General features: G+C 49.1%; 1 protein-coding gene across 4 annotated transcripts; it reads right to left on the bottom strand.

Annotated features, from left to right (window-relative positions):
• Positions 1–17,437: 17,437 nt before the first annotated feature.
• Twz (BTB/POZ domain-containing protein twz) lies at positions 17,438–109,541 on the bottom strand. Of its 4 annotated transcripts, none has more exons than XM_077686236.1 (4): positions 108,984–109,541; positions 50,921–51,007; positions 34,529–34,693; positions 17,438–18,488 (listed from the first exon to the last, which is right to left on the bottom strand). In XM_077686236.1, the coding sequence occupies exons 1-4, from the start codon at positions 109,064–109,066 to the stop codon at positions 17,729–17,731; spliced, it is 1,095 nt and encodes a 364-aa protein (XP_077542362.1). In that variant the 5' UTR covers positions 109,067–109,541; the 3' UTR covers positions 17,438–17,728. The 4 variants fall into 4 exon arrangements, with proteins under 4 accessions (XP_077542362.1, XP_077542361.1, XP_077542363.1 ...); XM_077686235.1 differs by lacking the exon at positions 108,984–109,541 and adding an exon at positions 84,632–84,807; XM_077686237.1 differs by lacking the exon at positions 108,984–109,541 and adding an exon at positions 81,695–82,357.
• Between the last annotated feature and the right edge of the window lie 34,638 nt (positions 109,542–144,179).

Below are 144,179 nucleotides of genomic sequence, written 5' to 3' on the forward strand. Positions count from 1 at the left end.
CTCACGTCTTATACTGTTCCGCTCCTGTCTCGCTCCTCCTAAGCTAAACACGCTAGAGGTTTGCTCAAGTTAATTTAAATTTACCGCGTTCCACTGCTCCAGGCCGTGTCCCTCGATGCCGGCGCTGCCGTACGGCGGAGACGCGCGTGAATCGAAGCACCCTACTACAACATTTATAGAACCACGTTGCCCTGCTCCATTGAGTTTCTCAATATTACCTAGAGTGGAAGCTGTCCCTGCAATAGTACGCCTGCATGGGTCTTGTGAGTACACGGTGAATCGGATTGGCAGCAAGTAACTAGTGCAAAGGGCTGCGAATTAGACTTGTCTGCTTTGAAGTGCTTGTTTTAGTTCTGTTTTCAGCATGCCACTTTCTGGCATTCAATGGCTATCACAGATATGTCTAAATAACAATGTAATTAGCACTTAGCGCATGTGCTCACGTTAGCGGTGAGTTTCTCAAGATGAAAGGGTGACTACATGCAGCGACGGCGACAAGCGACGTGGAAAACGTAACTCAATAGGTGCAACAAACAGATTGTGTGGGCGACAGCGACAAGCGAGAAAAAAAAATAATATACTGGCGCCAATGTCCTCCGTCGTCGTCGCTCGTCGCTACAGTTCACTGCTGCCCGCTTGTGGGTGCTTCTCGCCGGCAAAAAGCGAGCAAGGGCCCCGCGGCCTGTGTATGCGGCTTGCCGCTGTCGCCCACACCGTCCGTCCGCATTGAGTTACGATTTTTGCGTCGCTTGTCGCCTTCGCTGCGTGTGGTTACCCCTTGAAGAATGCGCTGACAAGCGCAATGAGGCAATATACATTTCGACTCGATTATTTGCAATTTGAAGCATTAATGCAGTTTCATTATGCTTTTTGCGCGGGCTTCGAGACTTACTCGCGGTAATAGGCTTCGCATAGAGCTTTATTTATATCTGCTCGGATAAAACAAATAAATACAACTCGAATAAATCCCTTTTGCATCTCTAGTCGTTGGATCTGCTTCACCTGCCAAGAGCGAAGTAGACGATAGTAATACAGTATTGAGAGAAAGCATGAATACAGTTCAAGACAATCTCAATAATTAATTTTCATCTAAATATCACAAAAGCGAAGAATATAGCATCTAGTTTGGAGTATGTATTAAATTATAAATGTATACGGTTCGGCCCGCTGTATCTGGCGGCGTTAGTAAAACGCAGGACTCCTGCTTTTTTTTCCTTTGTAACCCCCACAATTATTTCCAACGTAAGCACTATAACACAGCCGTTCTAGAAAAAGTAAAATTTATCTATTACGACACTTTTGGTCGCATTTTTTAAACAAAAACTTCATTTGCGTAGCCACAAAGTCGTTGCCGGCCATGCCACTCCAAACTTCCGGCCGAACTACCGGGTATGGTGGCACCCATGTGAAACACGGAGCGTTTTCGCAGAATCACGTAGACACTAGCGCCAGATTCCGCTTTAGGTAAGCTAGTGAGAAACTCTATGCCCTGCTCCACGTGCATTGCAAGCGGAACATGGAACCTATCTAGTGGAACCTTTCGTTACTGTTGCCGTTTGATTTCTTAGAATGCCGCCAGGAGCTATAGTGACGCGGGCGACAGCAGGCGAAGGAGTGGTTTTTTTTTCTGGAGTGGATGTAGTATTGCATTCCCTATCGCAAAAATCAAGCACCATGAATTTTTTAATAAAAGAACACTGCAAATATCACTTATGTATTGATTTTTTACCTCATATTTGTGTAATATTTGGTTATTGTTCAACAAAGTTGGCAAGTCACCACCACCACCACCACCACCACCACCAGACTTAGGCGTTTAGATTTGCGGTGGGTATATAAACCTATTTTGCAGATTCTGTTACACTCGCTTTTCTGATGGAGGCGAAAAGCAAAAACGCCCGTGTGTACGAGATTTCGGCGCACGATAAAGATCCCCAGGTGGTCGAAATTAATCCGGAGCCCTCCACTACGGTGCGCCTCATCGCCTGCGTTGCGTCGGCGCGTTAAACCCTACAATCAATCAATCAGATTCTGTTACACTTTGGCCGGGTCAGGCCTCTCAAGCTTGGACGTTCCCTGGTTTCCCTATAGGCGGCGTAAAAATCGACGCCCCACGTGACCAACCTAAAGCGCAGTTTTCGACCATCAAGTCCACCAGACGGCGCAACCAAAAGAAGATTAGAATGCTGGGGCCCTATTCTCGACTGCACAAATTGCCGGCAATTCAGGCAATTTTCCGGAAGTCTTTTCTGATTGGCTTTCAATTTTGGTCACGTGCTTCCGGTTGACAAAGCGGTTGTGTGTGCTGTCGTCATTTTGACGTTTCATGTCGTCTACGGACACCAGTTCTAAAGTTTGCCTTATTTCTCGTTACTAAAGGCGCGTAATTCTTGGCCGGCAGTGAAAAACCAGACTAAATGCAGCGGACATGACAACATAAGCCTGCCTTTGCTATTCAACAACAATACTGCTTGTAATAAACACCCCCTCTATGATTGGCTGAGAAGGTGTGACGTAATTTAAACAGTTGGCGGGAACGATTACGTCATGCACTGGCAACTTCAGCCTGCGTAAAAGTGACGTAACGCTACGTAACAGCTTGAAAATGGCGGCTGTTTTTGTCGCAAAATACAAGCAAAATAGGGTACAATATTGCCCCGGCTTACGGCGCCGCGAAATGTGCGGCAATTTGCAGCAGGCGCAGTTTCGCATGCGCGCTGTTTAAAACATGTTTCCTACCGAAACAAATCATAGTTTCAACTGCTTCCAAGTCAGCGATCATGAAACATACAAATAACATGCAGTATTTTGCTTTTATGTTTGGCAATGAAATAAAAATTATTTGTTTGGCGTAACCGCAACATAAGAGGGCAGTACAAGCCTCTCCATGACAAAGAGAACCCAATGCATGGCATTTGTCCATACTTGTCCTAGTAAGCTGTTGGGTCACATGATCGAACTCAGGAGAAAAATAACAATGAAAAGTGACTATTTAGTTCATTACAGCGCTGATTGCAGTCAAGCTTGACGAATGAGTGAATCGGCGATATCGGTGCCCTCCGCGGTTATCAGGCGTAGCGCTTCACTGCTCTTATGTGTCATAGAAGCGATGGTCGCGGCCGTCTTTTTCTGTGATCACGCCATAAACTTGTAACATAGCAGCAGACGATGGCGTGGCGGCGGTGGCGGCAGGGAAGGTGATAACGCAACAAAGCTTGCATTGAAGCAGAGAGCCCAGCTATGTTACTAAAAGCGATTGAAAGGAATAAATAGATACGGTAAAAAAATTGTGTGATGTTCTTGAGCTTGACATCCACCTTTCGCTCGCTTTTAAATCAACGTTACTCGATCGCCTTGTGGTGTTGACGCCAAATTTAATCTCCAGAAATGTGTTTTTCTTGTCAGCCTCAGCTACCGTCTTAATTTTTATAGTACACGCCAAGTGTTTTTATATCTTTCTTGCACAATATTTGATACCTTGGTAGCGATCTATATGAGTGACTCGTCAAATTACACTGCATGTCGTCATAGCTATAGGTGCAGCACGTCATTGATTGCTTACGTCGTGCTTACGCAAAAAAACATGGGCGAAATGCCGGCAATTTGTGCAGTCGAGAATAGGGCCCCAGCAGAGAGGGGAATATTGCCTAGGACAGTTACCACCTGTAACAGGAAAAAAAAAGTATTTTGTGCCTAATAAGCTTTTTGTGCCTGCCCTAAGCAGCGCTAGTATTGAACCAAAAGTGTAAAACATAGGTATATTAGTCCTTTTTGGTCAGATGACATGTCATCACCCCGATACAAAGGAGAAACCAATAGAAATCATCATCATCACCATCATCATCATCATCATTTTGGGAGAGAATACAAAACATTCATTCCGTGACTCAAAGAGCCAACAAAGTTCGCTTACAATGTGTTGTTTAAAAATATTATTAACAAGTTCCGCATCAAACATCCGTTGAGCAAAAATGTACGCAACACTTTCCGAACAGCCGACTGGTGCACCACCTCGCTTCTGAATTCGCAACCACAAAGCCGCCAATTCAAATTGAAACCGCTGCAATGGCCCACCGTTTCTATGTGCGCGGAGTACTGGTTTCGTGACCGTTATTGCTGTTATGTGCTTTTGCGTCCATCAGTGGTTGAGAGGACTGGCAAAACACGGGAATTGAGTGCTTATGGAGTGACAAATGGGGGAAATTCCGCATCGGAAGACAGCTGTCGAGGCCAGAATATTTGATTCTTCCAACAGAAGGTGAGTGTTATGCACTCCGCTACGGGCAGCAGAATATTGGAATCAATGTGCTCTTCGTTCGAAATCTTAGCGCAAGTGAACGAGTTGTTATGGAAAAGAAATGTCACGAAAGCGACGTACAATTGCAGCGATCGAAATGAAATGATGTCCTGGCCTCTGTAAACTTGCGGATGTCAATAAACGATTTGTTCTCACTTGCTGCTCACTGTGGTCTGTGCCAGTCGAGGTCATCTGGCCACCTGGCGTAACATCAATTCACTAGCGCGGCGCAAGTAAACACGCGGCCAGCGTGCCAGCCAGGAACCAGCAGGAGCAGCCACGGCCGGACTCGACGCTCCTTTCGCGCGCGGGAGGAGGAGAGTCGAGTCCGGCTGTGGAGCAGCGAGCCGGCGGCCGCCATGCGAGGGCAGCCATGTTATTAAGGAGCTCAAGCGGCCTGTGCAAAAAGCATCCGCCATGTTTAAAAAGCCGTGTTTACAGCGCCATCAAGCGGGCGTCCTCGGTAGTTCACGACGCCGCCACTACGCTTTTTCTGGCCGTACAGGCAAAGCTAGACCTTTGCTTCTCTAAACTCCTCCCTGTTCTGTGGCCGGGTGGCCGAATAGAGTGACATGTTTCTGTAAGTGTCTGTTACTTGCAGCCTTCGCGCTCTATTAGGTTTGTAGCAACCGGCGCTGCACTTGTTTAAGTGTTTCTGGTTGTTACGTTGTATCATTGATACCAGAATTTTTAGATGCGACTGCATCTCATTCACTCGCCTTGTCCATGCAGCGTCGGCGTTGTTGTCGTCCGCCCCTCCCCCATCTCCTCGCCGCGCGAGCTGCGCTCTCCGCCGCTCACCCCCTCTCTTCTCCGATGCCCCTCTCTCGTCCACACCCCTCCCTCTACACTATAAAAAAAAATAATAGTTAACGGCGCCCGGTTTCGATCCCACGACCCTGTGGGCGGAACGCGAGGTATATGGTGCTCTTCCCACTGCGCCACAAAACCGAGACAGAATCAAATGCCACGAACGCGCCTTATATCCTTGACTCATTCAAACTACGTCAAGAAGCTACTAATACAACGCATGATGGGGCAATGAATAACACTTGCAATAAAAGAAAAGAAGCTCCCACTTACAGCAACAATGATGGAGTAAAGGTCGTTGCGACAGCGAAGCCATAAGCATACCACTTAGAGAGATTGACAAGATTGGCCAACAAAACATAATAATAATCATATAACATAATAATCATACGCGTTCCCGACACGTTTCACGCGATTTCAGAATCAATCCAACGGAAACACCAAGTGAACCCCACGATGCGTCGCATCTACACAGGGTTCCCCTCGCGGGGAGGTGGGCGCAATTTTTTTTATAATAAATTTATCCTTTCAAGACAGACCAAAATTTTCCCGTTCGAGTAGCCCAAGAAAGACTATAGTCTTTAAAAAAGGAGAGGTGAACGTGAGGACAGCCAGTGGGAAAAATCATGAGGGTCATGATCTTTTCATTGGCTGACGACCGGCGTCGTAATTCCTTAGCTGGGGATATTTTGGGCAAAATGGCAAAGGGGAGGGGAGGGGAAGGGGAAGAGAATGCAGCAGGCGTACTCGCCCTCACCAGCCTTTAAGGTCATACGGCCAGGTCATTTTCGAGGACGTCGACACGCAACTCGGGCAACCCATTTAGTACAGCTGAAGCTATATAACGGCTAGGCCTTCCACTATGGTACTAAAATAATAGCATAATTCTAACTCTAATAATGTGAGTTTAACCTTTAACGTGAAAGTTTACCTAATTATCGATGTAAATTAAGACAATATATTACCTAATTGTCGAATAAATTTAATGCCAAAATATTTCGAAACGGATTCTATTACGACGCAATATTGCTAATGCATACCAACAATTATTAAACAGCTGATGCAGTCAGCTTACAGAACGCCGTGCTCGTCTGGCAGCTTTTTTATTTTGCTTCTTTCTGAAATGCAGCTGTTAAATTGACTTCGTAGGTGAGCTTCGCCGCGTTACGTACGAGTGCACCGTGAAGCACGCTTGGGGGTTTTCGGCCCGCCGCCGAGAAACACGGACAACCCGCCTAGTGTAGCTGAGGCCGTTAAATGGTGAAACAAGGAGGTGAAAGGTAACATGCACAAATAAGGGGGAAGGCCCAAGTCTGAACAATGGGCCCTTACTCTGATACTGGTGTCCAACGTTTGGTGAGCCCGGGCTGTGATGCGACCATTCTGTGGCAGCATTCTGCCGTATTCAGGAACGCACGTGCTCTTCTGTTTCCACCATTTCTATCTGTTTTTTCACAGCGTAAGCTGCCGAAATCGCTGCATTCGTGCGTATGGCATAGTTGTTGCTGGCGGGCCAAATTGCTATATTTTACCGTGTTCCTTTGAGGTTGGCCTTGAAAACACACGCATAAAGAAGACAGCCTATTTAAAGAGTAAAATCGCCAAGAATTGATACAGTGGCTATCAATAAATGATTTCAGCCCGTCAACATAGAATTTAAGTCAATAAATTAATGAATAAAACAATATAATTTCAATCAATCAATAGATGAATCGAACAGAAAGACAAACAATTTCAATCGGCCAGTAATTTCAATTTGTCGGAATTTCAGTAGAATTTCAATCAATAAATCAATGAACCAACAAACAGACAAACGAAGAATTTGAATCAGCCAGTAATTTTAATTATTCAGAATTCCAGAAGACCCAGATATTCAGAGCACTCTTGTGTGGTCGTCTTTCAAGTTTTTATAAGCTTCCGGTATGGACAAGTATCGCCATCCCAGATGGCATGCAGGTATGGTTCATATTCTGCGGGGTGTGTTCAGATTCCCCAGCACCGACGCGCCTGTCTAACCGAGGAAGACAAAGAATTTCTCTTTTTTATGGACTAGGTGTGCGCGACTTAGGTTTTTACGCCTTACTTATTAGCCTCGCACGGAAGACTTCAGCAGCCACTACAACCCTGGTGCATACGTATTACTGCAATTTGATGAATAGCGTTGTCATGCATGAAAACTTCCTCCACCAAGTCCGTACAACAGGCGCTTGCCTCACAGCATCGGCAATCGGCACGTAGGCAATCACTTTTCGACAGAGATACAAATTATGTTGCCTATTTTCGTGAAACGATTCAGCAGGTTCCCAATATACCCTCGTGGTGCCTGAAGAGCGCGAGTGAAAAGCACAAACCAACAAGAAAACAACGGGGCTGTCAAACAGACACGCTGGCTCATGGCTCGGCGTGTGAGCGAAAAGGCACGGACGCACATTGTTTCTCTCGCTGTCATGAGCGAAGAGCGCGCGTTCGGCGCAGGGCTGGGCCCTCACAGCCGCGGGGGGCCCGTCGACAGAGCGGTGCAAGGAGGCGAGCTATCATGCCGCCGCAGAGTTCATTCCTGCGGTGTCTCTGGCCGTTCTGAGAGTTTCGCTCCAGGGGAACCAGTTCGGCGGCCAGCGCACGGGGCACCCGGCAGCCCATGCTCAGGGCGACGGCTGAGCGACAATGGAGAGCTGCGAAGAAAGTCGAGGCCGGCGAAAAACCCGCCGCACTGACGGGTCGGAAAAGAATGGGCGCGCTTGTCTCTGCGGCAGCCAATTACTGGCGTGCTGGCTGCAGCGGGGCCCCGGGCGCTGCCGCCGAGGACCTCCGGCGGCGAGCGGGCTCCGCGGGGTGACTCGCCCTGGCCGCAGGTGGCCTTGGAGCGCGCCCCTTGGGCCCAATAAAGCGGGGGCCCCAGGGGCTCCCATCTCGGCGAGATCGCCTCGGGCGTGTGGCGGCTTCACTCGTGGCCGGTCGACCCCCGCTGTGCCCCTCCGAGGGCCTCGGCGCTCCAGATGAGCTGATTGATTCGGACACCGGCCGCAGGTCAGCCGCCGCAGTCGGGGGAAGCGCCCGGTATGGCACCACCGGATGTGGCGTGCCGGCGCGCAGAGGGCACCGCGCGCCGCCATTAGTATCAATAAGTACCCCCGAGTGTGCCCGCGGCGCCGGACACTTTTGCAATCAATTAAGGCTATCCGCGCTGGTTCCCCGTGTCACCCCTGGACCTAACGCCCACGTGGGACCGTAGGTAACGAGCCGAAGCATGCGTCTGCAGGAGGGCCCTCGCAATGCGACACCTTCCACACAGTTCCAAAAGGATCTTGCAGAACGGCCTACAGTACGGGTGCCTACAGGGCACATGGTGCTGTCTGAAAGAGAGAACTGCAGGTAATAACGCCGGAGAGCCCTGTGAACGTGCGCATAATGCGCGTGGTATTGTCGGGTCTTCGGGCCTTCAGGCCATCGACGATTCGACGCGACTGCTACGAACCGGTAAGTCCGCCGGCAGCTGCATACCCCACACCACAGTCAATAGTACTGTGCCTGTGATGGGTGTTTGTATTGCTGTTCGGTTCTCGGAAGGAGGCATCACTCCCGTGCGGGGCAAGTTGGACCCGATGCAAACGCAAAGTGGTTCGTGTTGGCCCTTTGGGTAGCTAAAACCCGGAAACTCAATGGTTTGGTGAAATTTCGTGCCATTAGGCGTCGTCCTAAGTGGCGGCCATGGGGACAAACTGTGTCGTAAGACTTGCAAGGGCTTTCGCAGTCCCACAGCAGAGAGCTGCTCCCAGCTTTTTGCTCGTCTTCGCAAGGCTCGACAATTGACACACAAACAGAAAATCATCCTCATAGTTATAACATTTCTTAACTGATAGCGGAAACCGATTAATGAGCACGGTGAGGCTGCAATCCAATATTGAAAAAAAAAAGTGTAATATCCCTGTTAGAAGTTAGTTGAATCGCAGTTTAAAGGAAATAATTTCATTTCACTTTAACAAAGGCAAAGGATTGGAACAAGATACTCTCCTTGAAAAGCAGCCCAAATTGATGTAGGTATTTAAGTCGGCCAGGTGGTCCATAATTCAACATCTCTTTCTAAAATGATAGAAAGAGTATACTGAGTTCCACTGCCGGTCTGCATGCGGTCGCTAAAAGAACTTCGCTCTTTTGCGCACGCGCACAGACGCACCAGCGCGTGCATGCTCCGTATACAAACAGTGGTTATGTGCCATTACTTTACCGGCATATGTGTAATTATGATCGTATGGAGTTCGTTGCTGCACACGTGAAGGTGCACAACTTTTTTTCTAGCGCAAGTGTTCCTTACACATTTCCCTCCCTATCACTACTTCGTGGCAGGTGCAACCGGCCAACAGTAGAGCAAGCGACCGATGAGTGGTACCTCATGCTTGCGAAAGTGCATCCACGGCTGCTCGGAAGCCCCGGTGTGATCGGCCTCGCTGAGGAGAACCGTGCGGGTGCAGCGAGAGCGGCGCCCCCTGGCCGGCCGGGCAGGTGGGCCTCGCCCCGGGGCGCTGCCAGGGCGCCGCTGATTAAGCTGCGCGAGGCGCCTGCGGGCCACCGCCCGGGGACGTCCGGGGACGGGCAGGGAAGGGGCGCCCTGGGGCCGTCGGCCGGCTGCTGGGACCCCGGGCGTTAATTAGCCGCCAGTCAAGCGGCAGGCCGGCCCCTTTTCGGCTTCGCCCAAAGACCCCGGGGGCTGCGCGCTCGGACGGGGTCGCAGCCGGGACGCCTAGGGCGCGGGCACGCCTCGCTTGCCCGCCGGCCGGCGTGCAGGGCTCGGCCAGACCTTGGGGGGGTACATAACCACCCCGGCCGACTCGCGTGGGCTGCACTCACCTTGTGCGGTGGACTCCCATGCCCACGTGGTTAATAAGCACGGATCTTCTCGTCTGGCATTCTGCACGCGTCTTCTCTGCAAGCTCTTTCTCTCCGCGTACCGGGGGGCACGCGCCGGTTGAAAATCTGCGCTGCCGATCCGCCAATAATCTGCCTTGTATGCACTGAGCATGCGAACCTAAGCTACAGCTGGCTAGCCCACGAATAATTATAGTGCCTGAAGCCCGGGACTGCAACAACAATTACAGGGACTAATAATAATAATAATAATAATAATAATAATAATAATAATAATAATAATAATAATAATAATAATAATAATAATAATAATAATAATAATAATAATAATAATAATAATAATAATACATACCGACCAACTAAAGTGTTAAATTTATAAGGGAAAGTAGTGCTGGCTCTGTGTTTGTGGATCAAACCAAAGTCTTCGATTCAATAAACCACAAGATTCTTTTTACTAAACTTGAATCAATAGGAGTAATCTTTCGTCGGCCCGTTATCACATTCCCCGCCGGTCGTACGGAATATCTGACTATAGCCACATGCTCATTGTCCGTCGATGAAGAGCGCGCACACTGGGACTCGCCCCGGCTCTGTGCGCGGGCCCACCCTCCTACCCTGAGCCCAATGTTTAATAAAGTGGCGCAACTACTACTGGAAGTGAAGGGAAAAACAGCTTTTTAGCGGGCTGGAATCGGGCAAGGTTTGAAAATAAAGGTTCTGGCCGTGGTGCGGAGCAGACATAAACATGCGTCATGTTTCTGCTGTTTTATTGTTTCATTAGCGAGGAAGCAATAATAAAGGAAGCGAATTACCCCGGATAAGAAGAAGAACAACAAGGTAACTCATTTAGTAAACTAGCTGCGTATTCGATGAGGCAACCCCACAGGAAACCATGGTGATTTACAGACGATGAACATAATAATCCCGTTTTTGAATGAATGTTTGTAGCCACTCATTTCAGCTCATGAAATGTGGGCTCTGCGAACACGCGTTGCCAAAGCGCAGGAAAATAAGATCATGAGCCATTTCACTCTGTGAAAATAGATGACCAGCGAAGCTTTTTACTCATGACACACAGGTAACGCAGGTGGTGAAGAATGAACTTGCCGTGGTTGCACGCCGCTGAACCAAGTTCGTCAAGCGATAGGTCGGTTTTCGCGCCGAGAGCGCGCAGCGAGCGCGCACACAATTGCACCGCAAGACGAACCAGACGCTGCTGGGCAGTCGGTGCTGTAGGCGCGAACGCGCCGTAAACTTGGATGCGGCCGGCACCTCCTTGTACTATTTTATTATTACACCCGCCCTTACTCTTTCCCCTTACTCCCCTCTCCGCACTTCTCACCTTGGAATTAACGAGCGATTAGACGCTGTCACTGAGCAACCGCATGAGGCGTTTGCTTGACCTTGGCTGAGTTTGAAGGTCAGAGGGACGCTACGAGGAACGAGCCGTTCTCTGCGTTTGGCCTGCCGCCTGGGTACTGTATAATGCTTCGCTGAAAAATAAACTACCACACAAAGCCTGTATTCATGTTTGAATTTTAACCTTTTTGCCTTTTTATAGTTCAAAAAAGGTTGGGGGGGGGGGGGGGGGGTATGCACGGGGTGACGCATTGGCTGAGAGAAGCGTCGCAGTGCAGAGCTAGAAGTTAGTTTTGACTACCTGGACCTACACCTTGACCTGCGCTGAAATCTCACCCACGGGTATGAATTTGTGTGTCAAATCAAAGCCACGTGGAGGGGCTTGGATCGAAACTAGTGGGAGGGGCCGTATTCCAAGTTAAGCGGGCCGGAGATTTTGGCGGGTTAGGAAAAGACCAGATGGGTTCCGCAACGATGTCCACGGAATGGCCATTCGTCACCGCTCTGCTGGTCAGATTATGGCGCAGGTGCTAGTACGCAGGTCCCAAAGGTCTTGCAAGAATAATACGTGCTTGCATGGGGAGGGCGTTCCGCAGTTTCCCATTTCGGCCATGGGGGAAGGGAGCCACCCTTGCGTACGTGCCTGATCAGTGCAGCTACAAAGCACGAGAAAGATCGACAAAAACTGAGGATAGGATATGGAGGGCGTTTGGGAGGCACTACGAAATAAACAGCCCTACCGAATTATTAGAAGTACCTGAGTCAGTAAAACGAAGGGTGTGCATTATCATGCTCCTTATAAAGCACTATGGGAAGATCCAAAGCCTTATTAGGGGCGAAGCCCTTTAGGTGCTTCGGCTGTTGGCGTCTCCTGTCGTCGTCGGCGTTGTAATCGCCGTAGTAATCGTCGTTTCATCTAGTCACGTTACTAAAACAACGGGACACTCGTTTACGCCGCGCGGTATAGAGCTTCGTGCTTCAAAAAGACTTTTACAGCAAAGCTGTAAACCTCTACCCCCCAATGGTTTCATCTCCGTTGGCAAGAAAGCCAAGGCACCAAGCATACACTTATACACTTCATGCTTCACACCTCCCCAGGTTTCACGTCAGTGGAGATGGCCCGGGATTTTGTTAACTAGCAACCGGCGATATTGATTTGAGGAGCCCGTGGAACCCACCATACAACGGTCGACAATCCTGACCGGTAAACAGAGGCTCTTGATGTTATAGCGAACCTATAATCTCTGTGAACAGCTGTAGACTTAAAAACGATTTTCGTAGCAGCATGTTGCCTTTTTAATGTTACAGAACTTTGCCATACGACGGAGACATGCCTTGCCTGATGCAACCTACGTGTCAGACAGAGGAAAACCGAGCTTGCAGCTTTCTTGTTGTTTCCGAAAAATTAGGCATTTACGAGTCTTTCCTCTTCTCTCCTAGAATGCCCAAGTTGACTTGTGAATAATTTACGGGCGCAATTTTGTTATCTTATCTGTATTTGTTCCTAAATCCTTCAATTTCCGCGATAACGGCTTTGCATAACCGAATGGCCGCCGAGCGGTGCCGCACCGTTGCAAAAGACACAACATCCTCCACCCATTCGGCTCAGTTTTACAATAAGCCGTGTAGCGACGATAGCCCCTCAAAAATCCTTATTCCTTATTTGTGCCGAAAAACACCCAGGCATCACGCAAGACTCCAGATGGCTCCATTATAACGACCGCCGCCGTAACAAGAAATAAAGCGCAAGCTCTAAGGGTAAGGTAAAAGAAAAATCCCTGTGTTTCTGCTCTCTTCGCTACAAACTACTTTTAAAAACAATAGCTCGTGTGACTTGTCATCCTTCGGCTTTTAATCACCTACGCCCTCAAGATATTTCCCCTGCGCTTTTAATCTCCCCTATCACGCCAAACAGGAGTCCCCCTCAGAACGCGTAAATAACACTAGCGAAGACGAACAAAATAAATGTGGCCGACGAGTTGGTCCCGGTCTTGCCTTAGGCACTTGACACACGTATTCGATACGCACCCAGGCTACCCTGGGTGCACTTAATTTTTTTTTTTAGTTTGGTCGATTCGAAGGTCAGACATATTTCCCCGTCGCTCTGCCCTTCGATCAGGCATCAATTACGAACCCGGCCGCATTCGGCACATGAAACCAGCAGCATGAGTTGGACAACAATTGTACCGTGGGCGTTTCCAGATTAAACCAAGAGTAATCTTTGTTATTGGGCGGGGTTTGTCACGCGTTCAGGGAAGGGAGCAGGTACACTGCACGAGTAACGCGTGAACAAATTCCCCGGGTTGCTTCACCCCACTGCACCTCAATGACAAATCGCCGCACCCGGAGGGAAGTGCGATGAATGATGAAGCCCTGCGTATGAGTTGACTTAGTAACGAGTCGGCGCTGACTCGAAATAAAAAAAGTAGTCGAAGCCCAGACTACTAACTAACTGTATGCTGGGCTCGCCATATGCCTGATTTACATCTTGGGTCACTTTGATCGCTCATTCAGGGCATTGGGGTGAAGCAGGCTTCCGCAGCTGATACCAATGGGCGACGCACGAAGCGCAGAAATAACGTGACAGAAGGACAAGACAAAAAAAAAAAAAAATTGGTTACCATCCCGCCATGCCAAAGTGGATGCCCAGCGATGGAGGAGGGTATGAAATGTTTTGCGTCGTCTCGGCGGGCTTGTAGGTTGCGCTAGGCTAGTGTCACTAGATAAGGGTACAGAGCTTAGACACTCCTTTTCCTATTGTTCCGTACTGCCGCCATGATCATTGGTCAGTTCACATTACGTGACATTTGTTTACGCTGCCGCGGTTCATGGGCACCGCCCTTTTGTTGTTTTGTTATTTTATGCTGTTTGGTCGGTCAGCTCTGGTGGCCTATAGCTTGTCCTCCCTGCTCTGCGGCAGCGCGCTACTGACGTCGTTCCGAATGAGAATGAAAGATAACGCGTGTAACAGCATTTCAGCAGCAGAAGTGTGTCCAAAGATGACGTTTTGCTGCATCTTCGGTATTGTTGTTAACAAACGACCCGGTGGAAGTTAACGGCGAGGCCGTAGATGCGGCAATATCGCAACAATGATGAACGACAAAATGGCCGCCGTTGCTGACTTACGTGCCTCAGTGGCGGTGCTCTAATACCTTACATACTGACACTACGCTCGGCTTCTCTGGCGGCAAATGCTGGGTTCCGACTATAGCCTGACGCATGCGCTCAGCGTCTTGGGCAATAACTGCTCTGTTTAGTGACACTAGTCCTGCCTAGCCTTGAAAGATAATCTGCAAACATTCTTTACCACATCCATAATGCGGTTGCGATGCTTGTTTTGTGGTTTCCTTAAACGGATGCTGGGCTCCATGCTGTATGCCTGATCAGCCTGACGCATGCGCTCGGCGTCATAGGCCTTGGCGCCGTAACGTTTTTGCCCACGGAGGTCATTTTTGCCCACGGCGATAAAACCGTTCGGGGGGGGGGGTAAAGGTATACAACGTTGCTGTCCAAGAAAGCGTTAGGCTAACGCGCAATAGCAGGAGCTGGGAGGGTATTCGCCATGCATTATCATACCCAGTTGATGATGGCGACGACAGACCGGCCACTTGGTTGCGGAAATGAAGCTTAGCCAGGTCATGGACGATGGGACCGATGTTAATTTAGTGCACTTCGCGCGCGACAATTAGACAAGTTCCAAATATGCATGTTTTAGCCGTCTATAATAAGGAAAAGGCAATGCGAGCGATAAGCAACGTCCTCTCCAAGACGCTCCTGCGCGTTTGCCTCGCCACAAAGCATCGGATTATGCTTAAGTCTCAACAGGCCACGTCAAACAACGCTTTCTGCGTGCATGACATCCGGTGACATGCAAAGGAATTCGTAATTAGTCATGAAACGAATGCGACTGGTGGAAGAACGAAGGTGGGAATGAATGCTCTCAGTACATTTTCGCTTTGTTCTCCCAAAGGACTAGCTAGGGAGTGGTCCTCGCCCTCGGCGCCGGTTTGTAACGTGGTTAGGGGTGGGTACTGAACGTGTTCCACTGTAATAGCGAAAATTCAGTTTCAACAAGAGACAACAAAATTTTGGCTGTAATTGGCTGAACAATATGTGACAACATTTCAACACTTCGTTTATATATATTTATTGTAGAAATTTCGGAAGCCACTAAACCCGAATTCCGCTAAACAATTCTGAAGACAAACTGTTCAAACGAATGTGGATGACTTAAGTGCTCCCTTAAACCTCAAAGAAATGCAGCAGTTGCGACTAAATTACCTTACACCAATGCAGAAGGAGACGACAAGTGCGTAAAGCATTCCTCCAGCTAAGATAGTGGACGACTGTACGACAACTTGCCATGAGCAAAAAAGTCAGGTTTCGGTATGCGCTCGGTCAGTATCCATTTCCAGCGCTTGGAAGACACCCACAAACATGGAACGCCTATAAGAGCGCTTATCTGAGGATGGCTAGGTCAATCAAGAACCCAGGTTGCTACATTTGCCCCTCTTAGACGTTTACCATTCCAGTGACTGATATCTGATTTTTTTTTTGTAGACAACAGGATCAATAGCTGCCACTCTTTAAATGGACTCTGCAACACTTCCGACAAACGCTTTCACCCTTCCTTTCCCATCTGGAAGCACTACGAAAGCTATAGTTATCGCCAGCACGGAGCGGTACTGAGTGATTTGCTCGTCGCAGCACATACCCTTTCCGTTTCTGCTTTGCTTTCGTGGCTTTCTTTTTTAAGTGGCTATCGAGTACGTTCATTGCTGCAACTAAAGGGAAGCCGGCCAATAGCCGTTACACCGCTGTAATGACGTAATTCCAGCGGTCGAAGAACGCCAACATCGGGAAAGACAGAAATATTTTGAGCAAGTTATAAAGCTATCTGATGGGCACAGAGCAGTAATTTTTGGCTGAGGTACTTTGCGACCCCCTAATCTAAGTACTGGATGTGTTGGTTGACTACGTTCTGCGAGCATTTACAATTCCGAAAAAAGTTGAAAAAAAAAAAAAGTGTTGCAGGGTCCCGTTAAATACCCCCTAAGGTTTGCATCGCCACAACGCACCCGAGAGACGAAATGGTGCGGGTTGCGGAGGAAATTCGGCGAATGTCGAGGCTGAGCATAATTTACACGGATAATATAATTTGTGCTTCGACGTAGCGCGGCGCAACACACCAAGTTGATATCTCGCAACGCCATGGCCAAACTCGCACTGCCGACCAGGTTTTTGAGTGAAATAGTACACTAGGCCTCGTCATACGCCAAATTTTGTCTAATGATCGCAGCGACTGCCTGATAGATTGTTCGGTTCTGTTTGTTTAGTTCGTCTCGACAGCTGAAATGGACTGAAAGGTCACGTAAGGCCCCTTTTGTGGAAAGTTTGGCGTCGGAAGGCCCGGAAACATATAAAGTCACTAATTATCAAAGGAACCAGAAAGTAACCAGGTCGCCACACTGAAATTCCCGTCGCCACGAACCTTTAAAAGTCACCAGTTTGGCGACAAATCGCCAAACCTGTCAAGTCTGGGTGGTAGCAACTTCCCTGCGGTCGTCAATAAACCGCCACGTTGTACCCACAGATGTGATTCGAACGTGCTGAGGTACAATTTGCTTTCATTCTATCCATGATGTCTCCGAGAAAAGATCACGCCTTAAACGATTTCTTTAAATGGTGGTAGAAGTACTTAAACGGTTGCGAAGACTTGCCATATACAATTAAGGTAGATTCCTCGGTGATCCCACGTGCAAGAATTTCCAGTATACTTGCATTGACCTTTCTTCTTTCCTGGAGAGTTCCTTTTCCGCAAGATTCCGTGCATTTGGTTAAGGGAGGCGCAACAGGGTAATTCGGTGCATCACACATTTACTGTCAGAACCCATGTACATATCCCCCATAGGCAGCTAAGCTGGACTTCAGTGGACATTACCTACAGGAACTAACAATTTTTCTTGCAGTGATAAAATTCGAAGCCGTTTGCAAACCTTGAACAATCTATATAGGCAGGCAATACATATATTTGGCGGCAGGGTCTCTTGGGAGAAGAGTTTCGGTGTTGGTCGGCTCTTGTTCCTGCAAAGCAACATACCGATGCGGTGCACGCTGCTCACTGAAGTCCGGGCGATGCGGTCTGAGATCTTTATTGCAGAGTGGCCCGCCATATGAGAGCGAGGATATACAAGCATGTGTTGGAGCGATGAAGCATGTATTACTATCGCCGTGGCGGTGTAGCAAGTGTGTGGCACCCACAAGAACTGCCCTCCCCCGGGCACAAGAGAAAGAGCCACCCCCGATCATGCACACGGTCCACGACTAACAGACACCGCAGCGGGGCACCACCGAAGCGTCCCCGGGCGCGCGCGCACGCACTGTACAGCGGCCGGCCCTTCAGGCCGGCAGGTTCTTGCGCACAAAGAGGTACTCGCTGAACTGCTGTCCCTCGACACCGCCCCCGCTGGAGGCCATCACCCGGAAGCCGGCGTTGAGAAGCCGCGTGATGGTCTGCAGCGAGTTCAGCTTGCAGTAGCCGTTCAGCGGGAAGCGGATGACGTGCTTGGTGTCCTGGTTCCAAGCGACGCCGCTGCGCACGTCCATCAACGCCTGCGAGATCTCGGGGAAGACGTGCTCGACGAGCGACCGCTCGCCGCTGATCACGATGCGCTCGCCCATGTCGGGGCTGATGTTGAGAGCCAGGCACTGGAAGGCCGAGTCGTGGAAGCGCTCGCCGTCGGGCTCCGAGGGCGCCACCATGCCGTCGCAGTGGTTGGCCTGGTCAGCGGCCGCCGGCGAACGCCGCTTGCTCCCGTGCACAGCACCGGGGCTCAGTTGCGACGTGCTCGTGGTGCTGGCCACAGCGCCGGGCGCCGCCTGCTGCTGCTGCTGCTGCTGGGCGCGGCGACGCTGCTGCGCCGTGCGCAGCGCCTCGAGCTGCCGCGTGAGCGCCGGGATGTCGTAGTAGCGCGCCTCTTCGTACAGGAGCTCCAGCTCGGCGAACTGGTCCGGCACCGCCAGTGTGTTGGTGCGCAGGAAGTTGAGCACGTGCCGGAACATCTTGCCGTCCCGGTCGATAAAGTAGTGCTGCTTCAGGCTGTCCAACACGATCGGGATGCTGCCGTTGAACATGCGTGCCAGCCGCGACTCTGGATGCCTGCGAACACGCAAAAGAACGCCAATCGTACATAACAGGACCTGGGGGCCAGCCATGAATGTCCTTTGTAGGAAGCAATGGCTCTCCCCAGCGCATGCGGCCGATGCGTCAATCTCTAAAATAGGAGCACGTCGTTCGCACGGCTAGTTCCAGGTATCACACAAAGGGATTTGCAAGTAATTGACGCGCAGTTATCATAAATCAGAAATCACACCACACTAAGTTTGCGTTCCCCGTTGCTGAACGCCATATACAGACATATGCCGCCAATGTTGTTTCGACAATATTTCGACAAGAATTCAGGCGACACTCTCAGCTAAATGTTCTCCGCAATGTTTTACTACACCACATCCATCATCTCCATCACATCTGCCTGGGAAAAACAGCGGCCGTGCACCAAAATCACGTCAGAGGGTCGGTGTCATTGGCGACAGAGTCACCCAGGTGAACATCGGAGGCTTTTCCCACGGTTTGAGAGGCTCCCTTTAGCCCAACCTTGCGCAGGCGGCGCCGGACAGGGCGGTACCAGCGCGTCGACGATCGCGTAATGAGCAGGTGCATGGGAAAAGCCGCCCTTCCCAGTGCCACCCGGCCTGCCGTGAACCCAAATTAACAGGCGTGCTATTAATGAGTCGGCGATTTATGCTGAAAAAGACATTAAGCTACGGTCTCCCCGAGAGAATTCGGCATTTGACTCCTCTCACGGCCCGGTGAGCAGGGTTAGACAAGTCCAGTATCGCACCAAGCTTTCGGCTCACGGCGGTGTATAAAGAGGAATAAAGATTTCCTGAATGCCTATTTATTGGTCAAGTGTACAGGAAAAGTGCAGCATGAGCTCTCCGTGTGGGGCGTCCAATGCAAATGCAAGGATGGCTTAGTCAGCTTCGGCGATAAAAATACTTCAGGCACCAAGCCGCTGACTTTGAAGTAAAAAGAAATTGCGCGTGAAGGACACCAACTAATGCGGGAACCGAGCACACACGAACTGATAAATGCAAAGGAACATGAGGTGTTCTTAAATGGCCCGGCCCTGGCCAAGACAAAAAAAGGTAACGATGTCAATCACCCAAATTCAAGAGCAATAGACAGCCACTGAACGCTGCAGGCCGCACACCATGATTGGTTCTTGTCCGTAAGAACAAGATCTCGAAGCTGAAGCATTTAGATCTCCTCGATCTATTTTTTTTTTTTTCGAAATCAGATCATTTCTTTGTTTTTCCAGTCAGCACGGTATGTGCCCCCTCACCCAGTTTACATGGCACCAAAGACCAAAATATTATAATGGTGTCAAAGAGCAGCTGCAATGGCTAAGACAAGCACAGCAACTAGACGAACCCAAATGATTTTATAAAAGGAAGGAGTATATTGCCAATATTTGAGTTCTCGCGCTCACGCTACGCATTAGAGCGCCTGAAATGACCTTACGTTCTCGATCACATTCTTCGGGTGTAAGCAATCTTTGGATTGGCTCATCTACTACGTTCATTATTGCGTATTTTTCTACTTTCTTTTCTTTGTATCTCTTCGATGTGTGTTGAGGCCACGTTTGTGGCTTGTTCTGGGCTGTTGCGTGCAATTTGGACTTGGCTCAGCCAGCATGCTACATTTATGAAACGTAATACTGAGATCCCTTTATTGAGTAACGCTACAGCGGCTCCTGTAACAATATTCCGACTTCAAATCGCAGGTTACTTCTGTTAAAAAGCAACTTTTCCTTTCAGGGTACAATTGTTCTAACATAAATACTAAAATCTGCGCTTATCTGCGGTGGTAAGTGCTTTCTACGATGATCTTTTCTCTAGGATACACGTGGAGTCGGCCTTGCCCACGGCATGTTCTGGTGGCAGCGACAAACAGCGCTCCGTAATTCTGATCATCAGCATGATCATGTAGCCATCGTAGGTCGCATTTCGCAGTTGGCCCAGCGATACAACTTCAAAGCTGCCTCATCATGTTTCCACCATAGAGGCAGAATACTCTACGATGTCATCGGCAGCCTTAAAAGTGGCCATGCAAACGCTTCACCGCAACTCACCTCGCTGAATTCCATACAAAGTGAAGTTTCACATACTGGTGCAACAGCGCGAACAGACGGGACACAGCGCTTGTGTTGTTCTTTGCTTTCTGTGTCCCGTGTGTTCGCGCTGTTGCCCCACTATGAATCTGCACCATCTGGCCAGATTCTCGACTGTTGCGCCAACTGGCCCGAGTCTCGACGGTGAAGCTCACCTGAGCTATGAGGCGCGCAATAGTGGAGTGGTACGGATAAGTTCACACAGCTAAATCTCGGTCTGAGGGACGTGTTCGTTTTTTTCGCCTCCATATAAGAAAAATGGCGGCCGTGATCGAAACCATGCATCCGTGCACAGCTGTACGACGTTTTAGCCACTCAGCCGTTGCGTCGGATAACGTAACTGAATGACCTGTCAACGTCATCGAACGGGCAAGGTATGCCGATGGCCCCGCCCAGCACACGGTTTGACAAGAAAAAAAGTTGCCCGAGTTGCGATGTTATGGACGGCAAGCGAGACAGTCTGCATTGCGTGATGTCACAGCCCAGACCGAACTTTTCAGTTCATTCGTGTCTATGAACTTCATTTCCGTTGGATTCGCTCTCTCGAGTGCGGTGATCCGTCATTCAGGTGTATTGTGGCGAAGCATGCTCACGGCAATTCTTTTAGTATGTGCACGACACCTCGGCTGGGCAACGTTCAACGAATTTTGTTACTATTGGGCTTGGAGCAATAATACGGGAAAGGGGCGAGAAATTTTTCTATACCGTTGATTTTTATAAAATGCAGGTCATAACATTCCAACGGAACGGAACTTTCAGACTTCCGATGTTGATTGATTGATTGACTGTAGGGTTTAACGCGCCGACGCACCGCAGGCGATGAAGCGCGCCGTAGTGGACGGCTCCGGATTAATTTTGACCCCCTGGGGATCTTCAACGTGCGCCGAAATCACGTACACACAGGCGTTTTAGCTTTTCGCCTCCACCAGAAAATACTTCCTATGTTACGAAACGCCCACTGCTGCGCATCACTACAGTATACTAGCAAACTGAAAGGAATCAACAGAAACGAATGAGCTTAAACTGAGCGCCCACTTAACCGCCAGCAAGTTAAAGGGAGTAATACACGCACCGTATGTGTAGCGCCTGGTGCTTTATGGGGCACGAACAATCTGAATATGCCGCTCGGCCGCCGCAAAAATGTACACCCCCTCACTCCCCCCCCCCCCCCCTCCAACACTTCAGTGAAAATGTCTCAACAGGTCGCTGCTACCACGCATGCGGGCCAAAGTATGGATAGTGAGCTGTAGGCTAAAATCTTGACGGTGACGATGGTTATGATGATGACGGTGACAAAAGTTCAGTGAAACTAGAACGCACTAAATGTTTTTACACCCTTTTCGGCCGAAAAGGGTGTAAAAATCTTGTCTCATGGCGCACACCTTTAAAGGGTGTTTTGGCTAAAAAAAATGGTGTAAGGATAAAAAAAGGCTGTTCTTGTGAACACCCTAAAGAAGGGTGTGAGGTTGCTTAACACGCTAAAATAAGGGTGCGGGCAGCGCAGCTACGCGTGACACTGTGAATCGGCTGAGCGCGCAGCATGACATACACATTCAACATGCACAAGCCACACTTAGAGCACAAATAAATTGAGCACGAAAACCAACGGGATGCATTGGGAGAGCGAGTATACGTACTTAGAACTTAAGAAGAAGAGCCATCTTCTTACTTTCAATAGCCAGCATAAGAAAGTTATCGGATAGGGTCGGTGTGCTTGTCGCAAAAATCAGATATTTTAGCGCCAATTTTGTAGTTACGCAGTTCAATATGAGCTTATACAGACGCATGCGGATTAGCAAAAACTTTTTAATCGAGAAGTTGTTATTGAGTTCAATAAGTCATATAATTTTATAAATATCAAACGTTTTTCCACACCATTTCAACATCCACCAAGAAGGGTGTTCATTATTTCAATACCCTTTTCCCACAACGGTGTAAAGCTACAAACTAGGGTGTTGGAAACTAAGGAAATTGGTGTGAAAGACCACCAACTAAGAAAAAGGGTGTAAAAGACCTCCAACTTTGGCGGTATTTCATACCCGTTACACGGGTGGATTGAACATATTCTACAAGAGGAGGAATTCTTTGTACCTCACGATGTTTAAAACAATATTTTTATAATATAATAAACATAATTTATTACCAACGGAGCTATTTAAGCTTGAGCTAGGTTCGGTGGAGTCAGCAAAAAAATACCAAGAAAATTCCCCCGCATTTCCCCGAGGGGGAGAATGTGAAAGTGCGAATGCACGGTTGTCGGCCCGCTTGCGGCGCTTGCGCTCGGCCCCCGCAGCCCACCGCCTCGCCGCCTTCTCTTCCATCTCTTCCATCGGGTTTGTAGTATCACGTGTACACCACGCAGTTATCAAGCCGCTATAACGCCGCTGAGTCGCCAACGCACGCCGCTGACGACGTAGTTTGAATGCGTTAAAGATATAAGGCGCGTTACTAACACTGATATCAGCGTCGCGTCCGTGGCTTAGTCGGTAGAGCGTCGCGCTGCGGCCGCAAAGTCCTCGGATCGAAACCTGGCGCCGGATGCTGTTTTTTTTTATATAGAGAGGAGGACTGCGGACGCCGCCGCCGCCGCCGGCGGTGGAAGGTTTGGGGTCGCTTATAAAGTGCATTCGCACTTAAAAAAAAAAACTGCGCCGCCTGTAAAGGGTGCACCACCGCAGATAGGGTATTATATCAGTGAAGCCGGCTTTCGAGCCTGCTCGAATGTGAGCACAAAGAGCGCATGCGTATTCGCACCTCTTACTATAGCATTTTAAAGGTACTAGTCTTTTGAGATATTAAAACGCAAAAAAAAGAAAAAAAAAGAAAAAAAAAGAAATAGGCGCAGCTTGCACTACCGGTGCAAGGCTAGAGAAACAGTGGATCTGGGGGTCGACCTCGCTTGTTCCATCCTTGGATCAGCAGTCAGTGTGGGGGACACACTGGAACAGCCTTATAAAATTCCGATAAACTTGGCCTCACCCCTCAGCACTTAGCGTAGCTTAGCAAGAACATCGCAAAACCCAACAAAACTTAGCAAAGCCTAGCAACCTAACAAAGCTTAGCAACACCGGAAGAAGCCAGGTCGACCCCCATCTCAGTTTTTTTTTTTTTTTTTTTGCAACGTGTGTTGCAGTCGATCAACTCCCTTTTCGCCACACAAAAAGAGTATAAAGATACAAATTTGGGTGTTGGAACCTAAAAAAAAGGGCGTAATGACTTTCCAACACCTTTATTCCACTTGTACTACACCTCTTGAGGCAATAAGGGCGTTAAAAAGTTTAGTGTGTGATATAGTCTTTTTAATTTTAACTGACGTTTCACGTGCGAAAAGTTAAACTTGGGCAATGAGGCGCACCATATATGGAAACGAGCGGTCATTGCACACGAAGATTTTTTTCTTGCTTTTGAACATTTCTTACAAGGTGTGTGTGTGTGTGTGTGTGTGGGTGGGGGGGGGGGGTGTATGAGGGGATGTCTTGTACTCCGCAGTGCAATTATACATGCATGCATGGCCTTAATCAGTCAGCTGAACACCTTTTCCACACCCTTTCAATACCCTACGAAAAACCAAGGGTGTTGAAGTTGGTCAACAGCCTTTTTTCCACGCAAACATAGCCCAGAGCCAAGAATAAGGGTGTTAAGATTCAAGAAAAATGGTTTGATGGCCTCCCAACACCCTTTTCCTCATTTTGGCCAAAAAGGGCGTAAAAAAGCTTAGTGTGAACCATAGCCATTTTGGTATGACTTGGGTACGCTACCGAGTGGGCTGAAAAGAATTCGTCATATGTGCGACTTTCCATGCGTTCGTATCCGCCTGGGCAGTGAACTCATAGCACCTGGAAAATGTGAGACTGCGAAAGTTCACCGCTTCACATCTGAGCGCGCCCGCCCGACGAACTCCTCCTCTGACAAAGCCAAGCGTATATAGTGTGAAAGCTTTCCCTTGGACATTTTTTTCTCTACAAATGCCTCCCGTTCATTGCCGTGTTGAATAGGAATGGTGTATTCGCCACAAATAACCCATTCAGTCATCCTCTCTAGTTCCCTTCGGAGAGACGCGCCATGTATCCATAAATATTTATTATTTAAGATAAGTTGGTTTCGCGCCTCTGAAAAGCAGCACAACGATTGACAGTTACTAAGCAGTACCACAGCTCTTCAATGTTTTTAAAAGAATCGACGAAAACGAGGCCAACGTTTCGTGATCCCAAAACCATTGAAGTACCCTGACAAAAACTTGGCCCTGTCACGGTAGTGCCGCAGCGTGAAACTTCCCGCCAAGTTCGTTCCGGCGCTCAGTGCCCCAGCATTCCTCCCGCATGAACTGCGAGTGGTGCGCGCTGGCAGGCACGGAGGCGATCAGCGCGGAAGCAGCAGTAACGAGACATGCGCGGAGAAGGTGGCGCTCAAATTATCTCATAATTTCGCCGCGCGAGTCATGGAGCCTTTGCGGAAGAGACGCCCATTGTTCCGGCGGGCGCGCCCGGGGCGCGTCGCCGAGCGGCACGCGAGTCCAGCCAACGCCGGCAGATGTCTTGGTCTGGCCGGCGCGCCCGAACGGCCAAGCGGGCCCATTAATTTCGCCCGGCTACGGCACGAAGCCAGCGCGCGCGCGTGCAACTGTACGCCTATTAAGTAATTACCCGGTGCAAAGCGTTCGCAGATATGCGGTTGGCCGCGGCGGACTGCGTCCGTCCGAACGGACGAGCATCGGGAAGTCTTTGACACCTAAAACGGGGAGGGGACCGCGTCGGCCGGCGCCCCTTGTCCAGAGCAGCATCCTCTCGGACACAACGCGTCCTCTTTCGGCGACACAGATTTATTTTTATCGCAGAACATGAAGGACGCCTAGCCTCGAGCTAACATTTTTCCTTAGGTCCCCGGAGTCCCTTTCGTCAACGTCCTGACTGTCGGCATAGTCAAGAAGAATCCTATAACGCGTTCCGCTCTACACAATAAAAGTTATCATCATCACCTCGCCCTCCTCAAAGGTTAACTTCAAGGAAACATTTATCTATTACGACCGCCTCTTCTCTATACCGTGGATGGCCCGTTCTTCACCAGCGCGTGTTGCGGGCTTGCGACTGAAATCACAATCTCGCTTCTCACACGAGGCAGGTGTAAGGCGCTCCGCGGCAGCGACTAGTACGTGTGCGGCGTGAGGCCTACAGAGGAGGGAGCGAGTGATGCATCCATCATTTCCGCTCTTATCGATTCCGCTCACCAGTCATTCATTCATATTTACTTTTGTTTTGCCATGTATTTCCTTTGGTTTCTATGACTGCCAGGCTCTGCCACTCGAGCCCTACCTGGCTTTGGCACGCCAGCCTTTTTGTCCTGTTTCAATAACGAAATAAATGATATAATCATAATCTTCCTAATCATCATCATCAGACATCAATCCGCTTGTTTTCGATGTGGTCTTATCTCTTGTTACAGAAAAAATGACAAGTTCCCCCTTGCACCTGATTTTAGGATTGTGAGCACTCACGTGCGATGACTAACCTACATCGCCGCCTTTTCGCTCAACCTTGTCTACACCCACCCGCGTATACCATCAGCTCTGGAATGTCGCTGACCCATCACCATGTGTCAGCGATGCTCTCGAAGCTCCAGCACGTACCTCGTTCAGCAAAGGCCGCTCTCTCTTCGTCGGCCTCCGAAATTGCGTTGAAGAATGTACGCGGTAAGTAGAGCGGGACATTTACGAGCGCTAAAACACGATAGGTATCTATTCCTTTGTTCTTCAACTAAATTACATATCATTTTGTAGACGCGATCGATGAAACGTTTATGCAGACACATTAGCCAGGAAATCACTCAAACGTTCGTGCTTCAGCGAAACCAAGAAGTGTAGTGTATAAACGAAGTGACTATTGTTTCTGACTCCGTAGCATAAACAGGATTTTAATTTCCTTTTTTTTGCTATTTCAATGACGTTCGTGCCTATTTTCGGGCAAATATTAAATATCCGTGGGCATCATGCCTTGCCGGGGATACACCCTCGTTTTTGTACTCTGTTGCAGCCGCGGGGACATGACCAATCACGTTGGCAGCCAGCGCAAACACTCCGGCAAGCTTGAAGCGCGGTATTTACGGCGGAGCTAGCTGACATGCAGGCCGCAAGGAATCAGGCCGACAAGGCGCGCGGTGGGGTTGCGAATTGCAGCCGACCACCGAGGCACGGCTGCGCAAATTGGTGCCCTGGACGACGTTCTGCCCACACCACCGGACGAAGCGGAGTGGGCGTGAGCGCAGTGCCTCGCGACATGCGACGCTCGCTGAACCCGCGAAATAGTGATGACCGTCATTGACGCGCTGGTGATTGCAGCCTTTCAAAGGGGCGCGATGGGCGGTCGCGGACGCATGACACCGCGTTCACGCAAGTACCACTGCTCTCTGGACCAGCGCAGGGCGCTCGCCCGATAAATCTGGGCCCTTGCAGAGCTCGCTGTACAGGATTCGCGATGGCGCCGCAGTAATGGTCCCCATCCCACCCTCCTTGGCTCCCTCACTTCCTCCTTACACATACAGTACGGTCGCCTTCGGTACGGCGCTGTTTCGGCCTTGAAGCTGCCCGAAATACCTGGGCACCATCTATACTAAAACGTATTCATAGTTGAATAGTTTTTTGGCGGCGCCGCCGTCGCATTGTTATCAGCCGCGGTGGCTCCGTGGCTGAGGCACTGCGCTGATTTCGATTCCTTGCGCAGGTTGACAAAAACGCCCACTTATTCGTTGATTGGTTTTGTTGCATTGGGCCTATCAAAAAGCCTGTACTAGCGTGTTTCTAGAATGTTCTTCCTTTTCAAAAAGTACGAGAAAGGCCATGCAAAGCGCTGTAGTATTCCATAAGCTGCCGTGCGTTTTGGCAACAGGGACGTGCCATTCCCACTTGTACCGTATACAGCATGTTTTTACAGGTAACAGCCGGTTATGAGGACTTCAGGTTTGCGGAGCGTCGTCCCTGGCACAAAAACACCCCGTGATCACAAGGAGAGCACCAGGCGGGCCAGCCGGGTGCAGCACCGAATGCACTACCCTCAACGCGCAGGCAGTTGCAAGGGGCATTAACAGCGACTCGTCTTAAGCACGGAAGAGTCCCGTTGGCTGCTCAGCCAAAGAACGCGCAGCTTCTTTTAGGATTGTATGGTTTAACGCGCCGACGCAATGCAGGCGATGAGGCGCACCGTAGTGGAGGGCTCCAGATTAATTTTGACCACCTGGGGATCTTTAATGTGCGTCGAAATCTCGTACACTCGGGCGTTTTTGCTTTTCGCCTCCATCAGAAAAGCGGCCGCCGCGGCCGGGAATCGAAACCGCGCCCCCGTGTTCAGCAGCCCAACGCCTTAGCCACTGAGCCACCGCGGCGGGTAAGCTTCTTTAATCAAGCCAGATGTTTTATGCTTTCGCGGCACTAGTCACTCGGTGTTCAGAACTCACGCAACAAGCATATCGTAAGATGTAAGAAACGACGCATCACGTAATTCGGTCGGCGAAGACGTCAGCTAGGTGGCGGCTTTGTGCAGAAGTGTTCGGACAGTTGCAACGACAGTCTGAACCCGGCGTAACCTGAACTAGCCTCTGGTCCGCATCCCCTATCCATTACGAGACAAGAATAAAGCTATCATGATTATTTGACAGTCGTCGGCCATCGCTTCGGTGCTTTCGCCTCTGCAGCTAAGCTTATCGCCGTTCACGCCTTGTCGGTGGACTCCGCAGGCGGCGGGCGTTTACTGAAGGGTGTACGTCACGGGCGCGTGCCTGTTTAATGGTTTAGTAGTTTCGCTTTCCCTTTTTATATTTTGGGTACAATGAGCCTGATTCGTCCACACTGCACATGGGCTTCGTTAAGCCCACTACAACCGGTCACCAAGAATAACTGCTAAAAAAAGTTCGCCAACCTGAGTTGTCTATCAGCAGCTTCTCAGGAGGTGTAATTTTCTTCAGATTTGAGTACGGAACCCTTTATTTTTTTTTTTTTGCATACCTCACAGCAGCAAACGCAGTCGCGTCGAACAGGGCTGATCGATCCGCACGACAGTCCCACCCAGTTCGAAGGCACTGGGAAACTCGGACACTCGACTCGAACGCCACGTGGCAACGCTGCCGCGAAGGCCCCGTCCTACGGCCCAGGCCGCCTCTCGGTCCGTGCAGCCCCGGGCCCAGACAAGCAGTGAATGACGCCCCGCGGAGAGACGGTCCCGGCGACGGCGCCGCTCCCCAAGCCCGCGGCCATGGGGCTGCGTTAATGAAATGCGGTCGGCGGCCGCCTCGCCTAGCCCTCGGGCCAAGAAGGCCGAGTTCGCCGGGCCACCAGAGGCGCCGATCCCCTTGTCTGCTTCTTCTTGTCTTTCATTTTAATGCAGGCGGGCAGCTTACTAGGCACGCAGGATTGCCTCGAAGCAGTCAAACTTGGCTGCTCTCTCTCTCTTTCTCTCGTTTTTCTTGTTGTTGGAGAGTGGGGCTCTCCATTGATAATTCACAGACGACCATGAACTCTGCCCGACGATGGCTCGTTTGTCAAAGCTGGCACGCATTTTCTCCTCTCAGTAGCAATTGAAGTCGTCCGTCCAAAAGAATTGACGGCGGGGACAACGTTCTGTCGGCTCCTATGCTCGACGATTGCCTCTCATCAATCAAAAGTGGCGTGCACAGGACGCTTCGGCGACTCGGCTGTTTCTATGACGTCCGCTTTTCTCTTTTCATTCTTCCCCCGCGGTTCTGACCCGCATTTCTCGCATTCCAGTGCACCCCTGAGTGTACTTTGAAAGCGTGTTTACAATTTGAAAGTTTGGGCTAGTTTGCGTTTCATATGTCCTCATTCTTTGAGCGCAGACTTTTAACGAGGGTTAAACAGGAGGGACGTGCACAAGGACGCGCACAAAAACCCCACCGCTTCCTTTGATGCGTGCTTTCTGCTGGGCTGACTGCTGTTACAAGCATTTTTATAACCGCTCGGGCCCAAATGTATATTGCTAAAAAACGAGAGCGCACGTGAACACGCTATGGCCCTCCTTCCGCGGACATACGGCTAGAGGAAAGATAAAGGGAGAGGAAGAATTAATAGAAAGGCAAAGGCTGTACGAGTACACACGGTATGCTGTTTATAGGGAATCGCACATCCAAGAACCCTACAAAGTTGTGAAGTCGCCGGAAGCCATTGCTTAAGAATTTTGATTCGGAAACATTCAGCATATGAGTACAGGCAGAAAAAAATAACTAAACAACACTGAATTCCTCAGAAACAAAGCAACACATATGATAAGCTGTGCAGATCACGTTTATATGTCCCTCCTCTGAACTTTGAAATGGCACTACACTAACTATGTGAATAGTCTATAGCTCATTCCAAAAGCTGCATGCAGCACTGTGGAGGCTACATTGTTGTCCTAACCCACCGCGAAGGAAGGCGACAACAGGCGCCGGGGCCTTGCGGTTCCAGCTGCCCAGAGAGGAGAAGGAAATGCCTTTTCAAGGCCCCCTTCACGGAGAGTTAGGCGCCCTTAGTGGACCGACTGTTGACAACAATGTAGCCTCCACAGTGCTGCATGCAGCTTTTGGAATGAGATAGAGATCAGGCCACGGCACCGCACGCCTGCCATTGCGTTGCGACATCACTTATCACTGCCGAACCCTTGCCTGTGTACTAGTAGTCGAAAACGTATTTGCTGAAACAAATTTGCGATGGCATCCGGGCTCGCGGAAACGTTCTAACCTCTTCTACATGAGGCCGTCCAGATTCGATTCCAGAATGTAGGGGAGGAGAGATCTAGAGTGTGTTCCACAGTTCCAGGCCTGAAGAGCCTTCGGGTCTTGCACCTTAAGACCGCGCTTTTTGTCGCCAGCCGGTGTCTCTCGGTCACGGTGGTGGCCGCGCACTTCCACAAAGACGGCATGCGTACACACGTGCACCGTGCTTTCGCGGCACGCACGTATCGTCGCCGTGGGTCTGCGGTGTGCTGCGCGTGAGGACAACACCCAGGCACAACCGGCGATGCCCCGCCTGATGAATCAGTGAAAAACGGTGGAATGAGCGTTTCTGCCCGACTATGTATTCGGAAACTAACAAGCGCAATGAAGAACCTGAAAGGATAAAGCCATGCATAGTTTGCGTAGGCCGCCTTTCAAATCCCTCCTCGAATTCGCTGCGCACGAATGTGCAGACTTACGGCTGAAAAAGTCGCATCGCGTGATTTGCGTCCACAAATCGCATTGCCCAGTCGGGTTGGCGGGAAGGAGCCTCGATGCATGCCATAGATACCTTTGTCTTCTCGTCAGTCACGGATGTCTCCGGTTCAGGTGAGGTTTCACGAAAGGGCTACTCGGACGCGCAGAAGTACCGCAAAGGTTTCCGTTTGCGTGGGAAACTGTAGCTGGATTAATGGACAGGATTGCAATAATTCTGCGAATTTTTGTATCGTTTTCGCCATATTATGCTAAATTGCAGTCAAACGTTCTTATGCTACTTCTTTAGCAGTAACCACGTGGAGCAATTTTTGCGAGCGACGCGACGGGGATCCGCAATCGCTCGTCCAAATCGCTCGATGAGGCAGCCATATGAGAGCGATCATGCGAGCGACGGCGAAACGCGATCCCATTATTGCCGCACTGCGTCCAATGGGATTTTCAAAGTACACAGGCCGGAATTATGTGTGCATTTGTCACAAAAATGGGAAATAAATGTATTTCAGTACGCAGAGAGCCGTACGTTTTTAGGATGCACTGTAAAACCCCTCGCCCCTTCCTCTCGTTCTCTTCCTAAGCCGGAAGTTGTGCCTCTTACGGCTCTCCTATAGGCTAATCGCTCCGGCCACTTCTTGGCGATGAGCGATATTTTCAGGCGAGCCAAGAGCGAGCGAAGCGATGAGCGATTTTTCCTGCGCGGCGAAAAGTAGTTCGTCGCTCGTCGCGCCGCGCTGCCCGTTTCGCGAAATCCCTCCGAGTGGTTAGCGCTTTTAGCTTTCGTATGCGTATCGAGCCGTCGACTAACGACAGTCCACGGCACGACAGTCGACGACGACCTCAATGCTGATTTCTGAAGTAGCAAACTCAGCATTCTGCAGGGCTGACCTCCTCGGTCTCGTTAAAGATTCCCTAGCTGACTGGTTGGTGGGCACAAAGCTGAGGGAAGCGAGGGAAGGAAGTCAAGAGTGGAGGAGAGAGCAGGCGGAGAGGGAAAGAACAGAAAAAATTGAATGGCGTTGGATCGGCTGGGAGTTGAGATTGTATTGTGTGGATTTCCTCGAGAGGGGAGGGGAAGCTGGAATGGCGCAACATTAACTAATGTGAATTGAGCTTATCTTGGCGCGAAAAAAAGCGACGGGCGAAGTGTCAAGCGACCGGTGTTTTGTATTGCGGACATTCTCGTATGCGACACAATTGCTTAGATATTCGCCATAATTTTATTCGCTGAACTGGCACTTGTCTCAGTGTCAAAGTTAGGGTTATAAATTCATCATAAAATTGATGGTGTTGCCTACACGCTCACAACAAAGCTATAGTTGGGTTTCAGTGTACGGCGCGCGTGATACAGCTTAGTGCCTTCGGTGTTCGGTAGCACAGGAACGTCATTTAAGGCGGGGAAGCTGTGTGAGAGGGAGAGAGCGAAAGGAAGAGACTGCTTTTATCAGGAAGAAGGGAGGGGTGAAGGAAGGAGGCGGCTACCTGAAATCTGTTTTTGCCTATCATGCTAGAAAGGCTCATTTCCCATTTTCCTTACGATCTCTCTTCTACCCTTCAACTCCTTCCGCCCGTGTAGGGTGGCAAATCGGGCTTTCATCATCGTCAACAGTCTACTCAGTTTCACTGGAGGATGAAAGCCTCTCCCATTGACCTCCAACCTCTCCTGTCTGCATGCGCTGCTCGAGTCCATTCTTTGCCTCCGAATTTCCTTATTTTATTGGCCTTCCCCTTCTTCTAGAACCATCTCTAAGGTATCCGCTTCGCTACCCTGGTGCCCCACCGGTTGTCATTTCTTCTCTCTACATGGACAGCCCGAATCTATTTCTTCTTATTTATTTGAACTGTGATATCATGTAATCGAGTTTGTTCCCTGTCCCTAGGTGTTACTGCTATCAATATTCGTTCCATGGCCCGTTAAGTCGACCTAACTTTGCTTTCCAGTTGTTTAGTAAGGTGGTGAGTTTCCGCCTCATATGTCATCACCTGAAGTATGCGTTGGTTGTATATTCTTCTTTCGAGTGATAGAGGTAGCTTACTTATTATTTGGGGGTGCTTGCCGAGTGCTCCCCAGCCCATACCTATTCTGCGCCGGATTTCTCTCTCGTGGTTGGGGTCAGCCCTAACCATCTGTCCGAGGTAGTTGTATTCTGTTACTTCTTCTAGCGTTTCGTTTCCTAAGCAGAAGACGTTTTTGGCGTGTTTATTACTCATTACTTTAAATTTATTCATATTTTTTTCTAGCCACACGACTGTGCTTTCTGATTTTTTGCAGTTCCTCAAGCATTGTTTGCATGTGTTCTGCAGTCTCACTCAGCAAGACTACGTTGTTCGCAAACCTCATATGGCTCACGTATTCCCCGTTTATCCTTAATCCTATGTTTTCGCAGTCAAGCTTTCTAAATACCCCTTCCAGACATGCTGTGAATATTTCTGGAGAGGGGGTATCTCTCAGTCTTACTCTTTTTCGGATCGGGAATTTATCGCTTAGGTTGTGGAGGGTTATCCTGCCCGTGCATTCCTTATATATCTCTTCTAGAAGTCTTATGTAGGCTTCCTCTATCCCGTGGTCTTTTAGTGCTTCTAGCACGGCTGTGGTGAGTACGGAATAAAACGCTTTCCCATAGTCTATAAATGCCATGTAACGGGGTTTAGTGTATTCTGTGGATTGTTTTATCACTTCATTGACAACATGGATGTGATTCATGATTGAGTAACCTTTCTTAAACCCAGCCTGCTCTCTGGATTGTTGGAAATCCAGGCTGTCACATATGCGGCTACCTATAACTTTGGTAAACAGCTTGTAAACAACTGAGAGTATGCTGATGGGTCTGCAGTTCTTGAGTATGAATCAGAATAATGTTGGCGTGCGTTTTTCCAGGCTACGGGCACTTTTTTGAGTCTTCAAGCATTCCGAAAATAGTACAGCAAGTTTTCCCAGTACATCTCGCTCGTCCTTCAAAAGATCTACGGTTATACCGTCATCACCTGCAGCTTCTCCTCTTTTCGTGCCTTTGAGAGCCTATCCTACCGCTCTTTAGTTACTAGAGGGACATCGCAAGTTGAGCTTGTAGTCTCAGTAGTTTCCCCTGGTCTAACGTCGCTGGCATACAGCCTGGCGTAGAATCATTCTGTTACCTTTATTATCTCGTCCAAGTTGTGCATAATGCTACCCTGCTCGTCTCTGAGTGCGCACATCTTGTTTGCGCCGATGGCAAACTTTCTCTTAGTTGCTTTCAAGCTTCCTAGTGTTTCCTCGATCACTGCCATGTTATATGCACGAATGTCGTTTATTTTACTTGTGTTAATCAGTTTCAACAGGTAGGCTAATTCAATATGATCTGCCCTACTTGACACTTTCATGTTCTTACGTTTGGCAATTACTCCCTTAGTTTTCTTGGTTTTTCAGTTTGTTCCCTACACGTTGCTTATACCACAGCTGCTGCTGATTCACTGATTGCCGATGTTAGGTTGTCATTTAGCCTGTCAATAGTTGCATCGTTCTGCCCGCCCAGAAGCGCGAATTTGTTTTGAAGAGTTAGTTTAAATTCCTGCGTCCTTGCTTTGACTGACTTCATGCTGGGTTTCTTACTCTTCATTAGTTCCCTTTTCTCTTTTGAGATTCAGCCTTACTTTGCATCGGGCTCAGCTACTGGTTAATCTCCTTGCACCCCCCCCCCCCCTTTTTTTTTTTGCATTCCCCTCTTTGAAGGCAGAAGTTGTGCTAAAAATTCATTCAGACAAAAGCCCCCGCACGACCAAGTCAGGCAATTTCGACACCTACTTGGTGAGCGTTTCCAGCGACGAGGTGTAGATGGTGCCACCGACGTCGATGTGCACGGGCGCCGTGTACCGGGAGGCGGCCGCGACGCACGGGATGCCGGAGATCTTTGGGCTGAAGTTGGTGTCCGGCGAGGCGGACAGCATCAGCTTCGGGTCCATCCAACTCCTGCGACACACAACGCGAGAACAGCAAGCTATAGGCAAAAACCTCGACCAGCGCGCACGTAATGTTTCAGAAGAGAAGTCTCGGTGCCCACGGCGGCTTGATCAACTACCTTGGCCCGTTCAAGTGTTGCGAAGGGCGAATTTGTTTATCTTTACCGGAAGAGCCGCTACAAGTAATGTGCAGACAGCTCCGATGTGGCCACATTACAAAGAAACCCTAAGAGCCGGCGTTTTCAACTTATGCAGTACACGGCTGGTGCCTCAGAGAGCGCGGTGCAGAACGAACGCTTTCTCCTGTCATGTTTATTACATATTATTAGATCAGAATTCCGCGTAATCTGAGTAAGGAGGTCAGTGAACAGTATCGTCTGGAGCGCCCTGTCAGATGTGAAGCTGCTAGAGCCAAATACATTACTACCAACCGCGTAGTTCTAGTATCAGGGCAGTTCATCGAAATGTTCTATATTCACTAAACAAAATTACAACCGCCAAGCTACATTTTTGTTCCAGATTTTTGCGAGCGTGCCAAGTCTTCCGAGGGTGCAAAATTTCCCCCAGCCTATTACCTTGCATTTGGGGTCACGAAAAAGCCATTACCGATTCCAAATTTTCGAAAACGGTACAATTTCGTTATATTTGCGGAGGAGGTGGGGGGGGGGGGGGGAAGGTGTTACGTTTTAAAAATATTCTAGGAGAACCAACCTACGAGCATTATTTCTCCCTTGAGCATATACACAACGAAAAGTAAACACGAAATGTAAAAACATTAGTGATCGAAAATCTCAAGGAACAATGAGGGCTCAAACTGCTTTGGATTTGTCTCAAGCTATCCTGAACGAAGGCACTTCATACCCGAGTGATAAGGCAATCCATCTACTGGTGCGGGGCTGTGCCATGGCTGCCTTACGAGATCGAGAGGGTGCATCAGCACCCGAGAGCAAACCACGCAGTGCCCCCCCCCCCCCCCCCCCCCCCCCCCGAGGTTTAATCAACGCAAAATGCACGCCAATGGATCCTTTATGCTACCCGAAGAAAGCAAGAAGAAGAGCGCGGATGCCGTTGTGTTGTAGATTAGATTAGCTCGCCATGCGTTGTAGTGTTTCGTGTCCCTCATAACACGACCCGATGCTAAGCGCTCACCCGAGCTCACGATGCAACGCTCATTTGGAAAATCCACCATTCAAGGTTGTAACTGTTTAGTCAATGGCCGTGCATAGTTAACTACAAGGCGCATTTGTAACTTTCTTGCAGCCCACTAACACAGACACCGAGCACCGTTCACTGCGCGCGTATGCAGCCTGGTCGGAGCACGCGAGAGACGGTGGATACATTCCAAACTTGACAATGCCATATTCTGCGTATATGATTTATGGCAGTTCGTCGAGGCTCAACCTCGCGAAACCTCGGCTTGTCTGCTTGTGCGCTACAGCAACGGCGGTCGGACGCCAAGCGAGCGAGTGAATCCTGGGCCACGTTCGTGCGATCCAGAGCCGGAAGCCTTGTTTTCGATAACGTATCACTAATCATGACGAAGAACCCTGACGGGGCGAGCGCATTGATGAACGAGCCGGTTGACGAGGCCGCCGGCGCCGCCGCAGCCGCCGGGATTTCGCACGACCGCGTGCGCCGAGCCGCCCAGTGATGATCAGTCGCAGCTTCTTCGCCTTTGTTTGCAGAGTGCAGCTCGAAGACAGATGAGCCCGGCGGAATGCTAAGACAAAACGCGTTGCCTTCGTGCGTTTTGAGCCTTCTCTTTTCCTCCCTGCGGCGAACAAACTACACTTGACCGATGGCGTTTGCTTACACGAAGTCCAGGTAGCAAACGCCGGTGCCTCGTTGTGGCGGCGCGGGATTAAGCGTTAACGCCGATGCGCGAAGAAAAACTCGTCGATCGGCTTTTGCCGAGCCATACGGCCTCGACAGGTATGCGGGAGCCCCGTTCGTGCGGCTTGGCTTTCGTTCCGAGAAATGTCCCACTCGTTGTTCTCGGTATAGCGACGCTGAGAGCGACGAGTACTGCTCCAAGAAGAGTCAAGCAGAAAAGAAAAGAGCAGCGAGAAAAAGAGAGGCTTGGCTTTGGCTTGCTTCTTCCCGAGACGGCTATTCTGTGGACGTAATCTGCCGAGGAATAACGTAGACAAGCGTCAGGTGGGCCGTCTGTGTGTGTTTTATTCCTGCCGGTGAAGACATCGGCAAGAAGCACTGGTTACTTTTCGCCTTGTAGCGAAGGTGCAACTGCATTTGCGTATTTTCCTTAGCGCACACGGGGAGCGCTTCCAGAATATTTGTGTTGCCATTCTCAGTATCTTGATACGAGCCTCTCGCGCACAGTATATTTTAAGCAGGGTGTCGAACCGGAGCCGAACAGCACAGAAAACCGGAACCGAACCGGTATTTTTGCCGGAAATGAACCCGAACCCGAACAGGTATTTTTTGAGCACGCTGAACCAGAATCGAAAGTGAACCGAAAAAATAAATAACGTTTACCGGTTCACGACGAAACGGTTCGGCAATCCGCAGTTGATCATGCACGGTCCCCGCCATTCGGGGCTTTTGTCTTTCAGGTACCATCAACTTGGCAACTTCTCACGCACTTTCCCCTTCAGATCAGTATCAACGCTCTCTTCATCGTCACATATATATACGAGGAAAGGTATGCGCACCAGTGTTGCTAAAGTATGCATGCTACAGCTGGTAGCGCGAGGAGAGTGCGAAGCAGAACAAACGAAATGCCACACTCTCGGCCTTCGATTGCGTAATGACAATCGGGCCGCGAGACGGCTGCACTGCGCAACGGCGAAGGCCAACCACCGAAATGTGCATACTTCTTGCATTTCATGCTTTCCTCTAAAAAGGTGGCACACATGGAGAGTGTAGATACTTGAGAAGTGGGGCACCCAAAAGCTGCTCGGTGGGTAAACGAGGTTTCCCGATGTTGGCTGCTGACTACAAGGATGCGGGTTCGATCACCGCAGCCGGCTGCCGTTTTTCTGATGTGAATGAAAAACGAAAACTTCCATGAGTGGAGATTTCGGCGCACGTAAGACTCCCCAGGTGATCTATATTGCTCTGCCGACCTTCAATATACGGTGCGCCTCATAGCACACGAGTAGCTTCGGGGAATCAAACCCGCTAATATTATTTCACAGGCGTGTTTCGTGTTTCCACGGGCCCATCTCGTGGTTTTCTATTATTCCGCGCCGAGTCCCCAGACAAATAATTCGTGCTCTTTTTTTGCTGCGTTCAGCCATCGAATAATCGAAACACCGAAAAGGTAGATCTTGGCCTAGAGACATCCCTCTCTTTGTTCGAACTTTACCATATCCAAAGTGTCATCACGGCGAATGCAGCGAGCATCGTGGTGCCTGAGACAACACTCAGTTTTTAAAGGAGCCATGAAGACAAAACACGACTTCGACTGCCCGTTAGAATCATACTGACACCACTTTTAATGTAAACTTCGTTCAAATAAGCTTCATAATTAGGAAAAACGGCAATGGCCATGCGACTCACGAGCTCATTTCCCGCAACAGAACCTATGATGTCATACCGGACAGCTCTGCGATTGGCGGAGGCCGGCAAAAGCAAATTCAAGTTATGCAGGGCTTATAATCTTCCTGCGCGAGTTATTTTCGCTTAAATATAAAGCATATATCCATTTTGTAGAAGTGAGAATGATGGGGTAAGCATGGAAGCTACGAAAGTACACGTAAACAGTGAAGCACCAGAGCGTGCTCTTGTTGGTACTGCGGACACTTGGTTAGGGACACGACACAGAAAGATTAGCGTAAGCGACATTGTCTTATGTGACCCTGTTTGTCGAGTATACCCCATGCTTCACAACACGAGTACTTTCTACCGCAATAAAAACAAGCCAGGCGCAAATACGGTCAAAAACAAAGCAAAGGCGGGCAAATGTCAGCCACGGGATGGTAGCGCCATCTGGGAGGACTGACGGTAAACAAGGCTCTGTAGTTCGCTGGATGCCTAGTGCCGCGTTCGCGTTCACTTCAAGGCCTGCTTTTCTGACGTCATCGCAGACGACCTCACGAAACACAGGATTTGGCGGGAGAGTCAAAATTTTAACATAAATTGATTCATTTCTTAGTGAATACACTATTGTTTGCTGCCCGACAAGCGCTGAGGGCAATATAAAACACCAGATCTTTCGAATAAAACAAACTTGTACTGTCTTCATGGCTCTTTAAGGACGCTCAGAGCGGTCAACTTCGCGTTTTTTAACGGATCCAGACAATAATAACAGAAATAGCAGCGACAGCGGTTAGCGTATGGCACCAACTTTCCCCTTTTGCAAGAAACTTTATCCCCCGACCTTGCAGGCGCTACGTATTTCGTCTTGGATAAAAAACGGCACTAAAGAAGTTGACAAAAAATTTCATTATTCCATTTGCCCAGCACTAACGCTTCGCGCTTTTCCTGCTGTTTTGTCTTTTAAGGGATGCTTTGTTTTCGCATATCCGCTTCCCTGACTAGTCTACCTCACTGCTCTGCTGCTACTGCTACTGTTTCCGGGGGAGGGGGGTGGGGGGTGTTATGCTGTCGACAAATTAAAGAGCGCCTCCACAAAAGATTTCCACCTCGTCCTGTAGGGGTTCCTCCGCCTACTCGCCCTCACCCGCCCTGTGTTGTATGCTGGTGAGCTCCCTGCTAAGCTGTATAATTTTCGTAGTGCACTTCCTTTCCTTTTCCTTTCCCTAAAACCACAACAACGACTGTCTAATTGCCCTTTAGTTAGTAATCGCATAATCTGTAACAAAATTCGGCAGTTTCGTGGACGGCACGGGGCGGTGGTCAGGAGTGGCAGAGACGTATTCATTGTGGCGCACACATCCGTAACAGCTATCTGAAAAAAACATTTTAGTGATCTGAGTAATAAATGAGTGACTGAGTGTTAACTAAAGCTCACTTTTAACAAAATTTGGCCCACAACCTGGAGTAATTGGCTGGCTAACAAATTATCCTCGGGGGCAAACAATCATATTCATAGGAGACATTTACCTGGCTGCTGTAGGATTATTTTTCTTGCGCTACAACTCGTGAAAAAAGTACAGCTCTGTGTTTTAAAAACGTACTCGACGGTACCCAGGCTTAAGTCTAGGGGTTTAACGTTCAGCTTGATGGATGATTCCAAAGAGGAGATTGCGATTTCAACAAGAACAAAAAAGGAAGCGGAAGAAAGTGCATCCCACAGACGGTTATGACCGTTCGTTTTAAGTAGTCCGTAGGACAACATTAGGACTGGGCGGGAAAGTAGCTGGTAAATCGTCCCTACTTCGTGTGTTTTCCTTAAATGTCTAGCCTAATTGCTAAATATCTGGCCTAATTGGGAGAAAGCAGTATTTTGATTGCACCGCAATTGTGTTTAGTTTTCATAGGCGCTTTAAACTGAAAAACATTTTTTTCGCACTTCGCTAATAAATTAGTCACCGAAGCGGTTCGCGAACCGGTTCGGATTGTGATTGAGTCGAACCGGAACTGAAGCGGAACGAAATGAAATCACCCGAACCCGAGCCGTAACCGAACCGGTATTTTTTCGGTTCGACACACTGATTTTAAGGCACGCTGGCAGCATACACGTCAGTCACGAAGTAGACACTGTAATGACATGTTTCTCATAAAACTTCACGTGTGATGCATGTTTATGAGTGCTTTCGGCACGTGGTAATGCACTATCGAATATCTGGGATATTAGCGCCCAATCCGATTCATAATTATTTTCGCATAAGCAACGTATTCGAAAATTTTGGCCGTATACTTTTTTCATGGAAATTTCAGTTTTCCACGCCGCAGCATCTTCATGCAACGCGCCGCCTTGGAGGACTGCGGTTGTATCTCGACCACCTGGAGTCTTTAACGTGCCTCGAAATCCCATACACACAGGAGTTTGTTTTCCGCCTCCAGCAGAAAAACAGAAGTCGGGCTCGCACCGACCGCATCGCGATCTCAGCTACCATCGAGAAGAATTAGTGAAGTATTAAAAAAAACTTGTGTGTCACGGGTACGGTAGTCCGCTCAATTCGCATCAGCAAAAGATCATTTAAACCAGCTTAGAACTGGTCGAAGAAGACGGGTGTCTTAAATTTGTGAAGCGCTGCACAAGACGGCGGAACAGGAATTATTATCAGCCCCTGGGCCTGTTTCCTGAAATCAGCGCATGTGGACATATACTTCAGCGTGGTACGCAAACAAATAGGTCCGCTAGAAATACTTGTTAGACAAATAGGCATAGCGCTCTACACATGCGGTTACCAATAATTCATACCCGACGCAGTTTGCGAGGATGTCAAACCTGGCTCTTCATAAAGTCAGATGCTAAGGAGTTCTACAGGATGGCTGCGCGATTCCCACGAAACAGTGCGACTACTCAATATGTCAGAAATTTCACTGCGGGAGCGTCGCTCACGCGTTACGTTGCTCAGGAGGCGAAAAACGCCCCGTCAGAACCACGTGAGCGAAAAGCGAAGCCTTTATCTGTCGTTAAAAATTCTGATTGGCTGCAAACGCGGGTGTGCGCACCCCTAAAGTCCTCATTGGCTGCTGGAATATATCGGAATATATCGGACGGAAAATATCCTGATTCGGATATATTTTCACTCTGCGCCATTTTTTCTTCTTCGCTCCGTTACTATGACTCTGGGCACACTCACGCTTGCATCGTCTAGCAAAGAGAACATCTATCGGGAACGTACTTTGCTGCTAGCCTAATTGCTAATTCTGTTTTAGCGTGGTCATATTACTCATTGTAGGCCTCGGAACATGTTTCTAAGACAAGTTTTCAAGTCGAAGACCACAACGTATTCACTAGGACAACCTTTAGTCCCCTACAGTAATCGATCTGTAGTGGTACGATGGGTTCTCGTCTCGCATTCCGGAGGCCCTTGGTTCAATTTCCACCTACACCAAAAACTAACCTGTTTTCTTTTCAACCCAATTTTGTTATACAGAAGGTTTCCAGACAAAATTATATCATTTCGAGCACTCTCACCTGTCTTTTATTATCCGAGCCGATGGCCATTTTGGGAGCCGTCTGTGTGCTAGGGAGGCCGCATTTTCTAACTACCGGTCAACTAATGCTTTCGCGTTAATTTAGGCTCGCCGTGCAGCATCTTTCGGCGGTATGACAAGCCTAGGAATGTTCGAGTACAAAACGGGAAATTAAAAAATATATACGAATGTACACGCCTAACGTCCAGCCTATGAGGCAGGGCATTGCAAGGTGTCCGCAAAATTTTAAACCTTGTTTGACGTTCGTCAAAATCACGAAGATATAGGTGCTTTTTTTTTTTCTTGTCTCCGTGAGAAAAACAACCCTAGTCGTCAGGAACCAAACTCCCGATTTTATGCCTTATCCGATTGGAAGAAGGATGTCGTCTGCAACGGTATTTCATGCGGCCCGCGAAGCCTTCTTCGTAGAGTGACACCCGTATACCCCATGTTCTTTCATCCTGTCGACATTGGCGGCTACTCCGTAAGTAAGCTTTGCCACAAAACGTGGACACACGGCTGCTTTCTCAGCACAGCACACCCCCTTAAGTCGACTTCTTTGCAGCGCACAAAAGCTCTGCTATGTCAGGCGCACAACTGGGGAGCGAAGGACATTTGAGCGCAGGAGCAAAATATTTGACACTGTCCTAATCTTCAGACCCGTAACTTTTGTCAGCTCTGAGCAGTGCGCGGAAGGTCAACGAGAACTACTGCTTTTAGCCACTGAGCCGACGCGGTAGGTCAGAAGAATCACTTAAGTAGACTGGTAGGGGAAAGATCGCTATGGAGATTGACGAGGAGCATAGCCACATGGCTGAAAGTTCATGCAGGTACTTGCGCAAAAGGCGAAATGATAACCGAAGCGATACATATGGTTTCATTCTATGCCAAATGTCCCCGGCGGAGCACTCGTTTCCTTCAGATTTCCTAAAAAAAAAAAAAATCACTTAACTGAAATCCCGCGATAACCGTTTCAATACCACAAAGGTGCGCGGATGTGCCCATGGTTCGTAAATCACCGCAGGTCAAATTTACGCGTGGCTTCATCCCAGTAACAAAGTTGGGAAATGTGGCTCTCTAAATGTACCAATAGCGTGCCAGTATTTTATCTCCGCGAACAGCAATTTTTTTTCCATTTTGGGTATTTCGGTTCACATTTTCGTGTTCGCATTTCATTCGTCCATGACTGTACATACTTACGGGCAAGCTTTTGTTCGGAGCCAGGCATCACTCCGTATCGTACGATAAAAATGAACGAAGTACTCACGTCCGTATATACCGGGCCGCGAACGCTCTATTGCCGTACAGCACTTACGAGAGGCATCCTGTTCGCACCTGCTCGCACAGGACAAGTGAGCGATGGCGCGGCGGACGCGCTATGTTGGGTTCGCTGGCCGCCTCTGTCGGCCAGTGATGCAACGAGCAGCGCCGAGCGGTTTTGAACCCGGCGCTGTTCGCGGAGAGCCCTGTTCTGCGGCGAAAGTGCGCCTCGGGGCTGCGGCCGAGAGGCTGCTGCTGCGGACGACGGCGCTATCGGCGCAAATGAAAGCCTCGCCGAGGAGCCGCCTGGGGCATCGGAGGGGGTCGCCCCGGGGCGCGCATCGGCGGTGCTTGTTTGTCGGCTGCTGGCGACTCGGAATGCGCCCCGTTCGCCTCGGGCGCGCTGGCGCGGAATGCGCGCGCATGCCGCTGCCAGGGGCCACATTCGCTTTTACGCTCCCGCGCGACCCTGCTGCCGCTCTGGACGCGGAGGAGGAAGCGTCCTTACTGGGCTGCGCACGCCCGTCGTAAACCGTGCACCGGCTGAGTCGGGAAAGGAAGATCGCCGTCGTCTCGTCAAGCACGACCAGCAACGGGGCGGGCCTCTGTGTATAAACCAGACGAGAACGCAGTCCCTTCGGTAGTAATGAAGCCTCTACCTACTGGGATAGCTGAACGGGGATTTTTCGAGTTCCCCACCAAACGCTGAGAAACAAGGACCGAGCTCGAACGCGGTCAACCGGTGGCACCCGCGTGCTGGAGTGGCACTTTAGAGCACTGAGATTAGCATGGCGAAAAGAACTTGTAGTGTCGAGAAAAGTGCCCTGCTGTAATTCCCTCGGGGTGCTTAGTTGGCCTGTTTGCATGTCAAAGAGTACGCCTGCCGCGCCCCCTTCATTTCATCTGTCTGCTATAACCAGCCGATGGTGTGTGCTGCGCTGGCAAAAGACAGCAGAGTTGCTTGTGAAATTTAAGACAACGCAAAGGCATATTTGTCTGCGCAACTGCTGTTGTGCTGTACAGCGCATCCACGAGGGAATTAGATCCGAGCCCGCAGACGTTGCAGGACACACAGCAAAGCGGCGCAGTTCGGCGAATGTATGGAAGACACACAAGTGCGGAAGAGCGAAGCACTTCAAAGGCACCATGTGAGAGCCAAACAGCAGGGCTCGATTTAAAGCGCCCAGGGGAGAAAATAATATTATGTGTCAGGAAAGACTCCAAGCTGCAAATATCGCGATGAATGGGTCACTCGCTAAGCGAAGGTGTACAGCAAAGCGTCGGGCTTGAAATGTTAGAGTGGCTAGAGAACAACCGTGCACAGCACAAGCGAGTGCCAGAAGTATCCTCTTTGACGCCTGCAAACCACGTTGTGTTGTTCTTCGAAGGCGGAATAGCTCAATGCTTCCAGGAACGCGTCTAATGGTGGAACGGAGCACTGCTTAGCGAACATGCCTATCAATGAGCCCCGCTGAAATCCGAGAACATAAACAGATTTCGCGCATACCTGGTTTTCTGAAAATATAGCTACCTCGCTACATCCAAAAAAATTGCATCGCACAAAGTAGCAGGGCATTTGGCCTTCTAGAAAGCGACGCTATTGAACCGCCTTACGCCAGACAATGCGGTGGCGAATACTAAACCGGTCCTGTCTTACCCATGGATCGCTTTCTACATTTTACATCAGATTTTGTTTCAGGAGAGAGATGCAGGGAGGGAGGGGAGACGATAGGTCGATTTAGTGGTCACCTTTCAAATCTTCCGCCTTGTCCTAGCCTAACCCAAGAAGAACTTCTGCGGGGTCTTACTAACAGCGAGGAACCAGTAATTTTTACAGCTAACTTAAACGCGATTTTTCGAAACACTGAAGAAACAAATTAAAAACTGAACAATTCGCACGTAGTAATGTTACGATGAAAATTGAGGTGCGCAAAATTCTCGTGTGCGCTCTATTAATTTACATAAACAGACTTATTGTTTCCATACGGCCGTACAATTTTATGTAAAAATGAGCGACTAGTTCCTGGACATCGTGCGCTTAAATTGGGCGAATTGAATTGTTACCTGACCGGAATTCCTTATTTCTCATGGGCAAGGGCATATACACATGTTCTCGGCGTGGAAATGTTTAGCACAACGCCTGTAAATATGTTCCTTTACCTCCCGTGTTCGTGACATAAATTTTGCAAGAAAAAAACGGGTAAACATATTTAAGTAATCATAGTGTTTGTTAGAAACACACCACATGTTTCCAATATCGAAACCCCGTGTAGGAACTGCAAACTTCAGCTTTTGTTCGCTGTCCCAAGCACCTCCTAATATACTGAAGCGACATTGGCAAAAGCTTGCCATACGTGGATGATGGACCGGCGTTGCCAGCATTGCGTGGATAGTGAATAGTGGCCGAACATCGCGACTATTGGTTACCAACATTCCATGATTACCAACATTCAGCTGTTCGTGAAATCTGAATTATCTTTAGTGGGAGGTTTCGCGGGCATTCAGTCAACATAGGATAATCACGGCCTTGTGCCACGGCGAATGGTACTCTACTCCATGTGAAAGATTCATCCACTTCACAACCTGACACTCACCTTGCCTTTACCGGTTCTTTTTGGTCGATATTATACGTTCCCGTGCTAATCATGGCGTGGAGCTGCAAAGACTGGTAATACATTGAAAACATGCTTCAGATACCTAACAGAAACTGATTTGGGTGGCTATGATGCTATTCCGCCGGCGCAAACGAATCCCCTATCTAACACTGGGAGGCCATTACCCAAAAAAATCCTAGCACAATTACGCTTTAGCATAGGATGACTGAATACGCAAACCAAGAAGCACGAACCGGGAGATGTAGGTTGTGGGCGTATATGGGCGGCGCCATGTGGTTTCCAGACACGCGAACAGGGTCCCGTAGGTCTAGCTATCGCTGTAAAGTTGGCTTTGCCAGGAAACCTTGTTGGTTTCAGATGCCCATTCTAGTAGCTCAAAGGTGCGAGGACCGCGGCATGGACGTAAAGTTGCATGTATTTCCCTTAAAGGGCCCATGCAGAGAAAATGCAAGCTTGGTTCATTCGAAAGATTGCCTCGTTAGAATCGTACTGACACCACTTTTAACGTAAACTTCGCTCGGATAAGCTATATAATTAGGAAAAAAAGAGAATGGCAATGCGACCCACTAGCTCATTTCCCGCCACAGAACTTATGATGTCGTATGCCCAGCTCTGCGATCGGCTGAGGCCGACAAAAGCAAACGCAAATTAGGCAGGGCTTATAAGCTTGCCGAACGAGCTATAGCGCTTAAATTTAGGGCACAATCTTTTTATAGCAGTAATAATGGTGGGGTGAACAATAGAAGTTACGAAAGTACAGGTAAACATAGAAGTACCGATGCGTACTGCTGTTGGTGCTGCGCGCACCATGCTTGTTTTAGCTGCATAGCAGTGCGGCGTTTTCGGGTTGCCTCAGACGACACTGGCTGATTGGCGTAACCGACGGTGTCTTACGTGACCATATTTGTCGAGCGAACACAATGTTTCACTAAATGATTATTTTAAGCCAGGTGCAAATACGGTCAAAAACCAAGCAAAGGCAGAAAACGGCCCGGCGCGGTATGGTGGCGCCATCTAGGACTGAGGGTAAACAAGGCTCCGCAGTCCGCTGCCAAGCCTAATGCCCCACTATAGTTCATCTCACAAGCTACCTGCAGCACTGTGGAGGCTACATTGTTGTCTCCCTCAGGGCGCCTAACTCACCACGAAGGAAGCGACAAAAAGCGCCGGGGCCGTGGGATGCCACTTGCCGAGAGGGGAGAAGGGAGTGTCCTTTCAGGACCCCCTTCACGGCGGATTAGGCGCCCTCAGTGGGCGCACTATTGATAACAATGTAGCCTCCACAGTGCTGCAGCTAGCTTGTGAGATGAACTATAGGTTTTGCTTGAAGACCTGTTCTTGTGATGTCACTATAGACGTAACGAAAACGCGTTTTGGCGGGAGAATCAAAACTAACTTACATTGATTAATTTCTTAGTGAATAAACCATCGTTTGCTTCGAACAAGCGCTGGGGGCACTATAAAACACGAGATCTTTCGAATAAAACCATCTCGTATTCTGTCTGCATGGCCCCTTTAAAGGGACAGGCAACCGATTTTTGTCGATTCTCTATCCCAAATGAAAGGGCATCACTTAAAGCACCTTGACGAGAAACGGTTTTGCTGATAACGCCCTAGAACTTTTTAAGTCGAATTTTTTTAGATCTACGAGCCGTATGTGTCCCTCCCAAAACTAATGCTGGCAACCATGACATAGAGTAGCTCGGCAAATACTTTTGTCTGTATGCGAAATGAAAAACGATATTTAAAAACTTGTCCCCAGCAAAAAAAATTTGAATCGCGGGCTTTTCTGTTCCTTCATGTTTTTTTTTTTTATGCAACGGTCTATTTTGCACGAATGCGCCATCTGTTGGGATAGACGAGAGGTAGAATCTGGCTTCACGTTGTGGAGGTGGGAAGTTCGATTCTCCCCGGGCGCGAAGTTTTTTTTTTTTTTTAAGCTGCCGTTGGCGTATTTGGAAACTGAAATCAAATATTTTGGCAGAACAAACGCCTCTGCCTCAGGCAGAATCGTCAAAGCTCCTTCACTGGGTCTATTTACTGAAAGCTGCCGTTGATTCTGGGCATGGCGGCTCAGTTAGCCACAGTGAGAGCAACCCAGCGGCGGCGGGCGGCGTGTCTTTAGATTTTTTCAAAATAATGTTTAGAAATACATATGCAACTTAACCTTGTTTAAATACTTGTGTTGAAAGGTTTTCAACACGTAAATAAACGTTTCAGCATTTGCAGTAGCTGCCAGGTTCGCAGGTCACGTGACAGGGACACATATTGTAGTGTAAAGTTTCGACACTACGAACCGTCACCCTTCCGATTTCAGGAAGTTTGCTGCCAAATTAAAATTATTTCGCCAATTTGTATAAAAATTGCTTGTGGTTACCGGGCTATATAAAACGCTCGCTTTCATATGAGCTAGAGAACATATACGCGACAAAAATCGGTTGTCTGTCCCTTTAAGGTCAGCTTTCACTGTAACGTTGGCTTCATAGCAAATCCTTGTAGGTGTATGTCAGCACGGATGTCTTTTTGCCGCATGTCTGTTTCACACGGAACAGGGGCATATCGCCGCAGCAGGCTTTGCTTTAAAGTTAGCTTTGTGCAACGCACGCGTTATTGACGGGAAAGCATGCACACGAAGAGTGGCGGTTAAATGCCATAAAAAATTTTCGCTGTAAAACAATTCAAATTGCTTTAAAAATGTACGAGTATAGTTAAATACTCCTAAAGTCAATCTGTACAGTTTATTTGCTTACTTACAGTACAGATATATATAGAGAGAGACCTACAGCGGTATTTTGAGCGTCCAGCCGCCGGCCGCGCAAGCAGGCAAGTCGCGGAATCAACCGTTCTCCTAGCCCATGGTCGTGCGTGCAGGGGGCATTTCAAACGTGTTCTTATGTTACTTCCCCCCGAAATCTGTCCGTCCGTTGGCAAGATATGATGCGCTGCATAGGTATAAATAGGTTCGGGTATTTAATATCAGGAACTTAGGGTATTTTTCTATTAAAGGACCCTATATATAATAGCGCCCGCTAATAAAAGGACCCGAGCCTCCAAGGCAAACACACGTAGAGGTGTCTATGCAGAGATGCGGAGATTAGCCCCTCAAAATAATGCTTAAGCACTACACGACGATGCCTTCCCTCGTGGTAGTTTTTACATCATTGTTTAGGTCATGAAATTACTGGCGGCAGAAACAGGCGCATTTTGCCACCCCTCCCCCCCTCCCCCATGGACGTCGGCAGGGGGGTGCAAAAGGAGCATTTGCACCCCCCCCCCAAGCTACATCACAAATGTTCCTTCCCCCTCCCTCCCCCTCTCTCCCCTCAATACACGGGGTTTGCCCCTCAAGACAAAATCCTGCCGACACTCATGCCACCCCCCCCCCATTCCAGCGGGCCGGCTATTTAGCTACTGGCCGACACATCCGAAGTACGCGACGTTCCTTAGTGTATAAGCTCTGGAGGTGGTTTCCAGCCATGTACCAAGAAAATCGAGCGAATTTCGTTCACCCATACATTCGCTAACGCGAGCGCTGAGCCAGAAAGCGGGAGCTCAGAGGTAAAACAGCACTGCGCCACTCCGCGCGCCGAATGCGGCGCATTCCCACTCTGTTCCATAGCTGACGATCTTGGTGGTGACACTCACTTCAGGCCCCAAAGCGACGATGGGGCGTTGAGAAGTAGGCGCCAGACGCCAGCTGACGAGCGCGCAGTTGTGAAACCTATCGCTCGCGCCATTCGGGGTAGGTGATGTGGGGGAGAGGACGTTGAGTGCCTCGGTTGCCGTCACACTTGCCCCGCATGCAACTGCTGCTTTTTCGGCTCGTGGCCTTGATTCGAGCATAAAGGAGTACTCGCAAGCAGGAGATGACCCCGAGAGGAATCGCACTGGCTGCGATACCGGTTGGCACTCGAACGCATCTGTATTCTGTCCGCAGGTGCAGCCGCCCACACCTCCGACGGCTCACTTGTGGCCAACGGCCGACGACGCCCACGTCGATCGGGCGGGTGGCCACCGCCTCGGGCAGGCCACTAGCCCAACTGTGTATACAAACAGCCTGGCTCCGCTTTGGCGGCGAGATGTGTTCATGCTTGTTCCGAGCGTAATCGCCGTTGTTATCCAGGGCTTCCATACTCTGGTCGCTACATAGGCCATTCTCCCAGTTCGGTCTCCCAGTTCATTTACCCCAACCAATTGTAGTTTCCATCGTGCGAGTACCGCGAATGAAATATACGAGAACTATCACTTTTGCGAATTTGCTCAACGCTGATGTAACTCCGCACGGCGTGGTGTCTAAGGAGTTGCGATCCTACATTTTTCTCTTTTGCAGGCCATTTTTCTCTTTGCAGGCGAAACAAGAGAAGCACTTGGTATTTAGATTTTGGGAGCACGGTGCAGAACCCTAAGCGGACAAAATTATTCTGTAGCCTAACCTCTACTACAGCGCGCCATACAGCCCAGGTGTAGCTTCGGCGGGGCGACTCCACATCTGAATTCTCGACAATCGTTGGCGAGTACGTCATTTCGGACGCCGGATACTTAAGTTACTATGGCCCCAAACCCCGATGCTCATGTCAGCAGCTGGAAAAGCATTGCAAGCCGCAGTTTGCGCCACTTGGTGGCCTGCCCGAAAGGTCGATTAATGAAAAAAAGGCGCTGGGAACTGACGCGCCGCCTGTGCAAGCTGCAGAGCCCGCCAGCAGCAGCAAAACCAAACATGCGAACAAAGACAGCGGCCCAAGCAGCGCGGTCGATCACCGTGGCAAAGAGGCGCGGGAAACCGCCTATTAGCCGCACCCGGAGTGGTGCGCTAAGCGGCGCTTGGAGGAAGAGTTGAGCGCGGAAGGAGGGCCCGTGCCGCCCCGGGCCCAGCTGGCGCGCTGCCTTCCGGGTGGCTCTTCCATCAAACACTCCCCGCTCCCTCCGGCACCTGCGGGCCTCGGGGAGCGCCTCTCGTGCGGCGGGTACACGGCCAGCGTACACCCGAGCAGTCTGCTATTTTCATCTAACTGTTCTACGTCTATCGGGCCGCTTGTTCAGGTGTTGAAGAATGTACACATGCTCTTGGGCGCTTGATGATCGAACTGTGGATGCCCCGTCGCAAGCAGCGTATATAGGCCGCGGCAAAGCCAAGTGCTCTTTCAACCCATGACACCTGAACGGTATCTCTACTATCGCTTCGCACCGGGCTGCGCCTCTCTAAGGCAACGCGCCCATGCACGCGTACGCCTCCAAAAGCAAGGCACTATCGTGACCGATCACAAAAGTCCTGAATGCGGCGGGTCTCATGCAACGCAGGGCAATTTCTGGCATATGCGCAAAAAAAGTATTAGCAACCGAACACGCACCTTGGGCTCTCGTTGGCAACGCTTCTCCTCAGGCTCTTTTTGGGTACGAAGTCTGTAAGCCCATCCTTAGAGACGTCCTGGAGAGGGCTGAAAATTATAAATAGGGGAGAAAAGAACATATCAGTCAGCAACTTGTTCGAAAAATGAACTTCATCCTAGCAGTGCGCAAAATGACGGCAAGTAGCTGCTATATATAACGCCTTTATTGAACTTCCTGCAGAAGCTTCGAAGCGTACGTGCACGATGACAGAAATCGGAAAATGATAAAAGAATTTGCAGCAAACGCTAAGCACGTAAATAACGTGTCATCATCGCAATCATTCCTCAGATGCGCACTGGTGGACAATGATTTCCGACCGCTCTTGTTATGGGTAAGCCTAACCTATCTATTCTTTACGCCGATTTTTTTTTTTATTTAATGCCTCCCCTGTCCACCTATAATTCACCTGTCCACCTTCTTTCAAACCTCATCTCGACCACCGGTAGCCAGATGCTAATCACTAGAGGTTCGCGTGAGGTAGTTGTATCAGGTTGGAGGTTAGAAACCACAATTCCTGTCTTACGCAGAAAATTTCTCGTAACTACTACCTGGCAAACATTTGCAAATATTTTTTTCTTCCTAAAGCAAGACGGCAGGGTCGAACCGTATACATCCGCAAACGGTTTCAACACCTGCCGACCACCAGATGAACAGACACATCACCATACCAGGACCAGCCGGCTCACGCAATCAGCGTAATCGACGCAGCAGGAAAAGAGCTATCGGCGGCGACCGTCCTAACAAAGTCAACGGAGATAGCTGAAGAAGCCGCAATTGCCCTCGCACAGACACCACTGGAAAATAGTACATCACCATCCTCACCGACTCACAGACGGCGTGCCGCAACTACTTAAATGGAAGAATTTCAAAACCCGCTCTGCACATACTACAACGACACCCCCAATTGCCAAGCATAGAAACCATATGGTCGCCCGGTCGCTCGTATGGTCTTGAACGCCCCCTAGAACCTCGGCTAGCTGAACATTCTCCCTCATTTACGACTGACTGCACTCCTTTGCAGTCCACCGCAATTCACCTAATAGTGTGGTCTAAATGTCGTCTAAATGTGCCAGCGAACACACATCTCAAACCTTCCAGCTTCGTAAATGCGTTGTCTAAGCAAGCTTTCGTAAATAACGGGTTTTAAAGGCTTTCTTCCTTTCGTATACCCATTTCCGAGGTCACCATCATTACATCATTGTCACCTCCGCATTCGCCTCGTTCTTTCTTCCGTCGTCATGCCTGATGTTCCACGGAAAACGTGACGGGTGTAGGAGTGGCATGAGTGAACGGCTGCGACGAATGACATTGAGCGGCGGTGAATTTTCGCGGTATGCTTCGCAAGCGGAGACGACCCGTCGTGAGACACGGTGATCAACGCGACTCCAGGGTCATTGGCGTCTTCACTGTTCTTCCCGTCAGCGTTCCGAGAAGGCACGCTGCGCACATTAGATATATAGTGAGGACAAACGGATGTGCCAAGGCCAGATGCCATCGCCGGCTATCGGCGTGACATGCGGTGCGAGCATCCAGCGAGAACACGTTCGCCGGTACCTTGAGCGGAGCTGCGGAAGCAGCTTTCCCGTCCAGGCTCCGCGCACGGGCGGCATCTCCACGGGGGGTAGCTCATGCCAGCCACCGATGACAGCCTTACGCCTACGTCCCAAACAAGTGGCTCGCGCTAGCTATGTGCTTAAGAACCCGCGAGCAACGTGGACATGAGACTTCTTGAAAGCCATCGTCATTTTCACAGCGCTGCGGGTTGAACTATGCAGCCACTGTTATAGAGGGCCACATAACCAATCAACCGCAGGTGTTGAAAGTCGCGGTGTTGAAAGATGAACCATTAACTTTTTCTTAATTAATGCGAAATTTGCATGATACATCTAGCCAGCAAACGGCGTCCGTAGGTAGGGAAGTTATCCTGCGTTTCATACACCATTTTTACACAGGCGTTTATAGCCACCATTTCAGCAGTAGGCTAAGTGCATATGCAGGTCAAAGAAGTCACCAGCTAGTTATAAACTACCGAATAACTCATCTTAGTGGTTACTCTTCCAAGATAAAGAAAAGTTTCTTCCATGCTTGCTCCCATTTGGTCAGCCGCTGCGCCACAGTTAAGTTTCCCATCCAGCCGGCGACCTTTCCCATAGAGGGAGATTTCATCACACACAGCAGTCGGTGTGTCATCCGGCCCGGACTTGTACGTGCAGAAGCAAAGGGAGCGCCAACTTGCTTGCAGAGCACGGAAGGACGTCAAGATGCGACACGCGAAAAGCTGCACATGGAGACGATTTCCTGACAAGCCGGTGAAGGTTCGGGGAATGTGCATCACGGAAGCGCTAATGCCACTCCAGCCGTGCTCCCTACCCCCACCAAGCGGCGTTCCACGGCGAGTGTATGTGCACTGAAGACAGAGAAGCGAGAACGGTGTTGAAAGCAGACCGCTCATATCCGCGTGTGGTGCGCCGGACACCCGCAGGCCAGAGGCCGGCACGCGCCAAGTCGTCCTTCGGCGGCCGCGTCGAAAGCGCCCATGGCATCACACTGGCGCGCGGGCGGGTCCGTTCGACAGGCCATATTTCATCGTGGTCTCGAGAGTCCGGGCCAGCATGCTGCATCAGCGACCAGCCGGTTTGCAGTTCCTTGCCAAAGAACCTCACTGTGTTTTACGGCGCACGGCGGGGCGCACCCAAAGCGCACCTTCCTGTGACCTGGTCGGGCCGAAGGTCTCGCCTGCGGCCAGCAGCAGTGCGAACGAGCAATTTTCTTTTCACTGTATAGCAAGAAATGTTGCAAAAACCGCTACGCTGGTTGTCCACGATTAGCGAAGCGTCATGTATCAAGACTCAGGACGCCGTCTAGAAGAAGAGGACAGATTTTGTAGGCCCCGTTGCTCCCCGCCGACCGCCCTCGTTGCGAATCGGTGACGCTCGGCGGCTGTACGACGTTGTTTTCCGTCGAGGAGCTCCTCCTCTCTGCGCGATGGTCGCTTGCGAGGTCCCATCTTATCTGAAACGAGGAGTGGCTCAGCATCGGCTTTTACGAACGGTTTACGACGAAATCATTGACGCCAGAGCGACTGCAGCGCGCCACTTCGAAGTCGGTTTTGAGTGACTGCTCCACAGCCTGGGTGCGAATGTGAAGGGGTGCGTATACTGCCGCTTCTCCTCGCACCGCTGGCAATCGGGTGCGAGCACAGAGTGCGCATGCGTTATCCGCCACCTTTGAAGAAGTTGCGAACATGAAGGAGTGCGTACTGCAGCTGTCACTCCTGCGTGCGCGCGCCGTGCTGGTTTAGGTTCTTTGGTACGGGTCGTACAGCGATGCACCTCAAGAATTATACTCCGCATTATTAATGGCGCGCGCGGGTCACGGCGCTCTGAACGCGCGAGTCCGAGGAAGTGCTCAGGGTGATCGCATGCACAGCCGCGGTCGTCGTGAAGGTCGAATGACACGGGCCGGAGACGTTGCGTCACATCGCTTTTATAAGACGTTCTTACCGGTGCCCTCGACTAGGCCCATGGGAAACAACCAGCACGGTATACAGTACATGCAAGCAGATCTACAACATGAGTGTCTGTTGTAACAAGTGACAACGTGACCAAAATTCGTAAATATTTCACATGATTTCCTACTGTTTTCCAGCATGTCCTCCCGGTCCTGTACTCCAGCGGGAAACTTGGCAATTCTGGTGGCTCGCCGACCAACGCATGCATTGGTCGGCAAGCATTGATTGCCGACTATGCATTGCCGACCAACGAAGATCCAAAAACAGCCGAACGACTCACGAAATAGCTTCGCAAACTTCACCCAAACAAATTTCTAATTTTTTCGCGTTTTTGTTTTCTTTTGAAGAGGAGCAAAGTATTTACAGATCTCGTTGATTCAAGAAATGTGACCACGCAGGCGGCGCCGCACAATGTGGGCCATCTTATAAAGTGACTAAGTTATAAGAACTCAGTGCATTGCTCGAAGTAAAAAAACTTGGCGCTGGCATTGGTAAACAGTGGCGAGAAGTACGGATAACAGAGTGCCAAATATGCGCATTTCTCTAAAAATCAGACTATAGCTGCGAAAACCACATCCGAATATGACAGTCCTCACTACAAACTATAAACCTAAACAGACAAGAAAACTGAAGCATTAAATAAGTAAAAGTGCTCGTCATCACTCAAAAATTTTATTGGATACTTTTTACCCCCTACCATGGTTGGGCGACGAGACGTTAGAGAAAAAAAAAAGGTTGGTGGAAATGGAGAAACAACGCTCACGGTGCTGACTACTAGCGCCGTAGTTAAGAGATTCTTCCAGTGGCGGACTTCTTTGGGCAAAGCGCTATGAAGTGGCTCATATCGAGCATCGCGTGCCGAGTGCTGGCCCCTTTGACGCCCCCTTGTCGGATAGGCTTCTCACGGCCAGAGCCAATAGACGTCAACCTATCACCCCGCCGTGACGCGTTGGGCAAGCAGGGAAAAAACGGCGTCGAGCAGTGCGAGAAGGCGGCGCGCGCGCTCCTTGGCGGAGGCTAATGAAAGTCCGGCGCGTGCAATCAGCAGCGTCGCGCGCACGCCGCCAGCAGAGGAAGAGGGGGCCGACGCTTTCATCAGCGCGCGCTCGTTTGCGCGCTTTGTCGCCCAGGGCGTTCATTATTCGCGCGAAAGTAGACCACGAGACGGCGCGCACAAAGGAAGCGGCAGTCGATGACTGCCAAGAAGGTTTCCGCTTCGCAAACGAAGCGTCCCGCCGGTGGCTGTAATTAAAAGGTCTCCGTCCGCCCCGTCTCCCGCGGCCAGGAAAGGAGAGGACGGTGTCTACCCTGGGCGAGTGATACCAACGCTGCGCGTACGGGTTTGCGCCTACGACACGTAGTCGACTGTGGACCCCAGGACGGGTGCAACGGTACGGATAGCTCAAAACACAGTCAACTACTAACGTGCACCGACCTTTTTCGCTCCACAACACCGGGGCTAACAGACCAACTTTTATGACTACCGTATTTAGCTGCGAAAGCCGTACGTGATAACTGTAACGCAGTTGCTTTATGTGCAGGCGGTTAATTCCCGCGTAGCCTGAAGATGCAACACGTACGCGAAAACACTCTTCGTAATTTCAGAATTCACCTTGTTTTTACTGACAGTGTATACTTCGACGAAAATATGACACACCGCCTTAGCCGATTGCATCGTTTAATTTAAGCGCAATGGTTTTGAAAACCTGTAAAGTTGATACTTCGAAAAAAAAAGTGCTAAAATATTCCTAAGTAGCTGTGGGCCTACTGCAGGCATTTTTTCCTCTTGAAAGTAAGTACAGTTAAACCCCGATCTGACGAAGTCACTGGGAACCGCGAATTATTTCGTTAAATCGAGAACTTCGTAAAATCGGGACTGCCATAACACAAGCAGTTCATTCCATAAATGCTATGTCTAAAGGAGTCTAATCCCAGCAGCTACCATGACATCGTAATTGCTGCGGCGGTGGCGCTCGCCTGCGAATAATTTAGGAATGCGCTAAATGTCCGCGGTGAAAATCATAAGCCAGCCAGAGCTAGCGCTGAAGTCGTCGCACCTTGAGCATAGTATACACGCGAAACACAGCGGTTTTTGTTGCACCACCTCCCCGCGGAGCGGAACGTTCTTGGCTCTCCTATCCTCAAACCACCTAAACAGGGCTTCCTCCAACTTCTCGTGCGGGGTGGTGTAGACGTTCTTTTTATTCGACGTAATTCCAGACCAAGTGGCATGGATCACATCGTCCTTCCCCTTCAAGATTGTGAAAAGTGGTCTAGCCGGGACGCCGAGATCTGCGAACACGGGACGGCTGAGTTGTTTTAGAGCTCCCTAAAAATAAATCTAGATGCCTCTGTTTTTTTGCTGTTGTTTTTTTTTTTTTTTTTTTTTTTCTGAGGTGGCGCAGTAACCTTCATGGCGTTCTGACGAAACACATTCGAATTTGCTTCTTTTTAATGTCTGTTTCTCGAAATACTTTGTTAAATCGGGAGTGGTGCGGAATCTACTTCGTTATTTCGAGTTCATAAAAGCATGGGGCCGTATAGGCACCTGCGGGAGGATCCAAATTTGTTCGTTCGATCGGTAAATTCGTAAGATCGGGTTTGGTTAGATCGAGTTTTGACTGTATTCTAATCACGAGATCTCACACTGAATTTATTTCATAACGCGATGCTTTGAACTTCAAAACGAAATGTTCTGAATCCTCCTGAGGCTAATGCGGCGAATTTATTTAGTGCTTCATTACTCATCTGTTCGTCATCTATTCCCTGCCTCACGCCTACAGGGTACGTGCGGCACCTAAATAGATCGCGCCATCGCGTCTCGACTGCAGCGCCGCCACCGGCCCCGGCGGCGTCCATGAGGGAACGAGGGGCCGTGGTCCATGGACAGTTCTATGTTGTGTAACTGCACTCCAGGAGCGTGAGGGTCCCGCTATACGACGGCCGCTCGCTGCTACTGAAAGCTGGTCTTTACGATGACGGCCGCGGTAATTAAAACGGGATAGTTTTGCCACGATAGACAGTGTACACGATTATTTTCGGGCAATGAATGAAGACAAGGCATTTAAAAAATGCAAGAGCGTACACGTCTTTGATGTCCAGGAGCTTGCCGAAGCGCATCGTACAGCTGTACATCTCCTAGGCTTGGCAAATGGGAAGTGGTAACCGCACGCCGTTACAATTCATGTTGGCAACAATTTCTTTTTAATGCTAACCACTACACACTCATAAACTATTAATCATTAGTATCACTATGAACGAACACAATGATGGCTTGTCTAATCTTTAAAATTCGCTGAAGGAAGTGTGTAGCTGTTCAACAAAAGCGAGCTTCGCGGATTGAGAATGGGGCTGAACGCGATGCGCCACGCTGAAGATGATTTCGAACCGTAAACGTAACCGCAACATCTGTCACCCCTACTCACCTATTCTGTTCAGTGCACTTCACACCAGCAACACGAGCGGTAATCAACAAAACCTGGGATCGAACAAGCGCGATGACCGGGTGCTAATTTCCTGTTCTCATCACTGGCAGCAGTGGCGGCCCCGCCCGAAACCCACTGTTGCTATCATCAGAATCAACAGGTAGTTCCCATCGAACAAATTTGGTGGCTGCAGAGAATGACAGGAAACTGAGAGTGATAAAAAAAAAAGTTTGAGCTTCCGGTTATAGCGAATGGCACAACGTCAAAAACCGGCAAAGTTGAAACCTTGCCGTGGCCAACGAAATGCTGGGCACTTCTATCTGCTTAAAATAGTTCACAAATTCCGAAACGTGATAAAATAAAGTAACCATTCAACGGCAAACAAAAAATAGCGTTTGGCCCATGATAGCGCGAGGTCTTGTCATAAGAAAATGGCTCGTGCATATGACGGAGATGCGGACTCGTCATTTATTTACCACTGATGAAGTGCGTATGCTGAAGATATCTGACAACTTCGAAGGCCGCCATTCCGTCCCTTTCACGCTTTAAAAAACATTTTATACTCGTGTGACGACCGACATTTATGATCGCGGCAATAATATCCACAACACTTTACGTTATACACGCGCAATTCGGCGTTTTTCTGACATTGAAAGAGTGGCCCAGATGAAGATCATGGCTGGGCTCCCTTGTGTACAGTTCGAGATTTCGGCGCACCATAAATGATTCCCAGGTGGTCAAAATTAATCCGGAGCCCTCCTGTACGGCACGCCTCATCGCCTGTGTAACATCATAATCAATCAAATCCCTTGTGTACAATTAATGGTTTTATTTGTGCAGACGAAAACGCAGCAATTGGTATGCGACATAGCGAAACGCGACGCTTTCCCTTCCCACAGCTTCGCTGTCAGCGGCTATCTTTCCACACACTTCTACTTGTGCCCACAAGAGCGGCGACCCCGTCTTGTCGCATGCACGCTCCCAGTCATAAGGGCTCATTCATTTGGCCAGGCAAGACATTCCTGGTGCCTTGCCGTTTTTTTACAGCGAAGTTGTGTACTTATCCCACACAAGGATTTCTCGCGTCGCCCATCCGGCTCGAACAAACTCAGCCCCTGGCTTAAAATCTGTTATGCAACGTTCACTTGTGGGGATTGGCCATGAATTAATGAAAGCTCGTCCAGGGGCCAGGAGCTATTGGACTCGTATGGGACTTATGAATAGGGTTCCACCCCGTCTGACGCCTGCGAGCGTCACCTGAAATGGGTTCAGCAAAAGTTGTTTCTCTCTCTCTCTCTCCACCCACCATGCTAGAAATGCCGGCCTCGCCTCGTCCAGGCTCTTCCAACTTGAACTGGATGAATCACTTCTTGTCTTGTTAGAAAACATCCCCAACGAAGTCACCGACGACTACCCCGTAAATGTGTTATTACATTTCACCCGGGTAGAGAGTATGCATATGAAGTTATTGGGGCCAGCTTTGGGCGTTTTGGGGGATACGTATACGGTTGATTAAGATTCCGCCCTTTTGTCTGTACACCATATACCCCCACACAGTTGGCCGCATCATTATTTCCTCTCTGAAGTAATTAGTAGGCGACTGGATGAACAATTTCTTTCCTAGTTTGACGGCATACACACTGCAGTCGCCGGCGACTACCGCCGGAGAAACTTGTCACCGACTATGGGGATGTACGTACATTGTGCACGGACGAGTGACGGAGTCTCGATCGTGTACGTAGCACCGGGTCACTCCATAACGGATCTTGAGAAGTACATTACCAAGCAATTTGCATGGGTGAAACACCCCAAAGCTGCCATCACAGAAGACTTCAGTGTGGACGTTTCTAAAACAGACAAGGAGGGACCATGCACTTGGTGCTGTTGAGTTACAGTGATGCCCAGTCAGCCAACCACGTTGAACAGAGCGCGTATAGTTTTGGCAAAGATAGTAGCTACAGCCGTGGCTGAACCCATCTGTATTTCCACAGTGGCATTGTCGTTGCCGTTATCACGAAATGAAACAGTGTGCTTGCGAACTGCATTTGTTAACCTTTTTGTTAAACATGAGTAGCTGTCTGGCCATCCAATTGCGCAGGGTGAAATAGCACCTCTTTTTTTTTTTTCTTTTGCCGGCTTGCTTCGCATATATTTCGAAGCGGATGCGTAACTCAGTCGCATTTCCTAATGTAAGCATTCCATCCTCAGTCCGGCGTCGTACGCAGTGTCTCTCGGCCGGTTCTCGTCGAAAGTCCGCAGGTGAGGCGCATTTATGCAAGGCATGGCCCTGACTGCGGGGCAGGACAGTGTCTCGTATGCGGCGGTCCGTGCGAGAACCCCGGCGTGGTCTCACGCGCACCGGCGTGCGACGGCGGAGACAAGTCCGGACGCGGCCTGATCCTTATGGGCAGATTATGCTAATACGCGGACGCAAAGAAGGCGCTCGATGCAGGCGCCGAGATAGGGTGATACGCTTTCTCAGGGTCCGCGCACACACAGAGCTCCCAATTAAGGCCCTCGGATGAGAGGCCATTTTTTCGCAATTAGGCGCGCGACGAACGGGCAGCGCCCGGGGCGGCCATTAGCAGGAAGCGCGCCCGGGGCCATCGGCGACGCCTCTGGCCAGCCACGTCGCCTTTTCAGGATCCTGCGGCGAGCCGCAGGCGATCGTTTCCCCGAGCAGGCTCTATAGGGAAGGGGGGGTTGAGATGGCGTCAGGTTAGCGAGACGCGCCGGCGGGCAACAAGGCGACGCCAGCGCGACGCCGCGATAAGAGCGGGGCGCCGTGTAAGGTTGGGCTAGTTTAGCGGCAGCGCGCGCACGTCCGCGACGCCCCCGGGAGGGCCGCGGGACACAATTTGGCGTGCTGGAAAGTTTTCCTCTTCTCGGCGGATTCGGCGAACGCCCGGAACACGTCGAGTCGATACAGCTAACAACGCCGCGGGCGCTCCGGGTCATGCAGGGCCTCCTCCGTGGGCCGCTCGCGGCGAGGAGCATCGACTGCCTCGCGAACTTCGCAGGCCGGAAAACAAAAGGTGCGCCTGGATACAAGTGGCACGGGCTCTCCGCGAGCCGCCCCTCTCTCGCGATGCCGCGGGGATGTGAAAATATGGAGGACTTCCCTTTTGCGCTTTTCTGTATCCCTCGTTCTACCAGGGGCTACACGTAGGTTGGTTGCTCTCCTATCCGCTCGTCGTATTGCAGCACTTCCACGACCGAATATCGCTCGCCTTGGAAGCATTAAATGGACTCGTCCTGGTGTTCTTGCGACATTCTGCGAAAGAACGCTCACACCTGCAGAGGCGCCGTGGGTGCGCACAAGAATGGAAGCAACGGCTGTGCGAGAAAAATAGAGGGTTATCTCTGCGCCCCGACTATGCTGGCGGACACGAGCCCTGCTCTGGGACTCGTCCGTAAATCAGGGCCAGCGTGGTGTAAGGGCGGTGCCGGGCCTCCGCAGATGACAATCTAGGCCGCAAAGATGCCGCCCGCGGGGAACCTCTGAGCCCGGCGGGGAGCCCCGAGGCGGCGCCCACATCCGGGAGACGAGCGCTGAAATACGCGCTCCCCGAGGCGCTGTTGGTGGTCGCCACTACGGGCGCGTCTACGGTGGCTGCTCGCGGCGGCGATGTTGGGCGTAGCGTGCGCTGGTGCGTTCCCTGGCGGCGCGCCACTTGACCCTCTAGTGCGCAGTGCTTTAGCACACGGGCAAAGTCTGCTCAGAAGCCGAAACTTCGCTCCAAAGCACTGAGCGAAGTCAGTGCGCGCCAAGCGATGCCTCCGCGGCGCAGTCGACACGGGCGAACCGTCCCACCGTCGAAACGCCCCTTGTGTCTGTCATTTGCACGACAGACACAAGGGAACCTTCTGAAAGCGGACGCTGGACCGAACGATGAGGTGGATTTACGGGCCCGTCTGCGTATGATCTATTACTGAAAAAGTTTTCAGCGCTCAGCGGAGCTCTCATTGCCTCTGAAAGAGCATGCGCTCATCTGGCATGGCCGTACGTACGCCTGATGTCTCCTTGACTTTTGTTAGAGCACGAAACTGCACCTTGCTTCCTCAAGTTTTGAGGAAGCAACGAAGGACGCAACTTCCAGGATTAATTTTCCCCCTATGATCGCACAAACTTAAACAAAATAATAGCAATAATGATAGTATACTCGGTGACAACTTACCAGAAGTTGCCGCTGTGTCTTATCACCGTAGCCGGATGTTTCTACGCGCGGCGCAAGTAGGGCGTTACTGGGAATATTTTGAACATGGCGTGAGCCGTTCCCGTGATTTTTTGGACTTAATATGTTTATAAACGACTCCAGCAACGACAAACAAACTGCGTGAGACAAGGCAGACGATATCGCGCATTCATAGCAAACCCCTTTCAAAACGCGCGCGCACTGACGTCACTGGTCCGGCGCTTTGGCGGAGTGATATACATACTACATGAGGTGGTGCCGTTATTCAGTTGTAACCGAGTATACTCCTCATAATATTATTAACAAAGAAAACAGGAAAAGAAGAAAGAAAATAATGAGGAAGAGAAGAGGAAGGAGGAGGAGGAAACCCCGCCACTGTCTCAGTTGAGGGGTGTGATTACAATACCCCTCAGCTTCCGAAGGGAGTCGTCAATGACGGGCTCTGTCTCCGACCGAGACGTTCGTCTTTCTCGGAGAAGCAGGCCCATCGCGCTTCCTCTCTCCCCACGCCAGCGGGGCGCGGGATGGCTGCCACTTACCAGCGGGATCTTGGTCCCGCTCATCACTCCGCGCTCTTCCACACGTTGGTTCCCCCGTTATCGAAGAGCAAGTCGTGACCACCATGGCTATGCGATCAGTCGTGATCTGCTCATCGCATAGCCATGGGTACGAAGATTTTTTTTTCTTTGAAGCCAGACATTACACATCCCAAAATAGAATCCTTCTGCTCAGGAACACCAACCAGAAAGAACGAAAAGAAACAAGGAAGAGAAAGAAAGTAAGTACGGAAGCAAGCAAGTAAGGAAGGAAGGAACAGGAAAGGGAGGGAAGGCAACCGGTGTGTCCTGCTGGCTCATGTTCAATATCACTCAATCTCCTGAAGCAGTACTGCATTTTATTCTTTTATCTTTACTACTCTTTTTCGTGCTACGCCTACTGCATTTTCCCCTCGCCCCTTTCCCAGCAACTCATGTCGGCAAACCAGAGCGCTTTCCTCTAGAATTTCTCCATATCCCCCCCCCCCCCCTCCCTCCGCGCACGTTCTCTCTGTCATCCCAATATAGAAGAACTAGCCTTTGGTACTTTACGCAGGTCTATGCTATCCCTGAAAAACATTTCTTAATTGAAAAATAAAACGCAAGTTTTTTTAAAAACTTTCATATTTTACGCTATAATAACGTAATATAGGCAGGAGTAAATTAGTGTAGACCACACTAAAAACATGGCTACCAGTGCGTTAGCTGCAAGTTGGAATTTAAGTGAAAGGATCAAACGGAAGTAGAGGTCCCACTACAATGGCCAGCCATATTTTTTGGCCGCGGCTTGGGCCATCGGCTGCCAAGCGCACACACAAGATTCTGCGCCGTCATAGAGTAATCGGCGGAAAGTGCATGAAAACTCGCCACTGGTTCATCTCTGTTGTATATCTCCTTTATTTGTTTGAAGTTTTCAATAAAATTGGTATCATTGTTATCGGGACAAAGTAGTTTTTAATGAACCAAACTTGTATTTTGCCTTCTTGGTCCATTAAATTGCAAATGCAGGTTTCCGTTAATGCTACGGAACTTGTTATAGATCGAGATTCAGAACCGCGACATAACGCTAGGGGATGCAAGAGTATACGCTGTGACCCGTCATGTTCGCTGCGACTGCACATTCAGGCCGAGGTACTTGTAGGCAGAAGCGATATAGAAAACGAGCGGTAGCATTGGTGAATGATATAAACTTAGTTTTGGAAACATTTAGTGACATTAGCAGCCATGTTTAGCCGGACAGTCAAATTGTATTAAGCAGTTCAAATTGTGGGCTTTAGCCATTGAAATCAGAGACAATACTACTGCGCGCTGCCCAAGTCCACATGAATAGTCTAACTTGAGACGATGCATGAAGTTGGGCGAATCATAGACGAGGAAAAGTACAGATCCAAGAGCACGCCAGAGGTAATCTGTACGAATAGCAGAGGTGAATTGTGCCGTAGCAGAAATGAAAGCTGTCCGTGCCGGAACATCACGGCGAATGGGAAGTTGGTCAAGTTTTAGAAGTGTTCGGTGAAAAAGGCGGTCAAAAGATTGAGCCAACTAAGATAACTGCCTCATCCTGGTACCCCGGTATCGGGGAAGCTGATGAACCGACCACTAAAGTTTCGTGTAACAGCAAATCTTGCGAAAACCACGCCTTTGTTTGACAACGCGTTTTTTTTTTTTTTTTAAAGTTCTATGTGTTTGCAAATGGCACTAGTTAACTGAATTGGAAAGTAACTTCGTAGTGAAGCGTGGTCACTTTATTTAAATACGGGTATGACTTCAACTGTTACCCAACCGTGTAGGGTTGCAGTAGGGAATCACAATGGCAGCAGAACGTATGGTAAGGACAAATGCTCGAGTATACACTCAAACCCAAGATATCACTGCACCATTCCGGTATACTTAGGGAGTACCGTAAACTCCCGTTAAGACAAACTCAGTTAAGCAGTATTCTCCGATATGCCGAACAAAATGGGTACGTTTGTTTAGTTAAATTTCCGCAGACGAAATGCAAAAATAAAATTCGCTTATGAAGCACCGCCTCGCACTTACTCTTGTGTTAAGACGAACTTTCCCAGGGACTGCCACGGCTGACGCTTGGCGGGGCATTCACGCGACCGAAGGGAAACCAAAAAATTGGCCGTGTATCTGATCCTTTCGTTGCAAATGTCGTCAAAAGACGATAGTCTTCGTAGAAATTTGCCAAGGAAATGCCCCCCTTTGCTTTCCCGCTCATCTCTCATGCTGTTCCTGTTCCGTCGCGCTCATCCCAAGGTAAACACAGTAAAGGTTTGCTCAAGAAAATTTGAATTTACCGCGTTCCACTGCTACAGGCCGGGTTCCTCGATGCCAGCGCAGCAGTACGGCGGAGACGCGCGTGAATCGAGGCGGCCGACTTAAAGGTTTATAGAACCGCGTTGCCGTGCTCCACGTGCGTTCCAAGCAGAACGTGGAACCTAGCTAGTTGAACCTTTCGTTGCTGTTGCCGCGTGATTTCTCATATGCCGCCATGAGGTGGCGTGGGCAACAGCAGACGGCGGTTTTCAGCAGTAGATGTAGAATATCATTTGCTATTGAAAAACCAAGCATCCATGATTTTTTTTAATAAAGGAACACTGTAAATATCCCTTGTGTACTAATTTCCTGTCTTATATTTGCGTAATGTCTTGTTCTTGTTCAACAAAGTTGAGAACATATAAACCGGGCTTAGACGTTTACATTTGGCTGTGAGTATATAAGACTATTGCGCAGTATCCATTTTACTTTGGCCGGGTAGCTGAATCGAGTCACAGACAGACAGACATACAAACAGAGCAAAATTTCTGGGTTTAAGTAGCGCAAGAAACTTTAAAAAAGAAACGAAATAAAATGCGACAACGGCGAGAAACGAAGCTGCGTCTCCGCGCCACGCCACGGAACGAGAGAGCGAGAGAAACGAGAGACACGTGGATAAAGCCGCCACCCATACCTCCGCAAACACTCAAGGCTACCGCTGGCTACCGGCTACGCCCAGGCTAGACAGACGAACTACTGGCATCGCCAGGGATCGAACCTGGGCCCGAATAGAGAAGCGGAGCCAGAGCCCGTCGTCTTGCCGACTAAGCTGCACCCGCACGTGGAGACGGGAAAACAGACGGGGGTTCGGATAGAGCGTCTGGGGAGGCAGTGCTTCCTGGCGCGACATCGAACGCCACCAGTGAGGCATAGAAAGCTTCGCTTTAAAAGAACGCGATGACGGAGCCTCTCCTAGTATTTGCGAACAGAGAAACTCCTGCCCAATGCCGTCCCTGCTCGCGTCATCGCCACCTACCGCGCCCCCGCCGCCACAGTTAACGGGCGCAGAGTAACTTGTTTGCCTCGCAAGGAGAGCTACCTGCCATTTTATAGCAAGCCAGGGCATTCAGCGAAATCCTATCGCGCTGACACAGAAAACCGATATTTTGGCAGAAGTGAGCGCTGCGGCAAGCTATTGAAGACTGGATACCTCGCAAGTTCGGGATAGCGAAAAGTACACTATCATTTTGTTACCACCATTTGTTACCCCATTTTGTTACCCCATTCCCTCCAATTAATTCTCCTGACCAGTGGATGGAGGCGTTGGGCCGCTCGGACCCCCAGCTCCAGGAGGAGCTCGTGACTCGAGCGGCTGAAGTCGTCGCGACCCTCCGGGTCGTGCCCACCACGCCCTAACCCTTTATGTAAATGAAAGTTATTTCTCTCTCTCTCTCTCTCTCTCTCTCTCTCTCTCTCTCTCTCTCTCTCTCTCTCTCTCTCTCTCTCTCTCTCTCTCTCTCTCTCTCTCTCTCTCTCTTCCTCGCCTGGTCAAAACGATTCGCGCGCTAATTTGACATACTTAGACAGAAACTGCACTATTTGTGTGTTTTAGTTCGTACTTCTTGGTTCGCGCTTCGTTTGTTCATGACTGCACAGTGGGGTATTTTTGGTATCATTAAAACATTATGATCACATGCGTAATTATTTCGGGAATAACTGACCTACGTAAGCTGTTTAAACTAGGGGATGAAGCATTGTTTCAAATAACGAAAACTGGTGCGTATGCGCCTTTAGAAGCTTCGCGCATTCGGATTCTCGCATTGAAACACTATGCTATCGCAAAAGTAGCATGTTGAACGTCATTAATGTGATTAAGTCTAGCACACATCGCTGAAGTCATAATAAAGCTTGTCCAAATTAATAAATAAAGTTGTACATATCCATCGAGTACGTGATTTGGAGTGCAAGCATGACAATTTTATCTGAACAAGTGCAGTATAGTACCTGAGAGTTGTCATCATGTCAGCGTCCACTTATGGGTGTTAATTTTTTAGCACTGAAGGAGCGCGCACAAGTAAAACAATGTGTATGAAGATAAATTTACTTCAGGGACGAAGTACACGCTAGTAACCACTAATCGTTGTGAAGGAAGCATGCCTATCTCGAGTGAGGGAGGCGCCTGGCTGCCGTAAGATACCAGTTTGTGATCGGGGCGGCATAAATAGGCTACGGATTAATGAGGTTGACCTAGAGCGGTCAAGCTGTCAAGGAGTTAAAAACTGCGCTTTTCTCAGAACTGGGTCACACGGATAAACCAACCAGAAAAACAAACACTCTGCTCATCGCAACCGACGTGAGTTCGGAAACAAAAAAGAAACGGTAAAAATGCGCCTAGCTGCCCATGCAACCTTTCGAACAGCGGCAATTTGGGTTCAAAAAAAAAGGTGCGGAAAATGAGCTGCGCCGGGCCGCTTGGTCTATGCGATCTGACGCGTCCGTGTAAGTAATGTCGCGCCGGCCCAACCTTTCCGCCGTCTCGCGCGGCGGCGTAAAGCGCAAGAAGACCACGTAGTACGCGCCGTGAAGACGAGCTGCCAGCGGGGTGCGCACTTCAGCCTCGCCAGAAATAAAGTTTTTTCCTCTCTCGCGCGGATGCAAGCGGCAAATGGGGGCTTTTCCTTCGAGCCTTTATGCCCCCTGCCATGCAGGCGCAGGACCCGGGCGGGGCCGCACAGGGTCGCTTCCTCGCCGTCGCTCAACCCATACATCAACTGGATCACCGACGCACCGGCGACAGCCACGGAGCGCGCGAAATGAACGGTGCGGCGGGCGCTGCCTCGGAGCGTCGCCGCGCCAGATTGCCCGCAGGCAGGGGAAACTTTTCACGGCAGGTAGACAAGCCGCCCAGGAGGTGGTGAAACAGCTCGCTCGAAGCAAGCAAGCAAGGCGCTCGTTGCCTTCGTAAATGTTTGCGCACGTTGTAGCCGGAGCCACTAAACAGAGCCATATATGGCTGTAAGCGACTAAAAAAAAAAAAAAAGCGACTACGCTGACTTAAGTGCCCCAATGTGCCCTGCTCTCGCGTCCACGAAAGACCCCGTGCCCCTTGCGTTTCAACACCTCACCGACCGGACGAGAAGCGGCGGTTTGCAACACAAGCATCTACCTGCACACACGGATTCAAGTACGCCAAGAACACTAAATTCCCCTAATTTGCCAAAAAAAGGAAATAAACTCTCAAGTTCCCTGCAGTGACCTTTACACACACACACACACACACACACACATACACACACACACACACACACACACACACACACACACACACACACACACACACACACACACACACACACACACACATCGGAAAAATTAGTTCCGTTTCACAGGAGTTCCGTTTACTGAGAGAGATGTTCTAAGGTGCAAATTTATGTGCGTACACACTTCTAAGGGCATTTCATGGAACTAACCACTAGAAAGTGACTGTAGCTGATAGTTTTCAGAAAGCAAGAAAACTACAAGAAGCGTAGGCACAGCATTCACAAAGTTGTTTGGCAACATTGAGTCACTGTGCACTGAAAAATGCGTCAATTATTTTTGTTTGAGTCCTTGCAAGTGCATCTTCACGGAGGCTAGAGGCCTCAACTTCGTGAGAGCTTACGAGCCACGAATTTAGAAGACGGCAACGTGGTAATGAAGGACGAATAGCACAACGATGGCACGAACGAGGCGACAGGAGGTGAGCCCTGTAGCCTCGGCGTCTAAAATCGAGACCGAACAACTGGAACAAGAACTGCGATGTTGCATTCGTTGCGCTAACACGGCTAACCACTTACGAGACGAGGCTTACGAGGCCAACAAGGCTAAAAAAGGATGAAGGAAAAAAAAGAAAAAAAAAAAAAAAAACGAACGAAACAGCCGGAACCGTAAAAAGCTGATTCTCATGCCAGTGGATTTCACAAGAAGTTCCATTTCTGGTTCAGTTTACACGGTGATGCGGAAATTTTAGTTCCGATTACCGAGAGTTTTTTTACGTTATCTGAATACAAAACCAACCAAATTCCAGGCAACTGTTGCGTTTAAGCGGCAATTCCGTTTAAGAGATTTCCGTTTATCGAGATTCTACTGTGTATATATATATATATATATATATATATATATATATATATATATATATATATATATATATATATATATATATGCTTGTGCTGACAACCGCCGCTTCTCGTCCGGTCGGTCTGAGGCCGATACCTTCTCCAAAAGTATTATTTCTATCTGCTGACCATCTTCAAAGCCTCATCGTTCATGATGATGATGATTGCTATTGTTTTCCCCTTTGTAGCGGGGTGATGACGTGTCATCTTACCAAAAAGGACTAAAATACCTGTTTTATACTCTTGGTTTAATACTAGCGCTGCTAGGGCAGGCACAAAAAACTTATTCAGCACAAAATACTTTTTTTTCCTGTTACAGGTGGTAACTGTCCTAGGCGATATTACCCTCTCTGCTTTTCGTCCACCAGCATTCTAATCTTCTTTTCGTCGCCTCGTTTTCCCTCCCTCCCCCCCAAAACGCAGGAAACAATCACCTTTACATAAATTTCCGAGAAGGTGGAGGGGAGCACAGCCCCGCCAGTAGCGTAGTGGTCATCGCACCAGCCGCGTATTCTGGAGGTCGTGGGTTTGGATCCCACCCGACGGGCATGTTTTTCTCCAATTTCTGTCAAAAATATGCATCTGTTTAAAACGACCTAACACATTCTCCTCTTTGCTTTCCTTGGCTTTATTGCTTTATTGACTGCCCACCCGTGTTTCTGTAGGTATATATATATATATATATATATATATATATATATATATATATATATATATATATATATATATATATATATATATATATATATTGAAACGGGGTTTATTGGCAAGGGCTGCTGTGTAGGCGAAAGACAAGGAGGGCACAGGCCGAGCACAGTCCGAGCACAGTCGACGCTGGGAGGAAGCAGAGCGAGAGAGAACCCCGTCGCTCCAGGCGATGGCGGTGCGGCTTCCATATTCGGCTTCTGCTACCGACGACGATAAAGTGGCGCACATCTCCCGCAGGGGATTGGTGACGGTCTTGCTTCTTCCGGTCAACGTTGCCAATCTTCTGCATTACAATCACCGGTGAGCCATGGACGCGACACTCCCCAGCCCCCTGTCCCCTGCCCATGCTCCGCCGAGACCAGACGAACTGACCAGCCACGACCAGACGTATAGCCGACGACGTCCCCCCGCCCAGATCTCCGGCGCTTCTCCGAAAGCTTTGGACGCTGCTTCGTTGGGTCGGCGGTGGTCACAGCTGTTCCGGGACCGGTGCTCATCGCGACCACCACCATCATCAGTGGCGGCAAGGACTTCATTGTACATGTTCTCATCCCTTTGCTCATCCGCGTCGCCACCCTGGCCTCTACCGGGACGGTCGTCTTCCGCCGGGGGGGGGGGGGGGGGGTGATGTCACGGAACACCTATCAATGCCCCATAGCGCCATAACCCGTCACCGAAGACGACGAAGAGGATGCGGATGGTCCGAGCGATCATTGCCGCTTGTAAATAGATCGCATCGCTCTGCGGCAACATCTTGTAAATACATCACTCCACCATCGCCCATGGTTCGCCTCATCATTGTCCTGCCGCCACGTAACAATATATATATATATATATATATATATATATATATATATATATATATATATATATATATATATATATATATATATATATATAGATATATATATATATATATATATATTATAAGGGAGATAGCTGAGGCTCACGTAGATGGTTCAGGTGATTTATTTACAGGCGACAGGTGAGACGAGCGTAGATTTGAGCGTCCAGCCGGTGGCCGATCTCACGACGACGGGAGTGACGTGGGCACCGTTAACGGCTCGTGTTCCAACGGCGTGGTGTTCGTCGGGGCCCCACGAAGAAGGAACAAAGTTTGCGTCGGCCACTGCGCACGACGTCCGTTGGAACCGATCTTCGTCACTTGCAAGGTTGAAACAATCGCCTTCTCCGCGCAGCGATAGTCCGGCACTGCGACGAGCGCGCTGAAATTCGAAACACCGCCGCCTAGGCTACTGCGACAGAGCGACGGACAGTAGAGGCCCGGCGACAGAAATCACACTATGGCGCAACAACAACCGCATCGCGTGAAACCGCCTTCAGGCTTCTTCCAGAGCCGCTCGTCGCGGTACACTTCATTGAGTAGGGCAAACAACGCGGAGGCCCAGAAAATAAGATGAACTGGAGCGCCAACACAGGCAGCAGTCAGTGCTTGGGGCAATAAACGCCACGCTGATGCCGCGCCTACATTGTTCGCTTTGCTCTCACTACGCCGCACCTTCTTTTCCACCGGCGCGTGCAAAAGGGCCTTTAATTGCTTCGATCCTCGTCTACCGCCATCAATAATTACAGCAGCGTCGAAAGGCTAGCAAAGAGGAGTCGCAGTGAGCCGAGGGAAGGTGTGATGGCCCCCGTTGCGGTGGCTCAGTGGCTAAGGCGTTGTGCTGCTGAGCTCAAGGACTCGGGTACGATATCGACTACGGTGGCTGCTTTTCTGACGGCGGCGAAAAGCGAAAATGCCGGTGTGTCGAGATTTCGGCGCACGTTAAATAATGATCGAAATGGACCTGCAGCCCTTCACTAAACGGCGCTCCTCATAATAAACCCAGGTGCAGCTTCAGCGTGTTGAACACCAAAAATGTCTTTTTTAGCACTACTTCAAGCGTCTCAATTTAGGCGATGCGCCGAGATCCACTTGATCAATGTTTTATCGCGGACGTTTTGTCGACACTTTCTCCTGCCTATCCGACTCTGCTCTTGACGTGCAGTCCCTCTGCCGCCTCGACTGCTCTCCGAGGCCTCTGCACTCGCAGTTTTCACGAACGAGGAAAAAACACTGCCATGTTTCATTACGTATACTCTGTGCCTAAGCCGGCCCTGACAACTGGATGCGCCCTCGACACGCATCCATGACTCTCTCAAACGTAGCTGCTACTCATGGAACTAAATATAGTGGGAAAAGGTTCGTGCAAGTAGCCTTGAAAGCGGAGCGAAGGCCACATTTTCGAACACTGCACCATCGCTTTGTGGGAGCAGCAGCGTCAAAGATGCATTTCTCCTTGCCTTCTGTTGCGACGAAATAGTTGTACGTGTTTCTCATACTTTTTGTGTATTGCGTTTCAGCGGTTCGGAAGGGCTTTTCATTTTCCAGGGTTCACGACATCGCCGCGAGAAGGACGTTCAAACGGCTCCCTCGGTTCGGAATGCCCGACGCTCCGCTGAGTGATGACGGACTGCTGCATGAGCGCTAAGCCGGAGCAAGCATCGCACAAGGGCGGCTTCCGAGCACCGGCGGCGGCCGACGTCAGCCCCCAGATTACCGCCGGGCCCGCCAGTCAAGCTGTCACGCGGGTGAGACGGTCACCGTGACCTGGCCAACCTAGCTCGAAGCTCGCGGCCAAGGTCGCCGCTCGGCGACACACGCAGAAGACCGCCTTCTCAGCGCCGCCTCAGCTAACTTTCAGGCGATATAGCGATGACGCGGGCACGGCTGCGAAGGAGGCACCCCTCCGCCCCGAGTTTTCTTGCGCGCACGCGAAGAACGCGGTCTTGCACGCCGGTTACCAGCGAAACCAGCAGCAGCTCTCTAGCAAAAGAAGCCGGGTCTCCTTGGCGTAGTTTCGCGTACGCGAGGGGCAAGCGCTCCCAGGGAAGTGGGAACATGCAACGGACAACAGTTCGTTTGATTCGGCGCCAACGAGACCCGACACCGGATTACCCCGCGTGGCCAAACCGCCGGGGTGCAGCTGTGCATAGGGCTATAGGTTTGGCCATGGGAAAACAGAATGTAGCGTCCGAAGCCTACTGGGTGGGCACAGGGAGATGAGAACACGCACACGCACAGAGATACGAACGCACGTCTACGTACAGGTATGGACAAATGAAATGCGAACACGAAAATATGAACCAGGACACGCAAAATTGAAAAATACTGTTCGTTAAGGTTTAATAATGGAGCGCTTTTGGTACAGCTGGAAAGCCACAGCCGGAAACTTTTTTTTAAAGACTATACTTAAACGCAGAAATTTTGGTCTGTCTGTCTGTCTCACTCGATTCAGCCACCCGGCCAAACTGAAGCTAAAGCTCTGCAATAGTCTTATATACTCACATCCAAACCTAAACGTCTAGGGCCGGTGTAAGTGTTCATACTTGTCAACATTGTTGAACAAGAACAAGACATTACGAAAATATAACGCAGCAGTGATACATACATAAGTGATATTTGCAGTGTTCCTTTATTTAAAAAATTATGGTTCTTGGTTTTGGCGATAGCAAATTCTACATCCACTGCAGAGAAAAAAAATCACTCCCTCGCCTGCTGTTTCCCGCGCCACTATAGCTTCTGGCATCATTTTAAGAAATCAAACGGCAACAGTTATGAAAAGTCCCACTAGATAGGTTCCACGCTCCGCTTGTAACACACGTGGAAAAGGGCAGTGGGGTTCTATAAGCGTTGAAGTAGGGCGCCTCAATTGCAACGAAAGTGCTGAGCACGAGGTCGCGGGTTCGATTCCCGGCCGTGGTGGCCGCTTTTCTGATGGAGGCGAAAAGCAAAAACGCCCGTGTGTACGAGATTTCGGCGCACGTTAAAGATCCCCAGGTGGTCAAAATTAATCCGGAGCCCTCCACTACGGCGCGCCTCATCGCCTGCGTTGCGTCGGCGCGTTAAACCCTACAATCAATCAATTGCAACGAAAGGAGCAGGTTCGCGTCCAATTTTTGTAAATAATTAGCCACGCGTCATTTTGACTTGCATGGACAGAAATCGTGCTATTTGTGTGCTCTGGCCCATATTTTCGTATTCCCGTTTCATTTGTCCATGACTGTGCATACATACATACATGCATACATACATGGTGTTACATCGATAAATGAGCCTCCTACAAAATTTTTCCTGAGAAAACCACTGCTCCATTTGGCCCATACTTTGCACGAAGGTCGCATTCTGTGGTCTATTTTATTTGATACCAAAACCAACAACGGCACTTACCTGCATATTTAGATAACAAATAAAAACGCTTTTCATGTATGGAACGTTCATCTATAGAACGTTTCATCAATTGTGGAACGTTCATGCCCAACTCGGAATGGCGGCGCCACCGGCTGCAGGGTATGCAGAACGAAACGCGCGATGCCGGGGCCAAATGCGGCGAAAGATAAAAACCTTTCTTCGTCACTAGTTTACAATGATCACAAATAGTTTCAGAAAGGCATAAACTGAGTTGAAGTTCTAGCGTGTGTTTCGTCTCTTCTTTAGCTTTGTCCCCGTGTTAATGTTCGCTAATACGATGAATTTATAGTTTTTAAAGGCGCTCATTTATTGACGTAACACCGTGCAGGGTGTTGCAACAATAAATAACCACATTTAGAGCTACCACTGGTTCGGTTGAATTTACGATTGACTCTTAATGATATTGTTAATCAGCCGTTTCGTGGACCACTGGCCATTTCTCCTCTACTGATAGGCCTACCATGCACGAGGAACTGGCCCCCCAGCGAATTCGAGCCTTAGGTTGATTTATATTACTGGTTGATTGATGGACTCACTGCCCGATTGAAATTATTAGTTGGTGTAATGAAAAAATTTAGTGAGTCAGTAATAAATAAACTCTGCGAGCCAATGTATGTTAACTTGAGCAAATCCATGAGGGCCATGCGCCAACTTGAGGTATGGGAACGCCATATATGCCGGCTTACAATTGACGCTGAGAAGAATGCCGACGGACTTTTCTGTGAGAAAGTCGCGGTGCAGATGAAATGCACAAAGTTACAACAAACGAACCAACAAACCGATCGAAAGGTGCAAGCGAACAAGAGGCCAAACAAGTAAAACGATCACCAAGCTGCCGTGGTGCGGGTGACCAAGCGTGTGCTGAATTCAAGTCACCACGGCAAAACGCCCCTCTCAGCTGGTACAAGTGTCCAGGCAGCCAGACTAGATCGCACGTGACGACGCCGAGATTTCTTTTCTTCCCATCAGATGAGTTAACACCCCGAACGCAACACTGAAGACGGGCGGGCATGAGGGGCGATACGCTATTGAGCCTGGTTTAGCTTATTTATACACTTTGGTTTATTCAGCATGTTCCTCTTTCTTTAAACGCACGTCCCTTGCACTGAGGTGTGGGCCTGAGCGCCGACAATCGAGACTGCGGCTATGGTCAGCAGCAAGATGACTTTGTCGCAGTTGAAAGTACTGTAGGGTTTGCTCCGCAAGATAAGTTCACAGGGAAGTACCAGGCCGTATACTTGTCGAAATAGAGACGCTGTTTTGAAATTACAATAAGATGCCGAAAGCCACTGCATCGAGGTCTATGCGGTAAGCCAGCGGTTAATATCAATACACATCGTGAAAGCGACGATCGGCTCTAGTAGGGTTGCACATTTTGGAATTTCACACGCGAAAGTAGTGCCCACAGGGCTGAAATCTTTGTCCATCACAAAACATAGTATTTCGGAACGTCTTACAAAGCGTAGCGCACGGGATGCTTGAGAAAGAAAAGTAAATGGAAGCTCAAAAAAGAAAACACCAAGATGAGTTCTGCCGGTGCTTCTTCCGGTAATGAATAAATGTGCTTGAGAACTTCTATAGAAACAACTACTTTCTCCTGAAAGTCTAATCATGCAAAAATTAAATCAAGTTGATTTATGCATGCTGATTGTTACCAGCAAAGCTCAACGTGGTCCCTGCCTTCCCGTCCCGAAGTGACACAACACAAAGTGCCATAGGACGCAGGGCAACATATGCTTCTTGCCCGAGAACAAAAGTTGAATGACGAGGAAAGACGCACAACCATCGCGGGCTGGTAGCAGCAGAGACCGGTGGGTAACCTGCGAAATGTCATGGATATATTCGCACAAGGCGACATGGCCTGAAGCATGGTACCATGCTGTGTACCACCCTAGAAGCTTGCTGCGGGAAACGGTAGTTCAGCCCATCGCCAAGTGCAGCGAAACACTCATGAAAGACGCTGGCATTTCGGCTGCGTCGAATGGTCCACTTCTTGATCAACCAGCCGAAAGCTGCTTCCGCTAACCTTAGTTGGCACTTCCGTAAAATTCTGCCGATCACCCTGGCAAATTCGGTCAAATCAGCAGCACCATTTCACCGAAATAAAACGCTCCGAACCGAGGCAGAAGCGTGCGTGTAAAACACTGCAAGCGTTTTCGAAGCGTGCCGCACCGAACCACTGCGGGGTGCGTTGTTAGCAGGCGAAGCCCTCGTTACAGTCCGCGTTGACTAATTGCCTGGAAGCTCCTGCGAGCCCACATTCCCAGTGCACATAATGCACGCAAACTGGGTCGGTGCGCCGGCTGCTGGAAGCGCTTAACGCTGTTGGAGTGCTCGGGACGCCTCAAAGCAAATGATCCACTTGCGCCGGCGAGGCGCACATTCACCCATCCCGTTGGTCTCACGCGGTGTTCGAGAATTGCGCTACAGCCCCGCTGCGGGCACGACCCGAGAGCCGATTCGAATTAGGCGGCGCCCGCTGTCTCCTCGTTTGTCGCCCTGAGAGCAGGCGGCACCTTTGGACTCTCTCGTCGGAGCGGGTCGCTCCAACAATAGGCTATCACCGTGCCCGCGCCAGCCAGCCCCGTTGCGGGTCACGCTCGGCCTGCGACAGCCGGCCACCGCGATTAACTGCAAGTACGGCGGGAGGGCGCAGATTCGATTTGTGCTGCTCCGCGCAATGCGCAGCGCCGTAAGTGTGAAGGATGGCGAAAAAAGCGCGCGCAGTGACAACAATGTCCGCTCAAGGTGACGGGCAGGGCGCAATCAACGCCGCTCGCAAATGAGGCGCGGTTGTGTGCCGTGAACGATCTACCGCCTGCACGGGCAGGAAGGCAGAGCGGCGCTCATGCCACGACACGTCCTCCGGCGGCAAACAACTGATCGTGGGGGCGGCGAGGGGAAAGAAATGAACGGGGGTTGGCTTGTCGGCGGCACTCGAAGGAGCGTCCCTGGCGCCGGAGACACCTCGCGTGTCCAGCTGGGCCTGGCAGTGACTCAAGCGACGGCCGCCTGGGGCCGCTGGCCGGAGACGCTTTGCTCGAGAGTGCCAGCGCCGGCGAACAAATAGCCTGCGGCGGCACTTGAGCCGTTTCCATGGAGACCCGCTAGGATGGGGCTCCGACGCCTCGGGGCTCAAAACCCCGAGCCAGGCAGCGAGCGGAGAACCGCACGCAGTGTCCGCAGGCTTCGCGTCTGGACAGCTGTGAAGCGCGCTGCTGCTGGCCTGCGGGCGCCTCTTGTTTGCCAGCCCGTAGGTGGGCTCGTCCAGGACGCGCATTTCAATAAGCCACGCGGCTACTCTCCGAAATAAAGATGGGAACGGGAGCGGCGGGGACCAGACGTAAGAAACGTCTGGTATTACACGCTTTCTCATCAGTCTTCGAGCTCGGATCACTATCTTATCTCTAGAAGTCGTGCAGTACGGATTTGTGCACGCGTACGTATACGCTTGCCTTGTAGCCAATTCAGTCAGAGGAATACTCGCGAGAAAGCTAGAACTACGCACTAATGTCACGTCGCATAACCAGACAAAGAGAGAGGGGGAAAATCCCAATACACCTGAGCCCTTATGAGTTGTGAGTGCGAAAGCAGTAAGAGTCGAATCGAAGGCGGTAGAGTGCTTCTTCGAGTGGGTTATGTTGACGCCGCAGCCAAATAGGAATTCATGAATCGGCCGCGAGCTTTACACGGCAGCTGTGATCGTCACTGGCCAATCCACCTGAGCGGGTACACGTAGTCATGCCCACATCCAGCCTTAACGTGCGGTTTCCATAGCGTGGAGCCTAACGACGTGCGAAGCAACGCCAAATGCATTACAAAGCACGTCGAGCTACGTGCACCGGTTGTTGCTTGCTAAGTCGAAGCGGCAACAACAATTAGGTCCACCATTATTCAGTTGGAGCCACTGTGGTCTGGAGATGCGTGATCTACTCTCATTCCGGAGCCCCTGGGTTCGATCCCCGTCCAGGTTTTCCTCGTCGTATTTTCTACTAAATTGCGTTACTTTGTTCCGTTTGCGCCGACGGCCATTTTAGGAGCTCCTGAACTGCTAACGACGCCGAATGGCGGCTTTTCTGCTGAACGGGATATGGATGTTTTCGCATTAAAACGAAGCTGAAATGCCAGTAATAATAGCGAACAAAGTAATTTTTGAATAAGAGAAGATATCAACCAATCGTGAAAGCGTCTACGTACCGCTTGTAAAACGCAAGTTTTGTTGCGCACAATCACAAGGCGGCGGATCCAATGAGTTGAAAAACGTGTACGCCTTTCCAGCCACATCCTCTGCTGAAACCGGAGAGGGCCTACAGAGGCACGCTCGGTTCGTTTTCGATACAATCCGAGATAGGCAAGCATCCTATGGATGAGGGCCAACTAACGCATTTCAGTTGGCAGTGAGATAGCAGCCGGTCTGCGCCGATTACATCACGGCAACCTGATTCAACGCGTACCATCAGTCATCGCTAAAGCCCCCAATGCATCACTTCTACTCAGTGCAAGCAGAAGGGCCTCGGCAGTGCCGAACCCGTTTTCAAATTTATATGCGCGCCCGCGCGGGCATTTTTAGTTCGAATTTTCAGAATCGACATGCCAGTACCGACTCCGCTGGTTCAGAGCGGGAAGAATCACCGTTCGGCGACAACACTTTTTTTTCCTGATACGGTACAGTTGAACCTCCATTTAACAAAACCGGATTTAACGAGTTTCCCGATTTAACGACTACACTTGAACCTGGATATAAGGAAGTTGACAACAATTCGCAATTTTTCGTTACTTGCAGGTTTCGAGTTAAGGCTCTCATGAATGAAGCAGAAACAAAACCAGACTGCTAGAAATCAGGGACGGTGAACTCACCCTTCAAGGATTTATTTCACAGTGAAAAACCGAGGATTTCAGCCTGATGCTTTCCCACGAGCTTAGTAACTACACGGCACACCAAAGAAGCAAGGTAACTTACCCCCCCCCCCCCCTTTTTTTTTTTTGCTTTCGACACTTTTCTGTGCCTTAAGGCGTTGCAAGGACCAAACTTAAGGACGCCTTTACGCGAACTTGACGCTCTTTTCCGCACTCAGAATTAGTGAGAAGGTGCTAACTGGGATACTAATCGACCAGATTTAGGGGAAATCCCCAAGGTGGAGTAAGTTTCTGCGAAGGAAAGTTTGACATCTACCTAAGTGCAGCCGTACGGCTACAAAGGAAAGCTATACAGCTTTCTCAGGAACTTCGCAGTTGAAGAAAAATTTGTCCTTCGCAGAAACTTACTCAACCTTGGGGATTTCCCCAAAATCTGGTCGATTAACGCCTGTCTGTTACTTCGAGTTGTTGATCAATTCGCTCTCGCGCTACAAACGACTAGCCTCCTGGTTAGCTCAGTTGGTACAGCGACTGCTCCGGTTAAGCGGCAGTCCCGGGTTCGAATCCTGGACCAGAAAGAATGTTTCTTCAAGTGCGAAGTTTCTGAGAAAGCTGTATAGCTTTTTTTTTTTGTAGCCCTACGGCTGCATTTAGGTGGATGTCAAACTTTCCTTCGCAGTAGCTGGGATACTGTACCGGGCGGCGATGTTCTTTCTCGCCGGCGGAGACGGCATTTAAAATTGCGAGCTTGTCTTGGAAAGACCAAACTTTTCGCTTTCGGGCAGCAGAAATCATAACTGACGAACCGAACAGACGCGCGACTACACGCCGACAGGCAGGCCGGCGCCTAACCGACACCGCACTCACCCGTGGAAACGCACGGTAGTTTGCGGTACGGGCGAAATTCGCTAAATTAGAGCATTTCTCCAGACGATTTTTTAGAAAAAGTGCAAAAAATAATGAGTCATCAACGTAGCGAATTAATTGTTACATCAAGGTGAACCGTCGCAACGCTTTCGTTACATCGAGGTCGCAAAAACATAGGTATCAGTGGGGCTGGCATTGGGGAACTGCAAAACTTCGTTAAATCCAGGAATTCGTTACATATAGGTTCGTTACATCCAGGTTTAACTTCAGATTCAAATTACCCCTGCAGTTGCCCCTAATGCGTCCTAAATTTTGTGAAGCTTCCGATTTAACAAAATATTTCGCGAGGCCCGCCTGTGACTTCATATATCGAGGTCCTTTATATACCTGAAGCACCTCGATAACTTTATATACCTGAAGTATTTAAAGTGTTCGTGTTCTCGTGGGATGTGAAAGGGCGTCATGAACAGTGACACTGGTGGTATCGAAGTACAACTGTGAGTTCATGAACAGTTTAATGATAAGTTTCGGCAGACAGAAAACCATCAAGGTTTTTAGAATTTGCCTCAACTAGGCAGAACGGCGAAAAATACAAGCCGTTACTACATAGGTGTCTGGCCTCATGTGCTGTCAGGAAGGGCCCGCCGAAATTGATGTCTTTCTCCCTATGATCAATAAAAAAAAAAACCCTAATTGTCTGCACATAAACATTCATTAATTAACAAGTGTACAAGTACTCATAGAAGAGTCATACAATGAGTAGCGGATCGTCTCTCACGGCGTTCCCGAACTAGCACTGATACTGACTCTACACTGTGTGCCGTGGTGCACCCACCCTCCTTCCGCCCTCTAGTAGGTCTAGCACATGATTTCCTACAAAAGCAGATGGCGCTTAGTGTGAAGTAAACTTTTGCGTTCATAACACTGCGTCTGATCTCGCTCTTTTCCCGCCATTGGGGATCTTAAAAGTCGCTAGTTGGCAAAAACAGTGAGAATAAGCGACAGCGCGGCGGTTGAACGGGCGAAAGCTCTAGCCGAGGGAAGGTGGACACCATGGGCCTGTGTCCGCTGTTTTGTGGTATTTGAAGAAATCTTATAAGAATAGCGGCCTAATTCACGGATGTTTCTGAGGTACGCCCTGTTAGCCAACGCGGCTAGTAGCACAGTTCTCTGTGAGCGTCCCAATGCCCTCGGTACAGTCAAAAGCTTAATGCAGACGGGAGCGCGTACCGCGTACATGCAGAGCGCTGTATCTGGAAACTTGAGTGTTTGAGGATACAGCTGTTTTGGTCGCCAAATCACGCAGCAAAAAACATTCTACCGGCTGTTTTATACACATACTCTAAAAAAAAAGTGCCTTAACCGCATGCGTCTTCCCTGCAATCACTTCCAGATATCGTGACGTAACTACAGCAGCAGACAACAGCGCAATGAAGCGCTATCAGGGAGCAGGTCCGCCAGACGGACACACTATGAGTGCACCAGCCCCTCTCTAGAGCGTTCTGCGTGTACCGAGCGGCACGCGCTTTCGTGTTCACTGTCATAAAGCTTTTGGCTGTAGCGCGCGAGCGTGAGAAAGGCAGCGGCGAGTAGGGCCTACATGTCATAAACGCAAATGCCGCTTTTCGGCGACTCGTACAACATGCATTAAGTCGGTGGGGTTCGCTGGTCGATAAAAGTGCGGACGTTCCGCGGCGAACAGATGCCGCTTATCGGACACGATCCACGCCTCAATGTCACCGGCTTCGTGCGCAGAATCCTTCCGGCTTCGATAAGACGCCCGCTTCGCCCCACTGCGATCGGATTTTCCGTTCGAGGCCCCGGCAGTTTACGACAAACATGCAGAGGCGGCGGCGTCTCCTGGATCCCACGGGCTAGCACGCCAGAAGGAAAACCGCCGAGCGAATATGGGTAGCGCGCAGCAAGCCTTCGCGAGCCCGAAAGGGCGCACAGGACGAGCCCTTACCTGGAGCCATTAGTGAACGCGAACATCGGTGCCCGAGTCAGCGCCGCGTCGAGCGCGCACAAGTGAACAGCACGGTTCGTCTCGAGGCTGGTGGAGGCGTCTTCGCGCCGCGGGGTGTGTGTCGGGACGCGTCCGTCCGGCGGCCAGTGGGGACACAACTAAATAATCTGGGTAGTGGGGGACATGAGAGTGCCGGAATTCTTTTCACAAAGCGCTCCTGTATGAGGCCCACTTTTCCGAGAAAGGTCTCTTCTTCCTCCGCCCAGGGGTCCGTGCTCTCTCGCTGTGGCGCGCGCGCGATGGCAACTTTCGGGGCCGCCTCTGCTGGCGGGCATCTGCCGGCAGGCATGCACGTGCGCTGCGGCTGAGCGGGCCTCCCCCTTCATCACATCGCCCCTGCGGGAGAGCGGAACACCACTGCCCGCGGCTTCAAGCTTCCCAGCGAGAAAACGGCCCAGCGACTGTTTACGGCCGACCACGTGTTTGCGAAGTGGGTAGAGCTCTGGCTGACCATTTTGAGCGTGCGCACCGGCTGTTGCCCCGCGGTGTCTGCAGTGACCACGTGTACGGTTGAGAAGGCTGCCGTATAAGAAATTGTTACGAACGTAAAGCCACATAAAAACCGAGAAAAACGTTGATTATGTGTTCGCGCGAAATATTTGTGTGTGAGTGAAGTACAAAACAAGTATTTTTAGTGTCGACAGCACGTGACCGTAGCTACAAGTTTCAGCTCACCTCTTGCCTCAGCGCCGATTTTGCTCACAGCCTCTACACGATGGACAACGTTACTAGATTAACGATGGCTACGTTAACAAAACAAGTTGGCCGGAAGTGCTCCAAAGCTTGAAGCAAAGCACGAGGCATAAAAATAGCTAAGTATTGCCTATTTTTGGAGAAAAACAATATTTTACTGAACCACGGAAATTTCTTGCGGCCAAAATTATTGACTGATGCTGCTTCGCTTTAGTCGAATTGCAGACTGATCTATAGTCTTCGTTTTCAAAAAATATAAAAGCATTGGAACTAGTGAGGAGTCATGCAGGTTACTTGACGAAATACAGCGCTGAAATTCGTCTAAGTTTCCTTCATGTAACCACAAATCAATGTGCGCGATGCACCAGTACAGCCCTCTGTTTACTGACGGCCAGCGGAAAGGGACGCGCATGCGCAGTTCTGATGCTTGCCTAAATAATGCCGCCGCTATAGCCGCCGCTATATAGTACGGGTTCGAATTGAAATGCGCAGGCATTAAAATATTGCTCAGTATAGCCTCCAGAAACAGTGGAGTGAACCAAATTCTACCAACAAGTACCAAATGCATAGTGGTTGTAATTTCTAGCGCCGTGCATTTCGAGTGCATGGTTTCACGCGTTAGTTGCGCTTTGGTTGCGCAAGTTCCCGAATGGTTTCGCGGGTTGGTCGCAGGAGTAATACCCCTGTCAAACGTGCCTATTTAAGTGCACTTCCGCCGAGTGCACTCGGGCTTCCCAAGTGACACTTAGGCTGCGCGCTGCTAAACGACGAAATAAAGTGCCCTTGGCCGTGATGTCAGTGACGATAGCCGGCGTAAATATTACGCAAAATTACTTGAAATCCCCCCTATTTATCACATGAGGAATATTGTAAACAATTCGTTGGGTTTGAATTGTTTAAAATCGCAATCGGCGCATCGCACAAGACCACAAAAACAGAGTCGGGACGGCGACTGAACACCGGCGCTTTTATCTTCAGTGTTATTCACTGCGCAGTGAATGACAGCTGAATTATTGTTCGGGGGAAATTATCTGAAAGCGTTGAATACAACGGAAATAGGCTGAAACACGAACACAATCACAGGGCCACAAGAAACTACCTACGAGAACGCCGCAGAGAACGGCTGCCATGGAGCAAAACACCCACCAGGCGGCGCTGGCACGTTGTTGAGAGAGAGGTTATTTTCTTATTTTTCGTCGCTGCTTCAATTTTTGTAAAAGTAAATAAGCAATATATCTATAATTAACTTTTAACGTTACTTATTATCATCTAAACGCTCGCGGTTTTACGTTAATTTTTTCGATTTTCGGACTTCTGTTCACGAGATTACTCACTCGGCGAGCTGGCCCCGGTAAAGTGTGTTTGGGGACCACACTCAGCTTAAAGTGCGTTCCTTGTAAAGTGTCATTCGCGTTTGCCGTTTAGCTGCTCCCGAATGACATTTTATCCAAGTGCACTCCGTGTAAGTGCACTTAAATAGGCACGTTTGACAGGGGTATAACCTCTTAAAAGTTTGTGCGCCATTTTCGCCAAAAATATCGGTACTTAATTTTTTCTCAAGTAATCATGGACGAAACTTTCTGTAAGTGCCAAATTGCGCGTGGATGTCGATTCAATACTCACGCTTTAAATTAGCCGCCAAGCGCCACAGTGCAACTTGAAACCTACACCCTTCGTGAAAATTTTCTAGGCCAATCCTAAGCCTTCTGGACCACAAATAATTAAAAAAATAAGCGTTACCTTTAAATGAGACAAAAATAGTTTATGACCGTAAGGAAAGAAGGTGTTTTATCTAGCTTTCTGGCCTAAAACGCTTGGGCCTCGCTCGGGAATTACGCTTGTACATTGAATTTTTTGCGGCCTGCGCGTTTCCGGCTAGGCCCAGAAAATTTTGAAAAAGACTGTGTACGTGCTGAATGTAACCACAGTAACAGCGCCACCGCAAACTGGCATGGATAGAGGCCCCGCTGTCAGAAAAAGGTAACAGTGGAAGCCTGAATAACCGCGGATTGCACGCTTCCTGGCAAACAGTTACGTCACGGAGACAAGAAATAGAGTCCTAGCATCTTCGAGTAATAACTTCTGTCTGCATGGGCGAATGCGCTTACCTATTTCTAAATCTAGCTTTACCTTTAGAAGCGAAGAAACGATTCCTGGTACGAGCAGATTCACTGTGAAAATCACCTCAGCGGCTGCTCTCCGGCTCCCGAGCGACGCTCTGCCAGGCCGGCATCGTTTCGAATCGACACCCACTTCCCGACGCCTTCGTTCACGCGCCGGCTGATGAAGATAAAGCAAAATACGACTGGCAAGTAATTGGCCGCGTTGAGTTCTTCGTGGCTCATAGGCACCTTCATTGGCCGCCCGCGCCCAGACTCGAGCGTCCATTAATCTCCGGGCCAAAGCAAACGCCGAGCTACAGCCAACGAGAAGACTCGGCCGCCGTGCAGTCACGCTCGTATTCATGTGTTGTGCCGCTCCTCCAGAGCAGAGTGTTTTGACGCTCATATCTGTCTGTAGCGGGATTGGGTCTCTCCGCTGTACCGGTTCGCCCACGTCGGCCGGGACATACGTTCCCCAGCGACACTCGACCACCTAGCAAACCACACCATTCATAGAACAGGAAATCCCATCGGCAAAAGACGAAGCTGTGGGGGTGCTGGAGCGCTACAGAGCCCTCAAGACGGGAGTAATAGTTTAGACCACCGAGGGTTTGTTAATGATCATCCCAAGAGCAGCATGCACCGTGATGCACGACGGTACCTTGGGGCAGCGCCAAAGGATAGCCTCAATGGAAATGATTCACCAGCAAACACTCTCCTTTAACCCTGCAGTGGCTCCCTCAGTAGTGAGCTCTGCTAAAGCGATCACGAACTAAAGAACAATGTTTTCGTATAAAAATAATTAGAAGAGATCTCTCACAGGCTTGCTCAGAGAATGTGCATCATATAATTAATCAACCTCGTAAATACACATGCCGTGCACGATCGTTGCTGATGATGCGACTTTATTTTCGAGAGTTTCATGTTACGTCGGAAGCGCCCTCGGGCCAAAAGATTGAGGACGCATCAGCAACACAGTCAAACGAAGCTGCCCAAACCGCCGAAGCTACCCAACCAGCGATATGGACCACGTCTGCCGCGCCCCATGCGTGCAGCCGCGGTGCATGGCACTCTCTCCGCTTTTTTTCTTTCTTCTTTTCTGAACGCCTAATCGTAGTTATTGGCGCCTCTTGGGCCGAGAGCGCAAGACAGCGCCTGTTTCTTTTGAAGCGAAGCTCCCGTGAGCGCCGAAAACGCAGTGCAGTAAAGCCAACTTTCTCTGACGATGGTGATGATCGTGGAAGCGCCTTAAGAAAAAAAAAAAAAAAACATCAAACCTGGGTCGCTCGCGTTATAAAGCCGACATCTATCCGATTGCGCCATTCCGCCGCGGTCGAAGCAACTTGGATTTCGGGGGGGGGGGGGGGGGGGGGGGTGCAAGGGCGGACAAAATTAGACAGAAAAAATCATGCACCCCTCCGTCTAACGACGACGATGGTCGAACGCGAAGCTTTCTTCGTGCCAAATCAAATGGCGAACGGCAAAAGTCAAAGCCGCTGCGATCAGAAGCCCAAACTGCGTGCGAGTCAAGGTCAAAGCTTAACGGTTCAAAGTTAAGCTCAGACGACAACCAAGGAATCCCTCACGGGAAAGCTTCGCGTTCAACCATCGTCATTGTTAGACGAAGGGGTGCATGATTTTTTTGTTCTTTTATTCCCCCTTTTGACGTTTTTAACCCGTTTTGCTATGTTAAACCAATACAACTTGTACTTTTAATTAAACGAACGCTGGTAATCTCGGTCATGTACGCTTATGATTTGCTCTAATAAGTCTAAAGGTTTTTCCTTTTTTTTTTTGCCAATGTTAACATGTACAGACAAACCCGGTTATAGCGAGTTGCAATTTGCGTCACGATTAGTTCGATATACCTACCCGCCGTGGTGGCTCAGTGGCTAAGGCGTTGCGCTGCTGAGCACGAGGTCGCGGGTTCGATTCCCGGCCGCGGAGGCTGCTTTTCTGATGGAGGCGAAAAGCAGAAACGCCCGTGTGTACGAGATTTCGGCGCACGTTAGAGATCCCCAGGTGGTCAAAATTAATCCGGAGCCCTCCACTACGGCGCGCCTCATCGCCTGCGTTGCGTCGGCGCGTTAAACCCAACAATCAATCAATCAATCATCGATATATCAATAGTTCGAAATAGCCGAACCCGCCAATAACGAGTTTTTCGTTACGAGTTTGCAGTACGCGGGACCCCCCTACCCCCACCCCCCTCCTCCTGCCATCCCCGCATGCAGAAACGAACATAATAAAGTATCAAATTATCATACAGAAAACTATCCTTATTGCGAGCAATAAAGCTACTTTACGCTGTAACTACCTATTTTCCCAAAAAGCGGTGATTCTTGTCCTCACTTTCGTTTTGGCGGCATCAACTAGCACAGCATGAGACATCCTTTGCATCAGCTGCAGTCCGTGTCCTTCAATATCGAAGTAATATTGGTGGAGCACATTGACTGCCTTCCGCTTCCGCTTCCGCTCCGCTTCGGCTTCCGCTCACGACATCCCCGCCTCTTCGGTGCTTCCAGCAGCGCCAGCAGCCATGACATCGGCGACGGTGTCGGCGTCCGAGGGGCTCACAGTGAGGGCAACGTCGTCGTCGACACTCAGGCAATCCTCGAAGGGCACTCCTTTCAGCACAACATCGGGAACGTTGGCGGGCTTTTCCCACAGTTCGCCGACGCTTCCATCTTGGTCCGGACTCGCTGACTGGGAGGGTTTAATCGTGAGTCAGTTGCGCCGTTAACAGTTACGGAAAGTGCGGGGGGTCACGTCGCTCCATGGGAGGCTCAACATCTCCATCGCAGCCAATCAACGTCTCGATCGCCGCTCCGAGACCATGCATTTTGGCGGCAGTTGTGATGTGATCAGATGTGAACTTCGTTATAAGGAATGTGTTTCGCGTGTAGTTTAGTAACTGATATTTCTTTGTTCGATATATAGCATAATTCGCTCTATCTGGGTTCGTTATAATCGGGTTTGACTGTATGTGGGGTGTGCCAGCAGTGCTTGAAAAGGTCTTGCCTATATATAACCTCGTGCTCATGCCCTTCGTTATGGCAGAAATGTTTTTTTGCGACAGAACATGGTCGCCCGAAAGGAGAAAACGGCTTCAAAAAGCGAAGTCAAAGGACCTGCCAGGTTCGCCAAGATGTGCTTCGCACATAAAAGTACGCCGTTGCAACGATTGCGGCCTCTATAATACTATTTTCTTGCAGTTTCAACACTCATCTTATTTATAATATTTTAAATATATTATTCATTACAACGCACACACATTCACCCAAGCACGTCCGCACGCCTGGTGGACCCTTTTAGCAGTCGTGTTAACGGAACAAATTTTCTGGCACTTTAAGATTTCGTTCCAACTAGACTCTTTTGTACAGTACATCATTCTTCACGGCAGGAGAGATACGAATTGTTTATCGGATAGCGAGATAGATGCCCGATAAGCGCACGGGCTGCCCAGTAGCCAGGAATCTATGACGCTTGGCTAAGTGCCTCTGCATGTCGCCTAACGGACGAGCAGAGTGCGCGCGCGCAGAACTAAAGGCCTGCCGCCCAAAGCTGCCGCCTCTTTTAGAACAAAAGAAAACGATGGCCAAGCGATAATTACCCCGCCTTTGGTTTTCCCCCTCTGTTCCTTCTCGTGTCTTATCTCACTGCGTGGCCGCCGCAGCAGTGCCCGAGATGTTCTGCCTTCCTCCGCAGCTTCCCTGGGCGCACAATGCACTCGGACGGACCGGGCGGTTGCAGCGGTCGCGCATCGGCCCGCTTTGAGCAGCATCTGCCGACAGCGTCCACGCAGAAGCGCGCGGAAGCTTCTGGGTCAAGGGAAGAAGAAGGCTGCGGCGGCCTTTGCGCGGGAAGGACGAGATCCTAGCGCGGAGCGCGATAAAAAATGTGGCGCTCATCTCGCCTGGCCGCAGAGTCTCTCCAGTGGCATGAAAGGAACGCCGCGCGTGCCCCACAACAACCGCGACGAAACGAGGCGGCTTGCGGAGTTTTAAGAAAGATGCTCAAAAGAACGCCGACTCCTATCTGTCGACTGGTCCACCCGCGAGCCCCTCCTCCGGCGCGCCTCTAGTCCACCCGAGCCCTAGTCCATCTTCGGTGGACGCGTGCTGCCAGCCCTCCCTTCGGTTAGGATTCCAGCTGCGCTGCCACCATCTGGGTTCGGTTGATTTTCGCAGCTCTGAACCACTTTGCAACATACCCGCCGCGGTGGCTCAGTGGCTAAGGCGTTGCGCTGCTGAGCACGAGGTCGCGGGTTCGATTCCCGGCCGCGGCGGCCGCTTTTCTGATGGAGGCGAAAAGCAAAAACGCCCGTGTGTACGAGATTTCGGCGCACGTTAAAGATCCCCAGGTGGTCAAAATTAATCCGGAGCCCTCCACTACGACGCGCCTCATCGCCTTCGTTGCGTCGGCGCGTTAAACCCTACAATCAATCAACTTTGCAACATCAACCCCTTTCTTTCGTTTCTTTTTTCTCCGTTTGTAGTGGCCCGGTGTTTTCCGTTTTATTCTGCTTTTTTGTTACCCGACAACGAATATGGCTGTTAAGGTATCGGGTAATGTAATTAGCTCTCTCAGAATCTAGCCTGAAAGCCTATCAGCGAAGAAAGTTTTGATCCCTATGCAACTATGTATTTACACTGCTAGCCGAGTTACGAGAGGGCTACGTTGCCATATTAACGGGTTTTGCGTGAAAATGGCGATTTCAGCCGTCATTAAACAAAACAACAACAAAAAAATCGCAACTCAACCTCACACGTGCTTCTTCGATTGATACGTTCTTACGTATTGGGCCCTGCAATACCATCTTCATCTCGGTTTCTGACAATTGTTATTATTCCAGAATTGTAGTAATTTACTCTTTGGTAAAAAAATAACTAGACAATAAGAAACCAATGCTAAGCCATCCCATCCTAAAATAATTAGTAGTATATTTGACATTAAGATGAGTATAATTATCGATAATACAAATATCCAAATACAGTCAGGAGCAAATTAAACGGCAGCGGAAAAATTTGCAGCCGAACACACAAAATGTAGCGACACGGCTATACACCTTTCTCAAAAACTTAGCAAGAGAATAGAAATTTGGGCTTTGCAGATACTTTCCACCCAGGGTCTTCCCCCTTAGTGGTCGACTAACACCTGTCCTTCACTTCGAGTTGTCGATTAATTTGCTCTCAATCCACAAACGGTCAGCCCCCATGGTTACCATAGTCGGTAGAGTGACTGACTGCACGAGATGGGCGGGGGTGCCAGGTTCGAAGCCTGGACCAGGGAGAACTTCTTTTCAACTCGGAAGCTTTCTGAACTTTCCTTAGTAGCCGAATGGCTGCTATTTTACGTAGAGGTAAAATTTTCCTTCGCAACGCGAAAAATTAAAGATTTTGATATGACGGCTCGGTTGTGGCGTAGTTACCACCGCGATGATCGCGATTCATCATTATAAATAAGACCCGCTTCTTTTGATGGGCATCGAAATAAATCCAGAAGTTTTCATGTTCTGTTTCATTATTTTTGCGCTGGCGCTCTATTTTGAGTATGGTGGCACATTTTGAACGTAGCGGAGTTCACCGACGACGAATTCCTGATTTCTCTTGATCCTGATACATCAGTAGCGAGATATCGAGGAACGAATCTTGACCGGTTCTGCTTAGGAGTTACTTCTCCCGGACAAACCGCGGATGTGGTGTTCTTACAAGCCTATTTGGTACAACGAGCACGTCGGTGTCTCGAAATCCCAGCGCGAGCGAGGCAATTCATTAGCAACTTGCATGTATGCATGTAAGTTCTGGACGCCGCCAGGATTTCACTGCGTAACGTGCACTAGTCCCAACACACTGGTGCGTTTAAAGTTGAAAGGCGTGCCGGACTTTTGGGCAAGCGTCGCGGCCGTAATGTCATGTAACGAGCTCTGTGACGCCCATCACGTGTACGATCTCGCGGCGACGCCGACGAAAGCTGGCTCCTGCCGCCGCACAACGAGCCGCAGTAAATCGAGGAGCCGTGTACACGACCGCGGCGCACAAATGTATCGCTCGGGCGGCATTTTTCGCTTCTCTCCAGCCTTGCGATACGCGCTGAGCGATCGGAGCAAACGAACCGATAGGGTCAGGGCTTATCGCCACTCGCGCCGCGACTGTCTCTTTAGAAAAAGCGAGCCAATCAATTCGGGATGCGTGACTGAAATCTGGATCGAGCGGGTCGCGAACGGCCTCCGTCGGGCATTAATCCATTTTAGGAATTAGTTAAGAGGGAATGCGCACAGCGCGTCCCGTACGGGTGTTTCTCCGTGCTGCGGCGGGAGATGAGTGATCGCGCGGATGGGAATGAACGGAGACGGAATCAACGACTCCTTGTCCCGCGTGCGGCATTGCAGCGCCTGAGCGATTCCCGTCTGCCAGGGCCGCTGGACTTTTTCGCCTGGGCGCGTCTTAGCTTTTTTTTTTTTTTTTATTGCTGCGAACCGTCTTCAATTGTTTCGTGCCTCGTTCAGCTTGCTCTTGCAGAACCCATTGCAATCAGGGCAAAGGACGGCCGCTGTACCGTACTGATACGTACCGATTTGTTCAGGCTTGCTTCGCGTTTTGATGCAGCGAGCCAGGAGGCCATGCAAAGCTGATCGATGCCCGAGGGGGGGAGCCTCGATCGTATCGGCCAACAAGGCGAAGTCCGAAACTCGCGCAGAGGTTGCCCTAGCTGGGCACGATAGTTCTTACTATACAGCCTCGTAAGGTTTCGCGTGAATCAGGAATGACACACACACATGACAATGCTAATGTCAAAGACATGTCTATACATACTTCATTTCACTGTACCAGCTTTAACAACTCTTGGTCCGTACCCTAGGCAACCAAAACACAAACGTCCACAGCGCCTGTATACAATGGAAATGAGACGAAGTTAACATTCTCGCGGAGGGCGTACAGTTTTTTTTTAATCGTACCTTTCAGACGGTGTTTCGTTCTTGCTCTCTTTGCATTTTTTCTTCGATCGCTGTATTTCTTTTTCTATAACTCTTCGCTAAAGTGAGGATCGCGAGCCAATGCAATCGTTTAATACACTGGTTGGAAGCGCAAGTAAAAGAAAGACAAAGAAAGGGATGAATGTAACGATAAAACAACGAATGGTACAATAGATCATTTGCTTGGATATATTAGTCTACGAAGTATACCTACCGACGCGGATGTCGTGTTCTAGACTGACAGGTGCTCGCGCCGTGCGGCGGCGGGCGCTCGTATACACACACGCTGCAGTGTGCCGGCCCAGTGTGGACGGGGCAGCCGCTTGCATTACCCTTCTGGCCTCCGCAAGATATCGCTGACGGCGACTTGTGTGCACACGCGTGCATGGAGAGCGCGCTAATGCGCACTCGGTCGCTCTATCTTGCCCGCACCAGCGACGTGTGCGCGCGAAGCAGCGGCGGGGGCACGGGTGGCAATTAGCGGAAATGATGGCTTCGAGACGGCGGCCATCGCCTGTCGCGCAATAAATCACCGCGGGGGCACAGTACTGCGCGCCCGGAGGCTGGGATGCCCATTCCGCGGATCCATTCACGAGGAGGAAGAGGAGAAAGGCGCTCGTCGTGACGCCGCCCGACGGCTGGCTGCGCAAGCATGCTAATCGCGCCGCAAGGACCAGCTGCTGCCGCCGCCGCCGCCCGGTATGCGCTCCCCGTCGTCAAAGGGGCCCACGGGACACCCGGCCACGGTCGCCGCTGCTGCAGCGGGGCCAATGCACCACATGCAAGCGCCGCAGGAGAACTATGGCATGCGGGAGACGCCGAAGAAAAGAACCAACACTGCAGCCAGATTCCTGCGCGCCCTGCAGCCTGGCCGGGGCACATAACCCATTTTCGTGAATTACGAGGTGCGACACCGAGAGACGAGCTTTAGCCTGCCGGTTAAACCGAAAGGGACTGCAGCGTGTTGGAAGCATTGTAAGATAAATGGATTCTTTTTTTTTTAAATGCAGAGCATTTTAGTAACTCACGATGTCACCCGCGTTGGCGTCCGTAGTCCGCACGCTCACTGCGCATGCGCGTCGAGTCGAGGCGAAAGCGAACACTCTCTCGCGAGGGGCATTGGATTGGATTCGCACACTCTCTCGCGAGGGGCATTGGATTGGATTCGATTGGATTGGCTTAGATTGGATTGGATTGTCTTGGCTTGGCTTGGATTTGGATTGGATTGGATTGGATTAAAGTGGATTGTGTTGCGTCATATCCGCGGCACGTTGCGTCATAGCCGCGGCAGACGCGCTTGGGCCGCCGCATGTGCAGTACTCTCTCTTCCGCGGTTTCCTCTCCTTCGGGCACGCTGCGCATATAACCGATGTGCCGTTCTCCGGCCAAGCAACATCCGCGGTTGGCTCAAACACCTAGAGTCCACGCCGCTTCACAAGTACGCCAACGTCGTCGACTGGGACCGGCTTACGCAGTCCCCTCAACGTATATAAGCGGTGGAGCGCGCGTTCGGAATTCAGTCAAGGGCGTCTTTGCTTGGCTTTCGCTTGACGTGACGCTTTGCTTGACTCGAGTAGATGCGACGCATTTACTCGAGTTCCCCCCGTGGGAAGATGCGGGCGGCTTTTTCTGATAAGCTAGGCGGGAGTCTCTGGAGTCTGCATACTTGCATTGTACTTTCCTGTGTCGACTGGCCTGGCGCACCAGCGGCCACTGGTTTAAATTAGCTGTCCCGAAAGCGGTAAGCAGGCGGAGCAACTGCTGGTCGCCCCGCAAGGATATACACATCCAGCTGTACAGTCACGGGCAAATGATCTGCGAGCACAAAAATGTGAACCGAAACACGAATAATCGAAAAATACTGTTTCTTGGAAGTCCAATAATGGCACGCTACTGGTACACCCGGAGAGCCACATCTCGCAACTTTGTTACTGCAATAAGCCACTCGTCACTTTGGCTTGCATGGAAAGAAATAGCGCTATTCGTGTGTTCTGGTTCATTTGTCCATGACTGTACATTCAGGTACACCTATGGCGCACAGAAGGGCAGACAAGCAAGCGCATCTTTTATAGGGCACTTGGATTCGGTCGCTTGCATGTCGGCAGTGACGGGACACCTATGTACACACGGTGCGATTGAAACATAGCTCAATAACTCGATGCCCTTGGGTGCAATGAGCTTTACTATAGGCTTTCGTAAATATACGGGGACTCAGGTACCAGTGTGCACTGCTGCTGCGTGTGACCTCAGTTGTGGCCATCTGTCGAGCCTTGGGCGAGTTTAGGAGGCTTGTGCATGGCCCCCGCGATCGGCTGCCGGCAGCGCGCTGTTGCTGCGCCGCCGACAGCCGATCGCGGAGGCCGTGGCTTGTGCAAGTCTTGGAGTTACTAGGCCTATACCTTGCGGCCGTGTAATAGGGAACGCGGATCGAGGCAAGAAAAGTGTCCAACCAGTTTACCCGTGACTTGATCGGTTCTACTGAATTTTGCTTGTCCCCTAGCTTCATGTATCGACGCACAAGCCATGGCACGTGACAAATATCCCCACGAGGGAGTGACCACACCAGTACCTTACTAGTCATATCTGTAGTGCTAGCAGGCTCCAAACCAATACCCACATATCGTCACATGACGCAAGCTTGGATTCGTTTGTATTTTTTAATGGCAGCATTGCTTCAAAGCAGAAGTTAAAGGTAATTCTATAAGTCCAAATTTTGTACTAATTGCAGTATCTACTGGCCCCACTAAACGACCCTGACGCACCCCTGGCCGGCCCCACGGATAATATGAATTCGGCTTCAATAAACTTACGGCAAGAAACCTACGTCAAAAAAAAAAAAAAAAAAAAACTGTAGGGGTCCGCCAGATATGTTTCGCATATAAACGAATTACAGGCGGCGGTGGAAGGGTTTAAATCGAAGAACCTTCAGTAGCGGTAACGGCACGCTAACCGTTCCAAGCGCTGTAACAATTTCGTGTGGCGCTGCTCCAACACCAACACACTGTTGCTCCTTCTCTTGTCAATTCATTTAAAATCGGTTCATTAATGACAAAATCCCTCAAATGAGTATTCAGTGCCGCACCAGCTAGTGTAGTAACCAAACAGGAGCTCCGCTTTCTCGATTGCAAGATAGGCAGGTAGGACAATTCAGTTAAAGTATAAAGCACCAAGAATAACCGGTTGACTTCCGTTGGTCGTCCCCAAGGCGCACTATATTTGGCGCATATTGTCTCCTGGCCGAATGCTCGAGCAAAGGCAAAGTTTGGATTTCCGTTAGATCTATTTTTATAGACAGAGAAAGTCTCGAAGCGGTAACAAAGAAAAAAAGGCTCCGTACAGAGCGCCACTGCCTCGTAGTACAATCTCAAAATCACAGAGGATAGCAGCAAAACGCACTAATTTCCGCGCATTAAAAGTTGAAGCGCGCCCGGATACCATTCCAAACGCGGGATGCCGCATTGTTTAGGCCCCGAAAGAACAAGAAAGGAAGGGAGAAAAATCCAGGGGGCAGTGGAAAAAAGTGCAGTTCTCGCTGCTGCAACGACGCCTTCTCTGCCGGCCGCGCACGGCGGGAGGAGGAGACGGGGCGCGCGTCGAGGACCTGCGCCTCTCCTTCGGCCTGCCCCGCGGTAATAATGCCCCAGGAGCGCACCGCAATGAAGATCGCGGCCGCAAATGAGTCTCGTTTCTCTGATTGCCGCGGCACGTTTCGCTCCGAGCACCGGGCGAAGGGAACCACCGGCCGCGGCGGCGTGTCGCCACGGGGCTTTGAAGAAGAGCGCACGCCACGCTGTGGCATCACAGCTCGGCGCTGGCGCTGCTGGGAAACTCCGACGGATGCTGTCCCCACTTGTCCCTGTTTACTTTCTCTCCCTCTCTGACTTTCGATCTTCGTAGGGCGGTTGGACTGAACGAGACGAGCAGACGGACCGCGATAACTTTTCTAGGGGAACTAGGGGAACTAGGGGAATACTGGCACATCTGTGTGCGCGCCTGTACGCGCTTCGAGTCGTCTGTATACGCAGAAAATCTTGTAAGAACAGAGTCACGCAGCGAACGAGTGGAAGGTCTGCCCCGCGCGTGGCAACAAGTGCGCTACCGGTTGGGCCATTCACGGTAGTCGACGTCTAATGTGTTCGGAAGATGAGGGGAAGATAATAGATGAGTTTGGAGTGAAAAGATAAAATAATTGATGGAAAAAATTCTCCCGCATTTCCCCGAGGGGGAGAATGTGAAAGTGCGAATGCACGGTTGTCGGCCCGCTTGCGGCGCTTGCGCTCGGCCCCCGCAGCCCACCGCCTCGCCGCCTTCTCTTCCATCTCTTCCATCGGGTTTGTAGTATCACGTGTACACCACGCAGTTATCAAGCCGCTATAACGCCGCTGAGTCGCCAACGCACGCCGCTGACGACGTAGTTTGAATGCGTTAAAGATATAAGGCGCGTCACTAACACTGATATCAGCGTCGCGTCCGTGGCTTGGTCGGTACAGCGTCGCGCTGCGGCCGCAAAGTCCTCGGATCGAAACCTGGCGCCGGATGCTGTTTCTTTTTTAAATATAGAGGAGCACTGCGGACGCCGCCGCCGCCGCCGGCGGTGGATGGTTTGGGGTCGCTTATAAAGTGCATTCGCACTTAAAACAACATGATAGCCCGCCCAGAGCCACTTTTCACGGATGACCGAGGAACGCGCTGTCGACTACGCTACAAGCACATCACTTTGCACAGCTGAACGCGGTGACAGCACGTGCTTCCCACGGCGACCGCAAACGTGGCAGACAAATACGCCAGTCAAAGGGACCCTGCAACACTTTCGATAAACGCTTTCACTCTTTCCTTCGCGTCTCAAAGCACTGCGAAAGCTACAGTTATCGCAAGCACGGAGCGGCACTGCGTGCATGATTTGCTCGTCGCACCAGATACGCCTTCCATTTCTGCTTTGTTTCTGTGGCTTTTTCTTTAAGTTGCTGTCGAAAAGTGTTCATTGCTGCAACTGAAGGAAAACCGGCCAACAGCCGCTACATGGCCTCAGTGACGTAATTCGGGCCGTCGAAGAACGTCAAGACCGGGAAAGAGAGGACAATCTTTTGAGCGAGTTTCCAAGTTATGTTATGGGCATAGAGCAGTAATTTCTGGCTGAGGTACTTTCCTACCCCCTAATCTAAGTACTGAATGTGTTGGGTGACTACGTTCTGCAAGCATTCAAGATTTCAAAAAAAAAAAAAGTGTTGCAGGGTCCCTTTAAGAAGCCTGGTGCAACCAGAAGGGCCAGCTCCTGTATATATATGCGCACCTGGGCAGCAGAGTTCTTCAGAGTTCTACACCAATTTCGGACCGCCGTGCGCGGGCACCCTTTCGGTAATGGCTTGGTTTGATTGATTGTCTTGGACTTCCCCTTCGACCACATGTACCTCCCCGCCATAGGTTCAAATGCGTCTACGCCAAGTACTGCCATTGAGATTTTAGCGCTGCTGAAATTTTAGCGCTGCTTAAGTAAAGTTTTTATTCATAAATGTCATAAATGCAGCTTCTCTAAGTTACAGCCTCATCGAAGATTTTCCTCCAGCAGGATGCCAATCTTATTTTCGACCCTTCCGGGAACATGTAGTTCACTCTGCGTGTTTCCTTTAAACCCCAAGGCTTCAGGAAGGTGCACGTTCCCCTCACGTGGATTTGGTAATTTTTAAATTGGCGCAACCTTCCAAATCCCAAATGCGCGCACAAACCTACGGCAAATCATTGGTCCCTTTTTGGTACATGCCCGCTATATATGTCAAATTAATCCCCTCCATATATTAAACAATTCTGCTATAAAGAAGTTTTCGTAACATGGTGGTTCCGCATTTATGCCAACCATGCGGCACTTCCAAAAGTATGGACAGTTGGGCGAGTTGGTGAAACAGGTCAGCGGTCGTCCTGTTTTCTTTTCTGTCGGCGTTACACAGCGCTGTTCAATCACCATGATCGGGACTTTCGCAGCTCGCGAACTCAAATTCGTTCGTGAAGTCGAATGTTTTTGTTATGCTTATTATTTTTGTTTGTTTTCTTTATATCGTGTAGTCAGTGTGCACCTTAATTTCTTACTTTTACTTTGTTATGAAGCTGCTCAGCTCCCCCCCCCCCTTATGTAATGCCTTCGGGCCATTAAGGTTGAATAAATGAAATGAACTAAAATTGTACGAACCCTCCCCAATGTCGCACATGGGGAGTTCGCTAATTACGTACGCCTGTAGCGGCAAATATTGTCTGTTAATACGCAGTAAAACAGCCCTAGAGATAACCATCGCGACAAAATATAAACCCCGTTAAACTGCCGACACTACTTCAGAAGTGGCAGTTAGCAGAGCAGGGAGGGCACTTAATTAGACCATTAGCCTGAAACAATCTTAAGACAGAAAACGATGTCAATTGAAGTTAAAAAAATAATTTCGTTGTATTTTGCGAATATTTAAGCCTAAAAAGGACAGACAACCGATCTTTGTGGAGTCCATATGTCCTCTAATTCATATGAAAACCGGCGTTTTATATAGAGGGGTAACTTCAAGTAATTTATAAATTGGTGTAAATAATTTTAACTAAACTTCCTGAAGTCTGACAGGGGGCGGCATATATCTAAACGTGAGAGTATACCTTACGTATATATAAACAAACAGCTTCACGGGTTTCAATGCGTTATTCAAAAACCGCATAAAGGGGTAAGAAAGAGGGCATTTTACTATTGTTTGATCAAGTTATAACCTCTTTTCACCTTCGTGCAGTTAAGTGTTTTCGCTGGGCTTACTGCCATGGCTACCAGCATTTGTGTTGGCTGCATACGTCATGCTGGCAGACCCAAAAATTCCGCTTTCAAGCGTTCTATCAGAGAAACTGTTTCGGTTCAAGGTGCTGTATGTGATGCTCTTGCATTTGGAGTATACTCCACAAAGCATTGGCTCAGCTTGCACCAGTAGTGCAAGGCTAAAGAAACAGCAGAGCTGGCGGCCCTTCTCTCTTCGTCGGAGGCCCAGCTGCCGCTGAAAGTTCTCCTTGGCCGGCAGGTCCGGATCGTTTTGTCCGTAGCATTTCCCATCTCTCCCAAAGTGGAGCGCGTTAGCACGCGCTAGAGCGCGCGGCAACCGGTTTCGCGAACTCGGCGTTTGTAGCGCGAACTCGGCGTCTGTGCTCCCCAGCTCAGGCGCGAACGCACGTGAACTGGCGAGTGGAAGAGCACGCGTGAGATCATGCCACGAATGCTGGGCAGAGTGTTCTCGAAGGTCGAGCTGGCCGACGTCGGGCGCTCCTCACGAGGCACACGCTTACGTGCGTTCGGTATTTTTTTTTTTTTGCTTTTTTGCGAGCTCCTCCCACGGCGCACGCTCACGTGCGCTCGGTCTGTTTTCGTCGTGTTGTTTTTCTGATAACGATATGTACCGCGGAACTAAAAGCTTAATTAAACATTTCTGCTGTTGAAACAGGCCTCATTCACGTGGCTGACAATGTTGACGTATCGAACACTCGCACCAGGGCTCGAAACACCGGCTGCGAAGTCTTTTGATTGACCAAGGCACGCGTGATTGGGAGGATGCGAACGGACACTGCGTGCTGTGACGCAAGCAGGTATCACGGCACTGCCGACCACGACGGCGGACGTGACCATGGGCATGGTTGTCGGCAGCCGGAACACCGTAGGCCGGGCGAAGCTGGCCGCACGCGAACCGTTTGTTGCGAGCGGGGCTGCCCCTGGCGTCCCCAAACCTGTTTTGCCCACTCCCAGTGGCTCTTGTTGAATTTTTAACGCTGCCATTTACACCTTCTACGGGCGCGCCAAAGGACCATGAAGACGGATTACAAGACCGAATAGATTCGCCAGAATATTGCTGTTCAACAGGAAGTACACATACAACTGTGGAAAAAAATCTATAGAGCTTCAGTGAGTTAGAGAGTGACAGGAAATTGAAAAAAAAAAAAAAAAAAAACTGCAACGTCGGGGACACTAATACGCGCCGCAGATTTCAGGCGTGTAATGAAGAAAAAGTGCTAGAGAAAATTGCCGTTAAGCAGAGCTTGACGAACCCCCCGTGAAAACGAATTCGTGGCCTCTTTCTTGTAGCAAAATCAACACAAATAACCGTTGCTTTTTTTTTTTTTTTGATAAGCTAGGCACGTCTACTTTAAAAAGGTCAACGTGGTAACCGTGACAATTTCCACCGGCTGTTGCCACTTAGGCATTCACTTTTTCGTAGTTCCAGCTTACTTTTTGTCGCGTTTAAATGTTTCTTATGACAAATATGTACGCAATCCATCGCCCAGCAAACTTGCCGTTTGTGAGCTCTGCCACCGCTGACAGGGCACCAAAATCTGTAATGCGAAAGTTAATAAAGTAATTATCGAGTTTAAGTTGACGAAACCATCCTTTGTCGTCCTCCCATTTGCGCTCATCAATACATGGTTCGATCGTTCACTAACACCGCTGAAGCGACGCGTTTATCTCAACGCCATCTTAGCGTTTATTTTCATTTTCCGAATTCAAGAAGGGTACAAAAAAGGCGTTTTTGAAAGTGCAACAGGCCCCGAGGGTCGTTTTTAAGCGCTCGCGTGCCACTTCCGCCACTTCAAGTGCAGCGCAACGCAAATTGCCGTTTTAGTTGGTACGCGCTGGTCGAAGATGTGTTGCAGTAACAACGCAACGCCTAGCCCGCTGCGCGCGTCAGTTGGCGCGGGATTTCGAGCGTACGCGGTGTTTGCGGCACGCTTTGTGCTGTTACGTATGGGAACGCACAAAGGCGCTTCTCCGGCCCAGCGCGGATGATGATTTCGCGCGCGCGTGTTTACTTTGCGCCGCAAATTGCACGGCGCACGGCGCACGCGCGGTCTCCCAAAGAAACAGCGTGCCAGAGAGGAAATGGTGAAGAGGAGCCTCAATGGTGCACGCCGCGCGTCGCTGCAGAGACAGCTCTATTCGCGGGGAATTTAATCCATTTCCGGATCGATGGTGGTTTAATCACCCGCGCTGTGTGGAAACACAATTTGCAGTTTGTCGCGTCTACGCCATTGCGCGCGCTCCGCCAGCACTGAGCTCAGACCCGGCGCTCGATGTCAGGATATAGATGAAAACTGACGCCCCGCTTGGACACAACCTCTCGAAAACCGAAAACCGTGGCCGCGCTCGTCGCTGTAGCCCGTAAATTATGCGCTGTCCCGAGAAAACGATCGCGCACCGCCTTTTCTCGTTGCTGTCCTTTCCATTTCAGTACGCGTGATTTCTTTGGGAAAGGAAATCGGCGCCGTGAAAGCTCGATCGACTAAAGATTCACACAATTTAAATTTTACGCAAAAAAAAATAAAAATAAAATTACTATGTAGATGAACTCGCCAAATTTTTGGCGCAACAAAAAGTTTGCGATGTTCCGGCCGAATGTTAATGTCGTTCAGTAGAATAGAGTGAGACCGCACAGTACGCCCAGACTGAAGCTCGGTCAGAACGAAAAGTTCAGAACTGCGAGTCTCTGGTGGAGTAATGACACAAAATTTGTGTTTTTCGTTTTTTTTTTCTTTATGGGTTCATTCTAGCGCATGAGCTATAACGCGCGAATTAAAACTGGCCAACGTGCCGCCATTATGAATTACAGCATCATCCACACCATCAGCTTTGGTTTTCACCGCTGAGAGCCCGGCGGCATGTGCGGAGGCAGGGGTGGGGGGGCGCTCAACGGCTTAGTTGACACCACTTTTTTCGTCCCAAGTAAGACGCCATACCTCTTGGCCTCAAAAGCATCCAAGCCCTCCGTTCCCTCTTCCCTCAAAGGTTGCTCCCGCCATATTCAGCAGGTCTGAAAGTGCCATAGGGCCAGACGTCAGAATTGAGCCCCACCAAAACATGCATTCTGTATTGTTATTTCTGTCGTGCATAGGCTTGCTGGTTTCGTTTCCGAATCATATACACGTCGCTGAGAGGGAAGGGCAGACGGCTTCCAGTTTGGCAGGCCGGAATCTTGTCACACATAGGCACAGCCGACGTCACAGAGCGGCCGAGCCGCTGTTTCCGGACTCTCAAAACTGCCGCAAAAATATTGCTTTAAAATTGGTTCCAAGAGGTGTTTGACGCCTTTAATAGCAGAAATGCATTATGGCTTCTTCATGAAGCGAACCATGCCAGTTTTTAGAAATCGAACTTTGGTGTCAGTACCCTGAAGTTTCCTTCCTGCAAGAGCACAGTTGAAAAGCTAAAAAAAAAAAAAAAACCGCAGCCCGTGCCTTTCGTACAATTTGCGTACGTTCCACACCGTCAACATGGACTGCCGACACTGTGGCGGACGGTACAACAAATCGTGAAAACTGATCAATTAATCATATAATTATGACGATAATATTACTACGTGAATTTCTCGTGACATTAGATGACAGACAACCATAGCCCAAGTAGTGTGCGTGCACAGGTGTTAAGAAATCGGTGCCTATAGTATGAGCCTCCAAGAAGGCTGGAATGACACGGCAAAAGTGAACTTGAAACTTACTGTAAATAAGTTTATGCAGTGCCTCCAAATGGAACCCTTTGGGGGCAAACCATTGTTTTTCACACAGACCTGGAAGGCGCTGCTGCTATTAGGCCATTTTGACCCCCTCCTTCCTAAAAGAGGGAACAAAAAGAAAAATAACCTACGTATCTTGGTACCGTGAGGATTCTCTATTTAAGGGGTTTGATTATGTGCTCTTCCTTAAGGCTATTCTGGGTCAATCATGCTTATAAAGAACCCGCGACCACAATCGACGGTCTCGCCTGGATAAAGAACAAGGCATTACTTTACAGCGCTATAGGCTCACCTGCATATGTAAACTCTCTCGCTTTCCGCACATATCAGAAAAGAACCTAACCACCTAACACAGAAGGCAAAGGTCCTTGGTTAGCAAACTACGTGACTTCACACAATGCCACCAGAAGCTGCTGCTTTTAGTGCGCTTCTCGTTCCAGTTCACTGCACTTCGAGGAATATAAACTAAACTAAGGGAAGTGTTGATTATATACGTATGATGAGGCGAAACGCGGCGATCATGATACACAGAGCACCGTGGCGGTATAATAAGTATGAGGTAGTACGAGGGGTAGGTATATAGGGTACGAGGGTAGGGTAGTAATCATGCCGGTGGTTACATTTTCGAACACCGTACTATGTTTAAAGTCAGATATCCTGACGGGACTCGAAGAGAACCAGAAGATAGTCGGCAGATAATCTCTAGGAACTCAGTGTAAGGCAGCGAATGTGGTAGTACAGGGCGACATGGGTTGGGCCTCTTTTTAGGCCGCGAAGCACAAAGTAAAATAGGTTTTGATGAGAGCCTCAGAAGTTTGGGTTCCCTCTCTCTTCCTAGAAGTTTGCATGAGAATAAATTAACAAAAAGAGTTCACAGGTACCTGTACCTTCAAAACGTGGAAACCCAATAGCGGAAGAGGATGAAAGTTTCAACGACGAAATACGGGATTATCGGGGCAAACGGACCATCAGGGGCCCTAAAGCACAAAGTGAACGGAACGGAGACGATATAGTTAGGCGATAATCAAACAATTTCAGGCGGTGTAATTTATGCATCTTACCCAAAAAATTCGGCCTTTCCTTAGCGTGGTTAATAACGTCACGAGCATGAAGTACCGGCGTAGCTAAAAATGTGTGCAAAAACTGGTGAATAGGCAATTTCGTGAGCACAAACAATTCGCCTTTTATTTCCTGATAGTTATTGCAAGGTGCGAAGGTCTGCGAACAATATATGAAGAATCCTGGGAAGTCGTACACTGCTAGCCTGAAATAGCGAGACAGGTCTCGTGACTGACCTTTCTCAAACAATTTGCTTCTCAAGTTTGGCTTTCTTTCTTTGCTGCATTCACTGCGAGCTGTAATTGTCTAGTGCAATGTGACACGTGAAATATATATTTTTTTCAAGTGAGACCAGAAGTCAGGAATATTTAGATTCAGCAGCACAGACCTTCGCAGCTTGGCTAAGCCTGAATCTAAGACAAATGCTTTGAAAAGCCGGGGAAACTAAGTATTCCGGTTTTTCAGACGGGAATTACAACCAGCCCATCATATATAGTTCCCAAAATTTGTTTCCCATATTCGTATGTCTCTCTCGGCGTTTGCCTCAGCGCGAGCAACGGATGTCGCAGAGTGCGCGGATGAACCAGCAATGCTTCGCAGAGCGTACACCTTTCTCGCGTCGGCATTACTAGCCCATCCATCCCTGAGCGCGTAATGCGTCCAAAACGGTGCCCAAAATGAGGGGTCCCCGCAGGCGCGCGCGTGCCGCCGCATGCAAAAGCCACTTTTATGCCACCGACTCGCCAAGGCGCGCACAGCAGCGATGCAAACAGAACGGTCTGTATCCGGGTGCATTGTTTTGGGTAGCCGAGCGACCGGGAAATGCACACAATGGAAGGGCCAGGATGCGCGTAGCTCGAAATAGAGCATGTCTTTGGCGGCCTTTCGTGGGCTCCTTCCCCTCCCTGCCCCGGCAGGCCGCTTTGGGGCGAAAAGTGGTCCGGACAAAGGGACATTAGGCCGGGACAAATTGCGCCGCCGCCTTATCACGAGCGGGCCGCCGCACCGGGGTTACCGTCTGCGGTTAGCGAAGCGCGCTCCATGACTCGGGCCCTGGCCGGGCGTCCCTGTCGGCTCTGATTGCACCCATTGTCTGGGATGGGCTTGTTAGGCGTTGAGATACACACGGCCACATCAGGCCCAAATTTGTCGCGCTCTGAAACGCACCATTAGGGTGAGTGTACAATGCCCACGGGGCGGTCTCATTGTGCGCGGCCAGGAAGACTCATCCAGCTTTTTAGCCAATAGCCATTCATTAAGTCGATGGCGGCGCCACGTACGCCACGTACTCGTGTTCGCGCCCGTGTACATGTACGCGTCTGAGCGCGAACACACACACACACACATATATATATATATATATATATATATATATATATATATATATATATATATATATATATATATATATATATATATATATATATATGTATAGATATACGTGTGTGTGTGTGTGTGTGTGCGCTGTCGTACGTGCGTCTGTGTACTCGAGGGTTCATTGATAGGTACAGTAAAAATACAAGAATTGAGGGGACACTTACGACTACTTACACGTGCTATTTCAAAAGCATTACATTTCCCTTCAAGCTATGCGATCTTCTATGTGTACATAGGTATAGCGTAAGCATGCTTTACTGCTTTTGTAATTCGCATGATCGAGCTACTGCTCTGTATGCCACCAGTGATTTGATTGCATCCTCTCATTGCCGCCGTCATAAAATTTTTCTCTTCGCTTGATTTTCCTCTCCGCTTTGTTTTTTTTTCTTTATTTTCTTTTAGGGTATTGGGCCGCACACCCACGGAGGGGATTGTTTTCTTCTTCTCTTTCGTTTACGTCTTCTTCGCCTTTGTAAGCCCTGTATATTCTCTATTAGCGTAAACGTTCCTCGCTGCTTCTGTAACTACACCCTCAGATTACCCCTATAGGATGTCTGTGTGAAGCTGTGCTGACAGTTTTCACTGCAATGAAGCGGAGTTGGCAACATAAAGAATGAGCCAGCAGGGCGGCAAGGCAATGAACTGAGCTCAGGCTTCCTGCGAGCCTCGAGTGTATTGCGAGCACTGTTCTCCAGCTGCCCCTCGCGACAAGGGTTTGCACCGCGGCGTTGGATATACGGATCATGACGCACCGTCGACAATGCTTCCCTGGTAGGAATCCCTCTTCCGAGATTCTCGCGACCTCCCTCGCTGGTTAACAGGTTCCCCCGAGTCATGATAGGCGCCGGTACATGCTCCGCAAGCGCCGAAGAGTGCGAGTATTTTAGAGAGGGGCTGCCGGCTCGAAAACTTCCGACAGAATCATCAAAGTCCTGACGAGGAAGTAAAGGGCGGCGCTGGAGGTTCAGCCCTGAAGACTGCGGGTCCTTCGACTGGGCCCGCGGCAATTCGCCTCGGACATGTGTGAAGATGACGGCCTGTCGCCGACGAAACTCATCGCCGAAGCCGTGGGCAGGGCGTCTCAAGGACGCTAAATAAGCGGCGCGTAATTAGAACTGTCAATCAGGCCTAAATAGAGTCACGGCTAACAAGAGATAAAGCGAAAGGCGCAAGGAAAAATAATATCCGGGGCTTTTATTTTACACTGCGTCAACGAATAACAGGGCACTCCTGAAAAAGTGAGCGATGTGCGCCTTCAACTTTACTCCTGATTAAGTTGCGACTGCCATTTTTTTTTTTTTCCTTTTTAATGAAGCTTATAGCACTTTCGTGCCACCGCGACTTGCTCGCCCCGAAGAGCTGAAAAGGGACCAGTGGCTTTGCCTGTGAACGCTGCATTGCGACGTTTGTTTCCTCTTTTCAGCTGCATTAGAGAAGCAAGTTTGAGGCGTGCGTTTTTACCGAATACCTCGGGTAGCCTGTCGGGTCGCCTCATAACCTGTGTCGCATCGGCGCGTTAAACCCCATAATCAATCAACAAGTTTTTCATCACAAAGTTCGGTAACACGCCTTCACGATGTGTAGCATTACAAACGATCAGTGATACGCTTTTATGCCCCCTGATTTCCCAGCTTATAAAAGGGCTGCAGCTGCCAAGCGTGACATATTTGTAACAAGCCACGGCAGTCTATCGATATCGGCCAATTACTTTCTTCAGAAAAACGCGGAAAATTGCGCTGATGCCAGATTATGCGCCAAGTGGCTCCATCTGCGCAGCGTCTCTTTGACTTGCAAGAGAGCATTTAATCGCTGCGCTTGTGCCGCACTCCCGGACAGGATCGCCAACGTTTAATGAAGCGAGAAAGGAATGTCCAAGCAGGTAGACACAAAACAATTGTGCATAATCAACACATTGATTCGTGGCTCACGCGGACCTGTGATCCTGACACAAATGGCTAGGAAGAACCTGCCATTGTGGGGAGGCGCGCTTTTGTAAAACACACCGAACGCAACGAGCCCCGCAGGGAGGCTGTCCCGCGAAGCAGACGTGTGTTGTGACAGAGTGTTTTAGAGCGAAAGTTTACTCCTGAATTGACGCCTAATTATTTGCCGAATGGTGAAGTGGGCGAGGAGAAAGCACTGACGTCGGTTAGTAACCTTGTCAGCAAGCGAAGACGTTTTGCAAGCAAGGTGCAAGGTGAACTAACATTCAGCCCAGCGATTCCGATGTTATGTTCACCCACCTCCCACCTACAACGTGTGTCATCTAGAAGATATGCCATGCCAAGCACTGGGGAGACGCAGAACCTTCCTGAGCAGCATGGGCTTGCTGCATGGCCGCCATACGATGACGACTAAGCGCGAAAGGGGCACATGATTACCACAGGATGTTTTAGGCCCCCTAAATGGCATATATCCTTCCAGAGCCCATCGCCCTGGCGTTCGTTGAAGTTACGTGGAAACGAATTACCAGAAGTAGTATTGCGTTATCACAAAGTGTGAGACGGCTATCTTTCAAGCGTTAGTGGCACACGACTTTCACTTATCTTTGTCATTTCTAGAAACGTGCAGGAAAAGACCATCTGCCTTCTTGCTCCCCAAAGCGTGGTGAAACCTACTTCCTCGAAGCTGAAATTCTTTTTTGTTTTCCAGTAAGATAATTCAACCTCTCGATAATTAGACGCGTCACGTTCATGGGTCGCGTGCAAGACAATCCGTGATCTCCGAAGCCTCCACGTCAGATGCCCCGTGCTGCATAAGCCCCGTTGTAATGGCGCTGGTTTCAGCAGCGCGTACTTTTAAAACGCCCTGCACAGAGTTGCCCCCTCCGCTGATTACCCCGTCATTTTATTTGTTACTGGTCTAGCCTGCTGGTCCAATGGTGAAAGTGTTCATTGTCTGTCGATGTATCGCTATTCATACACGTCATTACTGCTGATTGAGCCAGTTCGTTTCATTTATGGATTCCTTGCCTTTGATGCTCAATTTAAGACAGGCTTAACTCTGGACTTTTGCGACTGCCATCATGAAGTAGGCAGGGGAAACCCCATGTAACCGGCCACATGAACTGGCCGGTGGTTAACACTTTCAAACCAAGTGATTTTCGCCTGCTCATTTATATTTATCCCTACCCAACTTTTTAATCGCATTTCCAGGTTCTAAGATTACGCACTACAAAGAGGTAGATAGAGTGCCTGCCTCACACGTGGGAGGAACACTAGCGACATCTTCAATAATAACAACTCTTGCATTTTTTGCTTTCACTGGAATGTCCACGTGATCGCATAGCCTTGTCGTATTGCAGGCATATTGGATCGAGAACCTTATCTTGTCAATGCCCACAATTTACGAACCACCGAAACTCCAAAGGGGGAAGGTCCTTGCAACACCGAACCTTCAATGGGGACACTGGCATTTAGAGTTCAGCACCCGATTCATGTGGTGCGTTTGGGACTTCGGGGCTTTTGCTAAAGCCCGCGCGGAAATCATGCTACACCCATGTTTATTCCGTCATGCAAATATACCCATGCATCGCAGAGTTAAAGTGTGTTCAGCCGTCGAGTTTTGAGTCAGCAGCACACCGAGATTTGCGATCGTCGAGTTTTGAGACAGCAGCACACCGAGATTTGCGAATGACCAGCGCTTGGTAAGACGGGCTAGTGGGGTGGCCCAGCTAGTGCTATAACGGCGAAAGCGTGGTACTGCTACACATCTGATGCCAGTTCGTTTGTGAACTACTTCAAGCGGTGGCGCCATTGGTTTCAGGGTTAGGGTTGTCACCGGAACATCGGCCTTGTGTTGATCAGTGGTGCAGGATGAATTCACGGCCTCCAAAAAAAAAAAAAACAGAAAAACAAAAGGACGTGCAAAAGGAAAGTGCACTGCCGGTCTTGACGATGGCGAGTGTGGTACGAAGTGAGGCGAGGATCGATGGAACCTTGAAAAAGACAACGAAGCCATAGTTTCGAAGAGAGTTCGTTAAATGCTTCCCCCAAACTCCATTACACGAGGTCTGAAACTTGCAGGATTATACTTGCTTACTTTTCAGTTACGCTGACCCAATCTTTGTGCACTTTTTTTTTCTTTCGGACAGGAGTTTGCAGAGTCAAATGAACTACATAGCTTGACTTGAAGACACGTTCGAACATTGTTCGAAAGAAATACCGACATCGACGGCTTTGTTGAAAATTTTATTGCAAACTTTACTTTAAACCAGCACGAGCATTAAAACAGCGTACTGGGCGCCTAACGTACATGGGATAGCATCATCGCGGAGGGGTGGATTGATTTTAGCACTGATATGTCAGGCGCATCAACAGTAGTTTTACAACCAAAGCACCGCAATTCATTGGCGGTGGTTTCAGCGACCCGCCACCCTGTTACATTTTGTGGTAACGCGAGGCTGCGCGAGTGTCGCCGGGAGAGCGACTAGCAGCACGCGGCCTGCGCCGGACACGTGCGCGGACCAAGCGGGAGGAAAGAGGCGACTTTGCTCCGGCTTGGTGCCGTGGTCGTACCTGGAGACGGAAAAGCGTCCCGCGTAGACGGGGCTGGAGGCGGGAGGTGGCTGCTGCTGTGCAGCGGCCCGGGCCACAGCCATGGCGCCGTTCACGTCGCGCTTGCGGCCGGCCCCACTGGCTGCAGGCGACAGGTCGAGCGTCTCGGCGCCGTGCTCGCCGGCGCTCGCCGTGGCGCTGGGCGAAGTCCGGCGACGCTCGGCGCGCACCGTGCTGCCGCTCCGGGGCCGCTCAGCGGCGCCGTCGCGGCCCGCCAGCGGCAGCTCGGCCCGCCGGGGGAACAGCACCGCTTCCCACGGCGTCCAGCGGCCCTCGTTGCACACTTGTACGCTGAGCGGCTCGCGCACGCGCTCCGGCAGGGTCCACGGGGCCGCCGGCGCGAAGCACAGCGCAGGCTCCACACTGACGGCCGGCGGGCACAGGCGGTCGCTCACGCGCCGGCACTGCCGGGACGACTCAGAGCGCCAAATCCGTCGCTACACCGCGAGCAACGACTGATCCACGCGCTACGCTACCCGCTCGTCCGAGCTGCACTGGCGCGGGCGGTGCCGCCGCCATGGGCGCTCCCCACTCCGGACTCCTCCTCCCGCCGCCCACCGCCGCGCGCACCATCTCGCGGGCACGTGGCGCGGCCACGTGCGCCGTCCCTCTCCAGGGTCACACGCGGTGCCTCGCACCACCAGCGGCGATGCCTGCGCGCTCAATGGTCTTCCAGCCCGGGGCTCTCCGGCCCCTGGGAATAGTCATGTGTCATTCGCTTCTTTCCGTGGGCAGAAAAACGGGTGGGGCAAGTATGATGACTCGATTATGCGGCGTTGCCCGGTCTTCGCTTTCGTCCCTTGCGTTTCGGGGGCAGTTGAAACCATGCCGCCTAAACACCAAGTCTAATCATACCCTTCACGCGATTATGTGGTATTGCACGGACTGCTGTCATTTAGGTGAGGGGGTACTGGAGGTATAATACCTGGAATTTCCTGGCGGGTGCGTCTAGTCTCGTAAACTCGATGCGGGAATATCTCGGTCTTTCCAGAAATCCAACGCCTTGCTTGCACGTGCTGCACAGTTCACAGTTCCCTAAAGAAGGAAAGACAGCGAAAACTGGCAGCTATGTCGGTCATACGGGCTTGACACCTCAAGATGGCAAGGGGTTATTTGCAGTTTCTTCCGGAAGAGAGCGCCAGACGGGGAACGCACGAATGGGAATACAGTGTATACATGGAGTGGTTTCCTACGCATACATGGCTTTGCGCACAACCTCAAGAAAATTCCAGTCAGGCAAGGTGTGCTCGTTGCGTGCAGAGCCCCCAACAAGGCGTACCAAATGCGGCGACGCGTAAACAAGAATCGAGAAGCGAAGCATGCACCAAGAGCCATCGAACATGGTACCCTGACTGTCAAACCGAAGTCGTGTATAGCATTCCATCACCACGCGGAAAAATCGACGTAGGAGAAACCTGCAGGTCCATTAACAACAGGGCACGGGAAAACGCCGCCTCATTCCGGGCAACGCCATCCGGCCACCTTCCGTTCCACTGCCGCGATTGTACCGCGTGCGCATGTCGACGAAATCGACGTTCTTCAGCGAAGACACCCTTGCCTCGCACGGGAAGTTGTCGAGGCAATAGGTATCAACAAGAAGGATGACGCCTGCGTCAACACAGCTTCCATGGCATTGACAGAAAAAAAAAAAGGGCCTGCTCGGGATTATCCTGCGAACTGTCCTCGCGGGGTGAGGGCATGTGGCGCTTTCTCAATGTTGTGCAATGTTTGATGTATATACATACGTGCGCGTTATCGTTAGTGAATTAAGTTGTTAGTTAGCATTGTGTCCGTGTTTCCTTTCTACCATCATTGTTTTTCGTTCTAGGTGAAATTTGCAGTCAGTATGAACCAACTCGCCCAATCCCAAGCGATTCTACCTTCCCTTATAGCACGTTAGCCAACCGGACTCCGCGTATGGTTAACCTCCCTGTCTTAACGTTCACTGCCCCTCCTTCATGCCAACTTGTGGCATATACGGCGGATCGCTTGCAGACGTTGATGCGTTAGTTTAATAAGTTTCTGAACCCAGCTCTTGGGGGAAAACGGAGATGTGGAATGTATTCTAACAAAAGAAGCAAGACAAAAAGCATAAATGTTAACCAGAGAACGTACAATTCGTAATTTGGGGCAGAGAAGTGAAAATAGCGATAAAATTCGCTCCTCAGTGACGTGAAAACGAGGGGACACGACATCAGCTCCTTTGAAAATACAAATCATGATTCACTCTTCATTACGCTGGTCCTGGGCTTTACAGTGACATGCGCAGGAGTTCTTTCGAAGGTGGGGTGTTCGCAATCTCAAAAATGGAAAAGGAAGAACATAAAAAAAGAAAGAGGTAAAAAATTAGCAACGAATACAAGAAAAAAAAAAACTGTGGTTGATTCGTCTGTCATAGGAATCGGTAAAAAACGAAAGTAAAATGTGCAACGAAAATGAGCATGATTTGCGGGTCGGCGGCTGCCTTGTGGGTGTGCTTGGCGAGTGCGTTCTGCTGGCTGGTCGCTTCGGCAAAGGTGTACTGGTGTAATTTCCGTGAATGATGTGACGTCAGTGAAATCTTGATGTATCCCGGCATAAAACACTTCCGCGTTAAAATATCAAACCCGAAAAAGAACGCTAAGTATAACTTACTCGTTAGTACTGAAGGTTGCTTCCCCGCAAGAAGATCCTGTGTGCAGGGGTGCACCCTTTACCGGCAGCTCGCTTCGTTGTACTGGCGTTATTTCCGTGACGGATATGACGTCAGTGAAATCTTTGTGTACTCGGGAATAAAACACTTTCGTGTTAAAACAAAAGAAGTGTAGTAAACAATCATAAGCCATTCCACTATGTGAAGATGTATGACGAGAGAAATTGCTTAGCACACGACACGGGGGTGACACAGAACAGAACACAGATGTGACAGAGAGCAAAGGAACGAACTCGTTTATTGGGAACTAATTATGACAGGTACATGAAACTCGATGCAGTGATGCAGTTGTCTTATCGGTAAATAGTCACATAATTTTTGTTAAAGCAGTTTCGATAACAGAAGATGCATATTCTTCCCGTAGATGCCCGTGTATGCACACGGGAATTGTGTAACATTTATAGCTTCACTGTGAGCAAACTGATTATGACAAGCAAATGAAACTCGCAGTAATGATAGAGTCGTCTTAGAGGCCGCGTGTCGATAAAATTGTTTTTGGTTACGTTTAGATGAACAATACTAAGTGCCGCTATCTGCTTAGCAAACGTAGTAAAGTTGTCTTCGCCGCAAAGCGTACGTGCTCGTGCACAAGAAAAATGCATCGAACCATAGCCATGTACTGCTTCTCTTTGTCAAAGACTTCAAGATGCCGTGAACGAGCTATATCTACATGACCTTCCGATTGATTCGCCCCTTCTTGTTTTTCTTCAGGGACTCCGCAAAATGGCTGATCGTCGTGAGGAGAGCAGAAGCCGATGCTGCGTAACCCAGTGTATACCTTGCGACACAAAAACAGCTATCACTCTTTATTTGATGATCGGCATAGTTCGTGGCCTTGCCCGTATACCTTCCGTACCGTTCACCCCCCCCCCCCCCCCCCCCCCGCCCGCGGGCTCTAAAATCTCGGGGTGGAGGATGGGGTGCGCTTATGCACGCCGGTGGCTGGATGACACCATACCTCGGTAAAACTGGACGCCACTCACTCACACTCACACAGAAAAAAATTTTTTTTTCCTCACGCACTCACTCGCACTACCGTTCACCACTCGCCGTCACCATTCGCACTCACTCGTGCTCACGCTCACCACTCTTTTTCTCCACTAGCACTCACTCGCGCTCACACTCAACACTCTTTCTCACTCCTCTTACTTACTCACGCTCACCCCTCGCCGTCAAGACTCGCGCTCACGCTCATCACTCATCGTCCCCCCTCCCACGCGAGTGTACGCATCAGACCCTCCATGAGTCATGAAACGGAGCAGTATAAGTGCATTACGGCGTCATAAGTCCATCCAAATCATATTTTTAAATCTGCTGAGTCCCAGGAACGGGTTCAATTCCCGGCCACGGCGACTGTTTTCTGGTGGAGGCGATAAACAAAAACGCCCGCGTGTTCGAGATTTCGGCGCACGTTAAAGAACTCCAGGTGGCCAAATTAACCCCGAGCCGTCCACTACGGCGCCCCTCATAACCTGTGTAATTTGGGCGCGTTAAACCCAGTGTTGTACGGAACGGCGTTACAAGGAACGGCGTTCCTGGAACTAGTTCCTTTTTGGAGGAACGGAGGAACGCCACCGTTTCATTAAGAGTCGGTGGAACTGTAACGGTAACTCGTTACGTTTTTGAAGGAACGGCAGGAACGGTGTTCCTGCCGTTACATCGCTAGGATTTGGTTGTTTTTGATGCCAAGACTCGAGTACAAAAATCCACAAAGCGCTACTGTGTTTCTCTTCCTATAAGATGGTCAAATTGCCCGCCCTTCAGCCATACGTGCTTCCTCGAAGGTCAAAGGCAGAAGACTAACCACGCAGCAGGCCACAGCTTGTGTTTGCTTTCATGCTGGTTGCTTGCGCAGAGTTCGAGGGGTGAATAGCGTAGCCGCAAGAAAGCTTTTCACCCTTCATCGTTTGTCTGGGGAGCCCAGAATGCGCGTCTGGCCGATAGAATTGTTCCCTGGCGGGGAAAGAATAGAGAGTTTTAGCAGTCCGTCCGTTCTGTCGTATGCGTTGTTACTGGGTTTACCGGGACCCCGCTGGGCACTTGGGCATTCGTCGCGGTAGGGGGATTAGTTCCGCGGGCCTGCCTTCGCCATGTCCGTGCCTCCGCACCCTTCCTACTCGCCCTCCCGCGCGCTCAGGAGCAGACCGGTCCCGGAAAACCCGGTAACAACGTAGCCAACGAAACGGACGGACTGCTAAACGGGATCTGGACATTTCGGTGTCGGACATTTCGGTCCAGCACGTTTCGGTGTGGACATTTCTGTGCACGGACATTTTGGTGCACGACGTCATGGCCCAGACATTTTGAGTGAGGGGATGTCCCAGGCATTCATTGAACATTTTAGCTTTAATATTGTAATTTCGTGACTTGATATGATTTTACGTTCGAGACTTGTGCTTGCGCCGCCGTTCGTGGAAACGAACGCTAAACCCTGGCAACATTGCCACGTGAAACCCCATTTCTGCAGCATATGGTAAAAATTAACGTTGTTAATTTGGATCCGTTCAACCATTTTTCTGTTATTTTAACATTCATGTGAACAACCCTAACACTTTAAGTGTTACCAAAGCGCTTTCCTTTCACTTCACCCAACGGTGCAAGACGCTGCTGCTTTTAGTCTATTCCTCGCCTCCCCCCCCCCCCCTTAGGAAAACTTCCGCAAAAAAACAACAACAGAAAAACGAGGTCGATTAGGCGCGTGTGCATTCAATATCGCCTTCGTTGCATTCGGTGTTAGTTCTACTTAAAACTAACAAACCAACCATCGCACTTACGGTGGCGTTACATAGGGGAGGGGAAAGCTGAGCCCCGCCGGCAATCATCCCCCTAAGTAGAGAGAGAAGGGTGTCACTTGTGCTTCACCATTGCGTCGACTGGACTTCGAAAACTTGAAGGCGACTGTTGCCGCTCTCGTCACACTAGCCTATTCATTTTTTTTTTGCTCCTTATAATGGGAGGAAGCGATGTATACCTGGGATGTCCATGATATGCGTGACTTGATGAGTTAATTCACAAGGGGGTGACTGAAAGCGCAGAAAGAGCGATTCCTGGAGTGGGGGCGCCGTCGATATGACCGCGACGCGCGGAAGGGCGTAGCCAGCTAATGTTTGTTACTTTTTGGATATTGAACGTGTGCATGTAATTTATGTAATTTGAGGGTGTGATTTAAAAAAATACAAAAGAGGCGGTAGACCATCGTAAACACGGGTAATTGTCTTAGCTAAAAAAGAGCGAATATAAATTAACAACCTCTCATAAATGAAAAAAAACGGGTGTTTAAGAATTCAATCGGCTGCATAACAGGTGTCTCCAGGAAGAGGTATTAAACAAAAATATATAAATGTAGGATTTCTAAAAATACCTGGCAAAGATCGAACATGGCATCAATCAAAAAAATAAATTCACTGTTCCAGATTGTTCTCCATAACCCACGTTAAGCGGAAATAAAAATATAACGGCTGTCGCAAACAGGCAAGCACCGGATAATTTGGTCGCCGAAATTTGGACACCGAAATTTCCGCACCGAAATATCCTGCACCGAAATGTCCTCGAGCCGTCTGGAGTTTGTCCGGTGCTCCCTGAAAAAAATCGCCTAGGAGCGTTTCTTTTGATGATCTTTATCTCCAGATAATCTGCTGCCGGTGGTGTTAATATTCTTATAATATACGTAGTTCGATGTGAGTTTTAAATGTCTCACTTAATTTCGACCCAGGGTTATCCGACACTATATTTTAATTTAAAAACCTAATTGTAACGTTAATGTAACGACACGTTCCAATTTTCCAAGTGGAACTGGAACGCGTTCTTTTCGCAATAAAGGAACTTGTAACGGGAACTCGTTTCAAAATTGGCAAGGAACGAGGAACGAACTTTCGTTCCTATTTTGGAGGAACGTGTACAACAAATCAACACATCCCATAGAAGGAGTACAGTAGCGACGACATATTTCTGAAACTAAAAGTAATCTCGCCATTAACAACTATCACAGCGAACGGCTCCTGCGACGAATCGCCAACAGCGAGTACAAGCGCAATAGTGGCGCTCACCGCGGTAAGCCCCGCAAATCGCGCGAGTGCACTCGTTATGTGGTGAGTGGGGCTCAGCACTCGCGAATTGCGAGTGGGGCCCATCACTCGCGACTGGTGAGCGGGGCTCACGGCGAGTGGCATTTGCACTGAGAGCGGTTTGCGGGGCTCCCCGCGAGCGGCTCTCGCACACGCGAGTGGTGAGTGCGGCTCGTCGCGACTAGCGCTCGCATTTGCGAGTGGTGAGCGCGGCTCACTGAGAGTGGGGCTCGCACTCTCTTGCACTCGCACTCACCAGTCCTAAACGATTGCGAGGCTCACTCACCAGTCACTCGTGAGTGGTGAGAGGGGGTGAGTGCACTCGTGAGTGTGCCTGCCGACCTATGGATGGCACATATTATTTTTCACGCAGTGGTGGGGTTGATCACGATGCCATTCCTCAGGAGGAGGCGCAATCACGTCTCATGTCACTCTGCTGGAGCATACTCAAACGCCACTGTCTGTTATTACGATTCTGTTGGTCAATGCGCCCCCCACCGGCGTGAAACGAGGACTGAGCCGCTGCCGTCTATATATAATGTCCATGATACCGATTATGATAGAGACTTTTAGCTTACTGCGTGTACCGTGTTACCGTGCGTACCGTGTGTACCGGGACCCGGCTGCGCATGCACGGGCGGGCACGGTGAGGAGGATTAGCCCTTACCGGAGCGAATGTGCGGACACGGCGAGGCCGGGGGCCGGTACGCACAGTACGCACGGTATGCTAAAACTCTCTAATGATGCGTCGGGACATCCGAATAACAACCTGTTATCGTATATGGGGGCAAACCAACGATTTTTCACGCCTAGAAAAACGACCCACGTAACCCGACGCGGTGGCTAATTGGCTAAGCCGTTGTGCTGCTCAGCCCAAGGACGCGGGTCCGATCCCGGTGTCGCGGTGGCTGCTTTTCCGATACAGGCGAAAAGCGGAAACGCCCGTGTGTCTTGACTTAGGCGCTCTGAAATATCCCCAGGTAAGCGATATTAATCCGGAGCCTTCCACTACGGCGCGATTCATAGCCCAGGTGTCGCATCAGCCCGTTCAACCTCGCAATCAATCAAACAACCACACTGACGAACAATTGATCCGGTAACTTTGGCTTTCGCGCGATACGACGTCAGTGCCGAATGCAATAGGCAAATTCTTGTTCCGCTGCCAGAAACGTGCTGATGTAGCCTGGTGGTAAAACACTCGGTTCATACCCTCTAGGGTATTTCTAAAGAAATCGAACCCGGGTCGTTGTAACGACCCGGGTTCGATTCCGTTAAAAATTTCGATGCGCCCCGTTTTCTTTCCGAACTGCTTGATTTACTACATCTAAATTGATCAACATACGTACTTTAGCATAATTTCCGGCTTCATGCAAGGTGTACTCTTTACAGCGGTGGCTATTTTCTCTAACTCACAACAACGCCTCTTTTTTGCACAAGCTTTCTCTCGTGTGCCGAGCAGCCGAGTAGCTGGTGACCCAGCGCACTAGCACGACTAACTGTATAGCCTGAGCTGAAGCATTTTCGGTGTGGTTCACACTGATTAACACAACCCCTGCTTGCCGTTCTTTGTCACCACGAGGAAGCTGGCCTATTAATGCTGGACGCATATGGTGCTTATTGAACAATTTCATGTCCGCGTCCGTCCGTGTCCCCTGTTCGGGATGAGAAGCGGGATAAGAATTCCGCTGTCGCCCTTCGGGCTGGTGTGGAGCGGGACGCCGTCGCTGCTCGAGAGCAGCATCCTTCCTGTTTGGGGGGATGAATGCCAGTGCACCCATGAGGAGCATGGATTGTCACCCCGCTCTTTCTTTCGCACCATAGGGGCAAACGAGGAGCGGGATCTTGTGGAACACAGTGAACTTGTTGCGCTGGTCAAGCAACGAGCCCCAACATTGACTTACGAGTCCCAACATTGACTTTCGAGCCCCAACATTTACCCGCCTGCCTGCCTGCCTGCCTGCCTGCCTGCCTGCCTGCCTGCCTGCCTGTCTCTCGATTCAGCCACCAGGCCAAAAGGTAATACCATTCTGAAACGAGAAGTTTATATAGGCAAAACTTTTCCAAATCACTAAATCTGGAAACACTCGACATGCTTGACAACATTGTCGAACAAGAAGGAATCATTCAGCATATCTGAGGCAAAAGAGAGAGAGAGAGAGAGAAAAAGTAAAGGAAAGGCAGAAATGTTAACCAGGCTACGGCCTAGTATGCTATCCTGCACGGGGGAAATGGGAACAATAAGGAAAAAGAGGAAAATAGAAAAAGAAGGGGAAAGGTACGGACAGAGCATGGAGTGGTGTGCCCAGCGGTAGGACACTATAGACAAAAAAGTTCAGACAGTTCGCAGAGAGTAGTCTTGCGCTACAGTCTTTTGTGCAATTCCGTCGTTTTGAGGAAACACGGGAGCGCTTTTGTCGCCTTGTGCGCAGACGATGGAGAAGGCCAGTGGCCCAGGATTGTCTCCTCAGAGAACGGGCGCCGAGAGTTTAACTTAAACATCAATACGTAACAGGTACTGGCCGTATTCTCTGAATTGAAAATAGATGTCTGTTTGATATTCCAGATAGCAAATAAAAAAATACGCGTTGTAAACAATGTTTTGACCCCAAAATACAAAAAACGGTCGCGCCCGAGTCTGGACCTCGTGGCGCGGCATTCCAAGTCCAACAGCAACGAAAGGTTCCATTAGATGATGCGGTAGTAGTGTAACGCGGGAAAATTTCGAAACGGGAAAAGAAGAGAGAGTGAGGGGTTGGCGGAAAATAGAAGAGGGAAAATAGAAGAAGATTCTCGTCTTTCGCCGACATGTGCAGCAAAGTGAGCAGATACGCGCCCATTTTTTTACTGTAACCACATGCTGGGCCTCGTCATTCTCCAAATTCGCACGTTTGCTCACGCGCTACGGTCGTTTTCAGGCGTATTGGGAAAGCCCACCTGCGGCGATATCTTAGAGCGTAGAGCGTGCGGCGATGATTTCGCATCGCGTGAGGTGAACGTGACGGCATGGAAGTAGAACAGGAGCCCACCAGCCTCGGAGAACTGTGGTTCTGGGGAAGCGGTGGCGAAAAGTGCCGCTGACGGCCTGTTGAAGTAATTCGCGCCATAAGACAAAGAAACGAAAGCGAAGAAAAAGCTGCAAACACGATGTAGCGGTAAAGAATTTATTTGATGAGTATTGTAAGGGGAGGCCATCCTTCTTTAGCCTTTAGTGATTTCAGAAACATGCCTTCGGAAGCCTTTCTGGTGCTTTCGGGGATTTAGTGTGCCTAATAAGCAGTAAGATGGTAGCTGTGCGATTAGGTGGTGGTTCATCTTGATGGTGCAGCGCGAACAGAACGAAGACACCACGAAATAAATTATGACAAGCTCGCTGGTTCGCTCTGGAAGCTTCATTAGACACCGTACACATTATATACGTTCGATAAACCATAAAGAGGAGCGGCACACCAATAAAAAAGAAATACGAAGGCCTGACGTGCCCCGAAAAACGTGGCAAGACAGCGGGGGCAGCGACAAAAGGTTAGTCATCCGGTTATCGTACAAATTGGTTTAAGAGAAATCAGGGAAATTCCATTCCTCCCGAGAAAGCCTAACCCCTCACGTGGGCGCCTCCCGTCTTGCAGATTTAGGATGCTTCCACTATTTTTTCATATCACATGTGTCGCGGCCGACGAAGCACCGTCTTTTGCTCGAAGACCGGCCACAATCGCAATTTTGGCGACGGGAAGATAGGTGGGCAAATTTTGCCTCTTTCGAAGTGTAATTGGGCTCCTTGAGGTGTTCGTCCTACGTATGCTTTGCCGCAGGAATCAGCGCCCGTGTAGTCCTTTCTTTTGTGTTGTCTGCGTTCCTTTCGCGCTGCACAATGAACGCGCTGCACAATTTATGTTCCTTTCGCGCTGCCTTTATGTTCCTTTCGTCTGCGTTCCTTTCGCGCTGCACAATTTATGTTCGTCTCCAAATGCATTAACAAAACTCTCAACGCTGCAGTCATCAGTCCCGAAAATTTAAATGCTGCTTTTAGATAACTACCATCGCCAGTAATGGTCGAATTTACTTGGTATTTGGAAGAAGTCTTGGTACAGTTCGAGCACCGCAAATAAGCTGAATATCGACGCGTCAAATGCATATAAAATATATGTAGGTTTTCAATACAAAGGCACAGTTTTACTTGTCAGAACTACACGTATGCTATGTGTTTTTGTCTTCTGGGAGGGCTGTAGATTGATTTACGCCACATATGATTGTTTAACCTGGGGTTCTCTAATATTTGTTACACCGAGTTCTTGCGCCGTAACGCTATCGGTTCTATCACGCTCTGTAGTGGTTCTATCACGGTCTGTGGTCATTACGTGAAGTTTTGTGGGTCAGCTTTGGAATTACTATCACTGCGTTCAAATGAACTAATAACGAATCCCGTAATATTGTTCTCCTTTCAAAAATCTCAGGGGTCACCTGATGCCGCGAGTGTCACTGTTGGCGGAGCGATTTCTCAAGGTATTTCAGACTTTAGCACGAGCAGTTTAGAACGATGCGCCTGCCCCCCTCTTCCTAACGCGACCCGCGCACGAGCCCCCTCCTTATCCCAGTAGATTCACGACAAGACCAACACCCCCACCTTTCAAGATCTCACTTTACTTCGCCCCCATCTTTAAGCCTTCTTTAATCCACTTTTACAAACATACCTAGCCAGCCCTTGTCCTTCCCCCAATTAATACTTCTCTCCCTCTCTCTCTCTCCTCCTCCACCCTCTCTCTTTATTCAAAATGTGTCATGCTAAGTGATTTCTATCCATGTCATGAGTATACATCGTCAATCTGTAATTTCTCAGCAAACCAGTATCTGTCCTTTCAGACGTCCCACGCACGCAGGAGTTCCACGATTTGAGAGAAGCTTATCATTTCAACGGTATGCGATTTTTGTTTGACTGCTAAACAAAAGGCTTAGTGTATTGCTAGCGCTCCGCGGGCGCACCAACTCACAAAATTCCCTATATTTACAGTTAAAGGTCGGTACACCGGATCAGGATACCTTGAAAATAACAGTATAATGCAACAACCACGTCCTTGCTTTTGTTTAGTTCAAGCCTTCATGTGCGTCTAAAAACAAACAGCTGCACTAGACACCCAAATGCAGCAAGCTCAATATAAAAATATTTTTGTTGATCCCGCTAGTTTGGACATGGGATCCTGCCCACTTCAGCATGTAACAATCTTGCTCGCATAACGGCGTAAAATATTACAGAAATGGAGTTCCAGCCATTACAGTGGGAAACCAGAAACCTTAGTTTCGCATCGGTGAGACGTGTGAATCTGCTTGCGGTTAGCTTGGGGTTGCGATAACAATAGAGATCAAGTGCTCAAATCCCGGGGGATTAGTCAATATTAGGGGGTTAGTAGCATGTGAGAAGGGAAAGGGTTACATGAATAAAACAAAACGAAAAAAAAAAAAAAACTTGCCGTCCGTAAAATACAGAGTGAACGAGTTCAGAGTACTGCTTCAGAGCAAATTCGCAGGCTTGACAAGCGACGATGAATATAACGCGGACCAGCTGAATGACCACGAAATACGGTGATCATAAAATCAGCAGAAGCTGCAGGTAGCAGAGGACCCAAGAACCAAACCGATAAGCTGCCTAAAAAAAAACGGCCTAATTGAAAAACGCAAAAAAAGTACTGATATAGAGAATGAGGGGACAACCAGAATTAGCGGAGTCACCAAAATTTATTTAAAAAGCAGGATTGCGGGCATTCGTGCCTGCACAATGACAAAAATTGAAGGAAGATAGGAAAGCGGATGAAGTTTAAAGACAACAAAAGAACTAAAGACGTTGGCAGAGGCTGAATATATTAAATCATAAACGAAAGAGGCAGCATAACAAATAGCGTGGATAAGATAAATTAAAATCGCGGGGAGTTACAATGCATTCTATTATTTTTCGCTTGCGACCATAGCAGAGAAAACTGTTTTGAAATTGCTACCTGCGTATACTACAGGCTCCAATGGCAGCCAAATACGATAAAATGGCGCCCGAAGTAGTAAAAAAAAAGGGGAAGCTGCGGGAGACGACGAAATTTAACAGCCGATCTACTACTCAACAGATGAAGCATTTCACTGGGAAAGTTTGCCAAATTGTTCTCCCAATGCCCCAAGACTGCAAAGATAGCACAAGCCTCGAAAGACGCGAATCGATTCTAATCTACAAGAAGGGTGGCGTCAACGAGCAAGTTGCAAACCCAGCAAGTTGCAAAGTTGCTTACAAGAGTAATAGCGAACAGCATAAGTGACACTTTGAGGATAGGCCTGCTTTAGGAAAGGTTACTCATGCAATAGATCATATTCACGTCGTCAACGAGCACCAGGGGATCGAAAAATTTGTGTAATGTAATAAACTTTTGCGCATGAAATTTATAGATTATGAAAAAGGCTTTCGGCTTGGTAGTTACCGCCGCCGTCGCGCAAGCATTGAGAGATCACGGAGTAGAAGGGGCTTACATATCGCTGTTGGGGGATATACAGTGATGCCTCATTAAGTCGAAGTCGTAACATAAACTGAAAACTTTGAAACAAGCGGAGATTCGAGTTAAGCGAAATGCAGAAATACCGGCCAAAAACTACTCAGCAATACTCAATTCCACATGTGCCACATGTATAGCACAGCGAAAACAATCTTCTTCCTGCACTTGCAAGCGCTGCGTTCGGCTGAGTGCAACTTACCGATACAACAAACCCTGATCAACCTTACACAAGTGGCACCACCCATGGGCGCCATGGTGGCGCACAGGTTATCACTCCCGAAGTTGCTTGACGCGTGGGATAGGAAACCGCCGCGGCGGCGGGAATTTCAAATTTGGCGTTCACGACCGCGGCGTTCGGCGTGCAGTGGGAGCTAAGCGTTCGCACTGAGACCTCATCAGCTGCCTGTAGGGGACTTTACCTTGTGTCCTGTTTGTGAACATTTCGATATATCCGTGGTCCTCCGAAAAAACGTTTCGAGATAAACTGGAGGGGGGGGGGAGTAAATGTTTATTGAAAAGGAGAAGAGGACGGCCTGCGAAATAGATCTTGGGTCTGCTACTTCCCTAAGGGGGGAGGATACTAGGGGGGGGGGGGATATATAAATCCTATGGGAGGCAAATGCACGGCGAGAAAAATTTTCTACTTAACCGATATTCCGAGATATGCGAGTTCTTGAGTGATGCACGGGCACGACAGTCCTTTGTGACAGGAGTAAGAAGTTATTTATCAGGAATGGTGTCAGACGGGAAAACTCCACCTGTCCGAAATTATTTACAGGGCAACTGGGTGGGGAATTGATGAAACTTGGTTGAGAAAATCGGGGATACGAACAAAGTGCTGGTAATTCAGCCATATGAGATTCATGCATGACATCGTCCTATGGATTCAGTGTAGACAGGACCTGCAGAACACCTTTCAGGAACCCTACTTAGATTGATTGATTGATTGATTGTAGGGTTTAACACGCCGGCGCAACGCAGGCGATGAGGCGCGCCGTAGTGGAGGGCTCCGGATTATCTTGACCAGCTGGGGATATTTAACGCGCGCCGAAATCTCATACACACGGGTGTTTTCGCTTTTCGCCTCCATCAGAAAAGCGGCCACCGCGGCCGGGAATCGAACCCGCGTCCCCGTGCTCAGCAGCACAACGCCTTAGCCTCTGAATCACCGCGGCGGGTAACTCTACTTGGACAGCTAGGTTGTAGAATAAAGATTAATATAAAGAAAATACAAGTAATGTAACCGGCCACACAAAGAAAGTCCCCTTTCCTGTAGGTAATGAAACACCAGAGCAAGTAGATGATTATGATTACCCTGAACAAATTAACCACGCTGATCCCAACCACGAAAAAAGAAACGCGTTATTATTATGTTCCGGGAGGTCTTGGGGAAGTACCTTGAAATAATTAGTACTAGGATACCCACTAAAGGGGAAAATAAATAATGTAAGACGAAAAGCTCGATGGAGGGATGATGTAGGGACATATGGGGGCAATAATTAGACTAAGGAAACTTGGTGTAGGAGCGGTGAAATGTTGATGGGAGAGGCCTTTGTCCTACGCGGAATACTAACATAATGATTATGATGACAGGGCACGAAGGAATAGTGCAGGCGGATTTGAAGCGTCGCCTCTAATACGCGCGGTCGTGTGGATAGCAGTGGACGTGATTAGATGCGAGCAGGAACCGCCTTGGAGCTCATCTTTGCGGAAATAAAAGATACTTTAATTACGTGAAGCAATAGAAGTCAGGGCTCTATTTATTTCTCAAAGCATATTCCCCAGAGGGCAATATTTTCGAAGTCATTAGAATTTTGCCAAGTTTAATGGGCAGCATCACGTAAGAGTTAGAATTAGAGTGACACAACTTGGCAGTTTATAACTTCCTGATTTTTTACTATATATATATTGTAACAAGAAGAGTTAACGCGCACAACAATAGTAGATGCCGAAGCGCCATTCGCCCAAACGGGTATGCCCTGAGAATTATCGTGAAGACGACGAAGGTCCGACTCGGACGGTCATGCCTGCAGGAGCTCGTACCGGCTGGACCTGCGCTTGGCCCGTTGCCTTACGTAAACCCCCACGATCAAGTACCGTCGTGACTGCTATTACATTATGTAACGTCACTAACGGTAAAAAATAGTCTAACCACTCCCCTATGCCTTCTTTGGCGTTGTAGACTGCCGGCATTTCTTTCTGTATTTCCTAACGAGCCCCTCATTTCCAAACCCTATTATCGTGCGGAAGCTTAGCGAGGGCCTCGGTTCTGGCAGCCTTGATGCCAAGGTAGCATAAGAGGGCTTCCCGCCAGTGAACCGCTCATGACAGGCTGTAGACGTTCGCGTCACGCCCCGGGAGTTGAAAAAGAAGGTCCCCTTCTCCCCGTGTAGTCTGAGTGGCGCTGGCTACCACCCTCAAGCGTCAGATACAGTTGTAGTAAATATAAATACCCCAGAAAGTGAAGCAGAACACAGTCGCCCAGATAGCCGAATTGATAAGGCATTCGAGATCTAATCGAAAGGCGTGGGTTCGGTCCCCACTCTGGGCGCGTGTTTTTCTTTCTTTCTTTCTCACGTAATTAATAAAAATTAATAATAATGTAACGTCACTAACGGTAAAAAATAGTCTAACCACTCCCCTATGCCTTCTTTGGCGTTGTAGACTGCCGGCATTTCTTTCTGTATTTCCTAACGAGCCCCTCATTTCCAAACCCTATATATATATATATATATATATATATATATATGTGTGTGTGTGTGTGTGTGTGTGTGTGTGTGTGTGTGTGTGTGTGTGTGTGTGTGTGTGTGTGTGTGTGTGTGCGTGTGTGCGTGTGTGTGTGTGTGTAGCGTAGAAAGGCAGAGACAGAGGACAGAGATTTGCCTTAACGGCAGACAAGCAACAGCCCTACTGCTCCGGGCCCGGCATTTTTATTTCCCTCGCGTGCCCTCAAACCTGTGGCGAATTGGCCGATACAAATGTGATGCGCGGGCGTGCGTCTGTGGTTAACAGCAGTGGTCAGGCTTCGGTGTTTTCTGAGCGCGAGAGCTGTCCGTGAACCGGAATGGCGAGGCGTACAGCACAACCCGAAGCCGTGCAGAGGCCCGCTGTTGTGGACGAGCGGGCTCTGAGTAACGGCGTTTGCAGGTCCCTCGGGGCCGACAACAGGGCGTGGTGGAGTACCCCCGGGCGTCCTGTCATCTCTTCCACAAGGCGCCGATCCCCGCACCCGCATGTCATTACCCTTCTGCGCCGGTTCTTCGTCACCGTGCGGGGTTCCGGCCTGCGTGCGTGCAGCGATTGCATCGGGCAGTTCGGGCGTCGCAAGCTTCCGGCAGCGCGCCGTCTCTGCGGCGGCCGAGTGGCGCGTGTGCGGCGCTCTGGTGGGCGGACTTGGGCTTCGGGCCTCGATAAATCGGCCGCCGCCGCTGCGGCTGGCGACCGCAATGTCGCCGCTTCTGCGAACGCGTCCGCCCGGTGTTCCCTGAAAAGACGCGGCTTCTGCTGAGTGATAAAATAAATTCGCCCAGCTGGCAGGAGGGGAGGGTTTGGCTCCACCTCTGACCTGGCGCTTCGCCGCCGCTAGGCCAAACCCACGTGCCCCCGTCGGCGGCCATCCGCGCATTTCTCAGCCTGTTTCCGGAGTGGCGTAACATTGAGGTGGGGTCCACAATCAAGTGTCCCTTTGTTTCTGCAGCCGTACCGCTGGCGGCGACTCGCGGTGGTAGCGTTTCCTCAGAATCGAGATCACCGGGAAATCAGTTGCGGCCACGCGGGGCCTTCTTCTGTCGCTTTAATCTGTTTGCAGCGAACACAATTGCAATATGTTTTCGGTTTGGAAAGAAACATTTATTCCAGCAGCATTTCCAGGTATTCGTACGGCCTGGCGCCTTAGAGTCAGCGGCCAGCCTGCCGCCGGACTTGGCAATCATCTCTGAGCGCGGGCCAAAGGTTAGCAGTCTTCAGTTTTTTTTCTGCCTATTTAGAGGTTAGACAAGAAAACAATCTCGCAAGCAGCCCGTACTTCTCCTTTTTACGACACGGCCGTAGTCGTCTGCATTTGTTGACCAGGTTGATAACCCCACCGTCTACAGACAAAAGTGACTCAAGTGTCGTGCTGGTAATAAATATGCCGTGATCGCTGGCTGTAAAGGAACCACGTATTCTTTATGGATGAACATATGTTACCGTGGGTGCGCAAGAAGGCTTTGTTTTCTGGCTAGTACATGGAAATCAAAGGCTATGCGGTACACAATAAGAAAAGTTAGGGACCAACAGGTGATCCCGTTTAAAATCGAAACACCACGTGTTAGTAAATACTGATTAGATCACGAGAGAGAGGAGTAGGGGTAAAATTTAAGCTAGTGCACTTGCGCTCCCACCTTCAATTCAAAATCATCATCAACTGAAAACTTGTCCGAAATAGTCATAGTTTCGTCCACCTCCCCTACTGTTTTGAACGGTTTCTGCAGGCCTACTTAGCAATACTTTCAATTTTTAGTATTTATCTTTAACCCTGCGAATAAGCTGCCTGAGAACAGTTGCTGAAGCCTCCTCGGATTCTCTCGATTCACTGAAAAAAACGATACCATCCGCAAATCTCGAGTGCATCAAATATTCTCCACATACTTGTTTTCTTTATTTATCCCAATCAAGCTTCGTAATAAAAGAAGAGCGCACCAGCACTGCTGGCAGGCAGGTGGATGACGCCCTCGTTCTTTTCACGCAGCTGCTCACCACCTCACTCCTGACTGGCACCTGCAGGGTGCCACGAAGACGACAAAAAACGGAGGCGATAATCATGATGGCCAATGAAAAGCCGCATCATGTGCGCCGCGCATCAGATACCGGAAAGCAGCTGGGATCTGCCCACCGTCCGTCGTGGAAGTCATTATGCGTCGGCATGAAATTTGGTGGCACTCTGGTGGTGTCTTCTTCAGGCCATATAAAATCGTTCCGTGATTGTCTGGGCAGCAAAGGGCACAGGAGTAGTGTTGGCATAGAAGTGGGTAACTCCTGTGTCTTTTTCACGCAGGTGAATAAATGTTATGGCAAATGCGTGCATTCGTTCTGGTCCCTGCATAACTGCGGTGCCGCGCACAGGCTGCGGGATTTATGAGCTGGCTTCGTATCTTACTGAAACTGCAACTCTTTGGTGACGCTGAAACGAACCCAGAACCCCACATGGCCCAACGATTAAAGCAGTTATAGCAAATTGCACACGACATAAAATAAATTAAAGAAAATGTATGAGCTTTAATTGATAATAAATGATAACGCCATAACGTTCTGCACACCAAGAAAGGTAGGTAATCAGGAAAAACGTTCAACAAGGTGTAACTGAATTTATGCGGATGCTATAAAGGCAGAATGACAATGATTATAACCTAGAACAAATTGGAAATGAAACAACCTTTAAACACAAGCTCGGGATTGGCTCTATAACTATTCAAACAATTCTCAGAGCAGGCAAACCTGCCCCAAATAAAATGAGGCCCGTATGTCTTAAGCTCCTCAACTTTCTTCACAAAACACCAGCGTTCAAAAATTGCCGCAATTTTAAAGGACCACACTTCTCTGTCAGTGAAGGCTTGCCTTATGTCCCGCGCGGGCTCGGGACATAAGGCAAGAGTTGGCAAATTGTGCAAAGGCGATTAAGGAATCCGGGGGAAAAGTCCCATTAGTGAACGATAAGCTTCGAATGAGCGAAGTCTGGTATCACTTCAATGAAACAAAATAGACCAACTTGTACGGATGAATTACAATGCTCCTTCAATTAAGAAAAAAACCCGCAAGGCGAGGCAGGATCATTACGCTGTCGAAGTCTGCCCCAACGTGCAAATCAGTAATCTTCCCAAATGTAAAAGTGAGAATCATTTTAAATAAACCAGACACCGTTGAATCCTCGCTTTCTGTCATTAAACCAGACTTCTAGCAATAACGTAAGCCTGGACCACAGAGGACGTCATGGATTTCGAAGTAACTCCACCCAACTATGTTATCGTACGTAAAGATAAAGCAACACTAGGAAGATGAGTAACTATCCTCATTTACAAAAAAATACCCTTGGCTACTATGCTTGAAGCTGACGATGTAGAAGTAACCTGCCGAAGACTGATATTTGGGTCAAGTACTGTTGTGGTGGGGTGTGTTTACCGCAACCCTAGTTCTGGGCAATATACCTTGCAATCACTTCATGGGTGCATGTGACGCCAGGTGGTCCGAGCAAGAGCTGTATTGCTAGGATATTTGAACCCGTCGGCCATTAACTGGGAAACGTTGCAATCCCATTGAGCATACTACGAAGTACTTTTTAATAACGTTTTTCATCTGAGTCATCTCGTCCAGGAATCGCCGCGTGTACAGGGAACAAAATCAAACATATTCGACCTCATTTTTGTAAGCCACCCCTTCGCCCCGCATAACTCGAAACTGGAAATACTGAAAGATATATCTGAGCCCCCCCCCCCCCTAAAAAAAAGTTTACATGCTTTACCTATCCTAAGCAGCAAAACTGAGTCAGTGTCGCAGGCTATATTCATTGATTTAAATAACACTTAAGGTACTGCTACAATTGATTATAATTCCTACGAGGTAAAGTCTGTAAATGTTTCAAATCACCCCTCCACCGACATAGAAACATTGTGGCAACCATTAAAAAATGTTGTACTGCACTGCACTTACAACTATGTACTGGTGAAAAAAAAAAGAACAGATAAACGCAACCCATGGATAACACAGAGCGTCACCCATGTTAAACAGATTGTTAAAAGACTTAAAAAATCTCTTAAGCATAAACCCAACCCTTCTTGACAAAATTTTTTCTGCTGCCATCGCTGACATGAAATCAAAGACCACGCTGGCCAAATGTAACTAATTCAAGAACGTTCTACCGAACTTTATTAAAAACTCTAAATTTCTGGAATACCTTAGTCCTAAAAATGTACCTGAAAACTGTCTAAACAATCAAACCTTGTTACGGCTGAGCCTTTAGATATATACTTTACGCCTGTTTTTGACCATAAACTACCACATATTGAACCACGCGACGGAAACCCCCATCAACCATTAAGTGCAACTGAAGCAGGCGCACTAAACCTTTGCTAAGACTTGAGGTGAAAAATAACCCGGACAAAATACTAGAGCAGTTGCTAACGAAATATGCGGACTGGGTAGCAGAATGGTTATGTAATATTTTCAACGAATCGCTCCTCACGTGTACCGTCCCATAGAAGTAGAAAGAGACAAAAAATAGCCCCAATGCACAAATACACAGAAACAGATATGACGATTCAAATGACAGATCTACGTCTTAAACGTTCCCGACATTCAAGATTTTACAGCCCATAATTCTTAAACACTTGGCTACTCACCTCGAGTGCAAACGATTTGTATCGTCATCCCAACATGGTTTTCGCAGAGCTTTACCGAATGAAAATAAATTACGCGAACGAAGCATAACTTATTCTCGAGCATTAATAACCAAACAAAGTTTACCTCGTTCTATTACACTTCACGAAAGCCTTCAACATGATGTCACACAAAAATAACAAAAGAAAACTTCAGTCAGATGTAGAAAATAGCCCGATTATTGGCTTGATTAGAGGTTACCTATCTGCTCGAACAGGATACGTGGAAATTAAGGCTGAGGCGTCCACAGTTGAACCTGTACCTTTTGGAGTACCTAAAGCTAGCATACTAGCACCTTTATTGTTACTTATATTTATTGATGACTTTCCTTCAATTATCCATGCGAATATAAAAAATTTTCCGGGGTGATTGCATTGTTTGTAGGAACATTAATTTTCGCGAAGATCACCTGACAAGTAAAAAACACCGGAAACCAGTTTAAACTGGTGCACTAATGGTAAAATGACCATCGACGCTAAGAAACCTTCCTTGATAACAATACCCAGGTAAAATCACGGGTCTGAATTTTTGACACCAGTAATAACATTCCACAATCTCGAGACATAAATACCTCGGCCTAATAAGAACCAAAGATCTCAAGTGAACCTCTCACACAAAATGCAATCTCAGGCGCGTTAATGCCATTGATGTTCTTTTAACGGCGCCTTCGGGTAGCCCCTGCACAAATGAAGATAATTGCTTACAAGACTTTTGCGAGATCGGTTTTAGAGCACGGCAATATTGTGTAGTTCTCCTTTACTCTCACTAAAATTAACAAGCTAGAAGGAACGCAAAGGAAAGCATTTAGATTTATGTACAAGTACCGGTTATCTGATTCACCCACTGAAATAATTAGAAAAGCTGGAATTCCAACTCTTCAAAATAGAGCCGAACTTACAGGACTAAATTCATGCATTATCTGATTCATGGCGAGATCCTCATTAATGAGTCAAAATACAATTGTATTTTACAAATAGGAATGACCCGCCACAAGCATCCCGGAATTTCACACTGGCTTACTTAGATAATCGTTCTTTTCCCATCAGCAACAAGAGAATTGAGCACGATCTATCCCCCTTGAGAAACATAACTTCACTGGATAGCTCTACGGCTTGAGTAAAACACCACTTACAGGAAGACTCCTAAAAACATGTTCACTGCGAATTTTGAAATTTTGCCGTGTTACGTAGGTTTTTATAAGCTTTCTTGGAAACCATAAAGGAAGATTTTTGTCGTCTGCATGCCATGTGATTTTTTGTTGCTATGTTCTAATAATCGTAATAAAAATAGGTTATTTCTATTACCGTCTTTTGTTGCGAGCTTACATTACAAACGTGGTTTATTTTACCCACTTACCAGTTTGGTTTTATTCGTCGTTCGTTACGTCATGCCATAAAGATACCAAACTGCTCGCATTTACCTTCCTTTAAGATCAAAAGTTGAAGGAGCTGGAATAATCTGGAAGCCTTATCAATCGTACTTGAACAAAAAACTAGAATCGTTGCAAAACACAAGAGCGCCCGCTTCATACGAGGTCTGTACACAGCACATCCAAGCATTACATTGATAACAAGAAATCTCGCTCTTCAAGCTCTACAGACAATGCGCGAAATGTTCTGGCGTATATTTTTTTCATAAGCTTTCCCTCATGACAACCATTTTTCAGCCTCAAGAATAGCGCGTTATTCTTGAAGCAGAAAAACACATTTCCGCGCAACACATTTGCGCACGTGTAGACCATAGAAAGTGCAGTCTGAATTTCTGGGTACCGACCTACATCGCCTTTCTTTCCTCCCGTTAAGCATTATTAACTAGAAAGCCCGCCCAAAGCACGTTGTCGTCATTACTAAACATTAAAAATTTGCCGAGGAAGCCTTATCGCCATGTTCCCTAGTTGTTGTTGAACTGTTTGATTGTGTGTAAAAAATATGGAGTATGAATGAACCGAAGGGCCTTTAGGGAAATAACAAGGAAATAAAAAATGAAATACGCACGAGGGCGCGGGTTCGATTCCCGGCCGCGGCGGCTGCTTTTCTGATGGATGCGATAAGCAAAAACTCCCGTGTGTACGAGATTTCGGCGCACGTTAAAGATACCCAGGTGGTCAAAATTAACCCGGAGCCCTCCAAAATGGCGCGCCTCATCGCCTGCGTTGCGTCGGCGCGTTAAACCCTACAATCAATCAAGAAAATGAAATAAGACGATTACCGCATGTTAAAACGGGTTTAGCATTTACCATGTGTCCCCTTCATGTATGCATTTGTTATGTTGCCTGAAGTGGGCTAAAGGTTGTTTCGCTGTATCCCTTTATGTAAATGACCTTTCTGTTAAAATACCAAATTGGATTGGCAGTATCTGTAAATAAATAAAATAACTAACTACTAGTTTACTATAGTTAATTTTGGTGACATGTTGTCCCCCCTCCCCACTCTCTTCTCCTTCCCAGGAAACTTTCTACTCTTCTTACTGAACGTTATAGTACCTGTACATTTGTAGCATATGCGTTCCAAGAGCCCTATGTACGTCTCCTTCATCCCTTGGCCTCTCGCTGCTTCCTTCATTAAGGGGGTGTCTGCTGAATCACACGCTTTTTTATAATGTACAAATACCATGTAAATGGGTTTTGTTAGACTCATTTGATTTCTTTAATACGACGTCAATGACAGAAATATGATTCATTGTTGAGTGGGCATTCCTAAATTCATTCTCTTCCCTGGGTTGTTCGAAATCTATGGTGTCACTATGCGGTTAACAATTACCTTGGCAAACAACTTGTGGGCAACAGAGATTAGACCGGTGGGTGTGTAATTCTGTTACGCTCTTTCCCGTCACCCGTTTTTGCAAATCAGGATTACGTTGGTAGTTTTGCAGGCTAGGCGTATACCTCCGATGTCCTAAGTCCGACATGAACTCAGGTGCCTTTTTCTTTCACTATCGGTGAGGTGAGGAAACCGCTAGAGCGAACACTTTTTCATGTCTTCATGGTGGACGCATACAATTATATATTAAGGGTTGCGCCTGTAACACCTTCGTTTAAGATCCCAACTGTCATGGTGTACAGACAGGGCACTACGATCAGGGTTCTCTCTTCTGCCCGCGGTGAAGCATGCCTTTTGGTTGACGATACGATACAAGTAAACTACGAACGGGACAGTGAAGTTACAAATATTCGAGAAAACGGGTGTAGCCTTTTTAAGTTTTTAACAAAGCAAACCGATCAGCCGGCTGACAGCCCGTCTACTAAGTTTGATACAATGTGACTTCGTTGTATTGCTAACAAAAAGTGGCTGCGTCGCCACTGAACGAGCGAAGAAGCTTATCGAGCGTACAGTGTCTGATGCCACGCTAAGAAGTGTTTTGCCAAAGGTGGACGGTCCCGTAGACGCTAAGCATTTAAAATCTCTCGCTCTAAGCGACATTCAGGGACTTTTTCCATGCAGGAGAAAAGTTTCGGGAGGTACGAAGCAGCACAGGGCTGGTAAGGATACGATGTGTTTATATTCATGTGCTGGTATTCAGTTTCAAGCGCATCAGCTGGGCCTTATATACTGACAGTCGGTCGAAACCTTAGCACCCTGGTCATCTTCTAGGGTCCCTGCAGAGGCCAGACGAAGGCGTCGCCTTGGAATTTTACTGCATATGTGGCCAATTTATTAATGCGAAATCCCATTGAACGCAAAAGTCACCGCCCGGTGTCTGTAACAGCGGAAGGGCTCCTAAAACGGCCGGCACGCAGAGTAAATAAAAGTAAAGTAATTGAGCTGAAAACACATTATGAAAATTCGGGGCACAGCGGGAATCAAACCCAGGGCCCCCGAAATAGACCTGGAACCACAATGTAAACTACGGGGTACCGGCAGCCTTTCTGTCACTGGTACTACCGACACTGCGCCCCGCACTTGAGCATGCGAACAACTGGTTACGGTCCTTCTGCGCACGCACTACTGCGCCCGCCGATCGACTACCATGGGCCGTACCGGGACCAGCTATCCGCTAGGCTACCGCCCTGTACGCTTCAGATGCCGCCAGCAGCTACCATTGGTCGAACCGCGTCACGGGACATCTGTTTACAATGCGACAGCGCATGGCTGTGGTCACCACTGCCACATACGCGTAAATTGGGCCAAAAATAAATGATTGTGGTGCATTGTGATTGTATTACACTTCATCCCCACAAAAAGTGAGTATATAGGTCCTCTGTTGGGCTGTAGCTTGCGTAGTGGCTCTAATGCGTTATAGCATTCGACTTAGAAGACATCGGCAAATGTCGGCAACGGGTACTCGCAGCTCGCCGTGGGATGAGTATGACGTTGCCCGGCATTCCGTTAGGCCCAGCATCAAGGTAACCATACGCTAAGGCTGAAAATAGGCATAACAACATACCCGCTCAGTGCGATTGGCCAGTGACAATGACAGTTGCCGTGAGAAACGCACGCCGAATCACCAGTTCCTCTATTGACAATGATGTCAGCATACACACTGGAAGGAGCACGCTACTGCCTTCGATGGGACATTAATAGTTTGGCACTCAGAACTAAAAAGAAGTACTAAGGTGTCCCCCGGCTTCCTTTTCCAAAACAAGCCGACTTCTTCTTTACTTGCACTATTCTCGTAAGCTGATATACAGCAAACACCGGGCTATCAACTTCGGAAAGACCGACTCTTTCCAGGCACGAAATACATGCTTTAGAGGTGCCTAACTCATACTCTCATTTTTGTGCGTACGTGCATAGTTTAAGGCACATTGGAAAATGAAAGTCTTTTGTCACTATTCTGGCAATAAACGCAGGCCCATTGGTTCCAAAGCGGTTATCATAAACACCCGCTCACGACTCCCTTGCTGTTTTATAGGTACAATTTCGGGGTTTCCCGCACAAGTTTTTTCGGCGATTTATGCCAGCAGGTGGAAGAAAGAATTATTCGGGGCACTTAAGCGGCTTGATTGCGAAAGCATGGCTTTCGTTGGCATCGCACGCCTCCGTGTGTTTAGGCCTTTTTGGGAAGTTTGCGAGGTCGATTGCGCTTAGCCGACGAAGAAACTGGCGCTACGTACACCCTACGTCGGAGTGCTGTCCATCCATAAACACGCCGCGAGTCACTCTGAAAGCTCCGACGAACACGAGGCGGCCTGACGGCTTCGCCTGGCGCGCTATGGAGTCACCAGTCGCGCGTGCTCGTCAGGCCACGAGGGACTTGTGCTCGTTCTGCGATTTTGTGTTTTATCTCTCCTCTTGGTACCCTTTTGTTCAAAAGCCATGTTCCTCGCGCGCACGCGGAATTTTGGGGCCACCGGAAAATGCCGGGTTTCTCGCCTGGTGAAGCACATGAAGCTTTCGCCTTAATAATACATCATGGTTCGTATAATTTGACTTAACTAGAACCAGCAACAGAAAAAGTGCAGGCCATTGCTAGGTAAACCTGGAGGGTCGACCTGTGATCGAGCAAAAATACGCAGGCCGATAACCATCACGCGTATACTCACGCCGGAGACTGGCCAATAGATTGCTAGATTGCCCAGGAGCTTACCCATACCGTGTCTGCTTCCGAATGAGTGTATTTTATTTTCACCACCACCTAAAAATGGAAAATACCCACTTTTGAATCTGCCAAAGATGCAGAAATCCTGTATGCGTGCACAATTATAGGAATGGGGATTTTAGCTTGCAAACCTACTAAATTCAGAATGTCCAGTGTTATTTCAGCGCTTGCCGTGAGATCACGGTGTAGCCCAGTCACAATCATCGTCATTACCATCATCGTCATCTCCGACCCAGATGATTGGACACCCGCCGCGGTGGCTCAGTGGCTAAGGCACTGAGCACGAGGACGCGGGTTCGATTTCCGGCCGCGGCGGCCGCTTTTCTGACGGAGGCGAAAAGCAAAAACGGCCATGTGTACGAGATTTCGGCGCACATTAAAGATCCCCAGGTGGCCAAAATTAATCCGGAGCCCTCCACTACGGCGCGCCTCATCGCCTGTGTTGCGTCGGCGCGTTAAACCCTACAATCAATCAAACCAAATCAATCAATCAATCAATCAATCAATCAATCAATCAATCAATCAATCAATCAATCAATCAATCAATCAATCAATCAATCAATCAATCAATCAATCAATCAATCAATCAGTCAGTCAGTCAGATGGTTGGACAAGAACCTAAACTCCCGTAGTTCTCCCAGCCGTCTTTGCGCTTGGCGTTTGGCGTGCCATGGGCACACAAATGTCTTCTGGCCGTGCTCAGGGACATCGGCGGTAAATTTCACCTCACCAAAATACTATTTAACAGCGCTAAGTCGCAACACACCTTCTGCGATCGTCTTCCAGCTTTTTACGGCTGCCTATGCTATTCTTAGACTGTGTTGGTGATAAAATACCCCGACAATTCAAGAAGACACCTCTTTACTGTGAACTTGAGGTCATCGAGGAACGTCGAGCTTTCTTTCACCCCACCACGGCTGTAAGAGAAAAAAGTTACCACGGCATCGCGTGCAGTTCACAGAAGCGGCGTATAAGCCGGTGTTCGTGGGAGAGCTTAGTATTGCAGTACATGCAGTTTATTGAGCGAATCAACTAGCTTTTGACATGCAGTAGGGAAGAACAAAATTGGCTTACCCGCAACAGTGGCGAGGGAAGCTCGCTCTGTCGCAGTGCATTACTTGAGCGGCAGAGCATCGTGCCACATGACATGAAGTGCCGCCTCGGGTTCGGTCTGCGCCTCTTTATGTGTTCGCTGCAGCCTGGCAACGTAGGCTGCAGTGGAGCTTTGCGGATCACACATGATGCTTCGAGAGTTCACCCTGGGCTAGACACTATGCCCTGGGAGGGAGCGGCGCTGTACGCACGCAGGTCACAGCTGGTTGTTGTCCCAGTCATCATCGCCAGCATTTTATTTATTTATTTATTTATTTATTTATTTATTTATTTATTTATTTATTTATTTATTTATTTATTTATTTATTTATTTATTTATTTATTTTTTATTTATTTATTTATTTATTTATTTATTTATTTATTTATTTATTTATTTATTTATTTATTTATTTATTTATTTAAGCATCCTTGATGGAATTTTTTGCAGGGAGGGCATACACGCTTACACGTGATAGGTTCAAATTTATGTGATTTGTTCACAAGTGGTGATCTAGAACACATGTACATTGCACATAAAACAAAACAAGCAAAAAAAAACCATTGCATTCTACGTAAAAATATAAAGCGTACAGGCCGCGATAAAAACTTCTTAGAACATTCATCAGCGTGTTAGATTAATCATGGCAGCAAGAATTCACAAGAATGGTACTGTTAAAGGTGGCAGTGACGATGAATCTCGATACATGTACTTACGGACGGACGGACGTCAAGACGGGTTAAGCCGTTGTCACCAGCATTGTTTGTTTCGAAATGCCCCCATTGTACTGCCTTCTCATCATAGACTGCATGTTGGTTTGATCCAAGCAAGACTTTGTCCGTACATATCGGCACGTAGATTACGTTACGACACATCGTTACTGTCATCGTCATCGTTAGCAATATTTGTCTCCAAATGCGATCGTGATTGCGCGTTCTGATGGGATGTAGGCCCATACTTGCTAAAGTGTAGGTACTGTCGGAGTGCGATAAAATGTAAACAGCGCAATGCGCGGCCAACGGTACAATTTACGCCGTCTACCAGTATAGTAATCAGAGATGGGCATGCTCATTAAGTTTGCGATAGTTGTTGTCCTTCTGTATGCTTTGAAGATCGCTTTGTCCCTTCGCCACTGGAGCCGCATACATTCCACCGATGGCAACACGCACAGGGTGGTGTCGCCGTCGTCCGCGGCTCCATACATAACAATGTCTACTGAAGCGAGGTATATATTGGCAAACAACATTCCCAACCACTAGGGGCACTGTTCCTTGCTTGTGTGCATTATTTAGCGCGAAGAAACCTAAAGCACGTTTGTTGTAAAGCCCAAGTACAGAACCGAGTACAAAATACTGCTTTGTTAAATAAGAAATAAACGCAGAAATAGTTCATACGAAAGCAAATTAAAATCCCCGCATTCAGAAGAAGAAACTGTTTCGAAAGGAGGAGAGATAACTGACCAGTGACCACCACCACCACCATTATCATCATCATTATCCCCATCATCGGAACAACAGCACCGTCATCATAAAAAAAAAAACTATTGGAAGACAACTCTCGGGGTGTTGCCGGGAGAGATGCTAAGCATGTAATTAATCAATCGCGTAAGAACGCTGCCCTGAGGGACCGTTCATCCCGTTTGATCTTTATGACTGGTATGGGTTTTTTCAGGAGCTTGAGCTCAATCCGAGGCATCCGTGGGCCGAGCGAAAGAGGACGCATGGGTAAGTTGAATAAAGTCGAACGGAGCAACGGGGCCGCAGCTACCCAAACCACCGAGAGGTGAAACACAGTCACTACCAGCAGCGGTGTGGGTAATGTTGCCTATGGCCATGTCACTGTTTCTAGTAACAGCGCAAACAACACGAGACAAAAAGAAGAGGGCAAAACACCGCGCTGACTAACAACTCATTTTTATTGGCACACATAGGCAACAAACAGCAAAAAGGAAAAATAAGGAAACACTATTTTAGCGCGTGAACACTTGAGAGGGCGTGAGCGCCGCGTGATAATGACTTGGCACTTTCTTTACGTGTTAATCTACTTACGGAGCAAGAAGTACAATCAATACAACAGACAATCCCTTTTAAAATGGGGGAGAGCAGTGCGGAAACCAAAGATTGATTAACAGGGTGGGGTTTTCTGTGCCAAGAATCAACACTCCTTGTCTGAGAGGGCAATAGAAGGGCTGCTTACGCATTGGTCGCTTTTTTTATTTCCGTGGCCTCTAGGATTTCTTGCACGATTTGGTTGTTGTGCTTCCCTATCACAACGCTGTGGACGAGGAGCGGCTGGCATTTGCTATCGCAATCGCGACAATGCTGGGCGCGATGACCACTGAACGTTTTTGAAACGTTGTAGTGGTGCTCCCTCATTCTGTCATTCAAACTTTGGCCAATTTGGCTGACGTAATGCTTGCCGCCATTTTCTTCTTTTTGTCTCGCGTTGTTTGCGCTGTTACTTGGAATAATGTATCAACTCGTCCAATGGTCTGTCACTAGCACAGCTCTTGAGGTCAGCGGCAACACGCGGCAGTCTGTCTCACTCACTCACTCACTCACTCACTCACTCACTCACTCACTCACTCACTCACTCACTCACTCACTCACTCAATTAAACGCAGACGGGAACGGGATCTGTTCAGTTTAAACCGCCCCAACGTATTGGCGCCGCACGATATTAAGACGAGAGCAAGCGCCATTTTCTTTAACTTATTTTTTAGAGTGGAGAAGTGTGGCTCAAGCCGACTTCTTTTGTTTATGTTCTGCTTTATCTAGCCTTACCTCCAGCGTTCTTAACCTGTTTTTACTGGTTTTTGTAAAAACTTTCGTAATTAAACAATGCCGCTACTCTTGGTTATGTATGTACTTACGCATCCTCGCAGTTATGTACTTCCGCATCGCCTCAAATGTACCTAAGGTTTCCTTTAGCAGTGAGCAATATTTGACATGTGTGATTCGTGCACCAGTGGTTGAAGTTTATGAATGTCTTGCTTGTTTATACTTCGAGTTCACTGAGGCAAAAGCTCAGAACTGGAAAGGAGTCAGACATATTTCGATCAGAACAAAAACTCGCTGCCCCTATTTTCTTCTTATTTCCCATAATCAATTTCCTTCTGCCTTTTCCCTTTCCCACTTCGTCCCAACCTTTTCGGCTACGTCCCAGGGGATATCAAAAGGGGTTTTCCCGGGCCCGTAGTCCTGGCTGTGTGTTGCTGAGTAGCTTTTATCTTTTTTGTTATCTCCACCCTCGGGTGGTCAAAATTCCACTCGCCATTTGGCCGATTCCTTTTTCTATGATTGGGTATAAACCGGTTGTACTTCGTATGGTACCGGTTTAATAAGAGGAATAACAAGAGGTTTAACAAGAGGTATTCAGAACGTTGGATAGGGAACAGGTGCACGGGCGTAAGGGTTAACGGAGAATACCTCAGTAACCTCAGGTTTGCTAATGACGTTGCCTTACTAAGTAACTTGGGGGACGAATTGCAAAATATGCATAAAACAAAAGTAATGCTCAATATGTATGTATGTATGTATGTATGTATGTATGTATGTATGTATGTATGTATGTATGTGTGCATGCATGCATTTATGTATGTATGTGTATGTATGTATGTATGCGTATGTATGTATGTATGTATGTATGTGTGTGTATGTATGTATGTATGTATGTATGTATGTATGTATGTATGTATGTATGTATGTATGTATGTATGTATGTATTGTACAAAAGAAAGAAAGGAAGGTCCACCAACAGGCGTAAATTGTCTCGCCCAGGGGCGGACACCGGAACGCCTGCTGGTGCAGGGGAATAACCTCGGAAGAGCACAGTGTTTTGAAATAAGTGGCGAGGCAGTGGAAGTAGTAAGCGAATATATCTAATTAGGCCAAGTGGTAACCCCGGATCCCAACCATGAAGCAGAGATAATTAGAAGGATCGCAGTGGGGTGCAGTGTTGCGGAATGGGCGTCCCCATTCCATTCCAATTCCATTCCGGGGAATTACAAGTTGCCTAAATTCCATTCCTTTCAATTTCTCGGAATGCCGGAACATCGCCCATTCCCACTCCGGGAATGGCCGGGCAGTTCAATTCCATTCCTCTAATTCCTCAACGTTTTATCGGGTGATTATCAAGTTACCAATGAACCCACCGTTAAGCTGATGTTATTATACGCGTTAAGAACAGCTAAAATACGCAAAACACATAACAAAGGTCGAAAGATAGTGGCTTTGTGGCATATCTCGTTCAGTGCAATCACCCTAATGATTCCCACAGGGACCGTTCTCCAGGTAGTTATTATAGTATTTGCATGGTCAGCACGTCTTTACGAGTTGTGATGCTTTATAATGTTGTTTAAGTGTGAATGTGTTAAAGCTAACTTGACGACATGTTCTATTTTTGTGCTGCCAAAGAATGGTTGAAGAAGACATTATATTCCTTAAGCAGTTAACACGCGTATGGAGCGGTCGTGAGCATGGTTAGAACTATAATTTTGTTAACGAGGAACAGAACCTTCTGATCTGGTGGTATCAGCTCGAAGAATTACCGCTCGAGCACCTTGTCCTGCCTTTGCACCAAATACGGATCACGGGCCGCACAGGTCCTCAGCACTCACGCATGTCAAGCGCGCCTTGAAAGCACAGATAGGTTCAGAACTTCCTGTGTTTGCGTGTGCGCAGGTATGCAATGTCGCCCTTGCCGGAAAGCTGAGTTACGTGCGTCAGGTATCATCCACTGCGCACGAGCGAAAGTTCAGGCTGTGGTTAGAGTATGCGTGACCTTTGTATGGGTGTCTCAATGAGAACCAATGCGCAGGGAGAATTCTTTTTCTCTTGTTAGTGTATACTGGGATACTAATACTAATCTGCGTCTTGTTTTTTTTTCTTTGAAAAATTTGGAGATTGTTCACACTTTAGCACCACGCAACCTTTGGCTCTAGCTAACTGAAGAAGAACTTAGAGAATGCGTTGCGGCCTTGGACTCAGCAAAACTGAGTCCAAGGCCGGCGTAACTAATTGTATAACTGAGGCCTGTATAACTAATTTGAGGTGTTGCATGCAGTGGAGTAGCAATGAAGGTTCCCTCAAGTGTCCTCTGGTCTGGGCGATCAACCGAAAGAAAAGATGTAAAGAAAAATGACAACGATAATAATAGGACACATTCGGTAGCCGATAAGTCTAGTGTTGTGGAACTCTCTACGCCAGAAAAAAGTGCGTAGGTGTCCTCGTTGATACGTTGTAGGGTTTAACGCGCCGACGCAACGCAGGCAATGAGGCGCGCCGTAGTGGAGGGCTCCGGATTAATTTTGACCACCTTAGGCCGAGATCTCGTACACACGGGCGTTTTTGCTTTTCGCCTCCATCAGGAAAGCGGCCGCCGCGGCTGGCAATCGAACTGTGACCTCGTGCTCAGCAGCACAATTAGGTCTTCTCGTGAGTTTTATATGCTGCAATAAAGGTCTCACGCTACCGTGAAAAGTAAAAAAAAGTTTATTTTGGTTTCATTCATCAAAATTACGTAACAAAATGGTGTGAGCCAAATGGGCGCTTCGCCGTTCAGTTCTCAAAACACGAAGTGTAAATGATGTCTGCTTCAACGATCAGTTCTAAGAACAAAAAAAAGTAAACTAATACAGTTGCCTTCTGCCTGTGTGTTGCGCTTGACAATCGAGCTGCTTAAAAGAGGTGTTTGAGAGCCGGTTTCGCTTCGCTGTCTGTCATTAAAAGAGATGCCGTGGAAAGCACGCGTTCCACGCCAGCTGACGTCACATTTACAACGGAAACTGCCCTTGCGAGTCGGGAAAGCAAGGGAAAGTGGCTAGCGTTCACTTTCCGTTAGATCGGAACCGTGTAGGAACAAAGCTTGCAGCGTGCAGCTTGCAGGCGCAGGCGTGACCGCAGTTCCAATCACATGGGCTCTCCTGTTTCGGGTGGATTCTCGAACCAATATTTTAGGCCTTCGTAGACGCTGCTTCAGGCAAAGGCGTCCGAGTGTCTAGACAGGAGGGCCAGTATTGCAAAACGTCCTGGAGGAGGAGGGAGGAGCGCGAAGGAAGATGAGGTGTAAGTTGATATGCGAAATTTCGCAGTGAACACAAGCACCGAGCCAGCGTCCCGATGACGGTGAGGCGGGATGCGATCACCGAAGGTTCCGGACGCAAAAAACAAAAGTGAAGCGTGGGGAGACAGCTCGCAGCCGGGGCTAAGGCACCGCCAAGGTAAAAAATCACAAGGCGAAGTTGGTGGGAGAGATAGGGGGGATTCAACCGCGGTAGTTCCCCACGACGAATACCAACGGCTTAGAGCCGCGGTTATTATTCGCAGAATCGTGATGAACTTCGTAGCAGCGCTGTATTTAAGGACATAATTGTAGTAGAATCGCTGCTTATAAATATACCGTGCTTGTAATCAGCCAATCGATTTTAACAGTACTGAGTTATTGTTAAATTCAAGGCTCCGGCTTACTAATGTTTGAACTTGGGCTGGTGGGAACTTTTGCGTATTTTTACATTTTTTGGCAAAAACAGCGAGTAGAAGGAAAAGTGCGCTTTATTTCGGGAAAAACACATGTAATTCCATTCCCATTCCATTCCGGGCAAAAGGAGCTTAATTCCATTCCCATTCCATTCCTTCCAGTATTGTCCCCATTCCATTCCCATTCCATTCCGGGGTCGCGAAAATGTGGAATGATTCCGGATTCATTCCAATTCCGGACTGGTAACTCCACCCCACTGGGGTGGAGTGCATATGGCAGGCAGAAAGTGTATGATAGCTGCATCTTGCCGGTACTCACGTACGGGGCAGAAAATTAGAGGCTCACTAAGAGGGTTCAACCTAAATTGAGGACGGCTCAGCGAGCAATGGAACGAAAGATGGTAGGTGTAACGTTAAGGGACAAGAAGAAAGCGGAGTGGGTCAGGAACAAACGCGTGTTAGGGACATATTAGTTGAAATTAAAAAGAAGAAATGGACGTGGACAGGGCATGTAATGCGGAGGCAAGATAACCGTTGGTCATCAAGGGTAACAGAGTGGATCCCTGGAGAAGGCAGGCGTTGCAGGGGTCAGCAGAAAGTTAGATGGGCAGATGAGATCAAGAAGTTTGCGGGGGGATAAATTGGTCGCAAGTAGCTCAGGACCGGGATAATTGGAGATTAATGGGAGAGGCCTTTGCCCTGCAGTAGGCGCAGATAGGCTGATGATGATGCCCTACCTGAGGTGAGAGATCAGGCCTGAAAAGGAGTCCGACATCTTTTGATCAGAACAAAAACTCGCTGCACCCATCCCTTTCCCATTTCCCATAACCTATTTCCTTCTTCCCTTTTCCTTTCCCATCATCTCAACCTGGTTCCGCTACGTTCCGGGGAAGATCGGGGAGGTCTCCCCGTGCCGGTACTCCTGTCTGTGGGTCGCTGAGTAGCATTTCCCGTTTATGTTCCCTTCGGTGGTCAAACTTTCATTTTCCATTTGGCCGATGCCTTTATTTTACGATCGGGTATAAACCTGTTGTACTTCGTGTGGTAGCGGTTTAAATATTTGATTTATATTCTTTTGTCTCATTTACTCAATGTTCATTACGGCAGAATTGTTGTGCAAGGGCTGCTAAAATAGGATAAAAAAAAAGAAAAACGCGGCTCAAAAAAAAAAAAAAAATGACGCAGCAGACCTCCCGGGGTTTGTAAAGATACGTTTCGCATATAAATGCTGCATTATCGCGTCACTTCCAAGTGGCACCACTGTCGCGGAGCACTTTGCGTCCAAAAATGGGCTGAAGTTCTAAAAATCATCCGCTAATGCTGTAGTAATATTTTCAGCCGCCCTGCTACGCAATGGACACATTAAAAA

The sequence above is a fragment of the Haemaphysalis longicornis genome, unplaced genomic scaffold (assembly GCF_048455015.1).
Source record: "Haemaphysalis longicornis isolate Haplotype H1 unplaced genomic scaffold, Haemaphysalis longicornis Haplotype H1 scaffold_1, whole genome shotgun sequence".
Taxonomy (NCBI): Eukaryota; Metazoa; Arthropoda; class Arachnida; order Ixodida; family Ixodidae; genus Haemaphysalis; species Haemaphysalis longicornis.

Bases quoted from the DNA above. Each gene is read 5' to 3' on its own strand.
- Twz (XM_077686235.1), bottom strand. From the start codon at position 84,804: ATGAAGGTGCCTATGAGCCACGAAGAACTCAACGCGGCCAATTACTTG. The intron at 51,008-84,631 runs GTGATTTTCACA...TATAATTTTCAG, and splicing joins GCCGGAGAGCAGCCGCTGAG to CCCTCTCCAGGACGTCTCTA. The intron at 34,694-50,920 runs GTGCGTGTTCGG...TGTGTGTCGCAG, and splicing joins GTTGCCAACGAGAGCCCAAG to GAGTTGGATGGACCCGAAGC.